At 37.1% G+C, this 126,170-nt stretch overlaps 2 protein-coding genes across 4 annotated transcripts in view; one reads left to right on the plus strand and one right to left on the minus strand.

The window, feature by feature from the left end:
• The first annotated feature begins 5,103 nt into the window (after positions 1 to 5,103).
• On the plus strand, positions 5,104 to 121,442 carry LOC128655893 (embryonic protein UVS.2-like). 3 transcript variants are annotated; one of them, XM_053709484.1, is made up of 15 exons: positions 5,104 to 5,610; positions 60,669 to 60,696; positions 70,786 to 70,845; positions 71,996 to 72,130; positions 72,207 to 72,324; positions 73,127 to 73,305; positions 73,425 to 73,506; positions 73,595 to 73,722; positions 73,812 to 73,927; positions 74,128 to 74,353; positions 86,033 to 86,151; positions 90,141 to 90,363; positions 102,923 to 102,997; positions 116,951 to 118,469; positions 118,804 to 121,442. In XM_053709484.1, the coding sequence occupies exons 4-14, from the start codon at positions 72,007 to 72,009 to the stop codon at positions 117,742 to 117,744; spliced, it is 2,184 nt and encodes a 727-aa protein (XP_053565459.1). In that variant the 5' UTR covers positions 5,104 to 5,610; positions 60,669 to 60,696; positions 70,786 to 70,845; positions 71,996 to 72,006; the 3' UTR covers positions 117,745 to 118,469; positions 118,804 to 121,442. The 3 variants fall into 3 exon arrangements, with proteins under 3 accessions (XP_053565459.1, XP_053565458.1, XP_053565460.1); XM_053709483.1 differs by lacking the exon at positions 5,104 to 5,610 and adding an exon at positions 8,435 to 8,842; XM_053709485.1 differs by lacking the exons at positions 5,104 to 5,610; positions 60,669 to 60,696 and adding an exon at positions 8,436 to 8,842.
• A 4,664-nt stretch (positions 121,443 to 126,106) lies between these two features.
• LOC128656861 (vomeronasal type-2 receptor 26-like) overlaps positions 126,107 to 126,170 on the minus strand; it is a 21,081-nt gene continuing 21,017 nt past the window's right edge. Inside the window, exon 3 of the mRNA XM_053711027.1 lies at positions 126,107 to 126,170. This exon is cut by the window's right edge and continues 832 nt beyond it. Within this exon, the coding sequence (XP_053567002.1) occupies positions 126,107 to 126,170 (64 nt within the window).

Consider the following 126,170-nt stretch of genomic DNA (forward strand, 5'->3'; position numbering starts at 1 on the left):
AGCATACTATAGACTCACTGTACACAAGCATACTATAGACTCACTGTACACAAGCATACTATAGACTAACTCTACACAAGCATACTATAGACTAACTCTACACAAGCATACTATAGACTCTATACACAAGCATATTATAGACTCACTGTACACAAGCATACTATAGACTCTATACACAAGCATACTATAGACTCACTGTACACAAGCATACTATAGACTAACTCTACACAAGCATACTATAGACTAACTCTACACAAGCATACTATAGACTCTATACACAAGCATACTATAGACTCACTGTACACAAGCATACTATAGACTCTATACACAAGCATACTATAGACTCTATACACAAGCATACTATAGACTCACTGTACACAAGCATACTATAGACTAACTCTACACAAGCATACTATAGACTAACTCTACACAAGCATACTATAGACTCTATACACAAGCATACTATAGACTCACTGTACACAAGCATACTATAGACTAACTCTACACAAGCATACTATAGACTAACTCTACACAAGCATACTATAGACTCTATACACAAGCATACTATAGACTCACTGTACACAAGCATACTATAGACTCACTGTACACAAGCATACTATAGACTCATTGTACACAAGCATACTATAGACTAACTCTACACAAGCATACTATAGACTAACTCTACACAAGCATACTATAGACTCTATACACAAGCATATTATAGACTCACTGTACACAAGCATACTATAGACTCACTGTACACAAGCATACTATAGACTCACTGTACACAAGCATACTATAGACTCACTATACACAAGCATACTATAGACTCTATACACAAGCATACTATAGACTCTATACACAAGCATACTATAGACTCACTGTACACAAGCATACTATAGACTCACTCTACACAAGCATACTATAGACTCACTCTACACAAGCATACTATAGACTAACTCTACACAAGCATACTATAGACTAACTCTACACAAGCATACTATAGACTAACTCTACACAAGCATACTATAGACTCTATACACAAGCATACTATAGACTCACTGTACACAAGCATACTATAGACTCTCTGTACACAAGCATACTATAGACTCACTGTACACAAGCATATTATAGACTCACTGTACACAAGCATACTATAGACTCTATACACAAGCATACTATAGACTCACTGTACACAAGCATACTATAGACTCTCTGTACACAAGCATACTATAGACGCACTGTACACAAGCATACTATAGACTCACTGTACACAAGCATACTATAGACTCACTGTACACAAGCATACTATAGACTCTATACACAAGCATACTATAGACTCACTGTACACAAGCATACTATAGACGCACTGTACACAAGCATACTATAGACTCACTGTACACAAGCATACTATAGACTCACTGTACACAAGCATACTATAGACTCTATACACAAGCATACTATAGACTCACTGTACACAAGCATATTATAGACTCACTGTACACAAGCATACTATAGACTCTATACACAAGCATACTATAGACTCACTGTACACAAGCATACTATAGACGCACTGTACACAAGCATACTATAGACTCACTGTACACAAGCATACTATAGACTCTATACACAAGCATACTATAGACTCACTGTACACAAGCATACTATAGACTCTCTGTACACAAGCATACTATAGACTCACTGTACACAAGCATACTATAGACTCACTGTACACAAGCATACTATAGACTAACTCTACACAAGCATACTATAGACTCACTGTACACAAGCATACTATAGACTCTGTACACAAGCATACTATAGACTCTATACACAAGCATACTATAGACTCACTGTACACAAGCATACTATAGACTCTATACACAAGCATACTATAGACTCTATACACAAGCATACTATAGACTCACTGTACACAAGCATACTATAGACTAACTCTACACAAGCATACTATAGACTCACTGTACACAAGCATACTATAGACTCTGTACACAAGCATACTATAGACTCACTGTACACAAGCATACTATAGACTAACTCTACACAAACATACTATAGACTCACTGTACACAAGCATACTATAGACTCTATACACAAGCACTACTATAGACTATACACAAGCATACTATAGACTCACTGTACACAAGCATACTATAGACTCTATACACAAGCATACTATAGACTCACTATACACAAGCAAACTTAGCTATCAAACTATAAATGGACAAACCAATCACATGTTTATATGTAGAGAAATGTAAAAATAAAGTTACAGTATTGTTTGGTTTGTGGCCTTTATTGGGAAAAGCTGCCTTACTGCTGCTATAGTCTGATGATTCAAATGGGGCTGATATTAATGACAGAGTAAACTGACAAGTCAGACAGAACATGCAGTTTTAAACAATTTTCCTATTTACTTCTATTAACTAATTTGCTTCATTCTCTTGGTATCATTTGGTGAATAGCAAACCTAGGTAGTCACAGGAGCAGCAATTCACTTCTGTCAGCTAGCTGGTGATTGGTGGCTGCACTAATATGCCTCTTGTTATTGGCTCACCCAGTTCCCAGTAGAGCATTGCTGCTCCTTCAAGAAATGATACCAAGACAATTAAGCAAATATCACAGTAGATGTAAATTGGAAATTTCTTTATAATTGGATTCTCTATCCAAATCGTGAAAGAAAGAAAAAATGTTTTTTTATCCCTTTAGGTGCTAGGAACATAATCTCAATAAACATGTAGAAGGGATTTTAACTTGGCGAAGAGAACATTCTAAACACGAGTTATATGATATACTGGTCTTATCAATACAAGTGTAGCATAAAAAAATAGGGAAACCATGCAAGGCACAACTCCATTACCTGCTAGCATACAATTAGATGCATTACTGGTCTTATCAATACAAGTTATATGATATACTGGTCTTATCAATACAAGTGTAGCATAAAAAAATAGGGAAACCATGCAAGGCACAACTCCATTACCTGGTAGCATAAAATTAGACACATTTCACTGATGCATTTTGGTTTTAACAGACACTTTTTTACAATAGACTTGTATTAACAAAATAATGATACTGTCATCACCATATCAACAGCATATGCACATATGCTGTTTATGCCTTATACACAAAGATTTAAACATGGCACCTTTTTAAAGAAAGGGCCCTATTGAATATTGACCCCATTTATTTCATACAAGATGCCACAGTCTCTCTGAGCAGGGTGGTGTCTGATTGCTGGTGCATGGGGTGCACACAGCGTGTGTCAATGAAACACTAATAGCTTCTAAATACATACAAAGAATAATGTGGTTTAGCTTAGAAATTATCGTTTAGACAAAGGGCCAGGTGTACTATTGGCCGTGTGGACAGGGTTCTAAACTTGAATCTGTATGTCCTCTATTTGTATGTACCAAAATTTACCGAGTGTGTACTGCCACCCCCTTCCCGCATGGCAGGGAAGGGCCTGTCAATCACTCCAAGCAAGCGTGCTCAGGGTGATTTCTCTCTGTCGACTCAGAGGTGACGGAGATTGTAAAAAGCAGCGGTTATCACACTACTTAATAAATGGAGCCCTTAAAGGGACAGTCTAGTCAAAATTAAACTTTCATGATTCAGATAGGGCATGCAATTTTAATCAACTTTCCAATTTACTTCTATTATCTAATTTGCTCAATTCTTTAGATATCCTTTGTTGAAGAAATAGCAATGCACATGTGTGAGCCAATCACACAAGGGCTTTCTGTGCAGCAACCAATCAGCAGCTACTGAGCATATCTAGATATGCTTTTCAGCAAGTGATATCAAGAGAATGAAGCAAACTAGATAATAGAAGTAAATTAGAAAGATGTTTAAAATTTGGTTTCATGTCCCTTTAAAGCCTCAAGAACTCCAGGGTTGTCTCATCCACTTGTCTTCTATTTAATGTGTAAATGTTAGCGGCTTCTATGGTCATTACAGAGAATTCACCACTTATAATCCCTATGCGTCATATTGATGAGGGGGCAAAATAACCTGCAGTCCCTGCTGCAGCTCTCCCAGCCCTTATAAATGTCCTGTTTTGCTGAGGACCACCTGACCATGCCCTGATTTGCTTACTATCTGCCCTGCTTCACGCTGTCCTTTCTGGAGGAATCTTTTAAGGTTTGAAGTTTAATAGGGCATATTAGTATAATAAAAAGTTATCATTCTGTACTAAAACGCCACTGAAATACCTATCTTATAACGCCTTTCAGTTACTATAAGAGATGGGACAATAACCAGCTGTATAAGCAAGCTGTATATGGGCAACATGTTTTGCAGTATGTGATTTAACTCTGTCCCTATCCCTATACAGGACATGACCACTATGGGGCCAAAATGTCCTTTAGTAGTATGTGATCTAGCTCTGTCACTTTGAACAGGCTAATTCCCATCCCTATACAGGACCTGACCACTAGGGGGCAAACATATCCTTTAGCAGTATGTGATCTAGCTCTGTCACCTTGAACAGGCTAATTCCCATCCCTATACAGGACATGACCACTAGGGGGCAAACATATCCTTTAGCAGTATGGGATCTATCTTTGTCACTGTGAGCGGGCTAATTCCCATCCCTATACAGGACCTGACCACTAGGGGGCAAGATGTCCTTTAGCAGTATGTGATCTAGCTCTGTCACCTTGAACAGGCTAATTTCCATCCCTATACAGGACATGACCACTAGTGGCATAAATATCCTTTAGCAGTATGGGATCTATCTTTGTCACTGTGAGCGGGCTAATTCCCATCCCTATACAGGACCTGACCACTAGGGGGCAAGATGTCCTTTAGCAGTATGTGATCTAGCTCTGTCAATTTGAACAGGCTAATTCCCATCCCTATACAGGACATGACCACTAGGGGCAAAAATATCCTTTAGCAGTATGGGATCTATCTTTGTCACTGTGAGCGGGCTAATTCCCATCCCTATACAGGACATGACCACTAGGGGGCAAAATGTCCTTTAGCAGTATGGGATTTAGCTTTTTCACACTGAGTGAGCTAAATCCCATTCTCAGAAAGGACAATGTCCTTTAGAGGGATAGAATCTAGTCTCAACCTTAACAGCACATCAGCTCTTCTCACTGCGATATGAGACACTGCACTTTTAAATAATAAAGAAAGTTTCACCTGAAACTAAGTGTGTTGTGTTCACACACTCTTTTTAGCCCAATTCTACCCTCTGGCTAAGTAAGAGAAAGACAATTAGAGAATTGCAGCTTAAATCTAAATTTTGTTATCAGAGAAGACACAGATCCCCACATTGGTATCACACACAACTAAAAATAACCGCTCAGTTTCATAGCGGTTTCTATATGCATCAGACCGGTAGGCGCGGAAGAGAAGTACACTGGTCTGACGCATATAGGAACCGAACCGCAATGAAACTGAACGGTTATTTCTAGTCTCTGATTAAAAAGGCCCCCTGCAATAAAATTGCACATTGCGCATGCACGAAGCACGGGAGCATGGAGAATCGCAAACTTACATTGACTGGCAGATGAGAAAGACAGGGGCTGACGAAATAGAGGAGGGGCAGACGGCCATTTCAAAACGGCTGAGGGACAACTTGTAAGTATTTTTACTTGCACAATATGCATTTATCAAAATTTGGCTACAGTTTGTAATATTAATCATTAGAAACGTTATCTGTTTAAGTAAGATTTTTTTTTTGGGTGGGGGGGTTTGGGTTGACTTGCCCTTTAAGTACTGGCAGACAGTGCCAGTATGCAGTTTAAGACCTTTTTTATTTATTTTATTTTTATTTTTTATTTATCAAGTTTAACTCATAGTGATCTCAAGTACAGACTATGCTACATGAGTAGAAACATTGTATATATTTTTACAACTTCAGCAAGTTAAGATAAGTTTCTCCTTTGTGTGTTTTTAATATGTGTTTTTCTCCACACTGATTTTAGTTTGGCTTCCCAATAAAAATTATGTTTCATTTATGCTACAGCAACTACCATATCTAGTTGATTTATCAATCCCTATTCTAATTATAGCCAACAGAATCTTGAGTGCTAATTAGTGTAATCTTTTTTTTGGAGGGGATCTCTATCCACTTCTGTGTGTTTATATACTATTGGGTAAAGTGACTCCCAAATAATCATCAGATTGTAATATATACCATTACTTTTCAAATATTCCCCTCTCCTCTTGTGAATGTTTATTATATGATGAAATAAATGTAATCTCAATCTCCCCAGATTTATTTTTGGGAACTAACAAAGTATTTCTATCTGTGTTCACAACCCTTTGATATGCCCTTGACAGGCTTTTTTAGAATAACCTCTCCCTAGGAATCTTTTCTGTAGATCTTTAGCTGCTTCTTTAAAACCATCTATTGTAGAGTAGTTACTCCAAATTCTCAGATACTCCCCTGTTGAAATATTCTGAGTGACTGTTGGTGCATGAGCACTAGTAGCATGTAAGACATCATTCTCATTAGTTTTGGTAATTGATATGTCAAAAAAATCAACTTTCTCTTTACTGCATGAGTTTGTAAGAAACAAACCCATTTGGTTATTATTTAGTTCTGCAATGAATTCTTCAAATACCTCAATTGGTCCTTCCCACAAGTATCATAATATCGTCTATGTAATGGGCCCAAAAAGAGATAAATTGATGATATTTCTGCATTTGTTCACAAAAAACAAACTTGGCATCCCACCATCCTAAATACCGATTAGCGTATGTGGGAGCACAAGCAATCCCCATAGCAGTGCCGCACACTTGCAAGAAGAATTTGTTATTGAAGGTGAAGAAATTGTGACTGAGTACAAATTTTAGTAGTGTTATCAAAATCCTTTGTTTTCGTTATTTAGATCTTGTTCCCCTTCTACGAAATGACAGCCATACAACCATATTCAATCCTAAAGCTTGAATACAGGGATTCAACGTCACATGTCATCAAATACGTGTTTTTATTCACCCTCACATTCTCCAATTTATTTTATATATGCATAGTGTCTCTAGTGTATAATGGTAAGTCCGTCACATATTTTCTCAGATGTGCATCTAAGTATTTGCTAGCATTTTCGCACATAGATTGATTGCCTGATACAATTGGGCGATCAGGGGGATAGGATTCATGATTATGTATTTTGGGGAGTAAATAAATCTTAGCCACCCTTGGTATGTGAACACACAAGATATTTTCTTTCTTTTTTATAAATAATGCCAAGTGTAAATGCACTTGATATTAGATTGTTATATTTTGTGCAAGGGGTTAGATCCCTGAAACGCCACATGTCTCTTTGAATATTAAATAGCACTTTAAAAATCCAGAGAGTGCGTTCCTGTTTGGATATTAATATATATAGAAATATATATATTTATGAATACATAAAAAATATTCTGTTATGGGAAGAACATTGGAATGTGAAATAGTAATATTTTCTTGTCAGGTTAGCGCACTTGAAAATATGCAATCGAGTTTGCACGTGAGTAGGGTATTAGTTTATTCCTACATTTCTTGCTCCATGTGGGAATAGGCTATGACACGCACAATATTCTAAGTTCAGCTTTTTGCCTACTGAATCTTTTTACTTTTAACTTGTGATGCGAGCACTACCCGACACGCACAAAAATATTACTTCTAGCGGAGTTAGCGTTCGAGCGGAAGCGTTAAATACCGCTTCACTTGTAATCTGGTCCTCTGTGTGTAGCACTGTTTTATAGGTATGTGCAAAATTTTTATTCACATATTTATTTGTCAAACATATTTTAAATATGACTGCAGCTATTTTCGGAGCTAGATATATAATCGTTACATTGCAAATCCAGATCTTTATATATTCGGCGCAGAATACAGTTTATTGCTGCTACCTGGGGTCATATTTGGAATTCTTTTGCTATACGAATATCCGAATATTACATTTTGCACAAAGCTTCTGTTTTATATAACCCTAATGATAACAATGATAATAATATAATATATCTTATAATAAATTAAAACTTACCTTTAGAATTAAAATAAACTATATTAAACTATTATTTAACCTACCCTAACTATTATACTAAAATTACATTAAACTAGCAATTAAATTAACTATATTACATATTTAAAAACCTAACCCTACTCAAGTTATTTAAATCTACTATTACAAATTACTAAATTACAAAAAAATAACAGCTAAGTTAAAAAAAAAAACCCTCACTAAGTTACAAAAAATAAAAAACCACAGTATCAAAAATAAAAAACAATTACACCTAATCTAAGAGCCCTATCAAAATAAAAAAGACCCCCCCAAAATAAAAAAAAACCTAGCCTACACTAAACTACCAAGGGCCTTTTGCGGGGCATTGCCCCAAAGAAATCAGCTCTTTTACCTGTAAAAAAATATACAAACACCCCCCCAACAGTAAAACCCACCACCCAACCCCCCCAAATAAAACCCTATCTAAAAAACCTAAGCTCCCCATTGCCATGAAAAGGGCATTTGTATGGGCATTGTCTGTAAAAGGGCATTTAGATCTTTTACATTGCCTATACCCTAAGCTAAAAATAAAACCCACCCAATAAACCCTTAAAAAACCTAACACTAACCACCGACGATCCACTTACAGTTTTTGAAGACCGGACATCCATCCTCATCCAAATGGCAGAAGTCCTCATCGAAGCCGGAAGAAGTCTTCATCCAAGCGGGCCGAAGACTTCATCAAAGCGGGCAGAAGTCTTCATCCAGACGGCATCTTCTATCTTCATTAATCCGGTGCAGAGTGGCTGCATCTTCAAGACATCCGGCATGGAGCATCCTCTTCTTACGATGGTCAGCGAAGAATGAAGTTTCCCTTTAAGGTACGTCATCCAAGATGGAGTCCCTTACATTCCGATTGGCTGATAGAATTCTATCAGCCAATAGGAATTAAAGGGGAAAAAATGCTATTGGCTGTTGCAATCAGCCAATAGGATTGAGCTTTCATCCTATTGGCTGATCCAATCAGCCAATAGGATTGAGCTCACATTCTATTGGCTAATCCAATCATTGCCCTGAAAAGGGAGCTTAGGTTTTTTAGATAGGGTTTTATTTGGGGGGATTGGTTGGTTGGGTGGTGGGTTTTACTGTTTGGGGGTGTTTGTATTTTTTTTTACAGGTAAAAGAGCTGATTTCTTTGGGGCAATGCCCTGCAACAGGCCCTTTTAAGGGCCATTGGTAGTTTAGTGTAGGCTAGGTATTTTTATTTTGGGGGGGTCTTTTTTATTTTGATAGGGCTCTTAGATTAGGTGTAATTGTTTTTTATTTTTGATACTGTGGTTTTTTATTTTTTGTAACTTACGCCTAGATTTAGAGTTCTGCGGTAGCCGTCAAAAGCAGCGTTAAGGGGTCCTAACGCTGCTTTTTACCGCCCGCTGGTATTTAGAGTCAGCCAGGAAAGGGTCTAACGCTCACTTCCAAGCCGCAACTTTTCCATACCACAAATCCCCTTACGCCAATTACGTATCCTATCTTTTCAATGGGATCTTCCTAACGCCGGTATTTAGAGTCTTGGCTGAAGTGAGCATTAGACCCTCTACCGACAAGACTCCAGCCGCAGAAAAAAGTCAGTAGTTAAGAGCTTTATGGGCTATCGCCGGTTTATAAAGCTCTTAACTACTGTGCTCTAAAGTACACTAACACCGTCACCCATAAACTACCTATGTACCCCTAAACCGAGGCCCCCCCACATTGCCGCCACTATAATAAATTTTTTTAACCCCTAATCTGCCGACCGCACATTGCCGCAACCTACATTATACCTATGTACCCCTAATCTGCTGCCCCTAACATCTCCGACCCCTATATTATATTTATTAACCCCTAATCTGCCCCTCCCAACGTCGCCGCTACCTATCTACACTTATCAACCCCTAATCTGCTGACCGGACCTCACCACCACTCTAATAAATGTATTAACCCCTAAACCGCCGCACTCCCGCCTCGCAAACCCTATAATAAATAGTATTAACCCCTAATCTGCCCTCCCTAACATCACCGCCACCTAACTTCAAGTATTAACCCCTAATCTGCCGACCTGACCTCGCTGCTACTATAATAAATGTATTAACCCCTAAAGCTAAGTCTAACCCTAACACCACCCTAAGTTAAATATAATTTTATTCTAACGAAATAAATTAACTCTTATTAAATAAAGTATTCCTTTTTAAAGCTAAATACTTACCTGTAAAATAAACCATAATATAGCTACAATATAACGAATAATTATATTGTAGCTATTTTAGGATTTATATTTATTTTACAGGCAACTTTGTATTTATTTTAACTAGGTACAATAGCTATTAAATAGTTATTAACTATTTAATAGCTACATAGTTAAAATAATTACAAAATTACCTGTAAAATAAATCCTAACCTAAGTTACAATTAAACCTAACACTACACTATCAATAAATTAATTAAATAAATTAACTACAATTACATACAATTAAATAAACTAAACTAAATTACAAAAAAAACAAACACTAAATTACAAAAAATAAAAAAAGATTACAATAATTTTAAGCTAATTACACCTACTCTAAGCCCCCTAATAAAATAACAAAGCCCCCCAAAATAAAAAAAATTCCCTACCCTAATCTAAATTAAAAAAGTTAACAGCTCTATTACCTTACCAGCCCTTAAAAGGGCTTTTTGCGGGGCATGCCCCAAAGAAATCAGCTCTTTTGCCTGTAAAAAAAAACACAATACCACCCCCCAACATTACAACCCACCACCCACATACCCCTACTCTAACCCAAACCCCCCTTAAATAAACCTAACACTACCCCCCTGAAGATCTCCCTACCTTGAGTCGTCTTCACCCAGCCGAGCACCGATGGACCAAAAGAAGACATCCAGAGCGGCAGAATTCTTCATCCTATCCGGGCAGAAGAGGACATCCGGACCGGCAGACATCTTCATCCAAGCGGCATCTTCTATCTTCATCCATCCGATGAGGAGCGGCTCCATCTTCAAGACCTCCGGCGGGAACATACTCTTCCATGACGACTACCCGACGAATGAAGGTTCCTTTAAGTGACGTCATCCAAGATGGTGTCCCTCGAATTCCGATTGGCTCATAGGATTCTATCAGCCAATCGGAATTAAGGTAGGAAAAATCTGATTGGCTGATTGAATCAGCCAATCAGATTCAAGTTCAATCGGATTGGTTGATCCAATCAGCCAATCAGATTGAGCTTGCATTCTATTGGCTGTTCCGGGGCAGATTAGGGGTTAATAAATATAATATAGGGGTCGGCGATGTTAGGGGCAGCAGATTAGGGGTACATAGGTATAATGTAGGTTGTGGAGGTGTCCGGAGCGGCAGATTAGGGGTTAATAGTGTAATGCAGGGGTCAGTGATAGCGGGGGCGGCAGATTAGGGGTTAATAAGTGTAAGGTTAGGGGTGTTTAGACTCAGGGTACATGTTACGGTGTTAGGTGCAGACTTAGAAAGTGTTTCCCCATAGGAAACAATGGGGCTGCGTTAGGAGCTGAACGCTGCTTTTTTGCAGGTGTTAGGTTTTTTTCTGCCCAAACTGCCCCATTGTTTCCTATGGGGGAATCGTGCATGAGCACGTTTTTCCATCTAGCCGCTACCGCAAGCAACGCTGGTATTGAGAGTTGAAACGGCGGTAAATATGCCTGTAACTCCCTTTTTGGAGCCTAACGCAGCCCTTCAGAGAACTCTAAATACCAGCGTTGTTTAGAAGCAGCGTGAACCAATGACAAGAGGCATATATGGGCAGCCCCCCTGAGTCTTACTAGACATGGTTTTCATCAAGGGATGCTGCGAGATGGAAGTAAACAAGATAATATTTGTAAAATGGAAAGCTGTTTAAAATTATATGCTCTATCTAAATCATGATAACTTAATTTTAACTTTATTATGCATTTCATATAAAGTTATCCCCTGAAGTTATCTAGAAGTACATATCTGGGTACAACTGTTCTTTAAAGGGAGAGTCTACTTGATTTTGTTATTGCTTAAAAAAATAGACAACACCTTTACTACCAATTCCCCAGCTTTCCACAACCAACATTGTTATATTAACATACTTTATAACCTCTAAATTTGCCTCTTTCTAAGCCCCCACAAGCCATTCCCTTGCCTCAGGACTCTTTATAAGCTTTTTAAATCTTTCACAACAGCCAGACAGTGCTAGTTCATGTGTGCCATATAGATAACATTGTGCTCACTCCTATGGAAAATGATAATGGTTATACAAGAACCATCACTAATTGGCTAACATGCCAGATTGTAAAAAGCACTGAGATAGGGGGACAGTCTGCAGAGGCTTAGATACAAAGTAATCACAGAGGTAAAAAGTGTATTAATATAACAGTGTTAGTTATGCAAAACTGGGGAATGGGTAATAAAGGGATTATCTATATTTTTAAACAATAACAATTTTCAAGTAAACTGGTCCTTTAAGGACTAATTGTAGGCTGGCTGATCAATCCACTGTTTATTGGTCGACAGCGACACACCTCAGAAGCATAAGCACCAATAAAATAAAATGTTTTTCTCATAAGAGGGATATCTGATAAAACCAAATATTATTTTTTTTAATTAGTGAACAAAGCTAGCCCTAACTGCCCACAATTAAAGGGACTGAAACCCTGAGATTTTAATATAAAATGTTTAATTATGTAGTGAGACAACTTTGCAATATACCAAATTGTGCAATTTAACTCTGAATAGTGGGGATTTTCTAATTTTGGGAACTTGAAATTCACATTGCAGACGTCTTCTAGATTTTCTTTCCCTAATACATTTTAAGTGCTAACAACTGTGTAATAAAAACATTAATAGCTTGTTGTCTACAGTCTCATGCTTAGATTTGTTTCTCCAACGGAGAATGGTTGATAGAGTTTGGCTATTAAGAAACAATTCAGGATAATTTGTTTTAAAGGGACAGTTAACTCCACAATTTGTATTGTTTTAAAAGATAGATAATTCCTTTATTACACATTCCCCAGTTTTGCATAACCAACACAGTTATACTAATATACTTTTAACCTCTGTGATTACTTTGTATCTAAGCCTCTTTTGACAGCCCCCTGATTACATGACTTTTTATTTATTATCTATTGACTTGCATTTTACCCAATTAGTGCTGTGTCATCCACAACCCACGGGCGTGAGCACTGTGGGGATCCACCGCATGTTACTGAATTTATAACATTAACATAATATGCAGCCTGGGTTGTGCCAGACTTAGTCGTACCGATAATAGAACTTTTGATAAGAGTGGATAGTAGACGACTATAATATCCAACCTACATTATTCATATATTGAGGATTATTCACCTCGACATTTAATTTAAAATATTAACTGAAAGATTGTTGAACAGCTGGTGAGTCGTAACACCAATTGTGCAGATCCACTGTGGATGACTTAATATTAACATAACATAGAGCCTGGGTTGTGCCAGACTTAGCGATACCGTCAATATAGCCTTTGAAGTTAATATATGTTTATGGGTAACAACAACCTGCTATGCTGATTTATTAAGTATTACCGAGCTCCACATTCATTATGGTAAACTGAAATAAAACACAGTCTGGATCATGCTAGATTCAGCACAATTTATTTAAGGTGACATTAGACACCAATAATATCTAACAAACTATAAACGAAAACTGATAGTGACAACTGCTTATTATAGAATCTAATGTAACATATGCTACAGACATTTCTGTCTTGATTTATATAGCAGCAGTTGTTTAAATTTACAACGTGACGTTTATTGTTAGTTTGAATTCATTACATAATCACACTGGCAGATTTAGCAATTCTGGAAGCCAATTAAATCTGAGTTGCAGGTCTACTTCACACTGTATTTGACATATCTCAAGTTCTTCACCAATATTGATTAGATATCATATACTATTGACACACCATTATCTGGTATACTGACCATCTTATGTTCAGGGACTTGAATGAATATAGGATAGGTGTGGGGTTGCATTAATTCAGCAACTTCCATATATCCTGGTCCTATAGAGATACTTACATACCTGGTTGGCATTTGAAACTATACATTATAACATAAGTGACCTACTTATGATATCCAGTGAAAGGGAAACACCTTATTGTTACATTATATCATTAGATAAGTTTATTACAGTGGGACCTCGGTTTACGAATTTAATGCGTTCTCCGGGACGTTTCGTATTGCGAAAAATTAGTAAACCGAAACACGGTTTCCCATAGGAATGCATTGAAAACCAATTAATGCGTTCCGGAGGTGAGAAAAAAGGATCCAAAACCTGCTGCAAAAAGCTCCAAAAGGCTCCAAATGGCTCCAAAAGGCTCCAAATGGCTCCAAAAGGCTCCACAACTTGCTGCAAATGGCTCCAAAAGGCTCAGCAACTTGCTGCAAATGGCTCCAAAACCGGGACACTTGTTTCGTATTGCGAAAAAAATTCGTAAACTGAAACACGGTTTCCCATAGGAATGCACTGAAAACCAATTAATTTGTTCGTATTGCGAAAAAAATTCGTAAACCGAGGCATTTTTTTCCCAGAATTTTCATTTGTAAACCGAAATTTCGTTTACCGAGTCGTTCGTTAACCGAGGTCCCACTGTATTTGGATACATGACCTTTGATTATAACTTACCCAATTGACACTTTACAATAATCTTTTGTCTCAAACTACTTCGCAACAGTAATTAGCGGACGTTATTTGTTACAACTTAGATCACTTATAATTGTGAATTTATACAGGCCTAATCATAATATTCTGTGATCTAATAAACGTACTACCACTAGATTTTGGTACTGGTGTGTATTTTAATTGTTTGTGTACATTAACCAACAATTTGGTTTTTTAATTTCAATAATAAAGGTTATATTTTAAAACCCTGCTGGGAATTCCTGTCCTTTAGTTTTGGGCCCAGAGTGCTGTAAGTGCATACTTCAGGAATTTTGGTATCCTTTATATCAATTTTCTTTTCGTTTTGATTGACTTTGTGCACAAGCACCATTTCCTCTAAATACTTATAAGTTAACACACATAAAACTTATTAATATACATGTAAATAAAGTTAATGAGGAAAAGCCCGAGTAGTGCCACTGTTCATTTTGGTGTGTGAGCACAATGCTATCTATATGGCCCACATGAACTAGCAGCCTCCTGTTGTGAAAAGCTTATAAAAAAGCATGTGATAAGAGGCTGTCTGTAGTGGCTTAGAAACAGGCAGAAATTTAGAGGTTTAAAAGTTATAAAGTATACTAATATAACAATGTCGGTTGTGCAATGCTGGGGAATGGGTAGTAAAGGAGTTATCTATCTTTTTGAATAATAACAATTTTGGTGTTGACAGTCCCTTTAAATATATTTAGACAAGCTGTTTATTGCCCCTTTTATGGAGATAATAATGCTAACTAATATGTGCAAAACAATAAACATAACAAATAAATAAACATAACAGCATTTTATGAAGCTTTAAATCCAGTTGCTGTAATGGTTATATCACTGATAAATTCCACAAGCATTGAATTACTAGATCCTACAAGTGAGGTCAACATTCCAGAACCGCAGGCAGGACCAAAGAGAACAGGGGAAGTTTTGCTTGCTCTATTATATACTTTAACAGCCAGATGTACAGTTTGTGAAACACTGGACATCACATGCTTCAAATGTCAGGTAAACCTGGGGACAATGTATAAAGTTGTTTTATCTCATCTTATTGGATAACATTGATTTGGCTATATGTTTGTAGTCTTACATATTTAATTCTGTCTGAAACATTCTGAGCAATACAATCTCAGCATGTTCTTCCTATGTACTGTGGAGTGCAGTGGCATGCAATAAAAAGCCACCATAAGGGGGGCAGAGCCATCACTCAGAGAAAACGGACATGTTTTAGCAGAGCTCCGTCGAAAATATTTAATTAATATCATTTACCCGTCACTTTTTTATCTGAAAGCACCTTATTCTCCACCCCAGTAGGTCTCCAAATACAACTCATCTGCAGAGATCGGCAATTGCCAACTACGTGGCTGAGAGGACCGGTTCCGGACAAAGGAAGGCCGCGCCACTTGACCAGCCTAGCACCGAGGCCGTGAGCCGCGGCATGGCTTTGTGACAATTACTCTCCTAATATACAAGAGGTAACCACCATTGAGGCATAGCAGCCCTACACGATAACTAGCGGATTAACATCTGAGCAGCTGCCTGTTCCGATAAGTGCTGTGATACTGCGGCCATTACATGCTACCCCCCAGTAAGCGCCTGTGGATACCTGCTGTACAGCACACAAGTAAACCTACTGTTGGTCCCGTATACAGAGAAATTTTAATTTAAAGGCAGACACGCGCAAGCCATCTCTGCACCTAGATTTTACATAACGTGCCATAATAATGAGCCAGGAAGATTTTGACCGGGAACTGCTGGGCCTACTGCGGACTCTCGAGAGACAAATGGAGGAGCAATTTGGGGACCTCTCAGCTCTCCTACAGTCAGAGTGAGCTAACCCACAACCACCATCACCTGAGCCCTTGCCTGAGGTCTTGAGTATGTCTGAAACTGACCTGTCTTCACCCACCATGTTCGAAGTAGCACAAGCGAACCACATGTTTACAGCGGAGGCTATTAGAAGGATGCACGCATACTTGTGGCGGCCAGGTTCAGAAAACCTAGAATGCCTCTCACTAGACTTCTTCAAAGCCGAAAGCAGTATCGCTCTCACGCCCTGTGGCTCCTGGGAGTGGGCGGCCGACCTCCTGGAGCCCAGGGAGTCCTACCCACGCTCAAGTGCATTCATATACACAGAGGGTCCAACGCAGCAAAACACCCAGAACACGGGACTCACAGAACTCCTCATAAAGCACCCTGGTTCATTTAGAACTTCCGCTTTAAATACCACTGTTGATCCAATGAGTGGGTTCTTCAGGCCCCAACAGGAAAAGGTGAACTTTCTTATCCTTGGAATGATAGCAATCATGACCTTTCCTTTGATTCCCCACAGAATTGGCATAGGTTGAAGTTTGGCTACAACGCATAGCCTGGCAGGAACAGTGATACTTTTTCTGCTATGCCTACCCAAGCTGATTGCTCAGACTTTTATATCCATCGCAGCCTGTCTGTAACAAAGTCTTTATGGGGAATAGGTTGTGTCACCAAAAGCTGAACTTTTATACCCACGCACTCAATTTGCAAATTGCTATGACCCTCTAAATAAACAGATATTACACCACATCTAAAATGTCAAAAGGGAAAGGAAAAAGAAAGGAAAGAAAAAGGAAAAAAAAGAAAACAAAATGACTAATAGCTTACATTTCCTCTTGTATGACAATGGACTGGACTCCTACTGTTTATTTGTTGAGAAAATATAAATATATAACCTCCTCATTCCTATTACCCACTTGTTAGACTGATGATGACTGACTTGTTAGATGATTCTCAGTTAAAAATATTATGTAGTAGCACATTTTTGTACTACATGCTCAGACAAGTCTAAACAACCATTACTAGCATTGGCCCTTGATATATATCTAATTTCATGTTATTTCATACGTATTGATCTAAATATATACTGGACCATTATATGTTGTAATTAATATTCAAGACCAATCCGGATGGGGTGTTATGTTCCTTGTGATAAGCCTCCTTCTTACTAACTACACCTACAATTTTAATTTAATGACTACATTTTCACCTTTTTTTTGGAGCTTTACAAAGTTCTACTACTTTCTAATATCTAAAGAGTGGCTTCTTTTTATTATACTTTACTATACTAGCGCAGGTTAAAATACTTATTATATTGTTACTTTTTTTATTGTAATAACTAGTGTATTATTGCAAAAAGCATAATTTTGGTCTAATGGAGACAGACTTACAAGTAAGTGACATAACTTACTTAACGCCCTTACTTCTACTTATTGTTTAGAGCTCTGTAGGGTACTATTATACTATTTTAAGTTATAAAAGTTTAAGTAATTGGGCTATAGTTTATATTGCTTTCCCACCTCCCCCCCACATGACTAAGATAGCCTATCTCTGGATGAACCTAAGGTCTCTGTGGGCCTATATTAATACAACAATGGGTTATTATCCCCTTCCCTAAAAAGGGAACGGCAGACACCACTCTATTAGAGATGCCCTAGATTAATATCTCTGTATCACAACCACTTACCCCTCCTGCAAGCACAGGGCCACAAGTTATATGGGATTTTTCACATATCTGAATTTATTACATGTTCTAGTTACAGCATAATTCACCTTCTACTTGTATGCAACTTTAGGGTTTGCTGGTCCTCTATTTATTATATACATATGTAACCCCTCCTATACTATGTTTCACAGTTTTTCATGGTTGCAAAAATATATTGATTCTATTTTTTTTTTATTTTTTTTTACGTGATCCCCTACACATTTAAGTACATAATGTCTACTGGCCTCGTGCACACCAGGTAACAATATAGAAGATTTTGTAATGCTGTTATATTTTACATACTGAGATTCATAATAGATGGTTCTATGTATCCTCTGTAATTCTACACTTCAAGAGGGGCACTTTGCTACATCCCTGTTTTACCTGTTATCTTACTTTCACCTGCCTAATGAAGAACCCAGGAGAGTACTTTATATTTATAGGGCTAATTTGTGTTATGCTAATTTCAGTAAGTCAGATTATTCTCACCCTCTATGTACCATAATAGTAAGGACATTGGTATGTCATATAGTCCCTAGCTCTGAATATTTTATTTCTTTATTTTTTTTCTTTACTATAATATCTCAAGGGTTAAGCATAATACTACTTATAACATCTATACTCCTCAATTGTTTCCCACTCTAAAATCTTAACTAGCTCCGCCCCCTCCCCCCCTTGTCTCATTCAGAGCGGCTCTTGCCCGCTGAAATTCCCTCCCCCCAACAATCTATACTGCCAACTCCCCTTTTGCCTCAAATTCTTTTGATCAGATAAACTAGTTTATGTTTCCTACTGCAAAACGGGGACCATTCCTATTCTTCTTAGAATATAAAAATAGAGGTTCTAATCCACCCTTTATAAAAGTTTTCTGGACATACCAGTTCAATTTATTTTAGATCATTACTCCTGCCTACTTGTTGTCTATGGTAGATCAGTTTATTCTATTAGTCTGGTAGGGTAGCTGGTTATTTCATAAGATTTATAGGCACAATGTTCACACTGTTTTAAAGTTTTCAAAGTTCTTCAGACTGTTTGACCAGAATTATAATAGACTCATCTTTCTACTATACTCGTATGTTCAGAATATTTGTCTTGCTGATATTACTGTCTGCGGATGTCTTTATCTTTATTTGTAACATTTTATAAAACCTCAATAAAAAAACTTATTTAAAAATAAAAAAAAAGAAGCCACCACAATATTTTATTAGCAGTTAAAATTGGAAACTATTAGACCTGACAAATAATACATGTATATTAGTAATGCATATATATTTAAAAATTACCTTATTAAAGGGACACTCGATCAAAATTAAACTTTCATTATTCAGACAGAGCATGCCATTTTAAACTACTTTCCAATTTACTTCCATTAACAAAATGTGCACAGTCTTCTTATCTTTAAACGTTTTGAGTCACCAGCTCCTATTGAGCATGTGCAAGAATAAGTGTGTATGCATTTGTGAATGGCTGTTGGCTGTCACATGGTACGTGTATGCATTTGTGATTGGCTGATGGCTGTCACATGGTACAGGGGGAGTGGAAAAAGCATAACTTTTAAAATTGTCAGAAAAAAAATCTACTACTCATTTGAAGTTCAGACTAAGTGCTATTGCATTGTCTTGTTTTCTTGCATTTGTTGATTATGCAAATCTACTGTGTTGACTGGTCCTTTAACTAGGATACGGATAAGCCATACACAATTTGAATTGCTTGAATATTCAGTTGGATAGTTTGCTGAAGTCAGTGTTCCTGTAGAAGAAATAATCAAACTGCTACAGATATCTAAAAGAAAAAAACAAATGGATAATTATCTTTATCTTTGAGAGGTTGAGATTAATTTTAGGAATACATTGACCGGTGAACATAAAATCTGATGTTTATTCTTTATTTACCCTACAAAATAAAATCAGTATTCATTATGAAATATAAATCAATATGTGGCTAAAAAATCCCCCAAAAACTTTTAAAATATAGAGAGAGTCTATATATAAGAACACTTCTGCGGCTGGTATAAGAAGATACACTACGTCTACCACATTACCAAAAGAGGCCAGATCAGCAGTGCAGAGAAGCGTCTAATAATTCTTACCAAGCCTTTAAACCACACCAGGTGACTGTAAGGCAACATTGCGTTACACAGTTTTGTTTTATCGTATTTATATACGTTTGTAATAAATATTATAACTTATAAATAACTGCTGCATCATGATTGGGAAAATACCGGAGAGACAAAGCCAGTAATCATATGATGCACCTGTTTGATAGTGCATGTATTTGCTGCAGAGTATGTGAATACTATTACATCTCCCACAAGTAATTTGATGTATTGGGATACTATGTGTCAGACCCTCTATATATTATAGTATCATGTTTACGTTATATTTGCACCGTTCCTTTATGCTATTTTTTAGTGATGTTTTGATTTATCTTTTCGTTTTTTTTTATATTTACCTTATTTTTCACATTGGTTATAAAATGCAGTACATAAGAATGACATCAAGAGAATTAATTAATTTTTGTAAAATTTGTTTCACTGACACATGAATAGGGTAATTTATCATTGGCTTGTTTGACAGTCTATGAGACTCTGAAATCAACAGTATGACCAATCAATGTGACTAACTAGAGTTTTAATAAATGATTACAAGATTTTATACTTCCCTATCTAAGCTGACAACCTCAGGTTTTCTATGTAATGTCATGTGTATATTAACCATTTTGTGCCTTAAAATCTCAAACTGAGGGGGCGTGTCTTAGCAGCGATCCTGGTCGGTCACACTTTCCTTGAGCTCCTGTTGATACTCTAAAAAAACGCCGATTTTGGGAGTCCTTTTACAGTACATTCATCCGCTTTGCCTATTATTGGGCACTAGCATACAGTGACATATCATATATCCTCATTTATACTGTATTCTTGACGCCGGAGCAGGGGATAAGACAGAAGAGGCCTGGAGCGGCGGCTCAATACAGGCGGCGCTACCCCCCTCGGTACGCCGAGGTTCTTTGTCAACACCGGCCATCTCGACATAGACCCTAAGGATAACACCTTTCACAAAGGGGAGCATATTTATAGCAAAGACACCTGGCAAAAATGGGGGTGCTGGACGCAAAAGATCTATACACTCATATTGCTAAAATGGCCCCCGCGGAGTAAGAAGCACCACAAAATGACATAGATTCCCGCATGGCCAGATTTGAAGAGAGATGTCAACAACTTATCGCTGGTGCTCCATATGACTTTCTAATAGAGCGATTTAATGCCGTGAGCACAGCGATTTCATCTATTGAGGGCGAGAAAACAAAGCTGCCAACAGAGTCAGACCCATGGCAGAACAGCTCCTGTCACCCAGCGATCAAGTTTGCAACACCACAGAAGCTGCGGAATAGAGAGGCGAAACAAGAGACTTTACATAGAATATTGCCTGAATACGCAGACCTAGGAACTTTGCTGGAAACAAAGATTACTATAAAGGAGTCAGCAGATACTGGGGAAAGCTGGCTAACAAAGGGAGAAAGATCCACATTTGGTGCAGCTGAAAGGGAGTTGGCGGGGAATCTCCATGGAGCCAAGACAGCATACTGGGAGTACTCCCTAGTATATAGCACCGCTGTGCACAAGGGGATTGACCACATAAAGCCCGCTCCTCTTACAAAGGGAACATCAGAAGAGCTGGAGATCTGCCGTGAACAGTCTGGATATCCCAAGCTTGGTAGAAAATATGATGAGACACTAGAGCAGAGCGACCAGAATATACAACTGATTCTGTGGCATCACGGCAATTCCCACACACCTGGAAAGACCCAGCCTCTGTCGGGGACAAAATCCTGGGGTTAAACTTGGTGATCAGGGAATAAGCTACAACTGTCCTTGGTTACACAATAATAGTGAGGACATTGCTGGGACTTTCACGTATGTTAGACTGTTTTCGTTAAGCTGTTTATTGTTGAATTATTTGTTATCTTGCTGCGAAAGTGTATGATAGAAGGGAGATACATAGAATAGAGCTGAACTAGTTTGCCTGCATTGCCTCCTATGTTATAACACAAGTTATGCCAAGCCGGGACATATATGTAAGATGCATTGTATTGAATGTACTATTTCCCTCTCAGATGTCTTACCTAACCAGTTATTGTGCTATAGTTTTGCTATACTGTATTTCATACATTATGTTGTTTAACATGCACCAATGAGGGTAATGGACTAGTCATGAGTGCTAGGATAAATTGCAAAACTTATATGAAATATGCTCATATGTTGTCCCCACATTAGAAAGATCTATCTACTGCTTAGATGTTTTAGCAGCCCTTTCCTACACATGCTCAGTTTTACAACAGCATTTCTCCACGTGGCTTGCGGCCGGAGCCGCGGGAGAGAGCAAGAAAAGAATAGTGTGAGGGAAGCGAGATAATTGTGCAGTGACATGGCAGTTAGAGTCCATAGCAGACAAGATCCACCCATTTAAGCATATATCCCCTAGCGTTTTGAAAGTGATGTCCCTTGCAGCTATCTACCGCCAAGGTTACTACTGCTTACTGCAGATCACTGACCCTGAACAATACACAGGGATTATATATCAAATGTCAGACTAGTCTCCAGTCCCTTCCTTTAGAAAACTTTTCATGGGGCAAGTCTCTGGTTATGTGTCTATAAACCCTCACCAGTGTGGCAGGAATGCTCCCCCCCCCCCCACACCTAATAAAGGTATGCACAGGGCTCTATAAAAATAGAATGAATACTGATGTCACAAGGCTGGTGTTGGCCTTTAAACTGAAAGCTTTGTAATACTTGGTTAATATAGTTATTGGTATGTTTCACCTATCATTTCCCTACTCATCTTTATATATATATATATATATATATATATAAATTATGGATCCAAAAGTGGTCTGAATTGAAGCAAACAGGGATCATAAAATAAGAAAATGAGGGTTGTCACTTGAAATGTGCAGAAATGTGTGACTGTATTTTTATTGAGCAATGTCTTTATTTTTCTTTTGATTTCATACATCGCTGTATAACATTAAGTAATAATTGTATCGCACAACTCCTCAATAAAAATTTATTTAAAAAAAAAAAAAAAAAAATCTCAAACTGTTTCCTCTACCATGGGGTAGACTTTATCAAAAGACAAAACTGCATCTAAAACAGCTTTCTGGCCATATATATATATATATATATATATATATATATATATATATATATATATATATATATATATATATATATATATATATACTGTGTGCATATATCGCCATCTACTGGACATTTGGATAAATTGTCTCATACTCTAAAAATACAGTATATATTTATATTAATATATTAATATGTCACAAATGGGCCGTCTGTTGCTGGAGAGGAACGTGAGGGGTCATTGAAATCTGTGTAGAAGAACACACAGCTGAACTTAGATCCAATGCCAGGGCATTTCTGTTGGGTTAAGTATGAGCACCAAGTGAATGTGCTGACATGTATGCTTTTAATTTAGCAATTTTGCAAGTGCAATGATTTAAGTGTCTTTTTGATCATCTCTTGAATCTGAGGCTTACTGTCTCAAATCTTTATAGAAAAACACGAAGAATATTGAAAAACAAAACATGGAAAACTAGGTAGCTTATTCTGCCCAATGCAAATTCTGATGCATTGTGAGTCAATTCAAAATATGTATGTTTATTTACATCATAAAACAGTTTAAACTAATATGTGAACCAATTGCCTAATATATCATCCTTTAAAGGGACATTAAACACTTTGAGATGGTATTATAAAATTATAAATTGTATAAATAAAAATACTCTGCAATATACATTCATTATTTATTTTGTCCCCTTTTCCTGTAATTCCATTCTGAAATTGTGAGATTTTCAGTTCCTGTTAGAAATGGAAGTGCAGAGCATTGTTATGTTCCACACAGCCATTGGCTGCACACTCCAGTGACCTATTTATAACGATCTTTAAGTGGCCACAGCAGAAAAGGTAAACTAAGTTACAAGACACTAACATTTTGTACTTTGTTGCCAATATTTAAACAGCTAATAAAACTTTAAAAAATACATTTAGGGCTCCATGTACGAAGCAGCGTAAGCTGCTCCGGAGCCTTTGCGGGGCAGGTTCGCATATGCGAGCCTGCTTCCCGCAATGTAAGAAGCAGCGGTCATTAGACCGCTGCTTCCTACACCCTACGCCACCTCTTAGGTGGCGAAGCAAAATCACCGAGAGCTCGCTCGCTCTCGGTGATTGACAGCCCCTTCAGTCGCGTGATTGGTCGCGCGACTGAAGGGGCGGGCATTACACACTCCGCTGAGTGTGTAATGATACATACGGCAAGCGGATCAATAGATCCGCTGCCCGTGTGTAGCGGAGGCGGGCGGACAGCTTCGCGAGTTAAGAAGCTGTCCGCCCGCCTCTTAGTACATGGAGCCCCTACACATTATTCTCAGACTAATATTTTCTTTCAATGCATCATTCTATCTAGCTTTTATTTAGTGATTAATGTCCCTTTAATAAAAAAAAAAATATCCCCCTTATCACAACAAAATGCGATACATACTGCACCCATACAGACTGTTAATTTTAGAAACATCCAAATTACTCAATCTATATGACTGGCCAATAGGAACTTTTGGATCAGGTTTCGGTTCTATTGTAGCTTGGCCTGTTGTGTTGCTAAATGCTTAGCTGAAACAAAGAAACAGATGTTTTATTATGTAGACAAAGCCAACACAGTGTATATGATCAATATATATCTGCAGAAAGACATTTATAAGCACAATCAATTACCTTGGATAATGCATTACTGATAAATAGTCATATTGGATCTAAAGGTTATTTGTGTTCTCCATAATGAAGTTACTCAAGTTTTATATAAAAGTTAAGGATTCATGAAGCTGATCAGATAAGAATAAAACATCAAATACATGGAATCATTCATCACCAATATAGATGGACACTTTAACAATCACAAGCCACAAAATTATTAATAACATTTCTTACATTTCACATTTGTTATCTATGTAAAGTCTGGAGCAGACCAACCAATCAGGAGAGTGTAGCATAATCGTGCCAATCCTGCTTGTAAGCTCCACCCAAGTGGAACTTTTCTTATAAGTTTAACCTCTTTAACGGATGCCCAATTTGGATGATGTCAAGAAGGCATGTCACTAAATTAGATACAAATGAATTAAAGTTTAAAAAATAATTATAAGCACTTTTACACTAAAAAAATAGCCAAATCACTAGCCCAACAAACACACACGTTCAATTAACTAATAATGCCCCTGTTTAAATCTCTTAGAGAGACAAACACACTCTATGGTTTTGAAGCAAAAGATTAATGAGGTAACAAATTTGTGCTTGAGGGGTATTATTGGCAGAAGCATTTTGTGATTGTGAGCACTGGAAAAATACACTGACAATACAAGCTGACATTCATAAATCTTTGTCTGCCGAAAAAAAGTACAAGATTGTGATCCACATTGTGGTGAGAATGTTAAAGAATTTGAGATTTATCTATTTAGTATTTAACAGGAGGTTCCGGTGGGAGGAGTCAGCAATGTGAGTCACTGGTGAGACGCTTGTGGAAGAACGTCCTGTTCTAACGGCCTAAACTGCTCGCTATTTTCCCTTAGCAATAGGTACTCCTCGTGCTTGGAAACTGAGCCCCAACCAGTGCGGGCAGCTGCCGCAGACGGAACCTCTTATCTTGGCTATAGTGCCCATTTGCCCAGGGTACCCCTACGTAAATCTGCTATACATACTCTGGTGCTTCAACTCCTTATTGAGACATCCCTGGCCCTATTGAAAGCTGAGCGGGGAACCCCGCACACAGCAAGGTGAGACCAGGGTGCAAGGTCACCTGGAATAGATTGGTTTTGAATCCAGAGGGCCCCTTCTCTTATCAATCCATCCAGGGTAAATCAAGGACCAGACTTCAGGGGGGAAAATTACATATTTTTCTAATCCTTATCCTGAACGAAGCTAGATATTGTGATCTGCAGCACCTACAGGCTGGAAAGCAGTGATCTGCAAAATGCAAGTATCTTTTTCCTGGTTATACTATTGTTTATGACGGTATTATAGACTAATCCAAATGGATGTTATCTGCCTACTAATAAACAGTGGGATTCTATAGATTACCATATTTAAGGATTTGTGCTTATACCACACAAGTAAGGCCTATCGCCTAGTGATCTGGATTATAGATTTTAAGTTGGGAGTCTTTCTCTACTGTTGCAATTAAGAACGCAACTGGTAACTGCTATACCCACAGGCTGTGAAGTAGCAGTGAAGCAAGGATCTTGGCTTGGGCCAAATATTTCTCTCTGCAAAAATGCTGGCCCATTTGATATAATGTTTTGTGACTAGCACCAGGGTCATCCTTCTGATAAGAAGGGCCAAGCCTTTTTTGCTTTTTGGTGAGACCAGTCGCTGGGTAGTCGGGGTATACCGTCCAGGACAAGTGATGTTACCTCTTTGAACTGGTAGTTGTCTTTGGACAAACGTTCACTGACTGAGCTGGGAATCCAATTTTTGCCAGGAGATCTATGGGCCAATGAGGCCGGTCTAATTTCTTTCATTAAACAGCCTTGGACGGTCTAAGTCTGAGAGAGCTCATGACAATTTGATTGTGGATTGATATAACAAAAATAGATATTAGACCTAAAATACAAGGAAGTGTCAGCTGTCAAGTATAAATCTTGTTCTTGGATCAGTAGACTCTCTAACCAAATGCTGCAAGGGTAATCTGGGGGAGAGAAAGGGAAAGTAAAGAAAAAAGAACATGGCAACTCTCCCCGGACGGTCTTTGTGATTGTAAATTTAAATGTATCTCCATACTATCAGGAATTATATAACCTAGAACAACGGAGTTACCTGGCGTTAAAAATAACATTATTGTTTTGATACCTTCGCAATTGTTAATACAATTGGGGCAAGAGCCTTAATCCTCCCTAAGAGGAAGTCATTTTCTATAGACATAAATCTATACACATTTACACTTTTTTCTTTTTTTCTCCTCTCCTTTTTTCTTCTCTTATTTTACCATTGATTTCACAATACAGATTCAAGATGATATCACTAGGGTAAAAACCCCTTTTTCTAGTGGTGTTTTTTGTTTTTTATTTCTCACAACACTTCTATTTTTCATTTATTTTTATTTTTTAACTACATATAATAATGTAAAAACATTAGCACATGTGAATTGTTATATTATTTGCTTCTGCCTCGATGGATAAATGTATTGCTCAAACTAAGACAAAATCACCAGCAATGGCCCCCAAGATGAAGAAATAATTAATTTGGTGAAGAGTTCAGATAATAGCTTATTGGGGGAGGGGGGCAGAAACACAGCATAGTCTAGGTGACAATCAGTCTCTCTTACAGCAAATATCAGAGTTGATTCTACCACATTTTGAGGACATCAAAAGGGATATCTTGAGTCTGTCAACAGAAGTAAAACAATTTGCGAACAGGCTGACTGAAGCTAGATCGAGGATTTCTAATTTAGAAGTTCATGTAGGTAGTCTTGACTGTAATATGACCTCACAGGATAGGGAGATAGCGGCCCTGAAAGCCAAGACATAGGGCAGCTTCTCAATGATCACAGGCCCTAGGGTTAACAGACACCAGCCCCATAACGGTAGAGAGAGCACACCGAATAGGTCCTGCTAGGAAAGATAAAACAGTAAAGGCCGCCCCATAAAGATAATGTACCATAACTTTCAGGACAAAGTAAATATCCTTAGAGGATATCGTAGAGTTAAAGAATGTAAAATTGACCAACATCGAATTTTATTATTCCAGGACTACTCTGCAGAGACCGGGCCAAAAGGAGAGAAATGGCACCCTTTGTACACGCTTAATTAATGCAAAATTTCAGGCCAGATTATTATATCCGGCAAAAATGTTGATTAATATTGATGGTATGACCAAGGTTGTAAAAAATACCAATGAGGCTCAGACCCTATTTAAAGAACTGGGCCTGGAATATTAAAATTAGGATACCGAGAGTGAATCCCAATATACTGATAACTATGATGTGTAGGGATTCACAATTGTCAAAGTTAATATTCAAGGGGTTAACATAGTGCTTTGCAATGTATATGGACCTAACAAAATGGATAAAGTGTTTTGGGAGAGTTTAAAAATAAAACTCTTGAAATATAATGGGAAAAAATTGGTTGTCACAGGAGATTTTAAAATGGTTTCTACCTTAACTCTGGACAAGTTATCCCCAATACAGAATCCCAATGCCAGGAACACAGGGACATTTTTTAAGTCTTTCCTCTATGATTTAAAGTTGCATGATATCTGGCATATTCGGAATTCGTATCAAAGAGTTTACTCATGCGAATCCAAAACTCATTCCTCATTTTCTCATATGGACCTGTTTCTTGTATCTGATAATATTATGGTTTTGGATATGAAAACCACTATAGAGGAGATATGCATTTCTATCCATGCTGCAATTTTCTTACAGATCCAGGCAATTAGACAATCTGAGGCAAGATATGCTAGTTTCTCTTTCCCGAGATATCTGTTAGACAATGTTCACTTTAATAATTGGTTAAAAGAAAAATGGATAGAATGTGCCTATAGTTACAAAGAATCTGAAAGTAAACCTGAGATTTTTTGGGAAGCATTCAAAGCATATACAGTATATACGGGGAGAGATTCCTGCATATCTTTGTAAATGGAAGAAAAACCTCAAATTGAGAGGTATTCAGTTTGCAAATCAAGTTAAAAACAACTATGATTTATATATTACATCTCCATCTAAAGATCACTGAAAAAAATATTCCAAGCATAGGCAGGAAAGAGACCTTTTTTAAAGCAGAAGTCATTCTAGGAAGATAAGAAACATGGGGCTAAATTTAAGGAATATTATGGGAAATCTGATTCAGATAGAGCATGAAATTTTAAGCAACTTTCTAATTTACTCCTATTATCACATTTTCTTCATTCTCTTGGTATCTTTATTTGAAATGCAAGAATGTAAGTTTAGATGCCGGACCATTTTTTGTGAACAACCTAAGTTGTCCTTTCTGATTGGTGGATAAATTCATTCACCAATAAAAAAAGTGCTGTCCTTAGTTCTGAAACAAAAAAAAAAAGCTTAGATGCCTTCTTTTTCAAATAAAGATAGCAAGAGAACGAATAAAAATTTATAATAGGAGTAAATTAGAAACTTGCTTAAAATATCTATCTGAATCACAAAATAAAATTTGGGTTCAGTGTCCCTTTAATGAGGACAAGGCTACTAGTAATATTATCCCTGTAATCAGGAAGGGTGATATAAGAACCTCAGATCAAAATACAATCAAAAAACTATTTTTTGAATATTATAAAAATATATGCTAGAGAGATGGAAAACCCACTTCATAAAAAATAATTTTGGGATAAATGTAGACTCCCCAAGATTGGTCATAAAGAGTTAGAAAACCTTAATCAACCTATTTTGATGGAAGAAGTTTTATCCCATATTCAAAGAGCTAAGACGTGTAAAGCACCTGGCCCAGAAAGATAAAAATTCTTAAGAACTAACTTCCTATAGGTCGATATCCCTCCTAAACAATGATTATAAAATCTTGATGTCCATTATCGCTGACAGATTAAAAAAACACCTAGGTACATTAATTCCTGAGGACCAAGTAGGATTCATGTGTGGGAGGAACAGTGCTAAAATAATACGTAATGTCTTTACTATACTTGATTATTTCTGGGAAAGGAGAAAGACAGGCCAAGATCAAATAGACCTGATACAGCTATTTTATTGGTGGTTCTTTTCAAAACAAACAATCAATAATTGTCAATGCATAATACAAAGTAAAATAAATTATTACAGAGCAGGTAACTAGAACAAAGCAGATAAGTAAACAATATAAGAAAGTGACAAATTATCTACTCATTACATGTAGTAAGTACTGCTCAAACACTATACCCACCGTGACATTTAAGCGGCCACACTTGGACCACAAATTTGCTATAAAACAAACGTGATGTGGGTGAACATTAATGTGAAAGGGCCACTCATGGGCCCTAATTAAAGAACCTCTATTTTGTGTTTGTTTTTTTCAAATCTGTCATACTATGTAACTGGTAACTGTGTAAAAACGTTTATGTTTCTGTATATTTATTAAATAGAGGAGAAAATTGGATTTACTTTCTAGTAGAATTGATTTACCATAGGAGTCTAGAGCATGGGGACATGACTAAAGCCATACTATACTCTTACATCAAAACAATTGCCTAGGGTCATAGGGGAGTGCACATTTGCTAAAACATGGGGAGTCATGGATAGAACTCATTGCAAGATCACAGTGTTAATTAGTAGGTCTTAAGAGACATATACTGTAGGTTATAAGCTACTGGTTCTCAGGGGGATGCTTTGGCTGGTAAAGCAATATAACTCATATCCTTAACCAAGAAGTCCATTATAAGTCATATAATGTAGACTTGAATTTAGTAATGGGAGTATCAAACAAACAAAGAAGAAGTGAAGGTATACTCTACGTTGCACTTGTATCTTATTCTGGAAATGAATGGTAGCTTCTTGTCTAGGAGCTTTATTAGAGCAGGCATGGTAAGCATAAATCCAGATATGACACACCCACCTGTTTCCCAATACAGAGAGATAGGATCTCGCCATCCCGGCCATAGACAGCGAAACCCTAAGACATGCTAATGGGGCACCAGAAGCAAGCATTCTTAGGTGTAACTATGGGAGTCAAACTAAGGAGTAATGTTGGCAAAATTAGTACTGCTAGTTGGGAAAGAATAAATATATTTGTCCTGCAAATAAATATTAGGTGAAAACTGTTGGTGTATGTATCAAAAAGACACTGGAAGCTTTTAAAGAAAACTGCATTAGGCTTTACTTGTACAGATGCATCAGCAATATTTGGAACATACCAAAGGACTTGTAAAACTATAGTCAGCACACACAGAGGAGGAAAAACACAATAGAGATTAAAACAACAACTTCCTTCCTGTATAAAAGAATGAACAAGATCACAGATATAAACAATCAGCAATCTAAACTGAACAGCGCCATCTACAGCATCAATGTTGTTCATACATGTGGTATAGTACATGCTGTTGTATTTCCCAACACCCCTTCTCAACGGCATGCACATAATTACACAACATTCAGTTTCTTTTGAAGAAAACAATGCCGTTCCTTTGGCAACGGCTTTGTGAGTGCGTCTGCAGTCATCTCTTCCGATGGGCAGTATTGAATGTCAATAATACCTTGTTCTTGCATGTCCCTGAGTAAATGATATTTTACATCAATGTGCTTGGTTCGAGGATTCACTCTTTCTGATTGTGTCAACTTTATACACCCTTGGTTGTCTTCAAGAATTGGTATGGGTTTAGACACATCCAGTCCCATGTCTTGAAAAAGTTGACAAATCCAAATTGCTTCTTGACATGCATGTGCTGCTGCTATATATTCTGCTTCCGTTGAAGAGAGTGCAACAGTCGCTTGTTTTCGACTGGACCAACTTATTGTTCCTTCTCCATACTGGAAGATGTAACCACTTGTAGATTTGCGGTCAGTGGTATCTCCGGCCCAATCAGCATCAACATATCCAATTAGTTTTGGGTTTGATGTTGCTGGCAGTCGCAGCTTCATCCAAATTGTTCCTTTTAGGTACTGTATCACCCTCTTTACGGCATTCCAGTCGCGTTGACATGGTGTCGCAACTTTTCTACAGAGTATACCTATTGCTGCGGCAATGTCTGGTCTTGTCACGGTGGCAATGTATAGCAATTTTCCAATTGCCCTGCGGTAATTGTCGTTATTGGGTAACAAGTTATCTATTCCGTTGTTTTTCAGGTAATCTGGTTCCATAGGTGTTTTCACCTCTTTTGCATCTTGCATGTGAAATTGCTCTAATATTTCTGTAATTTTCTGACTTTGGTTAAGAAGATAGCTTCCATCCTCTTCCCTTTCTATTTGGATTCCTAAATAATAAGTGATGTTCCCTAGTTCTTTAATCTCAAAGTTCTGTTTTAATATATGAACTATTTGGTCACAGTCCCCTTCTTGTTCAAAACAAGTTATGATGTCATCAACATAAATTAGGATGTATATCCATTTGTTTTCTTGATGCCTTGAATATAGACATGGATCTGCTTTGCTTCTTGAGAATCCTTGTTTCATGAGTACTTCATTCACTTTTTCATTCCACATTCTCGCAGCTTGCTTTAGTCCATAGATGCTCTTTTGAAGTTTGCATACAAGGTTCGGTTCCCTCTCAAATCCAGGTGGCTGTTCCATGTAGAGATCCTCTTTGATGTCTCCATATAGGAAAGCAGTTTTGACGTCCAGGTGCCTCACTTGCATTCCCTTTCCGGCTGCAATGCTAAGGAGCGCTCTGATGGTGGAGTGTTTTACAACTGGAGCAAAAGTTTCATCATAATCTTCTCCAAATTTCTGTGAATATCCCTTTGCAACTAATCTTGCCTTGTATCTGTGGATATTTCCTTCTGCATCGTATTTTACTTTAAAAGTCCATTTGCTTCCTATAGCTTTGCGACCGGGGGGGAGCTCAGTGAGTGTCCAGGTTTTGTTTTCCTGAAGTGATTTTATTTCTTCTTCGGCTGCTTTTCTCCATTGGTTGGCTTCCCTTTTTGGCAATTTTTCAATATCTTCCCAGGATGTTGGTTCGAGTGTTTCATGTGTCTTAGCGATGTATGACAGCTTGCGGGGTGGTATACCTTTCGTCACCCGAGTTGATTTTCTGATTTCTGGTTGTTCAGTGGGTTCTATTGGTTTGTGAGTAGCTGTTTTTTCTATTGTGAGCTCCACTTCTTGCTCTGTCTCCTGTACAGCTTCACTTTGGTCAGCATCTCTTGCTGATTCAGTGGAGAGGTTCTCTTTATGGCTTTCGAGGGACATTTTTTCTGATGTTTGACTTTCATCAAAATAAACACTGCGGCTTATTGTGATCTTGTTGGTCTTTGGATGAAGAATTCTATAGCCTTTACTTTGTTCACTGTAGCCCATAAGAATGCCTTCTATGGCTGTGTTCTCTAATTTGGAGCGTTTCTCACTTGGAACATGGGCATATGCTTTACATCCAAACACTCTAATATGTCCCATACTAGGTTTTGATCCATTCCACATTTCATATGGGGTGCTCTCAATAGTTTTTGATGGTAGCCTGTTCTGTAAGTATGTTGCAGTCATTATTGCTTCACCCCAGTACTGGTTAGGTAAATTGGCGTCTGAAAGCATGCATCTTGCCATTTCTATGAGGGTGCGATTTTTCCTTTCTGCAACACCATTTTGCTCAGGAGTGTATGGTACAGTCGTTTGGTGTATAATGCCTTGTTTCTTCATGTATGACTCCACTTCCTTACTCATATATTCCCCTCCGTTGTCGGTACGTATTGTTCCTGGTTTCCGTTGAAATTTATTGCTGAATGTAGCTATAAATTCTTGAAGTTTCTCTGATGTCTCACTTTTGTGCTTCATCAGATATGTTGTTGTGTACCTGGAATAATCGTCAATGAAAGTCAGTAAATATCTGTTCCCGCCGGGTGTGGGGGTTTTCATTGGTCCACACACATCACTGTGTATGAGTTCCATGGGGTGAGTGGTTTTTCTTTGACTGACTTGTGGAAGTGGGGTACGTGTGGCCTTTGCTTTGATACAACATGTGCACTTCATGAGCATGTCACAAGGCAAAATTATCATGTCTTCTGATAAACCTTCCTTTGCAAGTTCCTTTATGGCCTCTGGGTTTCGGTGCCCTAATCGCCTGTGCCACAGGTGGATACATTTGTTGTGTGGATTATGAATGGCTGTTTTGGCTTGCTTCCTTTCAGTGATAAGTTTGTACAGGTGTTCGTTCAATCTTCCTTTTGCTAGGATTTGTTTCCTGTTTCGAATTGTGCATTCATTGCCTTGGAACTGAACTGTGAGTCCATTGTTAGCAAGAGTTTTCACTGATAGGAGGCTTCCTTCTAAACTTGGGACGTACAGAACATTCTTTACTAGAATGCTTTGCTTACCTCCTGATGGTGTGATGCAAGTCAGGAACCCTTGACCATTACCTTCAGCTGTAATACTTTTCCCATTTGCTAGGAAGACTTTATCTTTAGTATTGAAATCAATTTCTGTGAAGAATGTCTCGTCACTTGTCATGTGACTAGTTGCCCCTGAGTCAATGCACCATCCGTGTGGTGTACTATTCTGAGTCACTTTAAAGCTGCCGCTCCATGATGCAGCTGCAGTTTGCTTTGTGGCTGCCTTAGCTCTCTCTCTTGTAGGTGGTTCTAACCTTCGCTGCTCAGCTTTCCAGATTGAGCAGTTCTTTTTCAGGTGACCGACCTTTTTGCAGCGAAAACACACTCTGGTTTCTCTGTTTTGTTTTGTGCCTTCTTGCGCCTTCAGAGCTACCTCTGATCTCTCATTTTCTTCACTATGCATGTTTTCCTTTCTTCTATTATATTCATCAATTAGTTTTCCCTTAGCATATTCTAGTGTTAGTTCTTGTTCAGGTCTGGTTTCTAGAGCATTGATAAGGGCACTATATGACTCTGGAAGGCTGCATAGTAACAATGCTACTATATGATTGTCTTTAATTTCTTCTCCAATTGCACATAGCTGTTCCACAATCTCTAGCATAGCATTCACATGTTCACACATTTCCTGGCCTTTTTCCAGCCTCATCTTATATAGTTTGCGCAGCAAATATAGTTTACTATTTAAGTTTGAACGCTCATGCAGTTTTTGTAGTGCAGTCCACACACCTTTAGCTGTGTTTTCTTTTCTTATGTGAATGAGTTGATCATCCTCCACTAACAGGCTTATAACTGCTTTTGCTTGTCTGTTTTTCTTGTCCCATTCCCCTGGATTATCAGTGGGTCTGTTTGTATCCAGCACCTCCCATAAATCATCTTTGGATAACAGCATTTCAAGCTTAAACTTCCACAGCTGGTAGTTGGTATTATTTAATTTCACTATTGCATATTTCACATCTGAACCACTTGCCATCTTTCAGTAATTTGGATGCAGCTCTTGTTTCCTCACACAGTATTTGCTTGGATCATAGATGCAACACTTACTGACTTGTAGTTTCTTTTTCTTCAGTGTCTGGGCCCATAACCTGTTGGTGTATGTATCAAAAAGACACTGGAAGCTTTTAAAGAAAACTGCATTAGGCTTTACTTGTACAGATGCATCAGCAATATTTGGAACATACCAAAGGACTTGTAAAACTATAGTCAGCACACACAGAGGAGGAAAAACACAATAGAGATTAAAACAACAACTTCCTTCCTGTATAAAAGAATGAACAAGATCACAGATATAAACAATCAGCAATCTAAACTGAACAGCGCCATCTACAGCATCAATGTTGTTCATACATGTGGTATAGTACATGCTGTTGTATTTCCCAACAAAAACTTAGTTTCTGTAGGATACTGCCTCAACAGGCGATAATATTAGATTGCTACTCTATCCCTCCTATCAAATCTCAGCCTAATAGGAGCTACAGGAATATAACTAGGAATTAGTTAGAATTAGTACATTTCTAAGTTTCACCTGCAGAAATCTATGAATTAAACAATAAATAAACATTCAGTTTCTATTGCTATAGCCAATAGACTGCTTTAAAAGGAGTATTTTCAGATTTCTGCCCTGACTGCTTTATGGTATCCCAAATTAGGAAAGACAAAACCGCTATAATGGATGTAAACAGTGAAACACATGAAGGATAGCTAATTGCCATACATTAAAGATGTTAAAAACATGTTTAACCTGCCGGTATATATTTAGATAAGCATTCACCCTGTAGTGTAATAATTAACAAACATCCATATGCATAAGAAATAACTTCACTAAGCAATTATTTCCAACTAGAAGCTGTGTTTGTAGTAGGCACCCACAGAGTACTGTGAAAGCTACTTTATCCAGACTTTAGTGTTAGGTACAGAGAGAATAAACTCACCATCCAGCTTGCAAATATCAGTTCATATTAGATATAACCTTGCAGTGTAAAATATTTTTTTTAAAAATGAGTGTAAATTCACAAATAGAATTCCATTAAAGGGACATTATACACTCATTTTTTCTTTGCATAAATGTTTTGTAGATAATCTATTTATATAGCCCATAAAGTTTTTTTTTTAAATTAATGTATAGTTTTGCTTATTTTTAAATAACATTGCTCTGATTTTCAGACTCCTAACCAAGCCCCAAAGTTTTATGTGAATACGCTCGACTACCTACTCCAGCTTGCTCCTGTTTGTGTAAAGGGTCTTTTCATATGCAAAAGAAGGGGGAGGGGGGAGTGTCTTATTTGCCACTTGCAGTGGGCTTTCCAGCTACCTTTTCAACAGAGCCAAACTGACAGCTTCTAAGTAAGTTTTTAAACAGTTTTATACTGGATTTTTATATCAGTATCTGTGCATATTATTCTTTATAGTAGTGTCTATTACATGCAGTTATATGAAAATGAGTGTATACTGTCCCTTTAATGTTTATGGAAGTCTGTACAGTCTTGAGCGTTCAATCATGTAGGGAACTATATAGATTTAATGCTCCCCACCTTAAACTATATGTAAGGTAATGTCTAGCCCACGCCTGTTTTATTGCATGAAAATCCATATACCAACCAAGCGTCTGCAATCTTGATATGCAAGACCCCATATATTTGACCACCAGCTGATGTCTCCCATGGATCTGGAACAAGATGTGACCATGACCGGAGTTGCGATTGCAATGAGGGGCCTCTTGTCACCGCTCTGTGGTGACACTTCTGATTGCGGTAATATAGTGACCAGTTAAAAAAGTAGTGCGCCTATCCCTTTGTCCATTCACATAGTAATAGTCCATATCTGTCCCGGGATCCGAATTCGGGACAGGAGGAGAATGAGTATGCATAGGTAAGGATGCTGCAGCGATCTCCATTTTGCGGTCCAAACTGATTGTTGCGCTTGGTTCCTGTGTAGGGCAACTGCTTGTGAGGGGGACACCAGGACGCCATGCTGTGACCAGTCCCTCGGTCCTATCGATAGACTCTTGACAGTGGGGTGTTCTCTGTATCCTCGGCGTGAAGGTGCTATGCTGAGTTACCGTTGCGACCCCATGCTGTGTCCAGTGTACACATGAGACGTAGGAAATGTTCATCTAGGAGGACCTTTAGTTGGTAGTGCACATTGACATAGTTAGACTCCATCTGGTAAGTAGAAGTGTGGATTCCTCTCAAGGTATTTGGTACCAGTACTCTTGAGGTACTTGGCATTCAGCACTATGTCCTGTGTAACGACAAGGCCCAGACAGGCCCCACCGGGGGGTAGATTGAAGGCCTCAACCTTAAAGTTCACTCCGGGAGCTCACAGTTGACTCTGTCACAGCAATTTTGGGCTCAGCTGACGCAGGAGCTTTAATGTTTCAGGGATCAGGGCATGAAGCAAGCAAATGAGCCGACTAAGCTATTATAGTAATCAAAAGTAGTTAGAACACTGGAGCAGGATGGTATTGTGCGACCTATCATGGCCGCCACCCGGAAGTTTCCCCTGAAAAAGCATTTGACCTAATTAATTTATTTTCAGTACTCACCCAGTTTGGATTTAGGGGAAATTTTCTAAATTTAATTCAGCTATTTTATTCTAACCCCATTACGAACCTAAAAATCAATAAGAACTTAAATGATAGCATCATTCTAGGAAAAGGTACTAGGCAAGGATGCCCTCTATTGGCATTACGTTTTAAAATTTTCTTCAAAACTTTCGCAATTCTTCTACGTCAGGAGTTAACAGTTATTATTATTGGACAGAATAAGATGGTTTTAACACTGTTTGCTGATGATTTACTTTTATTTTTAAGCAATACAAAAGACTCAATTAAACCATTTTTAAAGTTAGCAGATATGTTAATTCTCCACTTCAGATTTAAAATTAATCTTAGCAAATCGGAGATTATGTGGATTGCCCATCACAAACCGGCATATCCCCAATTCCCATTTAAAATAGAGGAGGTAATTAATTACCTTGGTATTAAAATTAGTATAGATCCCTCCAAATGGTATGGTCTGAATTACTCCACTTTATTTCTTAAATTTGATAAGGATCTGAAAAGATGGATGCATCTTCCAATTTCCCTGACTGCAAAAATAGCACTGGTAAAAACGATTCTTTTTCCACAGTCACTATATCCCATTCAGAATCTACCACTTATCATACGTAGTAAAGATATTCTTTTTTTAATTGGATTACGGCTAAATATATTTGGCAGCAAAAAAAAGTGTGCATATCTATGCTGAAATTAAGTTCTCACAACACTGTGGGCGGACTAGCCATTCCCAATCTAAAATTTTACAATCTAGCAGCCCTTGTTAAGTTTGTAACAGACTGGATCACTGAAAAACAGAATGTGACCAACTTTAAGCTAGAGTCAACTATTTTAGCACCTTACTCCTTGAAAGCAATGATTCACTGCTCTAAACATACATACACACATATTTGGACAATATGGTTGTTTTTAGAGGCCTAATACTGGCATGGATAGCTTACTCTAAGAACATCCGGGTTATTTATAGGATATCCAAATTTCTGCCTATTGGAGGTAACCCAGAGTTTGTACCAGCAATTACTTTGCTGGTGTTTAAAGATTGGATAGGTAAAGGCCTTGAAAATCTAATACAAATTAAAGACAAGACTAAGATAATATCAAATGCAACAAGAATTTTATTGGCATAAACACAATCTCTTTGCATATTTACAACTTAGACACTTTTATAGAGAAATTACGAAGGACATTGAGCCTGATTGGGGTTTAGGTAATCTGGGTCTAGCTATTAATCTATACAATCAAGGAAAATCCTCAACTTCATTCCTTTATAACCCGTTGATATCTAGTATCAATAAAAATTAAAAGGATAGTCTAATTGTTACATGGTCAAAGGAGTTTCCTCAGGATGAGATTAAAGGAAGTTTTGGTTTGGTCTGTAAGGCATCCTTTTCTGTGGCATTAAGGGAATCCCATTGTAAATTAATACATAACATAGGGTCTAAATAACCGCTGTACAATTAGAGAAATGGTCTCCAAGTAACATAATGAAGTGCGCTAGATGTAGTGCTCAAACGGCGTGGATCTTACTGTAATGCTCATGGAATATTCCACTATCAGCCCAAACTTGGCCAGTAGTCTTCTTATCCTGGTGTCAAGTGGAATGAGAGAAAATATCCCAGAGCAGAGAGAGAGTTTGTAAAATGAGGTAAGCAGTACTCACAGCAGGCAGGGCAGTACTCTGCAACAGGAAGGTAATCCAGCAGTATGGCAGTTCAGGGATAAACAAATAGAAAGACCAGGAACAGGCAGGAGTCAGCAACAAAAGGATATCCAGCAGTATAACAGTTCAGGAGTAAACCAAAATAATGATCTGACAGGTAGAGTTCATCAACAGTTAAGCAATCCAGCAATGCAGAGGTTGAGACAAGCAGAGTAGTCAAAACAGGCAGAATTCATCAACAATAAAGCAGTCCAGCAATTCAGGGGTTAATGAAAGCAGAGTAGTCAAAACAGGCAGAGTTCATCAAAGGTAAAGCAATCCAGCAATTCAGGGGTTAAGGCAAGCAGAGTAGTCAAAACAGGCAAAGTTAATTAACGGTAAAGCAATCCAGCAATTCAGGGGTCAAGGCAAGCAGAGTAGTCAAAACAGGCAGAGTTCAACAACAGTGAATCAATACAGCAATTCAGCATACAGATATACAGCACCCAGTAGCCCAAGACGTAACACCTATACTTGGGCACAGGTGAGAGAGACTGAGGCCTTTACATAGGGAAGACAGGGCAGGCGATGATGATGTCATCACCATGCTGCAGTTACATGGCAACGGCCACAGCAGAGCAGAGGAGCAGCATGATACTTACATTGTTTCTGGCTTTGCCCAAAAATCAGACAATTTTGGCGTAAAATCAATTTTTGGCTAAATCAGATGCTATAGCAAGAAATTGTTATAGATAAGAAAATGTTTTTTTTTTATGTGCCCCGCTGTCAGGAATAATCCTAGGATGGTTAATACAGCAATTTTGTTGGGTCGCAATCTTATTCTAGCTAATTGGAAAGCTAATTATGCACCATCTTTTACAATGTTTTCTAGAGAAATTATTAATCTAATAACTCTAGAACAGTATTATTTGCATATACCTATAGACAGAGGAGTTAAAAAATATCTGTCCAAATGGCTAGGAGTGATTAAAACATACCCAGTTGAACTACAAAAACAATTAGTAATACCATTGAAAAAATCAAACATAGTTTTATTACAGTGTCAAAATAGAGAACTTCCATCCTACTGGGTAGAGGATGACTAATATGGATAAGAATAGGTGATTTTGTAAAGGAGGTGGAGAGGACAGGGAGGGGGAGTTGGTTGCTTTCCCCTACTCTTTCCCCCTTTTTTTCTCTATCCCCTCTCTATCCCAATATCCAACTAGTATCGTTTTTTTCTTTTTCTCTTTTTTTTTTCCCTTTCCAATATAAGGATAGGGTGGATATAGAATTTAGGTAAGTGACGATCATTGTTTAAAATGTATAAAATTATGATTACAGTAACTTTAAATTATTAGCTATTGGTATATGAGACCCTAGCCAATTTTCTAGGGCTCTATACCTAAAATAATATAATCATTATTCGGAATGGGTTGATGTATAAACCCAACTGATAACCACCCGTTGGTGTTCATACTATAGAGTCTAATATATTTCTCTTTCCTTTCTTTTTTTCTTGTTCATTCTAGGATAATAACTTATGAACATAATGCAATTGATTTAATATTCAATGTTTTAGCTATTATGCTTTGTTTTATTTTTATTATAAGTATTTGAAGTATTAAATCAAATTAAGAATACTAAAATGTCTGTATAAGAAAACGATCCGGTGATCTCAACAATAAGAATAATGTATTATTATAAGGATCTTTCAATATAAAGTTATAAAAAACAAAAAAGAATTGGAGCGTATGATTTTTTTATTTTTTTTGCATGAAAATGTACCATAAGAATATATATATTTTTTCTTCTATATGGTAAACCCACACATAATACGTGTCTTATGTTGTGAAATATATTGAGTATTGATGGTGACAAAGTCATCTCTATCACTTCTGCAGTGCTCGTGAACAAATCCCAAAGTGTTGTTCAACTCGTGCTGGACAATTCCATGACCAACACAATCACTCCTTAGAGATACGGTCTGAATACCACCGGTCATACCAAGAAAGGTCCAGCAAATGAAACAAATACAGATATTGGTTTAAAAATGTAATATAATTCTGCAAGGAAATGCAAAAAGGAAGATAGCACTGCAACATCCCCCCCCCCCACCCTTAATGTTTCCCAATGACTCGCTATATTAGCTGCAGAGTATAAAATGTATGGTAAATTGCTCCATTATTTTTGTACATTAAATAACTTGTTCTTTTGCTATCCTTTGTTGAAAAGCATACCTTGGCTTGGGAACAGCAGTGCAATACTAGCAGCTAGATGGTGATTGGTGGCCACACATTCATGCCTCTGTTCATTGGCTTACCAGATGTTTTCATCTGCCCTCAGTAGTACATTGCCACTCTGGAGGGGACTTTAACCGTGTGTTTAACCCTATTGCAAGGATCAACCACATATTTATATGCAAAAAATACTGAAATAATAATATACTTTAACTCACAAGTATATTTTCTTTTTCCATTTTTTTGTCCCTTTAAGATCTGTTTATTTAATTATTTAATTTTAATAATTGTCATTCCATTTTTGTATTTTTTGTGTTTTATGTTTAAAAGAAAAATAAATTCAGCAATATTAAAGGGACGGTCTACACCAGAATTGTTATTGTTTTAAAAGATAGATAATCCCTTTATTACCCATTCCCCATTTTTGCACAACCAGCACAGTTATAGTAATACACTTTTTACCTCTGTGATTACCTTGTATCTAAGCATCTTCTCACAGCCCCCTTAACCCATGACTTTTTATTTATTATCTATTGAGTTGCAGTTAGTACTGTGTTGTGCTAAATCTTAAATAACTCCCCGGGCGTGAACACATTGTTATCTATATGGCCCACATGAACTAGCAGTCTCCTGTTGTGAAAAGCAAATACAAAAGCATGTGATTAAGAGGCTGTCAATAGAGCCAGCCTTATAAACAGGCAGACATTTAGAAATTTAAATGTTATAAAGAATATTAATATAACAATGTTGGTTGTGCAAAGCTGGGGAATGGGTAATAAAGGTGTTATCTATCTTTTTAAACTATAACAATTTTAGTGTAGACTGTCCCTTTAAAAGGACATTAAACACCTCTTGGGTTTAGTGTCCCTTTAAAGGGATAGGCAATAATTGATTTTACAACTTTAATGATTCAGAAAGAGCATGCAATTTTAAGACACTTTTAATTTCACTTGTATTATGAAATTAACTTTATTCGCTTGGTATCCTTTGTTGAAAAGCATATGTACATATTCTCAGCAGAAGCAATGCACTACTGGGAGCTAGCTGGTGATTGGTAGCTACAGACATTTGTCCTTTGCCATTGGCTCACCAGGTGTATTAAGCTAGCTGTTATTTAATCCGTTGCTGCTCTGGAGCTGACTTTAATTATGTGCTTAATCTGTTTTTAACATTTACAAGCAATAATGCAATACTAAAATGCTCTCTAACATATTAGTGCATTTTCTTTTTGCACTCTGATGTCCATTGAATGCCTTGTTTCTGAGTTAACCCATTGTTTATTAGTCTGTCAGTAGTCAGCCAATGGTTAAATCGGGGGGGGGGGGGGGGCTGAGGCCTCAGCGTTGATAAATCTAGCCCTTAATCTTCTAAAGTACTAAAGTATGCTTGTGATTTTGCAGACGGGCACTGTAATATTTTCTAATATTATATAATTTTCTGCTATTCAAAGCACAAATTAATTGCATAATTTAACAAATATTTTTAATTGTAATTTGTGCAATAAACATTGAACATTTTTAATATTAGCTAATTTTAGCTAATTTAAACTCATTTTAGCTTAAAGGGATAGTAAAGTCCAAACTTTCATGATTCAGATAGGACATGTAATTTTAAACAGCTATTGCATTTACTTTTATCATCAAATTAGCCTTGTTCTCTTGGTATTCTTAGTTGAAAGCTAAACCTAGGTAACATCATATGCTAATTTATAAACCCTTGAAGGCCACCTCTTATCTGAATTCATTTGACAGTTGTTTACAGCTAGAGGGCATTAGTTCATATGTTTCATATAGATAACATTGTGCTCATGCACGTGAAGTTATTTAAGAGTAAGCACTAATTGCCTGAAATGCAAGTCTGTCAAAAGATCTGAGATAAGGGGCAGTCAGCAGAAGCTTAGATACAAGGTAAATACAGAGATAAAAAGTAAACTGGGGAATGGTAAATAAAGGGATTATTTATCTTTTTAAGCAATAACATTTTTGGTGTTTACTATCCCTTTAATATTGGCTAAACTTTTAGCCGGGTGGTTCACCTGCTAAAAAGCTCCTGGGGAGAACACTGCACCTGTGTGTTCTACTATAAGAGGAAAACTTTGGGTTGGGGCTGGGGTGGTCCATAAAGTAGGTGGGATATACAGGGGTGTGGCTAATAGGACAGGGAATATGGTAGCTGGGCTGTGGCTCCGACAAATTTGTCTTGCCCAGGGCCCCGCAAATGCTAAGGGTGGCCCTGAACACAGTACATTATTTAACAATTATTCAAACAATAATCTTATGCGAGCAAGATTTGAACGTTCCTTTAAGTATGAAAGCAATGGCTCATAGTTAAAGGGAAAGTAAAGTAAAAAAAAAATCCTTCATGATTTAAATAGGGCATGTAATTTTAAACAACTTTCCAATTTACTTTTATTACCAATTTTGCTTTGTTCTCTTTGTATTCTTAGTTGAAAGCTAAATCTAGTAGGTTCATGTGCTAATTTCTTAGACCTTGAAGACTGCCTCTAATTTGAAAGCATTTTGACAGTTTTTCACCACTAGAGGGCATTAGTTCATGTGTTTCATATAGAAAACATTGAGCTCAGGCACGTGAAGCTCCTAGGAGCCAGCACTGATTGGCTAAAAATGCAAGTCTGTCAAAAGAACTGAAATAAGGGGGCAGTTTTCAGAGGCATAGATATAAGGTAATCACAGAGGTAAAAAGTATATTATTATAAATGTGTTGGTTATGCAAAATTGGGGAATGGGTAATAAAGGGATTATCTACCTTTTTAAACAACAACAATTCTGGTGTTTACAGTCCCTTTAATTGAGAAACAAGTAAGAGTGGAAACACTGATGGAAAAATGTAACAATAAAAGAGGCAAAATAAGGTGATATATATACAGTATATATATATATATATATATTTATATATATTTATTTATTGTTTTCATGAAGAACAACAGTGATTAGATTGTATGGACTTACATAGACTAGGGATAGACAAATATGGAAATGTTATAAGTAGTGTATCTAATAAATCAGTGGTGAGTTTTAAAGGGACAGTTCACCCAAAAATGTTCTCCCATTTAAATTGTTCCCAATGATCCATTTTACCTGCTGGAGTGTATTAAATTGTTTACAAGTAGCTCCTTTACCCCTATTTTTGCCTTTGAAATAGCTGATTTAGCTTGTGGTTTCCCAACCTATACTGAAAGTTTTGATACTGTAGTCTCAGCTATTCAAAAAAAATATATTGAATATAGCTTCTCTTTGATAGTTTACTAAAAGATTGTCAGACCACAGTATGTTGTTGTTGTACTGCAGCTCAGTGTTTCTCAACCTTTTTGTATCAAGTACCCCTGTAGGCATTCATTTGATTTCTATGTACCCCAACTGTAGCGCAAATATTATTGATCTTTTACATAAGGAAAAATTTGTATTAGATATGTTAATTAAGTAAATATATAGGAATCTTATATTTGTTTTATGTTTTCCGTAAATTTAATATTTGGCAATATTACAACAGAGAATAATATAAAATACTTAAAACACAGATAAAGTCCATTGATATTTATAATTATATACAATTATTGTGCTTCTTACATTAAAACAGAGGAAAATAAACAATTTTCTGCATGATGAAGAAAGTAATATTGGTGGTACCATCTTTTTTATTTTTAATAGCCATTTCATACCCAGTTTATCCGTTTCATTTTACTGTGGCATACTTCAGTATCATGCACTTTACTTATTTCCCAGTGGCACATTTATCTGCCACTTGTGCCTGTGACACTTGGTCACAGTAATACACTTTCTCTGTTCATATCAGTAAAACTCAACTCCAACCCTCATATGTCACTAACAAGCCAGAATCTAAGGTTTTACTAATTTGAGGTGGATCAGTGATTGAGCAGTGGTCCATCCTAGGCAGGGAAATACTCACACTCTGGTAGGAGTGCTCTATGGTCAAAATGAGAAACACAGCTTTCTTTGATTTGTCATTAGGAAAAAAATAATGAAGGCCAATCCCTGGAGTACCCCTTGCCAATGCCCCACGTACCCCCAGTGTACTCGTACCACAGGTTGAGAAACTAGGCTGTAGCTGACACTTGCAGAAGAGACAACTAAAATATATACACAACTTTTGGCTAGATTACATTGGTTAGATTACAAGTGGCCCGCTATTTAGCGCTCCAGCTTGAGCGTAAACTTTGCTAGAAGTAATCGTTTTGTGATATATGCGTTCTAGATTCTTGCTCAAGGACAAATATATTACTTTAAAAAAAAATCTTTTTGATTTAACTTGACTGATGCTACCTTCCAATAGTGCTAAGATTTTTTGCGCTCAACTTGCAATCTTACCCTGTTTGTTGTAAGAATCTATTTTAAAAAGAAATGATTTTAAAAAAATATTCAATTTTTTTTATGTTGTTTTTAATTGCAATAAACCCATATTTTCTTTTAGCTGCCTTAAAGGGACAGTCTACACCAGAATTTTTATTGTTTTAAAAGATAGATAATCCCTTTATTACCCATTCCCCAGATTTGCATAACCAACACAGTTATAATAATATACTTTTAACCTCTGTGATTATCTTGTATCTAAGCCTCTGCAAACTGCCCCTTTTTTCAGTTCTTTTGACAGACTTGCAGTCTAGCCAATCAGTGCCTGCTCCCAGATAACTTCTCGTGCACGAGCACAGTGTTATCTATATGAAATACGTGCACTAACACCCTCTAGTGGTGAAAAACTGTTAAAATGCAGTCTGAAAGAGGTGGGCTTCAAGGTCTAAGAAATTAGCATATGAACCTCCTAGGTTAAGCTTTCAACTAAGAATGCCAAGAGAACAAAGCAAAATTGGTGATAAAAGTAAAATGGAAAATTGTTTAAAATTACATGCTCTATCTGAATCATGAAAGTTTATTTTGGCCTAGACTGTCCCTTTAAGCGTGACATACTTCAGTTGCGTATATTTTCCTGCAATATTTCATGCATCGGCTGAAGAGCTGCATATATCAGTCGGACCACTTGTTTTTGAGGGGCTGCATTATCAAAGTGCTAGTGAAATGCTTGTGCAATGCCGCCCTCTGCAGATTCCCGGCCAATCGGCCGCTAGCAAGGGGTGTCAATCATCCTGATCCTATCCGATCGAGCTGATTGCTGTCCGCAGCCTCAGAGGTGGCGGACGAGTTAAGGAGCAGTGGTCTTAAGACTGCTGCTTCTTAACTCCTGTCTCCGGCGAGCCTGAAGGTTCGCACGGAAACAGATACATTCGGCCCCATTGACGGGTTGATAAATTGACCCTTATCTCTGATTTTGCAGAGAATTGGCAGGATCACTTAATTTTGAATAGTAGAAACTTGTTCTCTCCACCCTTACAGTCCAGGCAGTTGAGCGATGATTAGTATGAAGTGCAAAACAAAAGCTGCAGTTACCTACAATCGATCCATTTACAAATCAAATGTTATTTTCGATATTTGAATGTTACATTAGATAATTATGACTTTTAGTAAAGAGCAGAATACATATATTTTTGCTAAAACATATGTCAAATGTTTAGCAAGCATTCAACAGTTTCCAAACAGGACCTTACCTCTGTGTTTAACCTTTTTGTGGGCATTAAACACATAACATTATAGGGTCAATAATTCAAATATTATATGCTATAATAATCAACTCTAATCAATTTATAATCAATGTCTTTAACAAAGAAGCTTTAATGTTTGCCATCACTATGACCAGGATCCTTACACTTAACAATAGTTACTTAACAATAGTTATGTAATCAAAGTAATCTGAATATCTAATTTGCACAATAGATAATTAAACTCAATCCTGCCTATAAGCCTGCAGGAACAAGACCAGGATCCTGTGCCAATTACATTTCTCTTGTTCTTTGGATTAATATTGTGCTGTAATAAAACATCTTACAACATATTTACCAGCAGGTACCACCCATGACTTCAGTGAATAAATGCTTTCAGTGCAAACACACTGGCCCCCATTTACTAATATTTAGTTATAGGGACATGGGTTTAAAGAGAAAAAAATTGAGCCCTCTTCTTGATAAAACAAAGAAAAAAAGAGTATAATATCTGTTTACTGTAAAAAGAAGTCACCAAACAAACTTATCCTTTTTATTTAATTTAAAGCATATTTCATTACAAAAAGAATATTTTAAATTAATTTAATACAGTTTTCCAAAGAGAAGTCCAGTGATATATTGTCCTTCAAAACCTTAGTGGAATCCATATTCTTGGTCTCTTTTTGCTGTAGTTAATAGGGGAGATGTAAATAAGCTTCTGATCTGAGCTAACCCCCAATAGTGTAGGATGTTGCAGGGCTAGAACCTATGAACCTATGCGCTCTCTGGCGTGACAAGTACAAGCACAATTTTTAGGGGTATTTTACAGCAAATAAGTCATAATAAACAATGTATGTGCATTGCAATACTATTTATTTCCCTTAATTAATCATAATCACCCTTTTTGATAGTAGGTGATTGCCTTTGAAATCACCAACATCTTTCTAAACAACATAAGGGGGTGGGTTATAACTAATGTTGCCCCTAAATTCATAGATAAATTAGGGATGGGTAAATATTTTGTAACATTTGAAAAATGAAACAAATTTTAACACATTTGTTTGTTTGAAATTTTAAATATTTGTGCAACATTCTAGCATCTGTTTAATGTAACAGTATTTCTAATGTTATTTTTAAATTGAATATTCTATTAAATTTTTTCTAATTTTGAAGATTGCATAATTGGAATAGAATTATTCATTAATCAAATTAGAAAAAAATGAATCTATATATTTGTAATAGCATGTCTAATACTCTCTTTAAATGTAATATTCAAATTATGGAATGTTCAAAATGGAAAAATCTGAATCAATATATTTGTATTTATTATGTATCAATTTACTAAATTCCCTACTACATGAACTTCTTAATTGTATTTATTAAATCGAATGTTACATTAAAAAATTAAAACGTGGATATTCAATCTATATTATGCTGTTCTCTCATATTATGGTATTTCTGCAAACTATTTTTTAAATATTCTTAAACTTCAGGGGAACAGAACAAGAAATAAATTGTGTGGGTACCTCATAAAAAGAGGACATGTATGGGTAATTACAACAAGGGCCAAATAGGTAAAAAAAAAACAGCTCTAGCACTTTGATGTGAAATGGCTCAATGCTCAAAGGCTTAAAGATTTAGTTGAGCGCTTAAATGTTGAGAATAATTTTTTAAATGTTTTGTTTACTAAACCTTTAGAAGAGCGGCCATTTAACTTAGTAAATCCACTCATGTGTATTATATAAATATATATATTTAAATACGTCTGGTTAAACAAGTTATTGACTGCAAGAAAGGCTTTTAAGGATTTCTTATTATTATTTATTTTGTGTGGTTTTTATTGAGGGTAAAGATACACAGACAAGGCTTGATTCATTATTCTACAATTAACAATTTCATGTCATTCTAACAGATTTTTTTAAAGGCACATTCCGGTCATAATTTAAATCCACATAGATGAATTACATCTTTGCATAGAAACATATTTGCAGTATACAGGTATTAACAAAAATGCTTCTAGTAAAATATATAACTGTTTTAGTGTTAGCAATTTTCTCTGCACGTGCATGTGAAACATAGCTAGATATTCTCAGTGCACCAGCATTTCAAATACTTCAGCTGCTAAGGGCAGCAGGAAAGCTTTATAATGTTAGCAATTAATAAATTGAGTCATTAACCCCTTAACGACCGCAACATACCCTATACGTCATTGGTCGTTAAGGGATTGTCTGGCTGTATTAGCGTGGGTTAGACCCTCCCTCCTGAAGGCTTGCTAAAATAGTGCGGTCTTGCCGCAGTATATATATACATATATATATATTTATACTTTTTTAACCCTGAGCTTGAATGGCCCCTAAAGGGTTAACTGCCTTTCTAAATACTGCATTTTAAACTATTAATTTCTCTTTATAAACACAAACCCCCCCCCCCCAAAAAAAAAAAAGCAAAACAAAAAAAAAACTGCAAAAGCAATAGCTTTTTATACTGGAAACTATATTAGGATTTACACCATTTTCCAGTATTAGGAAATATTGCTTTTGGGGGGATTTGTATTTATAAGGAGAAATTAATAGTTTAAATGTATTTAGCAAGGCAGTGATCCCTTTAGGGCCAGGGCAGGGGCCATTCAACACAAGCTCAGGGTTAATATACTGTATATATATATATATATATATATTTTTTTTTTTTTTTTATCAGTTATTATTATAAGTTTTAGGTTTAAATCCTTGAGTAACTTTATTAAAGTCATGATTATAAAACAATATCATTGTGCAGTTCCTGTTTCTGAGGGGTTTTTTTGGGGGGGGAGGGATTTGTTTATATATTATCTACAAAAATGCTCCCGTGCTGCTTAACGTGCCTGGAGGAAATCCCGCTCTGAACCTGATTTCCTACACTATAAGTTCATTCTTTATTCTTACTCCTCTGCCCTTCACTTAGCCAAGCAAAACTACTTCTCTTCTCTCATATCTTCTCACTCCTCAAACCCTAAATGTCTCTTCTCTACTTTCAACACTCTCCTCTATCCACCTGCACCACCCCCTCATCTGACTTTAGTGCTCAAGACTTGGCAGACTACTTTTTCAACAGAACACTTACCATCCTAAGTAACATCCCACCCCAAGACTGCAACCTTCCATCTCTGCCCCCGGTCACCCCCTCCAACACTCTCAGTACCTTCCCCCCAACCACTGAGAATGAAGTGAGTTCCCTAATATCTTCCTCTAACCTCACTACCTGCCCCCTTGACCCTATCCCTTCAGATCTAATACCTTCTCTGACCTCTACCCTCACCCCAGCTATTACTCACATATTCAACCGATCCCTTACTACTGGTTCATTTCCATCATTCTTCAAACATGCAAAGGTCACCCCTATCCTCAAAAAACCCTCCCTCTACCCCAATTCTCCTGCAAACTACCGCCCTCTATCATTACTTCCGTTAGCTTCTAAAGTCCTGGAAAAACTAGTTTTCAATCGCCTAACACACTTCCTATCCTCCAACTCATTGCTTGACCCCTTGCAATCTGGCTTCCATCCCCAACACTCAACTGAGACTGCCCTCACCAAGGTTACTAACGATCTTCTTTCTGCTAAAAACAATGGCCACTATTCTTTACTTATCTTACTTGACCTGTCTGCTGCCTTTGACACTGTTGACCATCCCCTCCTCCTACGGACTCTCAGCTCCCTTGGGCTCTGTGACATTGCCCTCTCCTGGATCCACTCTTATCTCTCTAATAGGTCCTTTTCTGTCTCATTTGCTGGTGACTCCGCCTCTCCATTGCCTCTGTCTGTTGGAGTACTTCAAGGCTCTGTTCTAGGCCCTCTACTCTTCTCTTTTTATACTTCCTCAGTGGGTAAACGTATTAGTAGCTATGGCTTCAACTATCACCTCTATGCTGATGATACTCAGATCTACCTATCCACCTCTGCACTCTCTCCTTCTGTCCTTTCCCACATCAGCGACTGCTTATCTGGCATTTCTTCCTGGATGGCCTCTCACCACCTAAAAATCAACATGTCCAAGACTGAGCTTCTTCTAATCCCCCCACCTAATTCTACTCCAGTTTCTAACTTTACTATCACTGTTGGTGAAACCACTATCTCCCCATCACCCCAAGTCCGCTGCCTAGGAGTTACACTTGACTCCAATCTGTCCTTCATACCCCACATCCAATCGCTCTCTTCATCCTGTCGCAACCACCTACGCAATATCTCCAAAATTCATCCTTTTCTGAGTGCTGAATCTACTAAACAGCTCATCCATTCTCTAGTAATTTCCCGGCTTGACTATGTAACAACCTACTAACAGGCCTTCCTCTTTCCCACTTCTCCCCCCTTCAATCCATCCTAAATGCCTCTACTAGGCTAATCCACCTCTCTCGACACTCTGTATTAGCTGCATCCCTCTGTGAGTCCCTTCACTGGCTCCCCATTCACAGCAGAATTAAATTCAAAATTCTCACTCTGACCTACAAAGCCCTTAGCAATGCAGCCCCTCCATACCTTTCCTCACTCATCAACAAATATACTCCAGCCCGTCCCCTAAGATCCAACAATGATCTACTCCGTGCCTCTTCCACCATCACCACCTCTCTAGACTACAGGACTTCTCTCGTGTGGCACCAACGCTCTGGAATGCACTTCCTTGAGCTGTCAGACTTTCCCCCAACCTTGCCCCCTTTAAACGCTCCCTAAAGACCTTCTTGTTCAGGGAAGCCTATAACCAAATCAGTAACTAATGAATTCCACTTGCCTAATAGTTGCCCTCATCTAACTCCACACTAACATCATTCCAACCTTTGCAGTCCCCACCTCCTGTTTCGCACCCTCCTACCCATTTAGATTGTAAGTTCCCACGGAACAGGGCTCCCAATTTCCCCTGTATTTGTTTGTTAAATTTTGTTTGGTGTCTCATATTGTACTGTCCTTTTAACCTTTGTTACCCATGGACAGTGCTGCAGAATCTGTTGGCGCTTTATAAATAAAGAATTATATATATATATATATATATATATATATATATATATATATATATATATATATATATATATATACATATACATACAGGTATATTGTTTGTTTGTTTTTACCAGTTTTCAGGTATTAATATAAGTTTTAGGTTTAAATCCTTGAGTAACTTTATTAGAGTCATGATAATAAAACAAAATCTTTGTGCAGTTCCTGTTTCTCAGACACAAAAAGCGTGCATATATAATGAGGTTGCTATGCTATAGGAGCAGATTGTAAATGGCACACGCTGCTACTTTGCATTTGTATGGGGGCTGACTGGAAGTCACACAATAATAGCGCAGAATGTAAAATGTGTTTGTCTTTGAATGAAGATCCCAATTCCCTATCCCAGATTCCCCCGGACAGACCGCTGAGCAGAGCCAGCACCACCCTTATACTGCTTCCCGTCTGATTCCGTGGCTTGGTAGTGGTACTCTACCCTCTGGTCACGGAGTCTCCATGCCCCAGAGCCTTTACTCCCAGCGCTTTCATTTACTGTCTGAGTTATTCAGCATCAAACAGGAATCGGGATAGCAGCCTCAGTGTAAATCATCCGCGACAACTCCCCGTGCAAATGTCACTCAGCTCCCTCCTCCTGCCCTATGTTTGCACCCATGTGTGTGTTTCTACAGCCTGAAGAATGACAGTCCTTGACTCCTCCAGTGATTTTATTTTTAACAGATGATTTAACTTTAATCCTTTATAATCATCTGCAAGATTGTTGGGTTTGGAAGGACTCTGGTCTGGGACATGGGCTGCTAGCTCCAGGACACAGACATAACGTATATTTCCGGGGGTATATGATCCGGATACCTCGTGTGGCGCAAATCCTACCCTATGTAAGTACCTCAGTCACTCTCACCTGTGCCCAAGTATAGCTGTTACTGTGAGTGCTTCTGGGTGCTGTATTACTTGTATTGCTGGATTGCAATATCGTTACTGAACTCTTCCTGTTTAACTATTCTGCTTGCTTAACCCTGGTACTGCTGGATTGCCATACCATTACTGAACTCTGCCTGTCTGGCCACTCTGCTTGCTTAACCCTTGTACTACTGAATTGCCATATCATTACTGAACTCTGCCTGTCCGACCATTCTATTGGTTTACCCCTGAACTGCTATACTGCTGGATTTCCTTTGTTTCTGACTCCTGTCTGTTCCTGATCATTCTATACTTTTACCCCTGAACTGCTATACTGCTGGCTTTCCTTTGTTGCTGCTGACTCCTGCCTGTTCCTGACCATTCTATTGCTTTATCCCTGAACTGTTAATCTGCTGGATTGCCTTCCTGTTACCAGATCCTGCCTGTCTTGACCATTCTCTGCCTTCATTTCATTGCCGTGAAGGACTGCCCTGTCTGCCGTGAGTAATGCTTAACTCTTTTCACAAACTCACTCTGTTCTGGGATATTTCCTATCATTCCACTTGACACCGGGATAGGAAGACTATTGGTCAAGTTTGGTTTGATAGAGGAATATCCCACGAGCATTACAATAGGAGTAAATTAGAAAGTTGCTTAAAATTGCATGCTCTATCTGAATCATGAAAGAAGAAAAAAAAAAGGGGTTTTATATACCTTTAATATTATTAAGAAATGTAGTATGCTCAGTATAAATATTTCCAGGCAAGAGTTAACATATTTCCAAAAATGTTAGTGAGACGATATATTTCAATATTATTTTTAATCCATTCAAAGATTATGCCTAGAAATGTTTTTAATTTTGGGCAATCCAGAAAACAATGTTTTAAATCGTCGTTTAGATAGCTACATCTTTTGCAAGTAATATTTCCTGACTGATTCTATTTCACCATTGTTTTTGGAGTTAAATAAGATAGATGATGCAGCCTAACATGAGATTCCCGCCAAGTAGAGGAAAGCATTGTTTTTCTATTCTTTTGAGGATTTGCATAAGATCCATTTCATTAATATTTAACTGAAAAGAGTTCCATTTTTGTTTCAGTATCAATAAAGTCTTATTTGCTCTTTTGGAGAGAGAGAAATTATATAAATTGGTGATTGAATGTTTTCTTGTATTGTCGGCTAATAGAATTTCCTAGATAACGTCCCACATCCCTCCTTCTTGAAATATATTAACAAATGTATTACAGTACTTTCTGATCTGGAAAAAAACAAAAACAAATGAGAATTAGAATTAAAATTATGCAATCTAAATTTTAGCTTCTAAAAAGAATTGACTATCTTTAAAACTGGATCAAATAGTTGATATATATATTTTAAACTATTCCTTTCCCATATTTTAAATAAAGATGAAAATAGGCCAGCTATATATTTTGAATTACCTGAGATAGTGAGAAAAGGGGACAACCAAAAATAAGTTCAAGTTTTGAGACTAGTTTTTGCAAAGCTAAAATTGTTTTTAAAAAACCACATTGCCTTTTAATCCCCAAATGAAGATCTCCTACTTCCACATGAATTAAGGATTTAAAAGAGAAAGGCATTGTTAATCCTTTTTAAAGATTACACAATGTATAATTTGTTCCCATCAGTCATTCTATAACATAATTAACTAAACAAACTAAATTATATAATTCAAAATCTGGTAGCGCCAGTTTGCCATGTTTAAGAAGGATTAGCAATTTACCCCACAAAAAGGATTTAATTAAACTATAAAAATGGGATATTTTGAAAAAAGATATAAAATTCTTGGCAGAACATTCATTTTTACTCAATTAATTTCACCAGTTACTGAAATATAGTAAGACATTTCCAGCTATTAATATCTGCAAAAAGAATATGGTTCCAATAAATCGAATAAAATGCTTTCTCAGCATCAACCAATATCATTGCCAAATCCTCTTGTGCTTCATTATATGATAACAGCAACAAAAAAATTCAGAAAAAAATTCTCAAAGAAGTCCTACCATTAATAAACCTGACTTGATCTTTATGAATTAGACTGGGAATAATTTTTTGAAACCTTTTAGCAATGATACCTGTTAAAATCTTATAGTAAGAATTTAGCAATGACAGTGGTCTATACAAATCCAGATCTTGTGGATTTTTCTCAGGTTTTAGAATCAAAGAGGCAGAGAAATTATCAGACATCTTCACGATAATTAAAAAGTATCTTCTAGTAAAATCTTATACCATTACAACTGTAAGCCATTTGGTCAAGCGGCTTTGATTTTTTTATTGAGCTTTTGGAAGATTTAACTGATCAATTTGTGGCTGATTCAATTTAGGCAGCGGTATTTTAAACCAAAAATCTTGTTTTATTATCTACTTGCATATATATTTCTATAATAATATGTAAATCCAGCTAATATTTGTTCTGAGTTATTAATATATTTACCCCATTCTACTATTTGGTCTGTATAGTTCTTTCTTTTGTGCGATTTAATTAACCCCTTAAGGACCAGCGACGTACCCTGGGTATGTCGCTGGCCTTTTTTTGGGACTTAATTGTTTTATAGCGCGGTCTTGCCACCAGCGCTGAGACTGCACTATTCAACAAAGCCTGCTGGAGGGAGGGAATTAATAGCGTGTTCTTGCTAGACTTGTGCTATTATGTCCTGAAAAAACCCTTAACGACCAGTGACATACAGGGTACATTGTGGTCATTAAGGGGTTAAGCTGGCCAGGGATTTTCCTGCTTTAGAGTCATATCTATTTTACAGTTAAGATCTTCCTGTGCCGCTTTTTGTGCATTAAGAAAGTATCTTGTTCTAATTTAACTTGTATTTATATACAGTATCCCAATTCACTTTGAAGGGCTACTGATATATTTATTATAAGCGTTAATTATTTTATTTGTTAAAACTGTTTCACATTGTTTTCATTTTTCCCCATCCAAATTGAGGAAGCAAATAAGCCCCCTCTGCTTATTGCTTTAAATGCCTCCCAATATAATTCTATTTTTTTTCTATTGATCCCTTATTAAACCTTTAATATTTCTTCTATTTTTCTTGAAAGAGCAGTTTAAACTGCATATTTTCGTTTATCTTGGGAAATGAAACATATTACATGGATACTTTAAGCTTGGATCAGACTCTTATAAAATGGGAGCATAATCAGAAATAGTTAAAGGATTACTTTCCGTTATAATTTTTAAGCCAAACAACTAACATATTAAAGTTAATAAACATTAATTAAAACCTACTGACCTATATTTTCTCCAAAACGAAGTTTCATAACGTTCTAAAAGTTATATATTTTATTTGCCGATGATGTCACGTTATCCTGCCCACTATTTTCAGCACTGCATGTTCAAAATACTTAAACCAATTAAATTGTGTTTAAAGCGCCATTTTGAAACCTAGGTATTGTAAACGGATTGGTACAGAGCAAAGGATACCCGCAGAGTGGGTTTGGAAAACAATTAAATTTGCAGACAAGATTTCTGATATACGGTAGAGATATGTTAATGAAATGCTATTGATAAAAAGCGTATTTGGGGTAGTTAGTTAGTAACAGGCATAGAAAATATTTACTTACAGTGGCCCTTTAATGGATAGCTCTTTGAACTTTCCCCTTATATAGCAATTTAGAAGAAATCAGCAATAAATATATTCTTGAATATATTTGATCGGATTTAGAATGGAAAATCCATTGTTTTTTCTGCCAATAAGTGATATAATTCAGTCTCTACAGGGAGTGCAGAATTATTAGGCAAGTTGTATTTTTGAGGATTAATTTTATTATTGAACAACAACCATGTTCTCAACGAACCCAAAAAACTCATTAATATCAAAGCTGAATAGTTTTGGAAGTAGTTTTTAGTTTGTTTTTAGTTATAGCTATTTTAGGGGAATATCTGTTTGTGTAGGTGACTATTACTGTGCATAATTATTAGGCAACTTAACAAAAAACAAATATATACCCATTTCAATTATTTATTTTTACCAGTAAAAGCAATATAACATCTCAACATTCACAAATATACATTTCTGACATTCAAAAACAAAACAAAAACAAATCAGTGACCAATATAGCTACCTTTCTTTGCAAGGACACTCAAAAGCCTGCCATCCATGGATTCTGTCAGTGTTTTGATCTGTTCACCATCAACATTGCGTGCAGCAGCAACCACAGCCTCCCAGACACTGTTCAGAGAGGTGTACTGTTTTCCCTCCTTGTAAATCTCACATTTGATGATGGACCACAGGTTCTCAATGGGGTTCAGATCAGGTGAACAAGGAGGCCATGTCATTAGATTTTCTTCTTTTATACCCTTTCTTGCCAGCCACGCTGTGGAGTACTTGGACGCGTGTGATGGAGCATTGTCCTGCATGAAAATCATGTTTTTCATGAAGGATGCAGACTTCTTCCTGTACCACTGCTTGAAGAAGGTGTCTTCCAGAAACTGGCAGTAGGACTGGGAGTTGAGCTTGACTCCATCCTCAACCCGAAAAGGCCCCACAAGCTCATCTTTGATGATACTAGCCCAAACCAGTACTCCACCTCCACCTTGCTGGCGTCTGAGTCGGACTGGAGCTCTCTGCCCTTTCCAATCCAGCCACGGGCCCATCCATCTGGCCCATCAAGACTCACTCTCATTTCATCAGTCCATAAAACCTTAGAAAAATCAGTCTTGAGATATTTCTTGGCCCAGTCTTGACGTTTCAGCTTGTGTGTCTTGTTCAGTGGTGGTCGTCTTTCAGCCTTTCTTACCTTGGCCATGTCTCTAAGTATTGCACACCTTGTGCTTTTGGGCACTCCAGTGATGTTGCAGCTCTGAAATATGGCCAAACTGGTGGCAAGTGGCATCTTGGCAGCTGCACGCTTGACTTTTCTCAGTTCATGGGCAGTTATTTTGCGCCTTGGTTTTTCCAACCGCTTCTTGCGACCCTGTTGACTATTTTGAATGAAACGCTTGATTGTTCGATGATCACGCTTCAGAAGCTTTGCAATTTTAAGAGTGCTGCATCCCTCTGCAAGATATCTCACTATTTTTTACTTTTCTGAGCCTGTCAAGTCCTTCTTTTGACCCATTTTGCCAAAGGAAAGGAAGTTGCCTAATAATTATGCACACCTGATATAGGGTGTTGATGTCATTAGACCACACCCCTTCTCATTACAGAGATGCACATCACCTAATATGCTTAATTGGTAGTAGGCTTTCGAGCCTATACAGCTTGGAGTAAGACAACATGCATAAAGAGGATGATGTGGTCAAAATACTCATTTGCCTAATAATTCTGCACTCCCTGTATATTGTGTCCTGGCTAAGTCTATTATCAATATGTATTATCTCTGCACCCACTTGCTCAGTAAATAGAATTTTGATAATGATATTTATGGACTTCAACATATTTGTCTTCTGTCCCTGTACACAGGGGTTGCACTACAGTTTAACATATTGAAAATGAGGTTTAATACTGCTATTTGTGTGCACAATTAGGTTTCCATCATATTCCCATACTTCTTTCTAAGAAAACCTCAGCCTACTAGTGTGTATTAGCTATATAGGATAGTGTGCGACTTCTACATAAGCTTTTGACTATTGCATGACTTGCTCTTGTTGTGGATAATTTCTGTATAATCATAATTTTATATGGACACTATGCATATGTATTTATATACGTTGCTGTCTTTTTATATATATTATTTAGTACTTGAGTGGATATACTCATCCCCGGAGTATTATTTGTTACCACCAGTATAGCTACCTGCTTCAAATATGGTTTACCCTGTCTTTAGCGATACATATATATTTACTGACTGGATGAGACTCCTCTGTGGTATAGTTAAACAGCAGGAAAAATTGCCATTTAATTATTTTGCATTAAAGAGACAGTCAACTCAAATGTTGTTATTGTTTAAAAAGATAGATAATTTCTTTATTACCCATTCCCCAGTTTTGCACAGAAAACACGGTTATATATAAATATACTTTTTACCTCTGTGATTACCTTTTATCTGAGCATCGTCTGACATCCCCTTGATCACAGGGCTATTTATTTATTATCTATTGACTTGCATTTTAGCCAATTAGTGCTGTGTTGTGCACAGCCCACAGGCTTGAATGCAATGTTATCTTTATGACTCACATGAACTAGTACTTCCCTGTCGTGAAAAGCTAATTAAAAAGCATGTGATAAGAGACTGTCTTTAGTGGCTTTGAAACAGGCAGAAATTTAGAGGTTTAAATGTTATAAAGTATATTAATATAACAATGTTGCTTGTGCAAAGCTGGTGAATGGGTAATAAAGGCATTATCTTTTTTTTTTTTTTTTTTTTAAATAACATTTTTTGTGTTGACTGTCCCTTTAATAGCACAATAAGTTTGATTACTCATTTCAATTTGCATTTTTCAATAGAAAAAAAACACAGTGCCAATTCCAAATGAAATTATAATTTATTCAAACAATTATGAATAATATTTTTGGGCAATTTCAGGTCTGCATTATAGCATTTTGCATTAGTATTCCATGTAAACATGAGCGACTTAAAAGCTAATTGCCACAGATAAACATATAATTGTGTCATTAACCTATCAACAAGCCTTGGGGTATTTTCTAATCTGAGTTTTAACTGATTAGAATATAGGGAGAATTTTCAGTGGCTGGTAAAATACTCCTCTTTGTTTGCATTTGGGCGTATTTTTTTGTATATAAGGTGCTGTTTTTCAGCATCCAAAACAATCAAGTCAATGTGCAGTTGTTCTGTTTTTGCTTATTGAGCAAAAAGAACAGACTTTAATTTTACAGCTTGATCATGGACATCAAAATGGTAACAATTTTGGCATTCTTCTTTGGTCCTGCTCTACATTCTCCTTTACAGGTAAGACATAAAAGCAATATATATATATTAATGGGTGGGAAATATAACTATTGTTTACTAATCAGGGGTTAAAAGCTATTAGCCCAGAGGGAAAAAGGTACCGGTCCATTTAATGTTAATAATAGGAAAAAGTTAAAGGGACACTGAACCCAAATTTTTTCTTTTGTGATTCGGATAGAGCATGACATTTTAAGCAACTTTCTAATTTACTCCTATTATCAAATTTTCTTCATTCTCTTGGTATCTTTATTTGAAATGCAAGAATGTAAGTTTAGATGCCGGCCCATTTTTTGTGAACAACCTGGGTTGTCCTTGCTGATTGGTGGATACATTCATCCACCAATAAAAAAGTGTTGTCCAGAGTCTGAACCAAAAAAAGCTTAGATGTCTTTTGTAAAAAAAAAAAAGATAGTAAGAGAACGAAGAAAATTTGAAAATAGGAGTAAATTAGAAAGTTGTTTAAAATTGCATGCTCTATCTGAATCACGAAAGAAAAAATTTGGGTTCAGTGTCCCTTTAAATTCCTAAGTCGTCTGGGACTATTGGACTACTGGAAATTTTAAGCCCTGTATATATATATATTACTAAGAATTAATTTACTATGTTTTTTAAATTATTATGTAAAGATATTTTAATAACTAGAAATAATTTCATACAAAGGAATGATGAAACTTCTTTATCTTTTTAGGGTTTATTTCCTGGCATTAAACAAAATGGTGAGTTTGCTCAAATATTTCAGTTCTTCTGTAAAATGAAGGTTTCTTTTTTTATCATCAGCTTTGAATGAAATAATATTTATTTACTCTTGGGTACTTTAGCATAGTTGCCAACTGTCCTGTTTTTCTCAGAACAGTCCTGTTTTTTTTTTTTTTTTTAAATAATTTTTATTGAGGTTCTTTGTCAAACAAACAAGCAATTAGTAATTGTCAATACATGTTAAAAAAAAAAAAAAGAAAATAAATTGTTACAGAGTAGGTCGCCAATAGAAATCGCATAAGTACACAATACAATTAAGTGTCAAATTACACATTAAGTACAAACATTAAGCGCTATTCAAACAGCGCACCCGCTATAATCTAATGCGGCCACTTTTGGACCACAAAGATGTTATAAACATAATATAAGGTGGGTATACACTGATGCGACAGGGCCACTCATGGACCCCAAATGAAGAACCTCTCTTTTTAACTTTTTAAAACTGTGGTTAGCTGAGCTATGCGAATTACTAAACTAGATAGGGTAAATAGTGTCAGCTCATGCAATAATGATAACGTTTCTATAAAGAAAAGGGTAGTTAGGGTTGCAGTGACGTTCTTAGTATTAAAACCTGATAACTTAAGGGAGTAGCTTAAGAATTAGTAATCTAGATAAGGTGAATAATGTCAACTAAAAGCTATAATACAAAAGTTTCTATGAAATGATGAACCTCGTTTTTATAATGCTTTATATCATACATAACAAATAAACTATTGAAAGTTATGATAAGGGTTGCGGCATAGGCAAGAAAAGCCGCGTATTTAGTTCTCCTTAACCTCTGTTTTATGTTTTTTTTAAAGCTATAATTGGGATATATTGTAAATAACCAGGTAAATATCAAACATAAGTTAAGTAATGGTATAAGAGCTATTTAGAGATGTATAACAGCAAGGTAAGCCTCATTGTAAGCTCAATAAGTATATAAGAATTGCTTAGGAAAACATTATTTGTAAGAAAGGGAAATAATACTAAACAAACTTGTCCAGCTTTGGAGGAATAGTAGTGCCAATATAAGTTTATAGTGCAAGACATATTTATAACAAGGAAAAATAAGGTGTGGTATTGGATAGAGAAACCACATAATTCACTCTCCTGAAATAGGAGATATATTAAGGGGGGGGGGGGGAGGTGGTAAATTGAGTATGTTAGACCAAATATTTAAGTAAAGCGCCATATTACATAAAAGGGAATAACAATGATGCAGGACCTGCCTGCTCTAAAAACTGTGTAAAGGAAGCTGTGTATATGTATTCTAGGCCTTTTTACTGAATTGTTGATATCATTTAGGCAAGGGCTATATGTAAGTTGGAGTGTTAAACAAATGGGCCAAAGGTAATAGACTTAGTAGGGCACGGGGTCTGGTTGTAATTGTGGGAATCATGTAAAGGTGATATATTTGGAGTAGATCATGCTCTGGTACAGAAAAATTGGGATATTTACATAGATTGTATGCTAGGGCACAAATAGGCTATAGTAGTTAGGATGGGACCAGCTTAAAGTGCAATACATATAGCTATACAAAATTGTCCCCAGAGCAACATGGAATCTAAAATTGAAGTTGAGGCAGAATTAAATTACCCAATCTATGTGACCTAGGTAGCAGCAATGAAGCTGTAGCATTAAAGTGAAAACAGCAAAACATAACAATTGGGCCTTACAAAACAACTGCAAGGTGGAGCATACCAAATGTTAGGACGCAGCCTCGGCCGCTGGCTACGTCTGTACTGTATTGAAAGAAATAAACCCACTATACAGCTGCACTAATGTAGTGTGTAGACATTATAAGTATTCTATATGTCCCCATTCACAATTCTGCCAGATTAAGAAGTACATACAACAGCAGGACCTATCTAATAGAACATATAGCATCTCTGAACACTTCAGTACAGTAACAACAGGAGGGATGCACTGAGAAAACACATATTGTATATAGATGTCATATTAAAAACAAACATAACTCTATAAGCAGAGATTGTAACATAACATGTGCAGCACACAAAACTTTTATATAGACCTAACGTGCAAGACATAACTTAAGCTTTCATGTGGTGCCACAATGCCCAGGAGATCACAACAAGTAGAAATGTATTTGTATGATAACTGGCGATAAAATAATCCTATACACTTCTTACCCTCTTAGAAATATATATCCATAAACACAGGTCTATGATAAGTGCACATACATGTAAATAAATACAAGAGCTCAACAACCTGTGAACCTAGGTGTAGAAATACCTGAGGGCAACGGCTCCTGCTGTTATGTCAAAATTGGGCATATAATGTGAAAGCAGTTAGGCATCAAACACTTATTAAACCAAAGTGAGATATAAAGTTACCAGAGCTAAGTAATAAAAAGTTATGTTATTACAGTCTCAACATAAAACAAATATGGACTTTTGAAAAACAGACGTGTCAAACAGAAAAAATTAGCTAATATCAGCCAGTCCAAAAGGCCTTGCTTAACCGGGCACACTATTGAGAAATAAAGGAAAATAGCACCCATACTAAGTGTCCAGAGTTATACCCGAGATTTGTCTCAAGTATCAGGTAGATTGGAGTCTCCATTTTCTTTACCGACACCTTCTTTTTGGCGCATCAGGGGGAGAGAGGGTCGCACAGACCAGCATAATAGATTGACACTCCCGCTCCTGCGGTGGGCAGTATCCTTGACCGGTAAGTCACAAGCAGAGAACGGCTCAGGAGAAGGATAGAAGAATAAGTCCTGTCGGGTCACTGCTCTCCTCCTTTGCACAAGACTTTGCAGAGCTGGCTTTGTATCTTGCGGTATTACCGCAACTTCAGTGACAAACTGGTCCGCGAGTATGCCTAGGGAGTGCTCGTCTTCCTGGTGTGTTCTGCTTTGTTGCCAGATATGCATAGTGAACATACTATTACAGATGTCCTCCCGTGATGTGCTCACATCTCGACCTTCCATAGAAATGCTGTAGGCAGGTAGTAAGCGCCGTGGCTCCACAGCACCACCCCCGTCCTGATCGCTTAGGTTATACTCAGCTAGGTCGGGCTGCCAGGTCTGATGAGAGGTTATGTGAGGATGGTGGTTAAGCGAGTCGCCATGTTTGGTTGGGTCAAGCGGGTGGAACATGGTCCCATGGATCAGTTTATCACCGTCGTTACTCTGATCAAAAATTGTGATGGGGTTAGTTAGGCTTAAGGCAACCTGCTCAGGAGCGTTAGCTGGGCTGCAGTATCTGGAGAGTGTTGCTTCCATTCTGTTGAAGTGCTCAGATAGGAGCTGCGCCACATCTTTCACCCAAAAGTTCAGGGCCTCTATCCCGGCCATGGTATTATATAACTTCTGTTATCCGGCAATAGCCACTTAATAGCTTATAGGGACTCGTAGGATTAGTAGAGGACAAGGGATACTCCAGTTGTATGAAAGAATTGGGTTCCAAGGGTAGATAAGCAAGATTTTAATCATATTAGAGCCGAGAGCTCCATGCATGGACGTCTGGTTCCCTTGAGAGTTGGCTCCGCCCCCCCAGAACAGTCCTGTTTTTGGCTTCCTGTCTCTGCCTTTTAAAGGGACATGAAACACATTTTTTTTAATTCATGGCTCAGATAGAGAATACAATTAAAAAAAAGTTTCCAATTTACTTCTATTATCATATAAGCATCATTCTCATGTTATTAAAGTGATATCTAGACTGGTAGCATGCACAAGTCTGGAGCACGGCAAGACAGGAAACAGTGCTGCCATCTAGTGCTCTTGCTAATGTATAACATTGTTACAAAACTGCTGTCATATAGTACTGCAGACACGTGCACACGCCTACATTTATCTTTCTGCTTTTCAACAATGGATAACAAAGCAAATTTGATAATAGAAGTAAATTGGAAACTTTTTTAGAATTGTATGTTCTATCTGAATTGTGAAAGAAAAAATGTGGGTTTTATGTCCCTTTAAGCCTATCCTTTGTTCAATTTAGTCTGTATTTAGTTTAAGAACATTTTGTGCAGTACAATACTCCCACCACAGAGGGCACTGTGGCTTATGATTTTACTCTATTGTCTATATTCACTTAGTTACTGTAGGTACGTTTTTCTGTAGTCTTCCTAATCTGTGGTCTTCTGTTACACTAAAGTTTAGAACTGTGTAGTCAGGGTTCAGGTTAGGGTATGCGATGAGATGTTATATACAATACCAGGGAGGGTAGGAGGCAAGGGGAGAGGAAGCCAGGCAACTCAATAGTGTTACACAATCTGAAACAGTTTGAATTGCTTTTATTTATATACTGAGGTTTTCCGTGATTCAGAAAATTTGATAATAGGAGTAAGTTAGAAAGTTACTTAAAATTGCATGCTCTATCTGAATCATGAAAGAAAAAAAATGGGCTCAGTGTCCCTTTAAGACATCAGGCTCTTCATGTGGTGGGACTGGAATTCACACAACAAACAAAACATCTAGATTTATTGGGGCATATCTGGTTCTGTTAACCTACTTCCCACAATCACTGCAGCAGCAACAATCAAAAATAACTACCTTATAAAATGCAATAGTGTTTAAGCAAAAGTAAAACATAAAAAATCAAATCCTTAACATTTCTACATATATTGTTTTGCATTCCAGCAGCCCCAACACAATAGTCAGCAGGTTAAACATATTGAGTTAATATCACTGTCTAATTTAATGCTGTGTGAAATATTTATAAAATGCAGGTTTGTTATGGTGTCCTGCTTTACGGATACATAAGGGTTAATAATGTAACCCTTTTTTAGCTTATGTTGGTACTTGCTGTAAAGTTATTCTTCATATGTCCTATGTGCTTGAGGAGGTGATGCGGAGCTTAAAGGGACAGTCTACTCCAGAATTTTTATTGTTTAAAAAGATAGATAATCCCTTTATTAGCCATCCCCCAGTTCTGCATAACCAACACAGTCATATTAATATTCTTTTACCTCTGGGATTACCATGTATCTAAAACTGCCCCGTAATTTCAGTTCTTTTGTCAGACTTGCATTTTAGCCACCCAGTGCTGACTCATAACTCCACGGGAGTGAGCACAATGCTATCTATATGGCACACATGAACTAGTGCTGTCTAACTGAAAAACGTTCAACATGCACTGAGATAAGAGGCGGCCTTCAAGGGCTTAGACATTTGCATATGAGCCTATCATGGTTTAGCTTTCAACAAAGAATACTAAGAGAACAAAGCAAATTGTTAAATAAAATAAAAGATAAAAGTAAACTGAAAAGCTGCTTAATATTGCATGCCCTATTAGTTTTGACTAGACTGCCTAGACTATTTAACTTGCATTAAAGGGCTTTGACAATGCAAAAATGTTAGAGAAATGTTATTATTAGACTATTGCTTGCACATAACCATGTGTTTAACCTCTGTAAGGAGATTAAACAGATAATTATTATTATTTTTATTATTTATTTATAAAGCGCCAACAGATTCCGCAGCGCTGCCCATGGGTACAAAGATAAAAGTACAACAGAGAAACAATACAATAAAAGACAACATTTTACAGACAATTACAAGGGGAATTGAATTCCCTATTCCCGTGGAAACTTTCAATCTAGATGGGATAATTAAAGTCAATTCGAGAGCAGTGACGTGCGGTGTGGTCAGAGGCTAGTGAGGCTACTGGGTATGATACGCCCAAGAAATGCATATATGAACCCGACAGAGGCAGCTTAAATTTACACAAAAATTTGCAGGTCCAATTTATTGCTATGAATAAATTTGCTTTATTCTCTTGTTATCCTTTCCTGTAGGATATGCAGCAATGCACAACTGGGTGCTAACAACATAATATATGAGCCAATAACAATAGGCATATCTGTGCAACCACCAATCACCAGTGGCTCCCAGTAGTGCACTGATGCTCCTTAGCTTACCGAGTTATGCTTTTCAAAGTATACTAAAAGAAAAAAGTAAATGAGATAACAGTAGTAACACTCTCACTCTCATACAGATGCACACACACTCCCACTCTCGTACAGATGCACACATACACTCTCACTCTCATACAGATGCACACACTCATACAGATACACACACTCACTCTCATACAGATACACACACTCACTCTCATACAGACGCACACACACTCATACAGACACAAACACACACTCTCACTTTCATACAGATGCACTCTCACTCTCATACAGATGCACTCTCACTCTCATACAGATGCACAGACACTCTCACTCTCATACAGATGCACTCTCACTCTCATACAGATGCACACACACTCATACAGATACACACACTCACTCTCATACAGACGCACACACACTCGTACAGACACACACACACACTCTCATACCGATGCACTCTCACTCTCATACAGATGCATACACACTCATACAGATGCACACACACTCTCACTCTCATACAGATGCACACATGCACTCATACAGATGCACACACACTCACTCTCATACAGATGCACACACACTCTCACTCTCATACAGATGCACACACACACTCATACAGATGCACACACACTCATACAGACACACACAGATGCACAAACACTCTCACTCTCATACACTCTCATACAGACGCACACACACTCATACAGACACACACAGATGCACACACACTCACACTCTCATACAGATGCACTCTCACTCTCATAAAGATGCACACACACTCTCACTCTCATAAAGATGCACACACACTCTCACTCTCATACAGATGCACACCCACTTTCACTCTCATACAGATGCACACACACTCATACAGATACACACACTCTCACTCTCACACACACTCACACTCATTCTCTCCCCTCCCATACATCTCAATATGTCACTTTATATAAAAAAACACAAGTACTGTGGGAAAACATACACATGCAGGCAACCTCATATTTTTAGACATAAGCATTGGAGTTATGTTTTAAAGGGATCACTATAATACAAACAGCTGCTGAATCAGTAAAGTCTGATAAAGGAGTTAATATCTATTTTCAAATAGGAATCCCCAACCCCCTACCCTCAGCAACCCTTTTCCCATGTGATTTATTTTCTGATGACCCCTGACATCTCTTGAGGGATGAGATACAAACTACACCTCATGTCAGTTTTAAGTTTTAAAACGCATGTTTCCCTTTAGGAAACATGCTCTATACACAGCAGAGATATATACCAGCAGGAAGAGAAATACCCCACAGCCCTGAGACGAGAGGGAATGGAGGAAATGAGAGCAGGGAGGAGGGGAGACTACAAAGAACAGACCAGCTAGCTACTGTGGAGTGTGGACAGCTTCAGATCTCTAAAGCACTGACAGTAATATATCAGTTACAGCAAACGCCAGCGTTACCTCATCCAAGCTCCACCCAATTAATTGCAGCAGCAGCACCAGTATAAAAAGATTCTGTGCAGGCTGTACATTCCTACACACTACTGAGTAGCATTTGCTAAAATGCAGTCAGTGTTAATAAATACTGATTGCATTTTTTAATGCAGTGATCGTCACTATGTGCAAATGTGCAGGTTCACACACACTACAATAGTGTGTAAACCTGCACAATTGCACAACCAGCAGCAGTTAGGTTAATTAAGGTTGGCTGCTTCAAATTTTCATGCACAGTGTGAGTGTTCAGTGTTGCACAAAAAAAAATAAACTTTTTGGTCACTGACCTGATTATGAACACCAGTAGAGAAGACACCACTGAGGGTCATGACACCCCACAAGCTCCTTTGAAGAAGCCACTGACTTTACTTCTGACAGTGACACACTGACTGGCTACTGGCTAGAGCTAGCCTGCCTCTCTGAGTCTCACTCAGACGACTCAGTCACGACCGGAGGAGAGTTGCGGAATGGATGCAGATGCACGCACTCAGTCACTTTGCACTAGCTCTGAGCTCTCACTAGACCTGACGAACTGGCTGAGTCTCTCACAATTGAACCGGCATGCATGTGACAGCTCTCAGTCTGAGCCTCGCATTCCCGCCCGACAGTCAGTCCCAGAGTCAGACATGCTCCTGTCTGATTGGCTGAGGGGCGGGAAGGGTCCCCGAGGCTTCTAGAGACCAGCTTCCGGTGGAAGGTATGGGCCGCAAAGAGATGAGCATTAAGCTTATTTGCCACTGGGTGGCAGTCTCTAGCGGCCCATACAAAAAAATTATTTTTGTATATTACAAACATTTTACAAAGCCCCCTGGTGAAATATGTTACTAAATACTAACACATTGTTGCCTAGGATAAACAATATTAATAATATTGTTTATCCTAGACAACAATGTGTTAGTATTTAGTAACATATTTCACCAGGGGCTTTGTAAAATGTTTGTAATATACAAAAATAAGGCGGAGCATTCTGTTTAAATGAATGGAGGTTAAGCTCCAATCACATACAGCGGGAAGAAGTCCGTAGGAAGCACGGGTGAAACGCGCGTAGCTGCTTGTTTGAACACAGCGGTGCTATCAGCTGAGCACCGCTGAGAAATCTCCCCACGCCAGGAATTCTGTATCTCCTATTGCTTTAACGAAGGCGTGCAGAGCACCTAAAGAGCCTTTGTTTTGGAGAAGCGGAACTATCCGGTGACTCGAAATTTGGTCCGGTATGCCTAAACCCAATATTCTGTGAAGGAGCAACGAGCAGGTAACAAATTACCACCCTATGGCCATTCACGCTAAAGGTAATAACGAATAATGAAGCACTGAAGTTATGCTGAAACAAGTTAACATAAAGGCGAACTGTTATTCACATGTATAATACTGAAGTGATACAAATATTTGCCTGCAAGTTGGTTACGAACTGACACATCAAAGGTTATTACCTGAGTGATCTACTGGCATAGTGGGATACTTGCATTAACGTTTCCTTGTGTTTGAATTACAAAATAAATCATTCATGTATCTCAGAATAATCATGGGACATTAATTTACCGGGAATGTTACTAATGAATCCAAAAGAGTCGTCATCACAACTCGGGTTGTTTAATATATGAACTAAATTGAATCCTGGTCTTGGGGGGATATTATTTTGTTGTTTGAGAATATTTATATATATAAAAATTATGTGGCATATAATACTGTGTTAGGGTCTCTTTAAATACACTACTTTGGTCATGTGGTTTATATATAGAAAATATATGGTCTGTTGCTGGAACTAAAAGGGTTCTATTTCTTTATTTAATTATTCAAACATATTAACCCTTACCGTGCACTACATAGAAGGTGTATCTCTTTATGGAGAACATGGTTATATTTCTGTGTATTAGACCTTTAGTGTAATTATACTAGCGGTGCTGGTATATATAATTTTATATATATATATATATAATATTAACACACACACATATATATATATATATATAAGCATATACATAAATATTTAATATTGCTGCCATCGCTTTTAACGCTGTTAACTTACCCCCTTTGCTGCGCAATGTTCTGCTGACGTCTCTGATGGATCCCATAAGCGTCTATGGAAGCGTGCTCTCATGAACGCAATGATTCCCAGCAATGCGAATGCGAGGTTGTGTTTCGCATTGCTGAAAACTTGTAATACTAGCGCACATTAGCGTGCACTGGTATTACACAGTAGAGCGCTAATATTGCTTTCATGAAAGTGATATATAGAGCTCCACTTGTAATCTGGCCATATTCTTTTAAACAAAGGTACCCAAGACAACAAAGTAAATTTGATTAAAATAAATTAATTAAAAAAAATAACATGCAATCTGAATCATTAAAGTTTAATTTTGACGTCCCTATCCCTATAACCAATCAGTATGGCTAAATTATACTTGTTTTGGGGTAGATTGAAGTGGGTGGGGCTATGGAAACCAAACATGGGCGTGGCTCTGCTGCAAAGTGTCCCTTGAAATTCTTTTCTATTTTTAGCAGCTATGACTTTAGTAGATTAAACTAATGAATACACACGTGCACATCATTCAATTCCATTATCCAGTTCTTAGAGTCAAAACAAATAGTACCTCTCAAGTATCACAAATATTACAAGCAATAGTACAATGCTCTTATAACATGACCTATGTTATAATATTATATTCCTACACCTAAAAAAAAGGTTTCATGTCTCATTTGTTCTTTTATATTTCAGAAGCAGCAGAAACCAATTTACCAGACAGCATCTACAGCACAATTATACAACAAAATAAAGGTAGATTGAGAGCATTAGTTTTGTTAAAAGGACATGCAATCCCCAAAAAAATCTTTAAAGATTCAAATAAAACAGATTTCTAATTTACTTCTATTATCTAATTTGCTTCAATTACTTGAAGGAACAGCAAAACACTTCTGGGAGTTAGCGGAAAGCCAATGAAAAGATGCATATGCGTGCTGCCTTCAATCAGCAGCTTATGAGCCTACAAAATATACAAAGAGAATGAAACAAATTAGATAATAGTAATAGTTATTTAAAATGACATGTTCTATCTGAATCATGAAAGAAAAAAATTGGGTTTCATGTCCCTTTAAAGGGACAGTCTACAATATATTTTTTATTGTTTTTTAAAAGATAGATTATCCCTTTTATTATCCATCCCCCAGTTTTGCATAATAATCACAGTTATTTGAATATACTTTTTACCTATGTGATTACCTTGTATCTAAGCCTCTTCTGACAGCACCCTGATTACATGACTTTTTATTTATTATCTATTGACTTGCATTTAGTATTGTGTTGTGCTAAATCTTAAATAACTCCTCGTGCATGAACACAATGGTATCTATATGGCTCACATGAACTAGCAGTCTCCTGTTGTGAAAAGCAAATACAAAAGCATGTGATAAGAGGCTGTCTATAGTGGCTTAGAAACAGGCAGAAATTTAGAGGTTTAGATGTTATAAAGTATATTAATATATCAATGTTGGGTGTGCATAGCTGGGGAATGGGTAGTAAAGGCGTTATCTATCTTTTTAAACAATAACTATTTTTGTGTAGACTGTTCCTTTAAGTTAAATAATTATTAAATACAGTACTTAATCAAAAAGTGTACAATAAAGATACAATGCAATAGCAAATCACAGACTCCTATATGTATACACTGTGAACTCTTCCACCTTCTCATAAAGTGGGCATATAAAAAGGTTATGTGTAATGTGATAATGTAAGTAAAAGTATCTTAAAACAGCAGGCTCTGTCTGAATCATGAGAGTTTAGTTTTGACTTTAGTGACCCTTTAATTAATACATTCATTCAATATGCATTAATAACTATGAGTTAGAATTATCCTTTTATGAAGGAATTTAGGATTTTAGTTTATACAACATGAATTCATCAACATATTTTCATTTGACTCTGTTTTCAGGAAACAAAAAGATGCTATTACAAGAAGATATAGCAGTTAAAGGAGGCCAAACCACCATCAGTTGTAAAAAGTGCCTTTGGCCAATTTCTAAAAGTCAAATTGTATATGTGCCATACACAATATCTTGTGACTATGGTGAGTTGTCTTACAGGTCATTGCTACTGGTTATATGTTACACAATATGTCATTACTAATTTCTTGTTGTGCTTAGATGCTTCTGACATTTCAATAATTAACAAAGCCATAGAAGAATATAACACCCTGACATGTGTGCGCTTTGTGCCGCGGACAGTTGAAAATAACTACATTGATATTCAGTGTTCCAAAGGGTAAGTCTATGTGTGCGCTGTATGTGTACTTTTATTATACATAATCAAGATACTTGTTACCAAACATGGCTCTCTGTCCTGACAAAAATCCATAAAACATTTATAATCTTTTTTTTCAGTATTAATAAACTGTTTAATGAATCAATGAGCTTTACTGTTTATAGCTTTATGTACCGTCAATCACAAATACATTTTAAAATACTTCAGGAAAGCTTAGTGAAGTTACTAGTTTAAATCATTATGATATTTCTAAAAAAAACTGATGTTTAAACTTACATGATTCCGATAGGGCATGCAATTTTAAACAACTTACCAATTCACTTTTATCATCAAATTTGCTTTCTTTGTTTTCTTGGTATTCTAGGTTGAAAACTAAACCTAGGTATGCTCATGTGCTAATTTCTAAACCCTTGAAGGCCGCCTCTTATCTGAATGCAATTGGCAGTTTTTTTACTGTGTTAGTTCATGTGTGCCATATAGATAAGATTGTGATCTGTCCCGTGAAGTTACTTATGAGAGGGCACTGACTGGCTAAAATGCAAGTCTGTAAAAAGAAATAAGGGGCAATCTGCAGAGATTTAGTTACAAGGTTATCAAAGAGGTAAATATTATATTAACATAACAATGTTGGTTATGCAAAACTGTGGAATGAGTAATAAAGGGATTGTCTATCTTTTTAAACAATAAAAAATACTGGAATAGAATGTCCCTTTAAGCACTTACTATTAATAAGAGGTAGCTGTCTAACAAAAAACAATATTTAATGCATATTTACTAACCTATATAAATGTGTCACCATCAGATACTGGTCCTATATTGGAATGGTGGGAGGAGCTCAGGAATTATCTCTGGATAAAAATGGTTGTCTTGGTAAAGGTTTAATCCAGCATGAGTTGAACCACGCTTTGGGATTTGTCCATGAGCACAGCAGAAGTGACAGAGATGACTATGTCACCATCATGACTAAATATATATCAGAAGGTAAGGTGGTTGCGCTTAGGTGCTAACCTGTTCTGGTTAAGACTTTTATACACTTTTTATAGCTATTTGATATTAAGGAATGTTTTGAAGCAATTCTTATGGCTGCTTCTTCCGTGTAGGTGATGTAGTCAACTTTGTGAAAATGGATTCTAACAATCTTATCCTAGAATATGATTATTCATCTATAATGCATTTTCCAAGGTAATTTAGACAAAACAGAATTATCACTGTGTCACCTGTTAAATGTATTAAGATATTTTGTTTATTGTGTTTTGGTCCTTTGTTACAGTTACGCATATAGCGACACACCAGGGAAGGCTACTATTGTTCCAAAACCTGACCCCACTGTTTCGCTTGGTCAAACAAATGGACTTACTAACCTGGACCTTTCCAAAATTAAGCGTCTGTATGACTGTGGTAAGTTATTTTCTATAGATTCAGTCTGTGTGATACTTGGCTAAAATAACCCATAGTACAAAAATAAAATGAAGTTTTTCTCTTTTTAGCCATCTGCAGCACTTTGCTAACATCTTTCAATGGATCTCTGACTTCAGTGAATTATCCATCAGCGTATCCAAACAACACCAAATGTTTGTGGCTTATCCGCACTCCATCTGATCAGGTGACTGTGCTATCTATAATAATTATTTTCAATATGTTTTAGCTGCAGACTAAATTTAGATTATGTTGTTTATAGAATTAACTTTCAATAAGCACTAGATAAAAACTTTCTGTTTAAACATGAGCATAAATTCAAGCAAATATAATGTATTTCCTTAATGGTAAAGCAGAAACATATGATATCTGTCCTTCTGTTGATAGGTCATGCTTACTATGGTTGCATTTGATGTTCATCCCTCCCCAAACTGTATGTCTGACTACATTAAAATATATGATGGAGCCAGTAAAACATCTCCTGTACTACTTAAGAATTCATGTGGGTCTAGGAAGCGGCCCCCTTTGATTGCCTCTGCAAACACAATGCTGCTGGAGTTTGTTACTGATGGATCACTTACACGAAAAGGCTTTAAAGCCACTTACACTACAGGTGGGTCTGTTTGACACTTTTAATAACATTTCTAGAATGTTTAATAAGACAAATGAAGGTTAAGAAATAATATTGAAAGCTGCCTATTCAAGTCAATATCAGCTTTGTATTGTTAAAATGAGTGTAAACCAAATCCATACTCACAAACTTGGATAAAATGTAATTAATTATGGATGTTTTGCATGTATACTTGCATTTTATTTTAGCTAACTATTCACACAAAGTCCAGTTGAATCAGCATTACATTTACTATGAAAAATACTATTTACTACCAAACTGTCACCAATTAATTTGTGACCCTCAGATCAAATATGTTTACAAACAGAGGACAGTAGAGGTACCTTATTGGTTTGTAACAGCTTGACCAAAATAATCAGGATATGTTGAGATTATTTTTGTTTCTTTGATCTCGTTCAATAGGAAGTTCACCTGTAATTAAACTTATGTTTTTACTAACACAATATATTGTTTATAAGTAGAATTGAATTCCTGGATGTACAAAGTGATCTACTAATATTATGTTACAGTGTGTCAGAAAAGATGTCTGAGGATATAAAACATTTTTCTTTTATATCAATGTAAAAAGCAGACAAACTACTACAAAGAATGGCCAAAACCGCACTCAAATTCAACAAATACACAATCTCCATGCTATATAATGCATAAATAGAAAGATAATCTGCAGATGTATCATAAAAAACAATGGTGTTACCTAACACAGTAATGCAGGTTCAGAACCCCCCTGCTGTACTCAGCAAGAAGTCCTAATATGCTCCAATCCAGTCCAGAAATTCTGCAGTTTTTTTTAACTGTTTGCTCTTAATTTGTTCCACTACAATGATCTGTGTATGGATGGACTTTGTTTGCTTGTTTAAGTGAGTAACAATTGAGGGAGGGGACATGTTTCTTGCTTTGCAGCTGTCTGTGTAGCTGCTCAGGTTTGAGTTGTGACGAACAGTAGACTTGTGCATGGCGGAAAAATTTGTTTCGGTTCTGATCGATTCAGATGTTTTCGAATTTCGGTTCGGATCGATTCGAATTCAGAAAATTTGAATGAATTCGTTTCGGATTTGTTTCGGATTCATTCGGATTCAAATAAATTCGTCTGGATTCGGTTCGGTTCGGAAATTCAGAATTTCGGTATGTGTTAGGTGGGATGTGCTGTGTATTAGACTAGTATTATGTACTGTATATTAGGTGTAACCCATAGCAGAGTGATATAACCTAATATACTGTACAATACTAGTGTAATCCATGGCCATCCGAATGTAACAAATAAATCCAAACTAATTCTGATTTATTTGGTAGATTTGGTACTATCGTAATTCGGAAATCCGAATCGATCGGAATCTCCGAATTTAAGAAATTCGTCCGAATTTCAATTCATTCCGAATCGAAACGCACATGTCTAACGAACAGTTTTCCCCACACTCTGCTTCACAGGTCTGAGATTTCCCCTTGTGGATGGGTAAATTTACCATCCTGCAAGTGGGCAGATTTGCATGTAGGGACCCTGTCCGCCTGTAATTGCCACTTGTGATGTTTCATCATCATTGCACAAGAGAATTCTGAAACGATAGTTAAGTAGTAGCGTTTCGATGTGCAATGCTTGTGCAATGTTAAATGTAGACAACATATGCTGTCTGCTTGAAGGGAGGTCCAGCGGACATAATTCTCTACTGCGACCTATAATATATGGAGCCCATCGAGTTAGGTAACAATGGTGTTTGTTATGGTACATCTTCAAATTATCTTTCTATGTATGTATTATATTGTGTGGAGATTTCGTGTCTTTTGATGTCACATTAAAAGAACTTTTCAACTTTGAGTGCGGATTTGGACATTTTTTGGAGTAGTATGTAAAGAATACACTCTCTTTTTTACTTTGATATAATAGAAATTATATGTTTCACATCCTCAGAATTTTTTTTTTACTCAAAGTATATTCTCTCTTTATTTTTTAATTTGATGTAGATGATATTTGTGGCCCTCGCAATTTATTGTGTGCCAGATTATGGGGCCTATTTATCAAGCCATCAACCGCAAATAAGCTGGAATTCTGCAGCGTAATTGTGGAGAGCTTGATTCGCCTTATTTATCAAAGGCTACAGACCGGCAAAAGTAGAATTTTGTGATGTAACATACAATCCACCAGTCTCAGTCTGACACAGATCGATGCTTACGGCACTACAGATGTAATATTAAACTAATTAATTTAATCTACCCTAACTGTTATACTAAAATTACATAAAACTACAAATGAAATTAAATATATTATATATTTAAACACCTAACCCTACTCAAATAATTTAAATCTACACTAAAAAATTACAAAGTTACAAAAAACTAACAAACACTAAGTTACACAAAAAAAAATTAACACTAAGTAACAAAAAATAAAAATAAATTATCAAAGCTTTAAACTAATTACACCTAATCTAAGGGCCCTATGAAAATAAAAAAGCCCCCCCCCCAAAAAAAATAAATAAAAAAAAACCCTTATCAGCTCTTTTACCTGTAAAAAAAAATACAAATACCCCCCAACAGTAAAACCCAGCACCCACACAACCAACCCCCAAAATAAAAAGTTAATCTAAAAAAAACTAAGATCCCCATTGCCCTGAAAAGGGCATTTGAATGGGCATTGCCCTTAAAAGGGCATTTAGCTCTATTGCAGCCCAAGACCTAATCTAAAATTAAAACCCACCCAATAAACCCTTAAATCCTAACACTAACCCCAGAAGATTTACTTACAGTTTTGAAGATCCGACATCCATCCTCCAAGAAGCGGGGAGAAGTCCTCACCGAAGCGGCCGAAGTCTTCATCCAAGCCTGCAGAAGTCTTCACCCAGACGGCATCTTCTATCTTCATCCATCCGGCGCGGAGCAGCTCCATCTTCAAGACATCCAACGCGGAGCATCCTCTTCTGACGATGACTACCGACGAATGAAGGTTCCTTTAAATGACGTCATCCAATATGGCGTCCCTTAGAATTCTATCAGCCAATCAGAATTAAGGTTGAAAAAATCCTATTGGCTGTTGAAATCAGCCAATAGGATTGAACTTTCATCCTATTGGCTGATCCAATCACCCAATAAAATGCGAGCTCAATCCTATTGGCTGATTGGATCAGCCAATAGGATGACAGCTCAATCCTATTGGCTGATTTGAGTAGGGTTAGGTGTTTAAATATATAATATATTTAATTTAATTTCTAGTTTTATGTAATTTTAGTATAAAAGTTAGGTTAGATTAATTTTTGTTTTAATATAGTTTAATGTAATTTTAGTTTAAAAGTTAGGTTGGATTAATCATTAATTTAATATAGTTTAATGTAATTTTATTATAATAGTTAGAATAGATTAATTAATAGTTAAATATAGTTTAATTTAATTCTAACGGTAAGTTTACATTTATTATAAGATAGGGATGAGTTAATATTTAATATAAAGTTAGCGGGTTGTTAGGTTTAGGGGTTAATAGGTTAATTTAGTTTATGGCGATGTGGGGGGCTGGCGGTTTAGGGGTTAATACATTTATTTAGTTGCGGTGGGCTCCGGGAGCAGCAGGATATGGGTTAATAACTTTATGTAGGTGGCGGCGGTGTAGGGGGCGGCAGATTAGGGGTTAATAAGTATAATATAGGTGGCGGTGGGCTTCGGGAGCGGAGGAATAGGGGTTAAGCAGTTTAGTATAGTGTGGGTGTTTAGTAACAGTATACAAATAAAGCTGTGAAAAAGCTGAAGAACAGCAAGATCGATGACTGTTAGTTAACAACAGTCTGCTGCTCATCGCCCCGTACTTGGTGTGTGGCTTTTTGTCAGCTTTTTTGTTAAATATGGAGAGCGTATTCAGGTCCGCTGCAGCAAAGTTAGGCAATGTCAGGCGAGCGTATTGGTGCCGAGGAATGCAGCACAGTTGACGGCTTGATAAGTAGGCCCCTATGAGTTAAGTGGTATTTAATGCTTCCGCTTGTGCGTTAACTCCGCGTGCATTAGAAATTGAAAGGAAAAAGGTTTCACTCGTGCCCAAACCCAATGCGCCGAAAAAGCTGAAGGTAGAATATCGTGACCGCATTAACATATTCCCCCATATAAATCAATGGTTTAAAAAAAGTGTGAGGGGAGGGAAAGCGCGTAACTGTAAGTGCACCACTTTTAGTCTTGCCCTACATGTTTTAAGATAATATAATTAGTCTCAGTTTCCTCTTACTCATGTTTACTCTTTAAGGGGACAGAAAACTGTAACATTTCTCACATTAATGTGTTCCCAAAGATCCATTTTACTTGCTAAGTCTAATCAATTGTTTACATATATTTACCTTTATTTTGTCAGATGCAAAATGCCACCTATACTAAAAATGTAAGTACTGCAGTATTGGCTATAGAAAACCTTCTTAAACAAGAGGCAGCAGCAGAAATCAACCTCATTTTGGGAATGGGAGAGAGACAGAGTCCAGTCTAATTAAAAGGGTGCCTTGAATACAATGCTTTGAATACAATAAATTGTTCTTAAAGTTACTTTTATTATCAAATATGCTTTGTTCTCATGGCATCCTTTGTCTATAGCAGCAGTTTGCAACTATGCATAACATCGCTATAAGCATTGTTGAAAACGCTGCTTCCAAGATACATGCACGCTTTTGAAATTGCCTAGGATTACTCTTTAACCTAATCTCAGTGTTTTTTTGTTGTTGTTTGTTTTGGGGGGGGGGTAAGCTTTTTACTATTTTGCATTTTAGCCAATCAGTGCTGGTTCTTGTGTAACCATTATCATTCTCAATGGGAGTGAGCACAATGTTGTCCATGTGGTACACATAAACTAAAACTATCTGGCTGTTGTGCAAGGTTTATCGTATATCAATATAACAATGTTGGTTATGCAAAGCTGGGAAATGGGTAGTAAAGGCATGATCTATCCCTTTAAGCTACACATAAGAGTTATAGTCAAAGCGGTGAACTGAAGAACATTGGCATGTAAAATATTTACACTAATACAGTATAAACCTTTATTTAAAAAAAAAAATGTTTTTACGTGTTTTCAGCTACTTGACTTATATATACGTCTATATATGTGTACATATGTATTTATGTGCTTATATGAGTATATACGTCTGTAAATACATATATATACACACACACATACTCACATATATATATATATATATATATTTCTTTCATGTAATTAGCAAGAGTCCATGAGCTAGTGACGTATGGGATATACATTCCTACCAGGAGGGGCAAAGTTTCCCAAACCTCAAAATGCCTATAAATACACCCCTCACCACACCCACAATTCAGTTTTACAAACTTTGCCTCCGATGGAGGTGGTGAAGTAAGTTTGTGCTAGATTCTACGTTGATATGCGCTCCGCAGCAAGTTGGAGCCCGGTTTTCCTCTCAGCGTGCAGTGAATGTCAGAGGGATGTGAGGAGAGTATTGCCTATTTGAATTCAGTGATCTCCTTCTACGGGGTCTATTTCATAGGTTCTCTGTTATCGGTCGTAGAGATTCATCTCTTACCTCCCTTTTCAGATCGACGATATACTCATATATACCATTACCTCTGCTGATTCTCGTTTCAGTACTGATTTGGCTTTCTACAAACATGTAGATGAGTGTCCTGGGGTAAGTAAATCTTATTTTCTGTGACACTCTAAGCTATGGTTGGGCACTTTGTTTATAAAGTTCTAAATATATGTATTCAAATATTTATTTGCCTTGACTCAGAATGTTCAACATTCCTTATTTTTCAGACAGTCAGTTTCATATTTGGGATAATGCACTTGAATTAATCAATTTTTTCTTACCTTCAAAAATTTGACTCTTTTTTCCCTGTGGGCTGTTAGGCTCGCGGGGGCTGAAAATGCTTCATTTTATTGCGTCATTCTTGGCGCTGACTTTTTTGGCGCAAAAAATTATTTTCCGTTTCCGGCGTCATACGTGTCACCGGAAGTTGCGTCATTTTTTGACGTTATTTTGCGCCAAAAATGTCGGCGTTCCGGATGTGGCGTCATTTTTGCCGCCAAAAGCATTTAGGCGCCAAATAATGTGGGCGTCTGATTTGGCGCTAAAAAAATATGGGCGTCGCTTTTGTCTCCACATTATTTCAGTCTCTTTTTTTCATTGCTTCTGGTTGCTAGAAGCTTGTTCTTTGGCATTTTTTCCCATTCCTGAAACTGTCATTTAAGGAATTTGATCAATTTTGCTTTATATGTTGTTTTTTCTCTTACATATTGCAAGATGTCTCACGTTGCATCTGAGTCAGAAGATACTACAGGAAAATCGCTGTCTAGTGCTGGATCTACCAAAGCGAAGTGTATCTGCTGTAAATTTTTGGTAGCTATTCCTCCGGCTGTTGTTTGTATTAATTGTCATGACAAACTTGTTAATGCAGATAATATTTCCTTTAGTAAAGTACCATTGCCTGTTGCAGTTCCTTCAACATCTAAGGTGCAGAATGTTCCTGATAACATAAGAGATTTTGTTTCTGAATCCATAAAGAAGGCTATGTCTGTTATTTCTCCTTCTAGTAAACGTAAAAAATCTTTTAAAACTTCTCTCCCTACAGATGAATTTTTAAATGAACATCATCATTCTGATTCTGATGACTCTTCTGGTTCAGAGGATTCTGTCTCAGAGATTGATGCTGATAAATCTTCATATTTATTTAAAATGGAATTTATTCGTTCTTTACTTAAAGAAGTACTAATTGCTTTAGAAATAGAGGATTCTGGTCCTCTTGATACTAATTCTAAACGTTTAGATAAGGTATTTAAATCTCCTGTGGTTATTCCAGAAGTTTTTCCTGTTCCTAATGCTATTTCTGCAGTAATTTCCAAAGAATGGGATAAATTGGGTAATTCATTTACTCCTTCTAAACGTTTTAAGCAATTATATCCTGTGCCGTCTGACAGATTAGAATTTTGGGACAAAATCCCTAAAGTTGATGGGGCTATTTCTACCCTTGCTAAACGTACTACTATTCCTACGTCAGATGGTACTTCGTTTAAGGATCCTTTAGATAGGAAAATTGAATCCTTTCTAAGAAAAGCTTATCTGTGTTCAGGTAATCTTCTTAGACCTGCTATATCATTGGCTGATGTTGCTGCAGCTTCAACTTTTTGGTTGGAAACTTTAGCGCAACAAGTAACAGATCATGATTCTCATGATATTATTATTCTTCTTCAGCATGCTAATAATTTTATCTGTGATGCAATTTTTGATATTATCAGAGTTGATGTCAGGTTTATGTCTCTAGCTATTTTAGCTAGAAGAGCTTTATGGCTTAAGACTTGGAATGCTGATATGGCTTCTAAATCAACTCTACTTTCCATTTCTTTCCAGGGTAACAAATTATTTGGTTCTCAGTTGGATTCTATTATCTCAACTGTTACTGGTGGGAAAGGAACTTTTTTACCACAGGATAAAAAATCTAAGGGTAAAAACAGGGCTAATAATCGTTTTCGTTCCTTTCGCTTCAACAAAGAACAAAAGCCTAATCCTTCATCCTCAGGAGCAGTTTCAGTTTGGAAACCATCTCCGGTCTGGAATAAATCCAAGCCTGCTAGAAAGGCAAAGCCTGCTTCTAAGTCCACATGAAGGTGCGGCCCTCATTCCAGCTCAGCTGGTAGGGGGCAGGTTACGTTTTTTCAAAGAAATTTGGATCAATTCTGTTCACAATCTTTGGATTCAAAACATTGTTTCAGAAGGGTACAGAATTGGTTTCAAGATGAGACCTCCTGCAAAGAGATTTTTTCTCTCCCGTGTCCCAGTAAATCCAGTGAAAGCTCAAGCATTTCTGAATTGTGTTTCAGATCTAGAGTTGGCTGGAGTAATTATGCCAGTTCCAGTTCCGGAACAGGGGATGGGGTTTTATTCAAATCTCTTCATTGTACCAAAGAAGGAGAATTCCTTCAGACCAGTTCTGGATCTAAAAATATTGAATCGTTATGTAAGGATACCAACGTTCAAGATGGTAACTATAAGGACTATCTTGCCTTTTGTTCAGCAAGGGCATTATATGTCCACAATAGATTTACAGGATGCATATCTGCATATTCCGATTAATCCAGATCATTATCAGTTCCTGAGATTCTCTTTTCTGGACAAGCATTACCAGTTTGTGGCTCTGCCGTTTGGCCTAGCTACAGCTCCAAGAATTTTTACAAAGGTTCTCGGTGCCCTTCTGTCTGTAATCAGAGAACAGGGTATTGTGGTATTTCCTTATTTGGACGATATCTTGGTACTTGCTCAGTCTTTACATTTAGCAGAATCTCATACGAATCGACTTGCGTTGTTTCTTCAAGATCATGGTTGGAGGATCAATTTACCAAAAAGTTCATTGATTCCTCAGACAAGGGTAACTTTTCTGGGTTTCCAGATAGATTCAGTGTCCATGACTCTGTCTTTAACAGACAAGAGACGTCTAAAATTGATTTCAGCTTGTCGAAACCTTCAGTCACAATCATTCCCTTCGGTAGCCTTATGCATGGAAATTCTAGGTCTTATGACTGCTGCATCGGACGCGATCCCCTTTGCTCGTTTTCACATGAGACCTCTTCAGCTCTGTATGCTGAATCAATGGTGCAAGGATTACACAAAGATATCTCAATTAATATCTTTAAAACCGATTGTTCGACACTCTCTAACGTGGTGGACAGATCACCATCGTTTAATTCAGGGGGCTTCTTTTGTGTTTCCGACCTGGACTGTAATTTCAACAGATGCAAGTCTCACAGGTTGGGGAGCTGTGTGGGGATCTCTGATGGCACAAGGAGTTTGGGAATCTCAGGAGGTGAGATTACCGATCAATATTTTGGAACTCCGTGCAATTTTCAGAGCTCTTCAGTTTTGGCCTCTTCTGAAGAGAGAATTGTTCATTTGTTTTCAGACAGACAATGTCACAACTGTGGCATACATCAATCATCAAGGAGGGACTCACAGTCCTCTGGCTATGAAAGAAGTATCTCGAATTTTGGTTTGGGCGGAATCCAGCTCCTGTCTAATCTCTGCGGTTCATATCCCAGGTATAGACAATTGGGAAGCGGATTATCTCAGTCGCCAAACGTTGCATCCGGGCGAATGGTCTCTTCACCCAGAGGTATTTATTCAGATTGTTCAAATGTGGGAACTTCCAGAAATAGATCTGATGGCGTCTCATCTAAACAAGAAACTTCCCAGGTATCTGTCCAGATCCAGGGATCCTCAGGCGGAGGCAGTGGATGCATTATCACTTCCTTGGAAGTATCATCCTGCTTATATCTTTCCGCCTCTAGTTCTTCTTCCAAGAGTAATCTCCAAGATTCTGAAGGAATGCTCGTTTGTTCTGCTGGTAGCTCCGGCATGGCCTCACAGGTTTTGGTATGCGGATCTTGTCCGGATGGGCTCTTGCCAACCGTGGACTCTTCCGTTAAGACCAGACCTTCTGTCACAAGGTCCTTTTTTCCATCAGGATCTGAAATCCTTAAATTTAAAGGTATGGAGATTGAACGTTTGATTCTTGGTCAAAGAGGTTTCTCTGACTCTGTGATTAATACTATGTTACAGGCTCGTAAATCTGTATCTAGAGAGATATATTATAGAGTCTGGAAGACTTATATTTCTTGGTGTCTTTCTCATCATTTTTCTTGGCATTCTTTTAGAATACCGAGAATTTTACAGTTTCTTCAGGATGGTTTAGATAAGGGTTTGTCCGCAAGTTCCTTGAAAGGTCAAATCTCTGCTCTTTCTGTTCTTTTTCACAGAAAGATTGCTATTCTTCCTGATATTCATTGTTTTGTACAAGCTTTGGTTCGTATAAAACCTGTCATTAAGTCAATTTCTCCTCCTTGGAGTTTGAATTTGGTTCTGGGAGCTCTTCAAGCTCCTCCGTTTGAACCTATGCATTCATTGGACATTAAATTACTTTCTTGGAAAGTTTTGTTCCTTTTGGCCATCTCTTCTGCCAGAAGAGTTTCTGAATTATCTGCTCTTTCTTGTGAGTCTCCTTTTCTGATTTTTCATCAGGATAAGGCGGTGTTGCGAACTTCTTTTGAATTTTTACCTAAAGTTGTGAATTCCAACAACATTAGTAGAGAAATTGTGGTTCCTTCATTATGTCCTAATCCTAAGAATTCTAAGGAGAAATCGTTGCATTCTTTGGATGTTGTTAGAGCTTTGAAATATTATGTTGAAGCTACTAAGTCTTTCCGAAAGACTTCTAGTCTATTTGTTATTTTTTCCGGTGCTAGAAAAGGCCAGAAAGCTTCTGCCATTTCTTTGGCATATTGGTTGAAATCTTTAATTCATCTTGCCTATGTTGAGTCGGGTAAAACTCCGCCTCAGAGGATTACAGCTCATTCTACTAGGTCAGTTTCTACTTCCTGGGCGTTTAGGAATGAAGCTTCGGTTGATCAGATTTGCAAAGCAGCAACTTGGTCCTCTTTGCATACTTTTACTAAATTCTACCATTTTGATATATTTTCTTCTTCTGAAGCAGTTTTTGGTAGAAAAGTACTTCAGGCAGCGGTTTCAGTTTGAATCTTCTGCTTATGTTTTTCATTAAACTTTATTTTGGGTGTGGATTATTTTCAGCAGGAATTGGCTGTCTTTATTTTATCCCTCCCTCTCTAGTGACTCTTGTGTGGAAAGATCCACATCTTGGGTAATCATTATCCCATACGTCACTAGCTCATGGACTCTTGCTAATTACATGAAAGAAAACATAATTTATGTAAGAACTTACCTGATAAATTCATTTCTTTCATATTAGCAAGAGTCCATGAGGCCCGCCCTTTTTTTGTGGTGGTTATGATTTTGTATAAAGCACAATTATTCCAATTCCTTATTTTATATGCTTTCGCACTTTTTTATCACCCCACTTCTTGGCTATTCGTTAAACTGAATTGTGGGTGTGGTGAGGGGTGTATTTATAGGCATTTTGAGGTTTGGGAAACTTTGCCCCTCCCGGTAGGAATGTATATCCCATACGTCACTAGCTCATGGACTCTTGCTAATATGAAAGAAATGAATTTATCAGGTAAGTTCTTACATAAATTATGTTATATATATATATATATATATATATATATATATATATATATATATTTATTTAGACATGTATTTGTATGTATCTCTGTTAAAGCCCTTTGCAGTAAAAATGTTTCTAACACCTGAGACCGCATATCTTTTGTGCAATTTTATTTTAATAATCTTTATTAGATAGTGTAACTGTACTTTTTAATGTAATTTTGATGTGTTTTGTGACCTGCGTAACAGTTAACCAAAGCTCTAAAGTCGCGTTATCCCAACATGTGTTAAATTTAATTGTGCTTGAGCGAATGGGTCTACTTTCAACTTGTAATATGTGCGCTACTTACGATGCGATAAAGCCAATGTCGCTTACAGTTAGCGTGCCATTTGTAATATGGCTCTCAGTTAGCAATAGATACTTAAGTATTGTTGTACACAAATATATACTTGTCCATTACAATTTAATTTTTTTTAGGCAGAAAATTATTTTAACGTGTTTAACTGCCTTGTTTTTAAGATACTTGATAGAAACATTTTGAACATTTCATCACCTTAAAACATTTTTTAGCAAAAATGTACTGATGCATAAATTAACAACAATTATTTAGTGTAATGTAATATGATTAATCTTTAATATTTATTTAAATTGACTGTATTTTCCTTTTAGTAAGTTGTGGAGAAGTCTTTAACGCTCCGTTTGGTAAGTTCACATCTCCAGGATATCCCAAGAAATATCCCTCATTAATAGACTGCGTTTGGATTATCGCTGCTCCATCAGGATACTGGGTGAGTACTATAAACATGTATACCATAGTACTATAATGGTACCTGGGTTATTTACTAGGAATACTTGGGGGTCCATCCGATAAAAATCGTCGCCCGCAAAAGCCGGCGACTCCAATATTTGCGCGGGTTTGGTATCACATATACGGCGTAACCTAGAAGTTACGCGCGTATATTTCTGCCGTCGCCCGTAGTTTTTTGGGCTATAGGCAGGTATACCAAACCCGCGCAGTTTGGTATCCAATATGCAGCGTAAGGAGTTACGTGGCGAAAATGGAGAAAACTTACTCCATTTTCACCTCGCCACAAAAAGCAGCCGTAAGAAGCCTTACGCTGACTATTGGAGCCCCGTAACTCCCTAAACTGGCTGCTAAAATAAACCTAACACCTAACGCATGCGCAATGTCTATCTACCTGTCAACCGTGATCCCCCCCGAAATCCCTAATAAAGTTATTAACCCCTAAACCGCCGCTCCCGGACCCCGCCGCCATCTACATAAACTAACCCCCTACTGTGAGCCCCTAAAACCGCCGCCATCTACCTTATCTATCCCCTAATTAGAACCCCTTACACCGCTGTCATCTACCTTATCTATCCCCTAATCTGACCCCTTACACCGCCGCCACCTATATAAAAATTATTAACCCCTAATCTAATCCCCCTATACCGCCGCCAGCTATATTAATATTATTAACCCCTAATGTAAGCCCCTTACACCGCCGCCATCTCTATTAAAATGATTAACCCCTTATTTAATCTACCTACCCCGCCGCCAGCTATATTATCTATATTAACCCTAAGTATATTATAGTTAATATAGGTATTACATTATATATATTAACTATATTAACCCTAATTATATTAGGGTTAATATAGTTAATATAGTTACTATAGTATTTATATTAACTATATTAACTCTATCTAACCCTAACACCCCTAACTAAATTTATATTAAATTAATCTAATTCATTTATAAACTAAAATATTCCTATTTAAATCTAAATACTTACCTATAAAATAAACCCTAAGATAGCTACAATATAATTAATAATTACATTGTAGCTATGTTAGGGTTATTATTTATTTTACAGGTAAATTGTTAATTATTTTAACTAGGTATAATAGGTATTAAATAGTTATTAACTATTTAATATCTACCTAGTTAAAATAATTACCCAATTACCTGTAAAATAAATCCTAACCTAAGTTACAAATACACCTACACTATCAATAAATTAAATAAACTACAAACATCTATCTAAAAATACAATTAAATTAACTAAACTAAATTACAAAAAAAAACAAACACTAAATTACAAAAAATAAAAAAAGATTACAAGATTTTTAAGCTAATTGCACCTATTCTAAGCCCCCTAATAAAATAATAAACCCCCAAAATAAAAAAAATTCCCTGCCCTATTCTAAATTAAACAAATTTCAAAGCTCTTTACCTTACCAGCCCTTAAAAGGGCCTTTTGTGGGGCATGCCCCAAAAAATTCAGCTCTTTTGCATACAAATACAATACCCCCCCCCCCCCCATTACAACCCACCACCCACATACCCCTATTCTAAAACCACCCAAACCCCCCTTAAAAAAGCCTAACACTACCCCCCTGAAGATCTCCCTACCTTGTCTTCACCACACCGGGCCGAACTCCTGATCCGATCCGGGCGATGTCTTCCTCCAAGCGGCAAAGAAGAATTCTTCCTCCGGCGATGTCTTCCTCCAAGAGGCAAAGAAGAATTCTTCCTCCGGCGACGTCTTCCTCCAAGCGGCAGCAAAGTCTTCATTCTTCCGGAGGCATCTTCAATCTTCTTTCTTCGCTCCGCCGCTGCGGAGCATCCATCCTGGCCGACTACTGAACTTGGAATGAGGTACCTTTAAATGACGTCATCCAAGATGGCGTCCGCCGAATTCCGATTGGCTGATAGGATTCTATCAGCTAATCGGAATTAAGTTAAAAAAATCTGATTGGCTGATTGAATCAGCCAATCAGATTCAAGTTCAATCCGATTGGCTGATCGGAACAGTCTTCATCCAGACGGCATCTTCTATCTTCATCCATCCGGTGTGGAGCGGCTCCATTCTCAAGACACCCGGCACGGAGCATCCTCTTCTTACGATGGTCAACGAAGAATGAAGTTTCTCTTTAAGGTATGTCATCCAAGATGGCGTCCCTTACATTCCGATTGGCTGATAGAATTCTATCAGCCAATAAGAAATAAAGGTGAAAAATTCTATTGGCTGTTGCAATCAGCCAATAGGAGTGAGCTTTCATCCTATTGGCTGATCCAATCAGCCAATAGGATTGAGCTTGCATTCTATTGGCTATTCCAATCAGTCAATAGAATTTTTTCCCCTTTAATTCCTATTGGCTGATAGAATTCTATCAGCTAATCGGAATGTAAGGGACGCCTTCTTGGATGACGTACCTTAAAGGAAAACTTCATTCTTCATTGACCATCGTAAGAAGAGGATGCTCCGCGCCGGATGTCTTGAAGATGGAGCCGCTTCTCACCGGATGGATGAAGATAGAAGATGCTGTCTGGATGAAGACTTCTGCCCGCTTGGATGAAGACTTCAGGGCAATAGGGAGCTTAGGTTTTTTAGATAGGGTTTTATATGGGGGGGTTGGTTGTGTGGGTGGTGGGTTTTACTGTTGGGGGGGTGTTTTGTATTTTTCTTTACAGGTAAAAGAGCTGATTTCTTTGGGGCAATGCCCCGTAAAAAGCCCTTTTATGGGCCATTGGTAGTTTATTGTAGGCTAGTTTTTATTTTATTTTGCGGGGTCTTTTTTATTTTTATAGGGCTATTAGATTAGGTGTAATTGATTTTTATTTTTGATACTGTGGTTTGTTTTTTTAGTAACTTAGTGTTTTTTATTTTTTGTAACTTAGTGTTTTTTATTTTTTGTAACTTAGTAATTTTTAATTGTAAATTTAAATAATTTGAGTAGGGCTAGGTTTTTAAATATGTAATATAGTTAATTTAATTTGTAGTTTAATGTAATTGTAGGGAGGGTTAGGGAGGGTTAATTAATAGTTTAATATAGTTTAATGTAATTTTATAATAGGGTAGGTTAATTAGTAGTTTAATATTGTTTAATGTAAATGTAGGATAATAGATAGGGTAGGTTAATTAATAGTTTAATATAGTTTAATTTAATTCTAAAGGTAAGTTTAAATTTATTATAAGATAGGGATGAGGTAATTATAATGTAAAGTTAGCGGGTTGTTAGGTTCAGGGGTTAATAGCTTAATTTAGTTTATGGCGATGTGGGGGGCTTGCGGTTTAGGGGTTAATAGGTTTAGTTAGTGGTAGTGATGTGGTAGGCCAGGGGTTTAGGGGTTAATACATTTTTTTAGTGGTGGTGGGCTCCGGGAGCGGCGGGATAGGGGTTAATACATTTATTTAGTTGTGGAGGGGTCCGGGAGCAGCGGGATATGGGTTAATACATTTATTTGGTTGTGGAGGGGTCCAGGAGTGACGGGATAGGGTTTAATAGCTTTATTAAAGTTGCGGTGGGCTCCGGGAGCAGCAGGATAGGGGTTAAACATTTTTGTATAGTGGCAGTGTTTAGTGACAGGGTATAAAAAAGTTGGGAAAAAGCCAAATAGCAGCGAGATTGTTGACTGTTAGTTAACAACAGTCTGCTGCTCATCGCCCCGTACTTGGTGCGTGGCTTTTTGCCGGCTTTTTTTATAAATATGGAGTTTGTTTTCAGGTTCGCGGCCGCGATGTTAGGCGATGTTAGGCGAGCGTATTGGTCCTGGCGAATGCAGCATAGTTGACGGCTTGATAATTCAGCCTCTTAGTGTTTAATGTCCCTTTAATATTAACAATCACTATATAAGTTGGTAAGTGTTATTGTCTGGAAGTCTGTTTTTTTTTGGATTATTAAGCACGTTCTTCATTACAGCTAAATGCTAATGTAAATAGAGTATTCTGTATGTTCATAATGGTAAAAGCATTATTTGACTCTTCCACAGATATCATTGATAATTCAAAAAATTTCTATTGAGTTGAGTGCAAACTGCAAAAATGACAACCTAAAGATCTTTGATGGAGATACATCTGATTCCCCTTTATTAGGGACATACTGTGGCCCCCTGTATGACTTCTCAGTGAACAGCACAGGAAATTACATGTTGCTTCAATTCCACAGTGATTACTCCACCCAGGGGAACGGATTTCAAGCTTCATATATATTTGGTAGGTTTTTCTATATTGCACTCCCTACAAAATGTGCTTATTAAGTGAAACAGTTGTTACGTTGCGTCATAGTTTATAGCAATGATAACAAACTCAAAATGGCTGGGGATTTCTATACTGTCACATATCAGCCAAGTAACAAGAAGAAGGAATGCATAATTTTGTCTTCATGTCTAATTAAAATACATTATTCAAAAATTATCCACATATTCATGCGCAAAGAAACTTTCAAGTAAGTAATGACAGGACACAAAATGTTATTTATTTAGACCAAACAGTGACAGAACTAAAACACAAAACGATCACATTGAATTCCTTGCATGTTTTTCTTGGATATTTTAAAATTCAAAGCCATTGTAATCCATTTAAAAATACCATACTAACCTATTGGACTTAAACTTTTCAATTTGACAATTTGACATCAGTATTCAAATCAGACAAACTTTTCAGGTATATTTTGGCAGCACTTTTGATTTCTCAAATGCTATCCCTTGACCATGGTGAAAGCAAATAATTTTTACTTCTTTGAAGCACTAGAATCTAACATTTTGCATGGATAGAATATTTAATTATCTTATCCGTCTAAACGTTTACGCAAACTCCTTATCTTCTTTATTACTAAATATGTGCACAGCAAAAAAAAAATTGTCCGAAAGATTTGTTTCTGATTTCTTTTAAACATTTGGTTTGTCCGAATGTCGATCATTCAGATATTCAGTTCATATGAATATTGGATTCGGATTCATTGCTGCTGTTTCCAATGGGAACAGATAATATAGGCAATTAATATTAATAAAAATCTTACATTTTAGGAATGAAACAATTAAAATAACTTATTTTTCAATGTTAAAAGAATGTACAACTCCTGTATGACTAAAATCCAGCCCTTAGTGTCTGTCCCTAACATCAGTTATTAGTAATAGTAAGGGAGGATTAAACAGGGGAAGAGGGACACATTAATGGTAAGACCCCCTGTACATCATTACAAACAAAGTAGCTGATTAACCAAACAATATAACTGCTTTTCCCCATTCTTGCACTTTTTTGGGACGCTGAACAGCATGAACAAATGAACAAATTGATTTTGTCAAGCAACCATTCGCTTTTCGTCCGTTTTGTCCGATAATGTATTTGAATGTTCGTATTTATAACAACTCGATGAATCAGCAACATTTGGATGAATTTGCACTTGTCCTAATCTTAAATGCACATCTCTATTTATTACAATACTCAGGGCCTGATATTCAAAAGCTCTCCGCTTGTGATATGGACTGGTCCAGTTTAGTGATGTATCCTGAAGTAAAACCTTCCCAGGCTAATTTTAGCTACGCAAGACTCAAAGCCTTCTAGGGTTCTAATTTGCAGGTTGAGGATACAGAATTAGCACAAACCTATAAGCTGACACATCTAAATCTCCTTGCAGTGTGACACAAACAAGGACCAGATGCATAATTGAGTAAACCTTTGGTTTTACTTATCATGGTTCCGTACTCTCCCCTGAATGACATAGATATCATGTTAACATGTCACTTCCAGGCATTATATTGCTATAGAGTAATTAGAAAAAAAATGTACACTTGAACTTTATCTGCTTAGAAGGCATGGTGAAACTTTATTTATATGTTGTTCCAATCATTGTTATGTGAATAATATGAATAATATTGCTCTGTTTTTACGTTAGCGTGTCAGGAGTGCATGTGTTAGCCCTCTGTTTAGCACTTGCCTATAATTGCCTATAATCTGCCTATAATTGAAAAGATCATTTTCACTATGGATATTTTTAAATGAGGATTTCTGAAGTCTCATCAAAGAAGACATTAGGGGTAAGTCTGATGGGGGGGGGGGGGGTCTTTTTAGTACTTTTATTGTTCTTTTAACTACTTAACAAACCTGTTTGTCAGTTAAAGGACACTGGTCTCTTTATCCACTTGAATAGCATGTTCATAATGGGCCATTTACAAATATTACAGAAATGAATTAATACAATGTCAAAATATTTCATAGGAAAAATGTCTTTTTTTAAATCAAGCTGTATAGACATTAAAGGGACAGTCTACTAGATTTGTTTAATGTTTTAAAAAAATAGCTAATACCTTTACTACTTATTACTCAGCTTTGCTCAACCAACATTGTTATATCAATATTAGACATGTGCAGCCGCGAAAAATTTGGTTCGGTTCGGTTCGGATCGATTCGTACCGATTCGAATTTCGGTTTGGATCGATTTGAATTCGGAAGAAATCGAATGAATTCGTTTTGGATTCATTCGGATTCTTTCGGAATCGTGTGAAATTCGGTTCGGTTTGGTTCGATTTGGTTCGATTCGGTTCGATCGATTCGGATTTTCGGAATTTCGGCACTGTTAAGTGGGATGTGCTGTGTATTACACTAGTATACTGTACAATACTAGTGTAATACATGGCCATCCGAATCCATCAGAATAAATTCGAATCGATTAGGATTTATTCGGTAGATTTGGCACTGCCGCAATTCGGAAATTCAAATCGATCCGAATTCCGAATTTGACAAAATTCGTCCGAATTTCGATTCGGACCGAACCGGATTGCACATGTCTAATCAATATACTTTATAACCTCTAAACCTCTAAATCAGAGCTTTCCAAACTTTTCATGTTGGTGACACACTTTTTAGACCTACATCATTTCGCGACACAGTAATTCAGTTATACTAGCAAAAAGGAGGTTAAACTAACTTGTTTTAAGAGATACAGACACATACATGAATTATATAATAACTAAATTTATTTACAAGTAACAGTAAGTATGGGCAAGAATTAAAAAAAGTTTAATAACACCAATAGCTACTTACTATTTTAATGGGATGTATGAGGTTGATGGGATGAACACAGTTTCAGAATAATTGGTGGAATATTAGATAAAGACATTCACATTTCATCATCAAGCATTTTTAAGCTTCCATTTCCTATCCATATATCAAGAGCAGGAGCAGCAATGCACTACTGGGAGCTAGCTGCAAAAAAAATCCCACTGACTTCTGACTTCAGCTCAGCGTTTTAGCTGCCACCCTCAGAGCTCTGTGAGTCCGACTGACTACTGCCCATGCTGCAAACACACTGCTGTCCCACTCACTGGCTACACTTGCAGTCACGAGCCAATTAAGGAGACTACACATGCAGTCAGGAGCCAATGTGCCGCCAAATCAGCCAATGGTAAGTTTCAGTTCCCACTGAGCTGTGCCCATTGGTTAAGATGATCTGTGACCCACTAGGATCAATCACGTGTCAACCATGTGTTGTGTAGCAGGCAGGTGGAAAAACAGAAACCAAAAAACTATTTAAAAAAATGTAATTTAAAAAAAAATTGTGCTGAAGCAGGGACACACCTACACACTACTGCCGACACACTAGTGTGTCCCGACACACAGTTTGGAAAGCACTGGATGCATGCCTGTTTCTAAGCCCCATACAGGCCACCTCTTATCCAGATAGTGTTAGTTAACATGTGCCATATAGATAACTATGTGCTCACTCCCATGGAGTTATGCATGAACCAGCACTAATTAGCCAGCATGTTTGTAAAAAGCAATGACATATCCATATAACAGTGTTGTTTATGCAAAACTGGACAATGGGTAATAAAAGTATTATCCATCTTTTTAAACAATAAAAAATTAAAGTAGACTGTCCCTTTAATAGTTCATCTCTATAACAAAGCCGAGATTAATTTATGAATGACCATATTATTTTTTCTTCCCCTCAAGCTCTCTGACAGATACTTACCTTCTCAGATTAATTAAAGTAATCGAAGCTGGCAATGTTTCAGTATACATAAAGGCATTGATACAGGTATATCTCCAGGGGATGCTGCAGCAATAATATTGGGATTGGGGTCTTTGATAAAAACAATTGCTTTATCTGAGTTAATTTAGGTGACTTATTTATGTGAGAGGAATACATTATACTTTGACCTTTTAAATAAATATATACATTACTAATATATGTTTATTAAAGGGAAAGTCAATTCCAAAATAAACTTTTATGATTCAAATAGGGCATGTCATTTTAAACAACTTTCCATTTTACTTTTATCACAACTTTTACTTTGTTCTCTTGGTATTCTTAGTTGAAAGCTAAACCTAGGTAGGCTCATATGCTAATTTCTTAGACCTTAAAGGCCGCCTCTAATCTGAATGCATTTTAACTGTTTTTCACCACTAGATAGATCACATTTAATTGATTGGCTAAAATGCAAGTCTGTCAAAATAACTGAAATAGGGGGGCAGTTTGCAGAGGCTTAGTGTAACACACTTGTTACTTTTGTAAAGAGTTGTGTTTGTTGCTCTTTTGTATATTGTCTCTGATAATATTTCTGTGTAAAAGAGATCAAATACGGTGAGCTTATTGTTCAAAAAATAGTTGATATTATCAGAAACTTGATAGCATGTTCTGAGTAATATGCCTTTTCTGAACTAAAGAGGGTTTGTAGCATGATCATATAAAAGAGCTTTAGTTTAGATAGCGAGTATAACTTCAATTAGATAAATTGTATCTTAGTTATTATCCTCTGAGTCTCCGTTCATCCATTCATCTTCACACACTCACACACCAAAATAAAAGTTATATTTACAATATCCTTTAAGCGGTATTACACTTAGCTTTTAGTTAGCTTGAAAATGATTGATGATTCAGTTCAACATACATCAGTGAAGATGAGAGCAGTTTTATGCGGTAAATTGTTGGCACAGTTCGTATGCATAAAATACAGTCAGGGTGCAATTTACCTTAATCCGATTCAAACCGATGCTGTAGGAAAAACAGGAGAGAGCGTCTTACCTGGAAGAGACTCGAGCAGTTTGTGAGACCGCGGCGTGTGAGCGTGACTTACTTCCGGTTATCGGTGAAGCGAGGAGACAAACAAACAGAGAGTTCAAACTGATAACTTGTAAGAAAGATTTCTGTAGAAATAAGATAAACAACTTGTCTTGATTGTAATCCAGATTGAAGAGAATCAGAAGTTAAAGTTGAGATAACAATTTCTTGCTTTGACCTGAAAAGGAAAGTAACCTGCGAGTATAAGCAGGATAGAGAAGTGTGCTTGACATACACTTCAATTAACAGACAATTTGTAAGTGGAAAGGTGAGCTTTAAATAGTGTTGAGCAGTTGATGGGAGGTTCTACTTAAAGAGATATTACATCTCCCCCCCGTTAAGGGAGCACCCCTGGAGAACCTGGATGAGGTTTGGAAGGATAGCGACGATGGAAACGTTTAACAAGGTCAGATGCATGAACCGCAGACTGAGGTTGCCAGGAATTCTCCTCAGGACCATAACCTCTCCATTGTATCAGATATTCCAATCTTTTCCTCCTGATTCGAGAATCCAATATCTTTTCCACTTCAAATTCCTCTTGGTTATCAAGAAATGTAGGGGGTGGAGGAGTTAGTTTTAATCTTTCATGATCTGATATATAAGGTTTTATAAGAGAGACATGAAATGTATTGTGTATTCGATAATGTGTTGGTAGGTGAAGTCTCACTGCATTAGGATTTATGATTTTGTCAATAATGAAAGGTCCTATAAATTGGTTAGCTAACTTTTTACTTGGTGTCTGTAGCCGTAAGTGCTTTGTGGATAAAAGGACTTGGTCACCTATTTTATAGTCAGGTGTTTGTCGTCGTCTTTGATCATAGTAAAATTTTTGTCTGTCCTTGGCTTCAGCTAGGTGAGTCTTTAGAATCTTTAACCTGTCTTGTAAGTTATTTGCAAAAGTGGTAGCGCTCGGGGAATTAACTGTTGTGTTAGTGATTGTTATGGAGGTAGGGTTGTATCCATAAGTGGCAAAAAATGGAGTCATTTTTATTGAAGAAGAGATGGAATTATTGTATGCAAATTCTGCCATAGGAAGGAGAGTGACCCAGTCATCCTGTAAGTGCGTAATGTAGCATCTAAGATATTGTTCTAATGTTTGGTTGAGACGCTCTGTTAACCCATTAGTCTGAGGGTGAAACGCTGTTGAATATCTTGCATCTATTTTTAACAACTTACATATAGATCTCCAAAATGCGGAGGTAAATTGAGTGCCCCGGTCACTTATTATGGTTGTTGGTAAACCATGTAATCTGACTATAGAACTGATGAAAGTCTTAGCAGTTATCATAGCATTGGGTAGAGCTTTAAGTGGAGTAAAATGTGCTAGTTTGGTCAACTGATCAACTACTACAAATATCGTATTATATTGTTGAGATGGAGGTAACTCAACAATGAAATCCATGGATATGACTGACCATGGTCTATCAGGAATAGGTAGGGAGGTTAAGTATCCAATGGGTTTCTTGTGTTCTAACTTGTTCCTTGCACAAATATCACAACCTGTTATGTAATCTGTTATGACCTTTTCCATCTGTGGCCACCAAAAATAACGTCGGGTCAATTCGGTGGTCTTTTGAATTCCGGTATGACCTGATAGCATGTTATCATGTGTGTATGATAATATGAGTTTACGTAATTTTTGTGGGATATAAAGTCTTCCTTTATGATAAAGTAAACCTGTGGTTTCATCTTTAATGCAATCTTGAGGTATGGTTATCTCTGTTGTTAATGCTGAAAGTATGTCTTTCTCTAGGTTTGTGAGTGATCCTAAGAATTTTTCTTCTGGTATTACTAGAGTTGGTTCAATTGCTGTTAAGTTATTTTCGTATTGTCGTGACAAAGCGTCTGCTTTGGCATTGGCTGTTCCAGGCCGGTAGGTTATCTGAAAGTTGAATCGGTCCATAAATAAAGCCCATCGAACCTGACGAGATGAGAGGGTCTTATTAGTTTTCAGATATTGTAAATTTTTATGATCAGTATATACCAAAAATGGTTCTTTGGTTCCTTCTAATAAGTGTCTCCAATGTTCTAGAGCACATTTTATCGCTAATAATTCCTTATCACCGACACTATAATTTCTTTCTGCAGGTAGGAAAGTCTTAGAGTAGTAAGCTATAGGATGGATCTGTTTTGTTATGACGTTTTGCTGTGACAATACAGCACCAATCCCTGAATTAGATGCATCCACTTCTAGAATAAAAGTTTGGTTATAGTCCGGTAGGGCTAAGACAGGTGCGGTAGTGAAAAGGTCTTTTAGCTTAATAAAAGCTTCTTGAGTCTCATTGTTCCAAAGAAATTTCCGTTTATTACTAGTTAATTGAGTGAGTGGTTTTACCACTGAAGAGAAATCTTTGATAAATTTCCTATAAAAATTTGCAAACCCCAGAAATTTCTGGAGTGTGCGTAGAGTTGTGGGCCTGGGCCAATTGATAATTGCTTGGATCTTTTGTGGATCCATTTCAATCTTATTGGGCTTTAGAATATAACCTAAGAATTTAATTTCAGACACATGGAAAATACATTTTTCTAATTTAGCGTAGAGTTTGTTTTGTCTTAACCTTGTCAAGACCCAACGAACATGTTTTTCATGGTCTTTTAAATTCTTTGAGTAAATTAGGATATCATCCAGATAGATGATTACACAGATATCGATGAGGTCATGGAAAATTTCATTTATGAAATGCTGAAATGTTGCTGGAGCATTGCATAATCCAAACGGCATAACGTTATACTGGTATAATCCGTATCTGGTGCGAAATGCGGTCTTCCATTCATCACCCTCTTTTATACGGATTAAGTTGTAAGCCCCTTTTAAGTCGAGTTTTGTCAAAATCGTGGCACCAGTTAGTCTTTCCAGTAATTCAGGAATTAAAGGTAAAGGGTACCGATTTTTTATCGTTATTTTGTTTAAAGCTCGATAATCAATAATGGGGCGTAATGTTCCATCTTTGTTTTTAACGAAAAACATCCCAGCAGCTGCTGGTGAAGTAGAGTGAGATATGAATCCCTTTCTGAGGTTTTCGTCTAAATACGTTCGTAAATCATGTAATTCTTTTTGATTCATTGGGAATATTTTCCCATGTGGTATCTGTGAGTCTGGTATAATATCTATTGGACAATCAAATGTCCTATGGGGAGGCAAATTTTCTGCTTCCCTTAAATCGAATACATCTCCCAGATCCTGATAAACCAATGGTACACTCTGTTCCATTGTAGCTATGTTACAGTGAGGATAACAGGTGGTTTTACAATAACTAGAAGTAAGACGTACAGTGTCTTGACTCCAATCTATTTCAGGGTTATGTGTCTTCAACCAAGTATACCCTAATATAATTGAATGGTTAGCTATAGGTAATATATCAAAAGATAAATATTCCGTATGTCCCCCAATAGTACCCATTAAGAGTGGTATGGTATGGTGAGTGATTGGTCCGTGTTTTACTAAGGTTCCATCAATTAATTTTACAAAAACTGGGTTTGCTTTGCACACTGTGGGAATTTTATTTTGAACAACAAAATCAGTATTAATATATACACCCGTCGCCCCAGAGTCAAGTAATCCTTCAGTCTGTAGATGGTGTTGATCCCACTGTAAGGAGAGAGGTATAGTTAACTGTTGTGTCTTAATAGATTTATGTAACTGTTTTATGTGATGTATCTTACCCTTCTTTTGTTTTGATAATAAAGGACAAGTACTAACGGAATGTTCTTTGTGTGCGCAGTACAGGCAGAGGTTAGATAATCTTCTCCTTATTTTTTCTTCTGGGTTAAGTGGTCCCCTAATAGTCCCAATCTCCATAGGTACAGGGTTGGTATGGGATTTTTCTTGTGAGGTTTGTGCAGGATATGATCGTCTTGGAACACTGTCACTCGCCATTCTTTCTGCCTTTCTCTCCCTTAGACGTCTGTCCAAAGTAATACATAATTTAGTGAGCCCTGATAAAGTCTCAGGCATTTCTAGACGTGATAATTCATCTTTTAATCCTTCAGATAAGCCTAACCTAAATTGGTTTCTGAGGCTTATCTGATTCCACTGGGAATCTGAGGCCCACATCTGGAAGTCCGTTATGTATTCCTCAACGGTCCTCTTCCCTTGTCTTAAGGCACGTAATTTGGATTCTGCATTAATCTGAGTATCAGCGTCCTCATATAAGGTGGACATGGCAGAAAAAAATTCCTGTAAAGAATTCATTATAGGATCATTTGCCTCAAATAATCTGTTGGCCCAGGTCCTGGGTTCACCCACTAAGTATGATATGGTGGTACAGACTTTTATTCTCTCGGTATGATAGGTTCTGGGTTTAAGAGAGTAAAGTAAGTTACAAGCATTTTTAAAATCTCTGAAAGTAGCACGTTTTCCAGAAAATGGAGTTGGAGGCTGAATCTGAGGCTCGGGTAACTCCAGCTCTTTAGGGGTTAAACATTCTTTAATCAATGCTTTTAATGCAGTGTTCTCTGTTTGTACTTCAGTTAAACCATGGGCGAGGTAGTCTAATTTTTTGTTAATATTGGTAATTTCATTTTGAACCTCTTGTGCATCCATGGTGGAACTGTTACTTAGCAGAGTTTGAGGCCTGTTAATTCTGTAACACACTTGTTACTTTTGTAAAGAGTTGTGTTTGTTGCTCTTTTGTATATTGTCTCTGATACTATTTCTGTGTAAAAGAGATCAAATACGGTGAGCTTATTGTTCAAAAAATAGTTGATATTATCAGAAACTTGATAGCATGTTCTGAGTAATATGCCTTTTCTGAACTAAAGTTTGTCAAATTAGAGAAGATTGACCTCAGCGCCTAATAACAACCTATGTGCCTGGGGAGGGGTATTCCTAGCTAGTACCCAATGTAAGAGAAAAGAATTGAGGTGTAACCCCAGGTGCCTACCCTAAGGAGGCTAGGTGAATAAAACTGTAAAAATAGAATTTGAACTTCAGTGTTGTCTAAAAAATGTGTTTTAATACATAAATTAAAATTTTTTTAGAATGAATATATTACAGATAAAAACAAGTAAACATACAATGCTTCATGGATCCATGATAAATAACAAATGGAATAAAATAGAAATAGAATAAAACAGTAAAATATAAAAACAATACAATAATACTTGGGCAATGCTTTACAATACAATAGTATACAGTAGCAGCGATGAAGAAATAATTGCGGACAATATTGGTACAAATTCTCTAAGGGAATTTCAAGATAAATAAATTAAGAAGAGAAAAAAGTGGAAAATGTGAAAAAACTCCTCAAGATAAATTCAAAAAATATATTCCAAAAAATATTCCAAAAAATATATTCCAAAAAAGTGTAGTCCAAAAAATATAAAATCCAAAATATGTTTAATGAAGGTGTGTGATAATAAAGGTGAAAGTCTCAAATGAAAGTTTAAAAAATAATCCTAATTGGTCCAGTGGCTAAAATTCCCAAATCACAGTGAAAAAATTTTTTAGTGAAAAAAATTGTTGTATCCAAACTGTTCCAAAATCAATACGAATAATACCAACTTATGTGTAGAAAGTGTCTCAAAAGAAAATGGTGTGTAAAAGTAAAATGTGAGTGCTCCAATATTCTTCAAAATCCTTATCTTCAAACAAAAGATCTTCAAATCAAATAGGATAAGTGCAAAAAAACGATTTTTGAATAAAAAACAAAAAACAATAACCTGTGGAGAGAGAAGAAAAAAATATAGTGTAGATTGTCCTAAATGTTCAGCAAATAATGAAATAAGGCTTACCAGTGCTGGTCAACGCGTTTCGGCCCGTGCTAGGCCTTTCTCAAGACTGGTTTTAGTTAATAAGTGGTAGCCTAATATAGGTTATATGACCGGAAGTAATTTGATGTTTACTTCCGGTTTGCCGTATTAAATTTCTTTTTTGGGGCTAGGTATTTCTTAATATATGTGTAGTTCTCTTGTTTTAGTGTAAAGCAATAGTAGATTACTTCCTAAGCTTAACATTTGTTGTTAAAGGTTTTTTTTTATTATTATTAGCCCCTTCCTAGTATCTCCGTGGGTTACGTGACGTCACTTCCGGTCTAGGTAATTTTTACGATCAGTTTGTATAGATCGTGTACTCGAATTAGGTAATATATTTCTATAGGAGTGGGGTTGTATATAGTTTACTTCATTCCTTACTATTTTGGGTTTATTTAGACTGCTAAAAATAGGCCCGTGATCGGACCGACCTGATTGGTCATGACGTCACGGCCTCGGGTTGGCGCCTTTGGTTGGTTCTGAAAAGTGGGTTTGCCTAATCCTGCCTTGCTATTGGTGTGTTTATGGGCTATGTCAATGCTCTGATTATAGGAGTGTGAATGTTTCATCGTACTATTTGGATATAAGGATTGTATTAATCCTAATGTAATGGTGTTATTTGATATTGATCTTCTAAGGGATTTCTTTTATTAGACGATCTTCAAAATAGAGGTCTTAGTTTCAGGATGTCAGATATTAGACGAAATATTGTCCGCAATTATTTCTTCATCGCTGCTACTGTATACTATTGTATTGTAAAGCATTGCCCAAGTATTATTGTATTGTTTTTATATTTTACTGTTTTATTCTATTTCTATTTTATTCCATTTGTTATTTATCATGGATCCATGAAGCATTGTATGTTTACTTGTTTTTATCTATAATATATTCATTCTAAAAAATTTTTAATTTATGTATTAAAACACATTTTTTAGACAACACTGAAGTTCAAATTCTATTTTTACAGTTTTATTCACCTAGCCTCCTTAGGGTAGGCGCCTGGGGTTACACCTCAATTCTGAACTAAAGTTTGTAGCATGATCATATAAAAGAGCTTTAGTTTAGATAGCGAGTATAACTTCAATTAGATAAATTGTATCTTAGTTATTATCCTCTGAGTCTCCGTTCATCCATTCATCTTCACACACTCACACACCAAAATAAAAGTTATATTTACAATATCCTTTAAGCGGTATTACACTTAACTTTTAGTTAGCTTGAAAATGATTGATGATTCAGTTCAACATACATCAGTGAAGATGAGAGCAGTTTTATGCGGTAAATTGTTGGCACAGTTCGTATGCATAAAATACAGTCAGGGTGCAATTTACCTTAATCCGATTCAAACCGATGCTGTAGGAAAAACAGGAGAGAGCGTCTTACCTGGAAGAGACTCGAGCGGTTTGTGAGACCGCGGCGTGTGAGCGTGACTTACTTCCGGCTATCGGTGAAGCGAGGAGACAAACAAACAGAGAGTTCAAACTGATAACTTGTAAGAAAGATTTCTGTAGAAATAAGATAAACAACTTGTCTTGATTGTAATCCAGATTGAAGAGAATCAGAAGTTAAAGTTGAGATAACAATTTCTTGCTTTGACCTGAAAAGGAAAGTAACCTGCGAGTATAAGCAGGATAGAGAAGTGTGCTTGACATACACTTCAATTAACAGGCAATTTGTAAGTGGAAAGGTGAGCTTTAAATAGTGTTGAGCAGTTGATGGGAGGTTCTACTTAAAGAGATATTACACTTAGATACACGGTAATCACAGAGGTAAAACGTATATTATTATAACTGTGTTGGTTATGCAAATCTGGGGAATCTTTTTAAACAACAGAAATTCTTGTGTTGACTGTCCCTTTAATTCAATAATCTTTCTGGTAATGGATGGGTTTGAATAGGTTAGAATTGTAGTAATGAAGTATGATTAAGTATGATTAACATTGCATTTTCTTTTGAATAGTCCAGGTGGATGGAGGAGGTCTCATGACTTATCCTTTCTTTGACAATATGAAGAGGAATACCAGTTTTTATTTTGGTAAGAGTGAGCCTTGCTGTGTAATTAATGTATTCTCCTCCAACGTATCCTCTGATTAGCAGCCCATTGTCAATTGTAATGTAGAGGTTCAATGTCTGTACATAATTTGATTTGCAATTCATATCTTTAGTTGAGAATGAGATTCTTCATGTGTTGACAGTGGTGTTGGATGGGGTAAAGTGTACATAACCTCTAATACATAAATAGTTGTGTAAATATAACATAACATTTAAAAGTGTGTACCTGTGAATGTAAGCGTAAAAAATAGAATGTTGTGTACTTATCATGTTTACTTACCAGGCTTTTATTTGCTGATGCATCCTGTGTATCCAGACCCCTGGAATATAAATTACAGTCACTTTTGAGACGGAATTGCATATAATCTCTTTTAATTAATTAATTATGTGGCATCTATTAGAGAGTCACCACCTGATTTCTTAGCTAATTTAGTCACCAACTCCATTTTATTGTTGATGTCTGCTTTACATAAAAAAATCATTGTTTAATACATGCAAGAGATCATTTTGTAGAATTAACACCATCATTACTTATTTATGCCATAAGGCAAGTTTGGCACTTCAGATTTTCAAATGCACTCAGTAATTTATGTTTATTACTATATTTTAGCATACAATTTCATAATGCAGAAATCTTGTACATCTTTGTCTGTCAAATAGCTTTTACTGGAATGTTAGTTTTGAAGCTGCATTTCTTTTGATAGTACTTTTTTTTTCTTTTTTTTCAAGTGTTGACTTTAGTTTTGTGCAGTCTCAATTGATTCTGATGTTCTCTCGTCTGCCTTCTCTCTTTCACTGCTTTATATTTTACTTCTTTCACTCACAACCCCCCCCCCCCCCCCCCTCAGGGCTGGCTCAAGACATTGTGCTGCCTTGGTCTGAGAATTAAATGACGCCCCCCCAATAGTAATATTACTGACTAATATATCAACGCACTAGCCTGGTCACCCCCTTACTAGGCATGCCTGCATGTAACCAATGTTTATGCACAATTGTGAAATAAGTGGGAAGGAAGTTAGAGTTATCTTCCTGTCCCACCCTGACTGATTCTGTGTCTTTGTGCATGAAACAGTTATGCTGCTGGGAACAGAGGAGGACTGGCAACCATTGGCTCAGGGAACTTGTATAACTTAGTGGTCCAGATATGCCCCTTTCAAAACATTTTTATGCACCTTTGCCCACACCACAAATCCCAATTAAAATGCATGGCTACTGCACACTTTGTCATCCAATTGATCCAGCTAACAAGACTAGGATGTAGTAGGCACTCAATTTATTTTTTATTTTTTTCAAGTTATAGGCATGGCTGGAAAGTTCCACTTTCCACTAGTCCCATGTTTATAAAAAAATTGCAGAGACAGGAGACATACACACACACACACACATATACACTGACACACACACTCAAACACATACTCATACATATACACTCAAACCAACACACACACTCATACACACACACAGATATATACACTGACACACACACTCATACATAAACACTCAAACCAACACACTCACTCATACACACACACAGATATATACACTGACACACATATACACTGACACACACACTCAAACACATACTCATACATATACACTCAAACCAACACACACACTCATACACACACACAGATATATACACTGACACACACACTCATACATAAACACTCAAACCAACACACTCACTCATACACACACACAGATATATACACTGACATACACACTCAAACCAACACACTCACTCATACACACACAGATACACACACACATATGCACAAACACATATGCACACTCACAGATATACACTGATATAACCACACACTGACACATACACACACAGATATATATACTGATACACACACTCAAACACATACTCATACATAAACACTCAAACCAACACACACACTCATACACACACACAGATATATACACTGACACACACACTCATACATAAACACTCAAACCAACACACTCACTCATACACACACAGATACACACACACATATGCACAAACACATATGCACACTCACAGATATACACTGATATAACCACACACTGACACATACACATACACACACAGATATATACACTGACACACACACTCAAACACATACTCATACATAAACACTCAAACCAACACATTCACTCATACACACACAGATACACACACACATATGCACAAACACATATGCACACTCACAGATATACACTGATATAACCACACACTGACACATACACACACAGATATATACACTGATACACACACTCAAACACATACTCATACATAAACACTCAAACCAACACACTCACTCATACACACACAGATACACACACACACATATGCACAAACACATATGCACACTCACAGATATACACTGATATAACCATACACTGACACATACACACACAGATATATACACTGATACACACACTCAAACACATACTCATACATAAACACTCATACCAACACACTCACTCATACACACACACACAGATACACACACAGATATGCACAAACACATATGCACACTCACAGATATACACTGATATAACCACACACTGACACATACACACACAGATATATACACTGATACATACACTCAAACACATACTCATACATAAACACTCATACCAACACACTCACTCATGCACACACAGATACACACACACATATGCACAAACACATATGCACACTCACAGATATACACTGATATAACCACACACTGACACATACACACACAGATATATACACTGATACACACACTCAAACACATACTCATACATAAACACTCAAACCAACATACTCACTCATACACACACAGATACACACACACATATGCACAAACACATATACACACTCACAGATATACACTGATATAACCACACACTGACACATACACACACAGATATATACACTGATACACACACTCAAACACATACTCATACATAAACACTCATACCAACACACTCACTCATACACACACAGATACACACACACATATGCACAAACACATATGCACACTTACAGATATACACTGATATAACCATACACTGACACATACACACACAGATATATACACTGATACACACACTCAAACACATACTCATACATAAACACTCATACCAACACACTCACTCATACACACACAGATACACACATACATATGCCCAAATACATATGCACGCTCACAGATATACACTGATATAACCACACACTGACACATACACACACACAGATATATACACTGATACACACACTCAAACACATACTCATACATAAACACTCAAACCAACACACTCAAACCAACACACTCACTCATACACACACAGATACACACACACATATGCACACTCACAGATATACACTGATATAACCACACACTGACACATACACACACAGATATACAATGATACACAAAGTGATACACACAGAAGCACTCATATGCATAAACACACAGATATACACTGACTCACGCATACATACTTATACACACACATATACATAAACACATACTTATACACACACAGATATGCACTGATACACAAGCACTGATACACTTACACATATGCACACACACATACGCATAAACACACAGATATACACTGATACACACACATATATGTTTACACAAACACATTTAAAAAGGTCACTAGGACCATGCTACTACTTACTTACTTTGCAAAGAACAGAGACTCATGTCTGGTATCTGGGGATGCCAGTGTAAATCTGCTGACCGTTATCGCAGAACTGACCTGAGGATCTCTGCGTCACTGATCACAGCTGAAACATTAAGAGCAGCTTTAAATTTGTAGAGTACATTTAGAATGTACAGGAGTTTTAAAGCTGCTCTGTTTTAGTTGCATAGTTGCCAACATTTCAAAAACATTTCCATAGACACTTAACCCTATCTGGTGCAGAGAGCCAGGAGGTGAAGGAAGTTATTGAGGACAGCTCTTTTACTTTTTTAAATCCAGTAACTGTCGATGAGTGTCCAGGCCAATATACTATGGTGATAGATTTTTTGACAGTTAGTGAATTTAAACAAGTAAGTAAGTAAAACAGCTATCCTCATTATTGAGAATGTGTGGTAGGATGTTCATAAGTAGTGAAGGTGTTCAGTCACTTAACTCCTTACTTATTTCACTCACTAATATGATCAAAAATTCAAAATGTGATTGACTGGACCTGACACAACCTCAGAACTATGATCCTATATATAGGTAGAGGGTGAATGCAGGCTTTAGAGCATTTGGCATTTAGGTGCCCCACAGCCCAGATGTTCCTGAACTGTGCACTGATTGGCACCTTCCCTCCTCCAATACTCCCTCCTCCCTTCTTTAAAACTCCATGCTCCCTCCTGCAAAACTCCCTCCTTTCTCCTCCCTGCCCTAAAACTCCCTCCTTCATCCTTTAAAACTCCATGCTCCCTCCTGCAAAACTCCCTTCTTTCTCCTCCCTCCTCCAAAACTCCCTCCTCCATCCTTTAAAACTCCATGCTCCCTCCTGCAAAACTCCCTCCTTTCTCCCCCTCCTGTAAAACTCCCTCCTCCATCCTCTAAAACTCTGAACTACTTACCTGAAAACTCCATTGTACCTCAGTTATCAGACATCAGGTATCAGGAATCAGGTGTCAGACATCAGGAGTCAAGCATCAGGTGTCAGACATCAGGTATCAGACATCAGGTGTCAGACATCAGGTATCAGACATCAGGACTCAGGTGTCAGACATCAGGTGTCAGGAGTCAGACATAAGGTATCAGACGTCAGTTATCAGATGTCAGGTGTCAGACATCAGGTGTCAGACATCAGGTGTCAGACATCAGGTATCAGACATCAGGTATCAGGACTCAGGTGTCAGACATCAGGTGTGAGACATCAGACATCAGGTGTCAGGAGTCAGACAGGTATACAGTGTCTATTTTAGGACATCCTTGCTCCCTTCTCCAATACTCCCTCCTCCCTTCCTTTAAAACTCCATGCCCCCTTTTTCAAAACTACCTCCTTTCTCCACCCTCCCTGAAAACTCCCTCCTCCATCCTTTAAAACTCCATGCTCCCTCCTGCAAAACTCCCTCCTTTCTCCCCCCTCCTGTAAAACTCCCTCCTCCATCCTCTAAAACTCTATGCTACCTCCCTGAAAACTCCATTGTACCTCAGTTATCAGACATCAGGTATCAGGAATCAGGTGTCAGACATCAGGAGTCAGGCATCAGGTGTTAGACATCAGATGTCAGACATCAGATATCAGACATAAGGACTCAGGTGTAAGACATCAAGTGTCAGGAGTCAGACATCAGGTATCAGACAACAGGTATCAGACGTCAGGTATCAGACGTCAAGTATCAGACATCGGGTATCAGGTGTCAGACGTAAGACGTCAGGTATCATATGTCAGGTATCAGGTGTCAGATGTCAGGTAACAGACGTCAGGTGTCAGAAGTCAAGTATCAGGTGTCAGACATCAGGTGTCAGACATTAGGTGTCAGACATCAGGTATCAGGACTCAGGTGTCAGAAGTCAAGTATCAGGTGTCAGACATCAGGTATCAGACATCATGTGTCAGATGTCAGGTGTCAAACATCAGGTGTCAGACATCAGGTTGAAAAAAATATCTGTTCATAATGTATTTGCATTTCATTTCATAAGGCAATCATATAATCCTTCAACTATCAATGCCATCCTATTATATTTTTTCTAAAATATTAGCTATCCACAGTCAGAAGCTTATATAGAGCAATCATAACTTTTTTTATGTTATATTTGTTATTGTAAAGATTTACGAAAAAAAATAAATATATTTGTTATATTTAAAAAATATACATTTTAGCTTGTAGTATATAAACTCCTGAACAGATATATATCACAACATTTAAACAATATACAAGGATGGCTTTGATATTTTATGGATTGTGTTGTGATATTGTGCGATTTACGAAAAAAACAATATAAATTTGTTATATTTCACAAATATACATTTTAGCTTGTAGTATATAAACTCCTGAACAGATATATATCACAATATTTAAAAAATATACAAGGATAGCTTTGATATTTCATGGATTGTGTTGTGATATTATGCGATTTACGAGAAAAAAAAAATATTTATTTGTTATATTTCAAAAATATACATTTTAGCTTGTAGTATATAAACTCCTGAACAGATATATATCACAAAATTTAAAAAATATACAAGGATAGCTTTGATATTTCATGGATTGTGTTGTTATATTGTGCGATTTACGAAAAAAATAAATATATATTTGTAATATTTCAAAAATATACATTTTAGCTTGTAGTATATAAACTCCTGAACAGATATATATCACAACTATTAAAAAATATACAAGGATGGCTTTGATATTTCATGGATTGTGTTGTGATATTGTGCTATGCCTGAGCTATGATGTCTGATGCATGAGAACGGATGGAGGTTCTTAGGAGGGAGGATGGATTTTGTTAGGAGGGAGGAGGGAGTGTCCATTCTCCTCTGAATCTCTGTCAATCAACAACAACCCATACTCCCTCCTACCTCATAAAAAAATCTGTCATCCAACAAAACTCCATCCTCCCTCTTAACAAACTCCCCCCACCCTCCTAACAAACTCCTTACTCCCTCCTAACAAACTCCATCCTCCCTCCTTAGAAACTCCATCCGTTCTCATGCATCAGACATCATAGCTCAGGCATAGCAGAATATCACAACACAATCCATGAAATATCAAAGTCATCCTTGTATATTTTTTAAATGTTGTGATATATATCTGTTCAGGAGTTTATATGCTACAAGCTAAAATTTATATTTTTAAAATATAACATATATATATATATATATATATATATTTATTTTTTTTCGTAAATCGCACAATATTACAACACAATCCATGAAATATCAAAGCCATCCTTCTATATTTTTTAAATGTTGTGATATATACCTGTTCAGGAGTTTATATACTACAAGCTAAAATTTATATTTTTGAAATATAACAAATATATATTTATTTTTTCATAAATCTTTACAATAACAAATATAACATAAAAAAAAAATATGATTACGCTATATAATCTTCTGACTGTGGATAGCTAATATTTTAGAAAAAAATATAATAGGATGGCATTGCTAGTTGAAGGATTATATGATTGCCTGATGACAAAAATGGAAATACATTATGAACAGATATTTTTTTGACACCTGATTTTTGACTCCTGACACCTGATGTCTGACACCATAACGTCTGACTCCTGACATCTGACACCTGATGTCTGACACCTGAGTCCTGATACCTGATGTCTGACACCTGATACCAGATGTCTGACACCTGATACTTGACTTCTGATACCTAATGTCTGACACCTGATGTGTGACACCTGATACCTGACATCTGATACCTGATGTCTGACTCCTGACACCTGATGTCTTACGCCTGAGTCCTGATGTCTGATATCTGATGTCTCACACCTGATGTCTGACACCTGAGTCCTGACACCTGATGTCTGACACCTGATGTCTGACACCTGATGTCTGACACCTGACACCTGATGTCTGACACCTGAGTCCTGATGTTTGATACCTGATGCCTGACTCCTGATGTCTGACACCTGATTCCTGATACTTGATGTCTGATAACTGAGTTACAATGGAGTTTTCAGGTAAGTAGCATAGAGTTTTAGAGGATGGAGGAGGGAGTTTTACAGGAGGGGGGAGAAAGGATGGAGTTTTGCAGGAGGGAGCATGGAGTTTTAAAGGAGGGAGTTTTGAGGGAGGGAGGAGAAAGAAGGGAGTTTTGCAGGAGGGAGCATGGAGTTTTAAAGTAGGGAGGAGGGAGTATTGGAGAAGGGAGGAGAAAGGAGGGAGTTTTGCAGGAGGGAGCATGGAGTTTTAAAGGATGGAGGAGGGAGTATTGGAGGAGGGAGAAAGGATGTCCTAAAATGGACACCGTACACCTGAATGCCAAATGCTCTGAAGCCTGCAAGGGTAGAATGTGATGCATTTTTGAAATATGCTTAACTATTTGTAAAATGTGCTGCATTCAATAAATATATTAGTAAACTTGTTTTGTTCTATTTCCATTTAACATATATTTACATTTCAGTTGTTTGTCTGCTCCTAAAGACCTCAGATGTAAATTTATTATCATGCAATTTTACAGAATAATGTAGAGTAATGCAATATAACAAGGCAATTGAACTACAAACCTGAAAACCTTAGTTGCAAATGTGTCACTATGTTATGTTGGATAGAAGAGTGGTGTCTTTCTATTAGCACAGTTACTATTATATACCAATGCACAGATTTATATAGATTTGTCATGTGCCTTTTTGTCATTGCTAATAACTATGCTGTAACCAAGAGCATAGCAATGACGTGTGTAAGTAATTCAGATGCTTCAATAGCTCAGCTGCTATAAAAAATAGGCCTGTCAAAAATAATCGTTTTGACGATGCATCGCGATGCGGCATGAAACGATTCTGCATCGATGCGCTGAGACGTGATAATCGATTAACGTTACCCACGTGACCAGCCTCCAGGACAAGTAACAGAAAGTGCGCGAAAGTGCGCGGTACATCGTTTTTACGTCACTGACGTCACGTCACCCAATAAAGCAACATGGGCGCTCCATGGGCGGTCTCTGGAAGTGCCGAAGTTACGCAGTAGGAGCAAAGCAGTTGTGTGTTGCCTGAGATTGATGATGGTGAATGTGATGACGATTCCGACTCCGAGTATACACGGCGGTATACAGCTACACGGCGGGCTCATTTTTATTTTGTGGGAGACAGAGGAGGAGACCTATGGTGAGAATTAGACTAACTGTTAGTTACCAAAACGTTGTACATTTTGCCAATGCCATGCCATAATTGCCATTGCCATGCCTATTGCCTCAACTGCCTACTACTTGCCATAGGTAAACTAATTATTAACTTACTTAAAGAGCAAATCAATAAGGGGTACACATTTATTACACAATAAAGCCCTTAAATCTTTGGAAGAAAATGTGGAAGTGGTTATAAAACAGGCGGACAAGGGGGGCTCAGTGGTCCTCCTTAACAGATCAGATTACATCAAAGAAGCCCTAAGACAGCTTGAAGATGTGGAAAATTACCAACATTTGAGTCAGGATCCTACTAATAGATTCCAGAGAGAACTTATGCACCTTCTGGATGGAGCAGTGGAGGATGGGCTCTTGGATGAGAAAACCTTTAAATACCTCTTCGTGGAACATCCGGTCATCCCCCTGTTCCATAATTTTCCAAAGGTGCATAAGTCACTAGAAAATGTCCAGGGTAGACCCATAGTGAATGGTATAGGGTCTATGCTGGAACACCTTTCGGAGTGGCTTGATGGAGTCCTCCAGCCTCTGGTTAAGTCACTCCCCAGCCATGCCAGGGACTCTAAGCATGTGTTGAGTTTGGTTGAAAATGTACCTTGGGAACAAGATTTTGGATGGCTCTCTGTGGATGTTGTTTCTCTATACTCCACAATACCCCATGAATGGGGCATAAAAGCAGTGACATATTTTCTGAAAGAGAAAACAACCCACAGCGACTCATTCATTATCTTTGCAGTAGATGTCACCCATTTCCTGTTGACCCACAACTATTTTCGGTTTGAGGGGGAGTTCTACCTGCAGAGACGTGGGACTGCTATGGGAGCAAAGTTTGCTCCCACCTACGCCAACCTATTTATGGGTTGGTGGGAGCGGTCCCACGTCTATGCGGCCGGTAACCCCTTCAGACCAAAAATTAGATTGTATATCCGCTACATAGATGACCTTCTATTTATATGGAGGGGAAACATGGAACAAGCACGCGAATTTGTAGACTACTTGGGACAAAACGAAGTGAATCTAAAATTCACATTTGAGTATAATAAGGATCAGGTACATTATCTGGACCTTGAGTTGAGAGGCTGTTCTTCGGGTAAGGTTTCCTCACAAGTGTATAGGAAGCCTATCTCAGGGAATAGCCTATTACATGCAAGGAGTTGCCATCCCAAACACATGCCTTACTCTGTGGCAAAGGGCCAATTTGTGCGTATTAAACGCAACTGTACTTTACCCCAAACCTATGCCACTCATGCAGATGATCTGGAAGAACGCCTGCAACAAAGGGGATACAGCAGAAAAATCATTAAGAGAGCCAGAAATGAAGTAAATAATATGCCACGGGAAACCCTCTTAAAGGATAAACCCACTCCAAAAAAGAGTACAGATAACACATTAACCTTCGTGACAGATTATTCAGCCCAGTATACACAGATTTGTGGTATAATCCGCAACCGCTTTCAACTACTGGTGGCTGATGATGCTCTCACAGAAACGGTTAAAAGAGGTTGCAGGTTTTCCTATAGGAGGAATAAAACTATAGGTAACCTTGTGTCCCCTTCTCAATTGAAAAGACCTAGACTTGAGATGGGAGCTGCTTCCTCTTGGTTAAGTCACAGAGGAACATACAGGTGCGGATATACACAATGCAAGGCATGTGAGCACGTACAGGTTGGTACCTCTTTCACTTCAGCAGTGACTGGGGAAACCTTTGATATCTCCTCCTGTGTCAACTGCAGATCTACATATTGCATCTATCTCCTGTGGTGCACGTTGTGCAATTTGCAATATGTAGGATTGACTACTAGGGATGTCCGCTCTAGAATACGCGAACATTTGTCCACAATTCGAGTAGGTAAAAGTAGTACTACATTGGTAACCCACTTTGTACAAAAGCATGACAAAGATTGTCATTCCCTTAAATGGATGATCATTGAAAAGGTACAGCACCAAAAGAGAGGAGGGAACCGTTTTGATGTCCTGTCAAAACAAGAGATGTATTGGATATTCAGGCTCCAAACTAAGAGACCTTGGGGCCTAAATTCAGAATACGATTTCATTAATTATTGGACGTGAGGGACTAATCTAGTTCAACATATCACCAGTGGGTCTTAGGCTCATCTACAGCCATGATAATGATATTGCATTCTGGTTATATTCTGTAAATATGTAACACACTAGCGTGTAGGGACCAAGTAAGTAGGTATTAGTTTTACCAGACTATGTATCTAATTAATTATATCCAGTTCTTACACTGTCCTTTAGTCATAGGCTCATTTATAAATACTGAAGACAACACCAGTGCATAGGGACCAAGGAAACAGATATTAGTCTAACTAGTCTGTGTATTTAATTAATTAAATCTAGCTTTTTACACTGTCTTCTAGTCATAGGCTCATTTATAAATATTGAAGATAACCTCTTTTACTTTAGAGATCAAGTTTTTAGGTCTCAGGGTTTCTTGAGGTTAATCTATTTGTATCTATTTGTTTAAATATATCTAGATTGGTACATTGTCCTCTAGTCATAGGCTCATTTACACTTACCAATAGGCTCGATTGGTGTTATTATCCTCCAAAAGATATATTATTAATCTGTGAGACTCAAATAGGATTACTATCTATCTAAGTGGTTGATATCGCTTTTACACTAATTTAGGGTTATGAGTATAAAACAAGTGCCTTTAGTCATGGGTTCACTATAATTTTTTTGTCATTTTTTGTTATCTTAGGTTGAATATGTTAATTTACCTCCTTTCACCTATTATTGCGTATAATGGGACTGAAGAACTATATATCAGTATTTATTTTTAGACAATTTAATTCAATTTGGCTATAACTTTGAACTGTGTACTGTAATATGTATTTCTTATGAGCATTTAGAGTTGAGTCAGTCCTGTGACAATATCATGTTCGTAATTGTATTTATGCTATTTAACATCTCTCACCCCCATTTGGCCATTTAATGAAATTATAAAGGTGATAAATCATGTAAAACTAAATATAAATGTGCTTTAAATGTTTGGGGCACTGTACCTTTAAATTTCAATTAGATGGCCAACCAATAGTAATAGAACACTGGGTATTTAAATCAGTGTACTTTTAGTGGTTTTATGGACTATGAGTACAGCTCTCCTAGCCGAAACGCGTTAGTATGTTTTGTTTGGGGGTCCCCCCACATTCTCTCTCTTTGTAATAATATATTTTTAATGGAATACTAATAAAGTGCGATTTTTATTTATTTTTTGGTGCTTGGCATGCTTTCCTGTTCTTTCTGATTGAGTATTTTTTACCACAAGCCAGCACCGTCTGCTAAGCCCACCGGAGTTACCCTCAGTGAGGAGGAAGCAAAGATTACCCTCTTCAGTTTTTCATATAGGGGCCGCTCTCAATACCTATGCCTGTGTGCGTACAGTGAAGCCTCACTATCTACATTTGTCTCATTACGGCAAGTAATTTTTATTACTCCCTGTTTGTTTACCAACGGAATATCGCAAGTCGAGGTTGACCCCTGGATGGTCATTGGATATCCTCAATACGCCCTAATTGGTTACTGACGGAAGACAAGTGGGAAACGTCAATCAGTCGGATTACCATTGGCGGAGTGACGTAAGGGACACGTTGGATACGTCACCACCTTGTTTCTATTGGCTAACAGGACGTTACTCGATGCAGGAAACACTGTTGAAGGAGAAGCCCGGCTAGAGGTGCGCTCGTTCCGCGTTGGTGGACAGGCTGTAGCCTGGGAGAGCAGGACATCCATAGCTGGTGAGAAATGTTATCTGAGTAACCTGTATAACTGAGTATAATTGGGACATTTTGTATGATTAACTTTCCAAGTGTGTGATTAAACAAATGATGATACAAGTAGAGGCCGTACATGTGAGTTTATAGACTGTACTTTTTCAACGGACTGTTTGTCATATGCTGAGCACACTGGCAGGCACTGGTTTATTTTGGGGGAATTTGATACAAGTTTGCATTACCTAAAATAATATTCAGATAAAATTTTGTCTACTCAAATACTGAGGCCCCTTGAATACCTCGATGCACTCCTGAGGGTAACTTGAATAAGTAAATTGTCCGGTTAAAACCTTAGTGGGGCAAATCTTTCCTAAAGGACTAGTTGGGACTTTCCTTTCAGTGTTACAATTAAATACTTGCCTTATTTACTTAACGTAGTATGTACTACTAATACTGCTGAGCTGACTGAGGCTCAAGCTGCTGCATAATTAATTGCTGCATTATTGAATAATATTGCATATATAAAAAATGTATTATAAATAAATATAGTATACTATTATTGTCTAATGTCTCTATTAGTCTAATCTGTATCTATCTATATCTACATGTTTTTCACATGGATGGATGGCCTGGTCTGAAGTTCTAATATTTTAATAATATACACTTTTTATATATAATAATAGTATTTATTTTTTTAATATAATACATTTTATATATGCAATTTAATATGCAATGCAATTACATGCATGTGCTGACTCTGAGTGCTCTCTTAAAAGATGCCAATCCGAAGAACCCAATCCTTGTTTTTATTTTATAAGTTAACAAAACTTAACAAGGCTAAAAGCTGCATTTTTTAAACATACTAAACTAAAGGCCATAAAACCCATTTTGTGATTCAAGAAAGTGCATGCAATTTTAAACAACTTTCCCTATTATATAATTTGCTTATCCTTTGTTGAAATGCATAGCCTCCTACTTGTGCACTAAGTATTATATAGTAAGTAATGTGTGTGCTGTGCAATGCATTGCTAATATGTCATCAACAAACGATATCTGAGAAGTATGAAGCAAATTAAATAATAGAAGTTAGTTATGATGTTTATTTAAAATTGTATTCTCTATCTGAATCATGAAAGTAAATGTTTGGGTTTCATTGCACCTTTAAGTGTGTAATATATTACAGTAACTTACAGTGTCAGTGAGTGAGTGATGTCCCCTGCAATCACAATGCAATTTGTTTTAAAATTTATGTTCGCAAAATGTATGGCATTGGCAAAGTAGTTGAAGTTACTAGTACTTGTTGATTTTACATTTGCGGCTTGACATTTTGACAACTGGAACTTAGTGTTTTTTCTTTTTTTTTAACACTGACAGAGTTCGACGTTGACAACAACATCATCCGTCACATATGTACATGTCATACTAAAATGACAGAGGGAGACAAAAAAGATAGAGAGATAAAAAATGCACCTAGCATTTTAAAAGCAAGCATCTGGGCACATTTTGGATTTTATGAACATACTGGAAAGCACGAATTGGACATGACACACGCGGTTTGTAAAGCCTGTCACACAAAAATTAAATACCTAGGGAATACTACTAACTTGAGAAATCACGTTAGACGTTTTCACTCTGAGATGCTAACCCCTGCCGCTGCCGCCAGTGCCACTGCCAAGGAAATAACAAGACTAGCTGAAGCTCATCAGCCAAGAATTGATGCAATGCTGTCAACTTTGCCACCCAACTCTGAAAAAGGGAAGAGAATAACCAAAGCTGTGGCAACTTTCATAGCGAAGGACCTACGGCCTTACTCTGTTGTGGAAAACCTTGGGTTTCGCAACCTGTTGAAGACACTAGAGCCACGTTATAAGATCCCGTCACGCAATCACTTAACAGAAAACGTTATACCTGCACTCTACCACGAAACAAAAGCTCAGGTAATTGCATCAATGAGCCAAGCCAGTCGAGTCGCACTAATGTGTGATTCATGGACTTCAGTCACGACGGAGTCTTATGTAACAGTAACTGCACATTACGTTAGCAAGGACTGGAAGATCTTGTCGCATGTGCTGCAAACGAGAGCAGTTTATGAGTCTCACACGGGTTCTCATCTGGCGGAGCTACGTCTCGTGTCGTGGAAGAATAGCAGCTGTCCGATAAATCTGTAGTGCTTGTGACCGACAATGAGTCGAACATGATTGTTGCTGCTCAAGTTGGAAAATTCCCTCATGTAAAATGCTTCGCCCATACACTGAATCTCGCATCCCAGCGGGCGCTGAAAGTGGCCACGCTCTCCAGGCTTTTAGGCAGAGTGCGATGAATATCAACATTTTTTCACCGCAGCACTACAGCAAACCACTGTCTGAAAGAAAAACAGAAATGTCTTGGCCTGAAGAATCATAAGCTGATAACTGATGTGACAACAAGGTGGAACAGCTCATATGACATGGTCGAGAGGTTCCTAGAACAGCAACCTGCAATCTGTGCCACATTGTTGTCTCCAGAAGTCAGAAAAAGTGAGTCAGATCTCTGCACTCTCAACGAAACAGATGTGTCAAATGCAGAGGATGATGTGAGTGCATTAAAGCCAATGAAAGATGCAACCACACTGATGTCAGAAGAGCGCAATCCAACTGTTTCTCTCATTGCCCCTCTAAATGCACAACTGCTCCAGAACATGACAGACACCATGGGAGACACACCCATGATCCATGAGATCAAGAATGCCATCAAAACAGATCTCCTGAAGAGGTACAGCAGTGAGGCAGAGAAGAAGATACTTTATACAGCCTCTGCCCTGGATCCTCGTTTTAAGGGACTGCCTTTTATTCTCACAGAGGAGGAGAGATTGGAGATATACAGAGGAGTGACTGAGGAGGCTGCATCCTTGGAGGTAATTTTAATTGCATCATGTTTCTTGAAAAATGTATAAATTGAAAACAAACATAAAACATACCATCCATACAAAATAGGCTTAGCTAGCAGTAGCTTGATTAGTAGCTAGTTTAATGAGTACAAGGTTTATTATATAAGTCAGTTTGAAAACGCCACAGTCAGTCAACTTTCCTCCTCCTCCGTCCACTCCCGAGTCCTTCCTAATAGATGTGAGCTGTTGCATGCATTTATTTATGCATTACTGTCTCTCTGAGCACACACATAGCATTAGCTGGCTGGCTGCTCGAGGTAATAATGAATGCTATTTTTTCTATTATTTTGTTCAAACACAGATTGAGTGTACTAGTACAGTTACATCTAGGAGGACAAACGTGGATGAAGTGCCACTGCCTGAGGGAAAAGAAACTCTGGAAGAAGAATCACCCATCGAGGAGGATAACCCTTCTCCTCCCAAAAGAAAGTCCACATCGCTGCTCATGACTTTGCTGGGACAGTCTTTCACTGACACTGAAGGTACAATAGAACCCAAGACCCCCTATGCCAAGGCTGAAGAGGAAATAGAGAAATATTGTAAAGCCCCATCTCTGCCTCTCACTGAAGACCCTTTGAAATGGTGGCATGTACATGAGGTCATATTTCCCCTCCTCTCTCATTTGTCAAAGTGATACTTGTGTATCCCAGGTACAAGCGTGTCTGCAGAGCGGGTTTTCTCCACTGCAGGAGATGTGGTAACGGCAAAAAGAAGCACCCTCAAACCAGAGCATGTGGATCAACTAGTGTTCTTACAGAAAAACCTACATATTCCATAATTCTGAGTAGTGATTCAGGTTTATAATATTAATATTTAATGTTTTTTGGCACATCCAGAAGAATGTGCTGTGTGCCCCATTGCCCAGTGCAGACTACTGTTAAGTTATTTTATATTTGTTACTGTTATATTGCTTATAACTTTTTGAAAAATTAAGCTTAAAACCTTGAGTAAATCTTTGTTGGATCACAAAATATACTAGTACACTACACGACACGACCGACCACGTCACTCTGTCACAGTCACACACACACACACAAACAATACAAAAGAAACAACACACAACTGCACACACCTCATGTGTGCGTGTCAGTGTCACCCTTCACCATGATTCACTCTTTTTATGATGTGTGGTTTTTTTGGTATTGTTTGACTGTGTGTGACTGTGACTGTGTGTGTGTTGTGTAACAATATATTTGTGATCCCATAAAGATAATCAAAGTTAGTAAATCTAGTAGTTCAATGCTACTTGTTGTATAATGTCTATTACTACTTCTAGTGTTACTGTGATGTTTGCCAATCAGGAAGTGCTCTGTTTTGTAGATGTTGTGCTATTGTTTACAGCACACCCCTGTATTGTTTGCAATGCAGTGAGTGCATAGTGCATAAGGGATTATTAATATTATTCACACTAAAAATTGTCTATTTTAAATAGACCCTTTAAGAAAGATATCATATGTTTTTGTTTATGATCCCAATCCCAAATGCCATCCCACTCCCAGGCAGATCTGTAGGGGTTAACCTAATATAACCAACCAGTTAACAATAACAATGTGTGTACTGTCTAACTGTCTTTATGAGTGTGTGAGTGTGACTGTGAGTGAGTGAGTGCCAGTTTGAAAAGTTTGTATGTATCTATCTATGAGTGTGTGTGAGATGAGTGTATTAACTGCCTTTGAATGTTTTTGTTTGTATGTGATTGTGTGTCTGTCCCAGTGTCTAAGTGTCTATGAGTGTGAGTGTGACTGTGGCTGACTGGCTGTGGTGCCTTTGAATGTTTTTGTTTGTGTGTGTGTCCCACTGTGTCTCTAGTGTCTGAGTGTCTAGTGAGTGTGACTGTCTAACTGTCAGTGTCTATGAGTGCACTATGCAGAGAGTGAGACTGAAGCCAAACCACTATAGGGGAAGGAAAAGCCTTGAGTAAATTTTTATTGGATCACAAATATACTGTACACTACAGACAGTACAGCACACACAGCACACAGTGCCAGTGCCACACACAACAGCACAATACAAAAATAAAGCACACACACACCTCAGGTGAGTGGCGTGCCACCCTTTCTTCACCATGATTTACTCCTTGATGTCTGTGTCCTTTTTTATGTATTGTTTGTTTGTGTGTGACTGCTGTGTACTGTTCAGTGACAGACTCAGTCACTGTTCAGTTGTGTGTAGTACTGCTTTAACAGTAACTAATAACTAACTAATTATATTTGTGATCCCATAAAGATAATATAATCATCAAGAAGAAACTGTAGTTATAGTAGTTCAGTTCAATGCTACTTGTTTTAAATGTCTCTCTCTCTAGTACTATTGTAAGTCTGTAACTGTGTAAACTAATTGTATATGTCACAATCACATGTGTGTGTTGTGTGCACACTCTGTGCTGTGTGTTGTGTTCCAGATTCTTCACGTGATGTTTGTTTGCCACAAATTGACAGTCATGAAGGCACAGTGGACTGCACCTGTAATTTTGTACCTATAAGGGATTTATGTTTTGTTTTCTGAGGACAATTTTCACACAAATAAGGTATTATGGTGGTAACTTAAGCTTAATTTATCTATTTTGGTTTTAATAAAATGTCTATTATTATATTATTATTACTAAGTAAGTAAAGAAATTAAATTAAAACCAACATAGATAGGTTAGACATTTATTTGTTGTTCATGTTTCTTTACAAGTGTATAGTGTACTTACTATATATAATATATACATTTAAATATTTTCTTTTATTGAAGAAGTACACTGTGAGCACTGCACTTTTTACACTACGTACTCTGTAACTACAGTTTGATGCCATAATATTGTTTCCAAACCAATACAACAATTGCCATTTAGTATTTACTGTTCTATAAACTGTTGTTGTCTGCTGTGTTCAGACTTTGCCACAGGAAGAGTGTCCTTTTTTGAGCTAATAAAATAAAAAAAAGAGTTTATTTCAATACTTTGACTGCTTGAATTTTTTTTTCTGAAAAATTAAAAAATTGGGCAGAAATAGTGCAGTAATCGTGATGCATCGCGATGCATCGTAGAATCGAATCGTATCGAATCGTTACGATGATAATCGTAATCGAATCGAATCGTGAGACAGGTGAAGATGCGCAGCTCTAATAAAAAATGTGTGTGTAAATCCATTTATTTCCTAGGTAGATGGGATTTTTTTGCTAGTGCTGCAAGGGGATCTGTAGTCATCACAGGGAGGGGTGGAGCTAAACAAGCATGGACGGTAAGCTGTAATAAATTCAGAACTGCCACCAGACCAGAGTGCCTCTACTTCCAGACCACCTGACCGTAACTTGCTGTGATAACAGACACCAGAGGAGGGGAGGGAGGGGCTGAATGAGTGTACTAAACAAACTCAGAGAACTCAGACAGACAAATAACAGTAAAATAACTGCAGCGTTCTGCAGAGCTGCTGCATCATTCGTCTTACAATGACTGAAGTAAGGACAGGAGCGTTCTGTCTGGTCTCACACTAAAACTCAGGCACTGAAATGCAGCCCCTGTAAAGTGCTGCCTGGGTCCCATGGTTGAGCCGGCCCTGCCCCCCCCCCCCACACTAACAAGCCTATCGGTCTATCATTTGACAACTCTCCCTCACTCTCTTACCACCTCCCACCCCTCTGTGTCTCCCTCTTTCTCAATCCTCTATGTCATAGGGACACATATGAAAAATACATATGTCAGGGCTGTTCAAAGAAATGTTTTGTATAAGAACCTTGGCATGTGTATTTTTCATATGTGTCCCTTTTTAAATCGGCAATATGGTCACCCTAATCTTTCACTCCTCTCACTGCTCATTTTTCAGTCAAAATGTGTGTAAAGTTGTGTATATGTAATATGTGTAATATTTTCAGATAAAATAAGTGACCAAAAATAAGAAATATTTAAAGGGTAAAAAATAGACTGTGTTTTTTTTTTAAATATAAAAATAATAAAATATAAAAACGATATTGGATACATTTAATTAGACCCTAAGAACAGTTTTAAATACCTTTTCTTTGTCTGCATAAATTCTCGATATGTTTGCCTTAAAGGTACACAAACAAAAGTATGTTTATTAATATAAATAAATAGTGAACGTGCACAAATGAAGGATACAGTCATTGTCAAGTTATTAGTCCATTTAGGAATATCCACTGTGAGTCTAAAACTTTAATGTAATGGCCAAAAGGCTAATCATATAAGGTGGAGCTAAAATGATCTCTATTGGTTTGCATGCCTGATATTATACTGTCAGGCAACCAGTATTACCATATCATTACCTCAAATGTTATAAGGTAAATAACATTTATTAAAACAAATAAAATGCCACAATATGGTATGCAACAATTAGTAAAAAGGGTAAAACACCACTATGTTTTAAATGGGCAGGAATATTGATCGTATATGATCTCTCTGCATTGGATGCTAAATAAAGGGTATTGCAGAATGCCTCAATATCAAGGCATCACTGCAATACCCTAAAAGTGATTGGAAGCAATCGTGATCACTTCCACCACTTAAAACCCCTGTGGACATACAGGGTACTTCCTTGGTCATTAACTGACACTTTTTGTAGGACGTACCCTGTACGTCCTTGGTCCTTAAGGGGTTAAAACTGCTTACTCTATCTGAATCATGAAAGATTAATTTTGACTAGACAGTCCCTTTAAGTGCTATTTGTTTTTCCTTTTTTCAAATTTGAATGATAATCCAATTTGAGATTCTTAATGTCTCTTTGTATTAACTTTAGAAACATTTTTTCCATCAGTGCAGATTTACACTGTGTGGTGTAAAAAAGAGATTTCGATTTAATATCCACATGTCTAAAGTTCCCTAATCTTCTTTCCTCATTTTTAGTTTTAGGGTTTTTACTAGATATATTTCTCACAATTGTTTGTATTTTGATGTATGTTTCAAATGTATTAAATATTTTCCTTTTTTCAAAACATCTCTTTGTATTTCTGTTAATTTTACATCTGACAGGTTAAAGATACCATCATTATTTATTTCCTTATTGGATGTTTTTATGTTTTAGTTCACATCCTTTTGCTGAAGAGATTTGGATTTGCCATATTGTATTTTTGCTTCCCCTTTTCTAAACAAATGTTCTCCTCAGATTCTGAACTGTCTTGACTAAAAGCTTCAAATCTGTATGACATTATAAATGTCTTAGGTTCAATATTTTTCTTTATATACTCTTATTCTTGTATGTTTGTGAACTGTAACTGACATGTTTTTCTGCTGCTTCTTTAATTTTTGATTGATATTTATTTTTAAGTGCATCTTCCTTCTTGGTTTTTGTAGGATAATCCTTTCTTGATCTATTTAAAACAGATATTTGTCTAGCTCTACCTGTTTTATCTTTTCCATTATCCCTATCTCTTTTTTCATTTACAGTTTTTATTGTAGGAAATATTTATCAATGTATAGCTCCTTTCTTTTCTCTCTTTGTAATCCATTTTGTCCCTATAATATTTTATTTTTTATTTTCTTTGATTACATTTTTAATCTTAGATGTATTTCTGTCCAACTGATTGTTACAATTTTTTTTTTCTGGTATAGACAGATAATTGTTCTAAAATGTTAATCTCCTCATGTATTTAATTTAGTTGTATTTCCTTTCCCTTCTTCTAAGTTGATATTCCATTTACCCCTAGGTTTTACAGAAAGGGTGGTGCATTCATGGAATAAACTTCCATCTGAGGTGGTAAACAAAGACTGTAAAGGAATTAAAAATGCCTGGGACATGCATAAGGCTATCCTAAGGAAAACGTAACATGTAGTATGGGTAGACTTGATGGGCCTTTTTGGTTCTTATCTACTGTCAAATTCTATGTTTCTATGTTTCTATGTGTAAATCCTCCAGGAACCTTTGTAAAAAGGTAACTTTCAATTTATTTTTAGATTCTCAAATCAAATATTTTAACTCTATCATGAAACTTTCCAATTTGATTTTGTGTGAATCTACCTATGTGTCATCATTGCAAAACACGAAGCACATTATGCATATTTTACATTCCTATGTTCTACACATATTTTTTTATTTTATTTTATTATTAAATAAAATACAATACTGTAGAACTTTATTTATTTCAAGAAATGTTATTTAACTTATCGTGGAGGTGATGACGTGGTAATACTGGTTGCCTGACAGTATAATATCAGACATGCAAGACCATATTTTAGCAATCTTTAACGGAATTACACTATTGCAATTTTGCAGTTCTGATATACTACAGGGGTAGTACAGAAAAGCATTACTGGGCTAAAAAGAAGCTGCACCCAGGTTGTAAATCCCTATAGAACAAGCTAACAAGTTATTGAGCTGGTTATTTTTCCTGAGAGCGTGCTTCTCTGTGTGTATTTTATTTAGAACAAAGTTTACTGAAATGTTCTCCTATCAAATATTTTATATTAGCAAGTGCAAGGATATATAATGTGTCCTTCTAGCTAAGCAATTGTGATTCATAATGTCATGACCAGAACATTATAGATGTCACAGAACCGAAACATGGGTTCTGCAAAGCTTATTGCCCAGGCAATTATTCAGAGTAAATGTCCTTATTGTCAATATTACTGTCACCCCTTATCTACCTAAGCCATTTGCAACATCCTCTGTTCAGCTAAGTGAGACTGAAATTCTACCTTTTCTTTAAATTGCCGAGGGGTCAATTTATTGAAGAAGATTTATAAATCAGTATAAGATCATCTTTATTTTACAGTCTAGAACATTTGCTTACCATTTGGCTTACCACCCCTCCTGGCCACTTGTGTTGCCGGCCACTCTAAACTATGCATGTATGCTCTACCACTCCTGTGCTGCCCTGGGTACTAGAACTGCCCACATACTCACTTGTATGGCTGCTCCAACTTACTTACTCTGCAAAATACTATCATGTCCGGCAGCTATTTTACTGCCCATATATTGCTCTGGCTGCCTCTGTGTTCATTTATGACGCTGTGTAGCTACTCTTATGGTGCTGTGAAATGAGAAACAAATTGTGAGCATAGCCTATGTTCAGTCAAAATGAACGCATGGGTCAGTTAATCTAAGGTTTCAGAAATTATTCACCTGAAATGTTTTTTTTTCCCATGCAAGTCTATTAACAGCTAATATGGCTGGAATTGATACAATAACATAATGAGAACAGTAAGCTAATGTTAATTAAAGTGTTGGAAACCATTAAAAAGGTAAATGTATTATTATTATTATTAATAATAATAATAATAATAAGAATCATCATCATCTGAATAATTTTAAGAAAGCGTTTAATTAAAAAAAATATTTAAAATTATTTTTTATTTATACATATTTTTTAATCATTGTAGCCATAAATAGTAGGCATATACATGTTTTCCATTGTCTTGTACTCATCTTTTCATGAGTAGAGACTTTACACCCCATTCTGCTAGACTGAACAAAATGTGTGTAGAAACCTGTTAGCAACAATCCACAGAAATAATTGTGCTTGATATTAATTCAATAATATAATGTGGCTGCTTGTAGCTAAACTAGTAACAAAATTGATAAATCATAAGTATTCCGTTTCTGTTATTTCCAGCGTTATCACAAATTATTGTAAAGGGTTTTTGATCTTGTCTTGTTTTTGCTTAAAATTTGTCATTTTCGAAGAACAGTTTGCTGAGGGTTTAAATCTGATCTAATATAAATAATGTAGCACTTG

Source organism: Bombina bombina, chromosome 4 (assembly GCF_027579735.1).
Source record: "Bombina bombina isolate aBomBom1 chromosome 4, aBomBom1.pri, whole genome shotgun sequence".
In the NCBI taxonomy this organism is placed as follows: Eukaryota; Metazoa; Chordata; class Amphibia; order Anura; family Bombinatoridae; genus Bombina; species Bombina bombina.

Bases quoted from the DNA above. Each gene is read 5' to 3' on its own strand.
- LOC128655893 (XM_053709483.1), top strand. The intron at 72,325-73,126 runs GTAAGTCTATGT...TGTCACCATCAG, and splicing joins GATATTCAGTGTTCCAAAGG to ATACTGGTCCTATATTGGAA. The intron at 74,354-86,032 runs GTGGGTCTGTTT...TTTTCCTTTTAG, and splicing joins TAAAGCCACTTACACTACAG to TAAGTTGTGGAGAAGTCTTT.